The sequence below is a fragment of the Miscanthus floridulus genome, chromosome 11 (genome assembly GCF_019320115.1).
Source record: "Miscanthus floridulus cultivar M001 chromosome 11, ASM1932011v1, whole genome shotgun sequence".
NCBI classification, from domain to species: Eukaryota; Viridiplantae; Streptophyta; class Magnoliopsida; order Poales; family Poaceae; genus Miscanthus; species Miscanthus floridulus.
Window position 1 is genome coordinate 90,953,591 of NC_089590.1, and position 143,008 is coordinate 91,096,598.

General features: G+C 48.3%; 6 protein-coding genes and 1 long non-coding RNA gene across 10 annotated transcripts; 5 read left to right on the top strand and 2 right to left on the bottom strand.

The window, feature by feature from the left end:
• Positions 1-3,430: 3,430 nt before the first annotated feature.
• LOC136491359 (putative lipid-binding protein AIR1) lies at positions 3,431-4,019 on the bottom strand. Its single transcript, XM_066487635.1, has one exon. It carries the CDS (start codon positions 3,951-3,953, stop codon positions 3,561-3,563), a length of 393 nt encoding a protein of 130 aa, XP_066343732.1. The 5' UTR covers positions 3,954-4,019; the 3' UTR covers positions 3,431-3,560.
• A 773-nt stretch (positions 4,020-4,792) lies between these two features.
• On the bottom strand, positions 4,793-10,035 carry LOC136492591 (uncharacterized). Of its 2 annotated transcripts, none has more exons than XR_010768134.1 (11): positions 9,599-10,035; positions 9,396-9,471; positions 8,909-8,994; positions 8,343-8,436; positions 8,200-8,276; positions 7,985-8,112; positions 7,076-7,147; positions 6,796-6,866; positions 5,728-5,803; positions 5,384-5,549; positions 4,793-5,242 (listed from the first exon to the last, which is right to left on the bottom strand). XR_010768134.1 is itself a non-coding variant. In XM_066488568.1 (11 exons), the coding sequence occupies exons 1-11, from the start codon at positions 9,935-9,937 to the stop codon at positions 5,203-5,205; spliced, it is 1,203 nt and encodes a 400-aa protein (XP_066344665.1). In that variant the 5' UTR covers positions 9,938-10,034; the 3' UTR covers positions 4,793-5,202. The 2 variants fall into 2 exon arrangements, 1 of the variants encoding a protein (XP_066344665.1); XM_066488568.1 differs by having other exon boundaries at positions 5,384-5,527; positions 9,599-10,034.
• A 27,140-nt stretch (positions 10,036-37,175) lies between these two features.
• Positions 37,176-77,686, top strand: LOC136491165 (uncharacterized). Of its 2 annotated transcripts, none has more exons than XR_010767962.1 (5): positions 37,176-37,311; positions 37,547-37,691; positions 38,038-38,138; positions 67,049-67,168; positions 77,587-77,686. It is a non-coding gene; the product is annotated as an uncharacterized lncRNA (long non-coding RNA). The 2 variants fall into 2 exon arrangements; XR_010767963.1 differs by having other exon boundaries at positions 38,048-38,138.
• Positions 77,687-80,924: 3,238 nt separating this feature from the next.
• LOC136492592 (putative chloride channel-like protein CLC-g) lies at positions 80,925-88,804 on the top strand. The gene is made up of 7 exons (XM_066488569.1): positions 80,925-81,488; positions 81,593-81,793; positions 81,895-82,072; positions 83,125-83,387; positions 83,950-84,219; positions 84,470-85,598; positions 85,890-88,804. Exons 1-7 carry the CDS (start codon positions 81,220-81,222, stop codon positions 86,022-86,024), a joined length of 2,445 nt encoding a protein of 814 aa, XP_066344666.1. The 5' UTR covers positions 80,925-81,219; the 3' UTR covers positions 86,025-88,804.
• A 17,275-nt stretch (positions 88,805-106,079) lies between these two features.
• Positions 106,080-117,492, top strand: LOC136492594 (synaptotagmin-5-like). The gene is made up of 13 exons (XM_066488570.1): positions 106,080-106,509; positions 107,260-107,364; positions 107,444-107,494; positions 107,616-107,736; positions 108,903-109,027; positions 109,315-109,416; positions 109,501-109,575; positions 109,661-109,740; positions 109,827-109,977; positions 110,050-110,280; positions 116,279-116,575; positions 116,827-116,940; positions 117,030-117,492. The coding sequence occupies exons 1-13, from the start codon at positions 106,405-106,407 to the stop codon at positions 117,201-117,203; spliced, it is 1,731 nt and encodes a 576-aa protein (XP_066344667.1). The 5' UTR covers positions 106,080-106,404; the 3' UTR covers positions 117,204-117,492.
• On the top strand, positions 110,307-111,940 carry LOC136492595 (uncharacterized). Its single transcript, XM_066488571.1, has one exon. The coding sequence runs from the start codon at positions 110,588-110,590 to the stop codon at positions 111,923-111,925; it is 1,338 nt and encodes a 445-aa protein (XP_066344668.1). The 5' UTR covers positions 110,307-110,587; the 3' UTR covers positions 111,926-111,940.
• A 6,913-nt stretch (positions 117,493-124,405) lies between the features above and the next one.
• LOC136492596 (protein REDUCED CHLOROPLAST COVERAGE 3-like) lies at positions 124,406-138,289 on the top strand. Of its 2 annotated transcripts, none has more exons than XR_010768135.1 (23): positions 124,406-124,684; positions 125,349-125,410; positions 125,788-125,880; positions 126,153-126,225; positions 129,220-129,525; positions 129,626-129,684; positions 129,858-129,989; positions 130,106-130,147; positions 130,253-130,786; positions 130,874-131,064; positions 131,233-131,743; positions 132,222-132,284; positions 132,548-132,649; positions 132,741-133,061; positions 133,141-133,233; positions 133,329-133,430; positions 133,562-133,666; positions 133,915-134,048; positions 134,368-134,551; positions 135,339-135,470; positions 135,552-135,664; positions 135,749-135,822; positions 136,355-136,418. XR_010768135.1 is itself a non-coding variant. In XM_066488572.1 (23 exons), the coding sequence occupies exons 1-23, from the start codon at positions 124,609-124,611 to the stop codon at positions 138,008-138,010; spliced, it is 5,166 nt and encodes a 1,721-aa protein (XP_066344669.1). In that variant the 5' UTR covers positions 124,408-124,608; the 3' UTR covers positions 138,011-138,289. The 2 variants fall into 2 exon arrangements, 1 of the variants encoding a protein (XP_066344669.1); XM_066488572.1 differs by having other exon boundaries at positions 124,408-124,684; positions 135,741-135,822; positions 136,355-138,289.
• Positions 138,290-143,008: the final 4,719 nt, after the last annotated feature.

The following is a 143,008-nucleotide window of genomic DNA, read 5'->3' on the forward strand; positions in this document are numbered from 1 at the left end:
ACAAAAGGGCTTGATAAGATTACAACTTACAAGTTCTTAATATTCCCTCCTCTTGTTAATTCACGTTTTTCGTAAGGATTTAGCCAATAAATTCAAACTTTGACCGCCAAAAGCTTTCAATGTTCAATTTTAAATCATTATATCATACATACTATGTGTAAATTATATGTCTTCAAAATTACTTTCACAATCTCAGTATAGAATGTTATAAGGGAACAGTAGTATAACAAAATTTGTATAAATGTTCTCGCAAAAAGAAATTCTACAAATGCATTTCTTTTTGCTATTTTTCTAAAAAAATACCGATCAAAATTGAACAAAAAAAATCCTACAGGAGATAATAAAAGGCAAAGCATGCCAAATTACGTTTGACCGGATTGGAGCCCGTATGTTCCGGATGCATGCATGCATTCCTGTAGTCCTCGAAACCAGTCTAGCTGAACTCGGTTGCCAAGCTCATGCATGCAGCCTAGCTGCTAGTCCTCGTTTCCTAGTGGTTGCATCGGATGTCTAACAGAACAAGATCTGGCCAGAACAATCACGAAAACTTTCCATGCATAGATGGTAGATCTCGGTCGGGTAACTGTTCCCTGATGCCTGCATTATATCATATCGTACGTTGATCGTAAGAGCATCTTCAAGAGTTTTCTAAATCCTCTCCTAATCCTTGGTTTTTAGAAAGATTAAAAAAACCTTCTCCAACAACTTCTAATACGTCTTCCTAAAATTTACGCACTTGGAAAATCTTTCCCCGTTCCGTCCCCCGTTCCGCGTAACTTTACGCGGACGCGACCTCGTGCGGATACGGCTTCCCGCGCGGCGTCCTTCTTCCAACGATTTCTTTTGCCGCGAGTCTCTCCTTCCCGCCGCCACCGTCGCGGAGCCTCATGAAGTACACGAACGTCTTGCACTCTTGCACACGTCGCGGAGGCTCGTGGGGTACACCACCGCCTTCCGCTCGCCTCCCGGCGGCCATAGGGGCGACAACTTGGCGTCGCGGCCCTTGATTCGCGTCCATTGGATCTTCTCTTGGAACGCGATGATGTGGGCACGGACAAGGCCGGAAAGCTCTAGAATGTCGCCAGTGGCATGTCACATGCATCCGCGTCCTCCCGCAGCTGTTGCCTGGGTGTCTCGTTTTCGGCGGCGTGGTTGTTGTAGCTCTTCATCTACTCCACCGACAACGTCGCGTGCCTGCACGAGCCCGAGTGACGGGCGCTGCCGGCGAGGCCGAGGGTGCCGAGAATAGATACGGTCCTCAGCCGCAGCCGCTGGCGGTCCAAGGAGGGCAGCGGGAAGCTCCGGCACGATACGAAACTATATTCAAGTACCATTTGCTCCTGTGTATATGTGTATATTCAAGTAATGCTCTTGGTCGGCTACACGCCTGCTTGCATGCTCGTGTTTGTATGGCACTGTTTGCTGGCGCAAGGTGAAGCTGCTGCTTGCTTGGTGCCGTCTCTGCTTGCCTAGGCGGCAGCAAGCTGCTGGGGTGGCCCGGTGATGGCGGCAGCGGCTGGGAGTTGACGGCGGCAGCATGGAGGTTGCGGCGTAAGAAAGGGTTCGGCGCACCCCTTGTAGTCCCGTGACAAAAAAAAAAGTCGAAAAAAATGACGTGGAACTCAAATTTAATTTTTTAAAGTTATTTATTGGAAACGGTTAGAGATGCTCTTCTTTTTTCCTTCCAATATATTTTTAGAAATTTGAAAACTACATGTTTTTTTGAGAGAAAAAAGCAGGGAAGTAGCCCCCTCCTGAGTCCTGAGTCCTGAGTCCTGATCCTGACAAGCTCTACGAGCAACCCCTCTGCTGCATGTCATGTGACGGCGGCGTGCGTTACTGATCAAGGCCATGTTTAGGCCCTGTTTAGATCCAAAATTTTTGGAATTTTGGTTACTGTGGCATTTTCGTTTGTATTTAGTAATTAGTATCTAATTATGAACTAATTAGGTTCAAAAGTTTCGTCTCGCGATTTCTCACCTAACTGTGCAATTAGTTTTTTTTCGTCTACATTTAGTACTCCATGCATGTGCCGCAAGATTCGATATGACGGGTACTGCGCAAATTTTTTTGGAATTTAAACAGGCCCTTAGTTTACCCCCAACTCCCAACTTCGACACTATGCAAAAAGAAGATTCTCGGTCACATCAAACTTGCGGTACATGCGTGGAGTACTAAATATTGACGAAATCAAAAACTAATTACACAGTTTGGTTGTACTTTGCGAGACAAACGTTTTGAGCCTAATTAGTCAACAATTGAACAATTATTACTAAATATAAACGAAATACTACAGTGCACTACAGTATCTAAAAATCCGGCGGCGCCAAATCGGTGGGCAACTAAACATGGCCCAAATAGACAGAATCCGGGCCAGTCGAGCGATGTGACATTTTGCCTGCTTTCTGACGACCAGATCCCCAAAATGATTCAAAGCATATACTACTGTACATTTTACCGCAAAGATTGTAAGTTTTTTCACTCTCTCTCCATCACATCAAATCTTTGGACACATGCATGAAGTATTAAATATAGATAAAAAAATAACTAATTACACAGTTTGATTGTAAATTACAAGACGAATCTTTTGAACCTAGTTAGACCATGATTGGACAATAATTGTCAAATACAAATGAAAGTGCTACAATACTAAATACTGATTCCTAACATCAATATAAACAAGTCCCAAGCTGACCACAAACACTTCGGAGGTCTTTTCGCGTATCATATTTACCGTCACATCGGATGTTTAATATTAAGGAACTGTTTGGTTTTTATAGGAACTCCTAAAATTCCTGTCACATCGAATGTTTGGACACATATATGGAGTATTAAATATAGACTAATTATGAAACTAATTGCATAACTTGCAACTAATTTGTGAGACAAATCTTTTAAGTCTAATTAGTCTATGATTTGACAACGTGGTGCTACAGTAAACTGTGCTAATGACAGATTAATTAGACTTAAAAAATTCATCTCGAAAATTAATCTCCATCTATGTAATTGGTTTTGTAATTAATCTATATTTAATGCTCCTTATTAGTATCTAAACATTCGATGTGACATGAATTTTAGCAGCGACTAAACAACAAAACACCCCTTAATAATAGAACTAATTAAAGCCGTGACTAATTCGTGAGACGAATATATTAAGCCTAATTAATCCATCATTAACGCATGTACTATAGCACCATATTATCAAATCATGGACTAATTAGGCTTAATAGATTCGTCTCATAAATTAGTCTTAATCTTTATAATTAGTTTTATAATCAGTCTATATTTAATACTTCAAATAGTATCAAACATGTTTATTATAGTCGATGTTATAGGGACTAAATTTTAGGAGGTGAAATCAAACACCCCCTCCATCTCCTGCGTGCATAACAAACAAATTTACAGTCATCCGTGCTACTCATTCGGCAACACTTGCACAAGGCTAAGGGCAAAACGATGCAAATGCTATAGTACTTGGCACAGTAAAATCAAATAACGTTTGGGGTTTCAGTTTCACAATGACAGATGCACTTGTGGCAATGCAAGCAGGGCCATGGCCATCAGACACACTTGAATCCGCGGGGCAGCTCCGTCTTGCAGGCGCTAGCCAGGACGCCGACACCGACGTCCCACTCCGTGGGGATGCCGAGCACGGTCTCCTTGACGGTGGTGCAGAAGCAGGCGGCCGCCTCGGCCGCCGCGAGCCCCTGCACGACGTCGCAGCACTTGCTCCCGAGCTGCGCGCCGGCCTGCAGGCCCGCGGCGCCGAGCACGCCGACGCAGGCCCCGAACTTGACCGCGTCCCACGGGCAGCCCAGCTTCCAGTGCAGCACCTTGCGCGACGCCGCCGTCGTCAGCAGCGTGGGCGACGACGACGACGACGCGGCGGAGACTGAGAGGAGGAGGAGCGCGAGGGTGGCGGCCGCGGCGGCTTGTTGGCGGGTGTTGGCCATTGTTCCTAGCTTTAATTTGCTCGCTCGGCGTTCAAATGGTACCTGTACGTGCCGCGCGAACGTAGACGTAGGACGATGGCCTGACGAGCGCGACGCATTTCGTGCTCTTTTTATAACCTTGGGGGCCGGCCGGTCTCTTCCCATGTATGGCGCGGAGCACGGTAGTAGATCCGTAATTTGTGACACTATGCAGTGAATCAAGTAGAATATGATGTGTGTTTTAGTTGAAGTACACGACATGATGGGTCTGATATACGGCCATGCATGCATGTGGCATGTCGTCCTCATGCGTAAGACGATGGGCAGTGCAGAGACGGTGACACCACGGCCGGAATGGACGATTGCGAATTTGCACAATCCCGGTGGTCCACGGCTGCGTCGCCGGCCGCGCGCGCCGGACGAGAGCGGAGAGCACGCGCCTGGTGGCGAGAGCTAGCTCATGTGAGGAGGGAGTGCCTTCATCGATGCGGCGAAGCAAGGACAGGGTGGTGACGATGGCGACACACAGCCACACACAGGTGCCAGCCTGAGCCTAGCTATCTCGCCGTTGCACGGTTGCAGGTTACTCAAGTCGCTTCAGCGTCCCATCTGCTATGTTTTTATTGTTCAATCAGCGTATTGACTATGCCATTAGTTACTGCTGCTTAACTGTACGGGTTCTTTTCCCCTAGGGGCGTGGACCTTTCATTGTGTTGTGCAGCGTCCCTTCATCACGTTGAGTCCAAACTAAAACGTCCCTGATATATCTTCTCAAAGACGTTTTGTTATAAAGACCTCGTCTCTAAGATGTGCATATCAGTTATCAGAGCCGCGAAATAACATGTTATCCATCTCTAATGTGAGCTAACACGTCACTGATATTGTCCACATAACAATTCACAAATGTAAATATAAACATTTGTTTTTCCTCTGTCACTAATTTTCTGTTCTGTCATGGTGTCGCTCGTGGTGCACCATAGTGAATACAACAATTCATCGCTGCCCAACTCTCGGTTGGGTTTAGGAAACCTTTGCACCGTGGGTGGAGGAGGGATGCGGATTGGAAGGGCGGCGAGGGCATCGAGGCATTGACATATACGGAGCATATATATATACCTAATGGGCTCCCCCAACATCACGCTCACGCGCCACCAAATCTAAGCAATCCAAGGCACAATGAAATTAGACAGTAGGACGTAATGAAGCCACGACAACCAGCATGCATCTTTGCATGTTCCCCTGAAGATGGTACAATGATCTTTGTCCATGTTTACAGGAAGGATATCAGTGCCTTCACAACCTTCTCCGGCCTGCAGATGATGTGAGATGCGTAAGGATGTACGAGTCTAAAGGTTAGTGGATGTACACAGAAACATATAGTAGTTTATAATTCGTGAAACTGTATGTAAATGTGAACTGGCTAAACCCATTAAGCTTCTGAAAACAATTACCAGTCCTCTTGTGGCATATGACCAGCTCCTTCTATCGCCTCTAGTTTTACAACGCTGGGATTAGCTTTCTTGAATTCCTCAGCTATCGACAATGGTAAGTACTTGTCAGATATTCCCCATGCAAGCAGTATTGGTTTTTCCCAACTGCAACAAGATTATCATTTTTCTGTATCAGAACAGGAATACATTGTCACGGGTCCACGTCACTAGTATATATCGTTTGCTTTATTTAGAATGAACTTTCTAATGCTCCTGAGCGCTACTCCTTTTGCACATAATAAATCATAGTCAGCCTATCTTAATTACACTAGATGCTCTCCTGCATATAGAATATGGATGCTTACCCGTTGGACGAAAATCCGGCCGAAATTCTACTTAGTACATCTTGGAAATCGATCTTCCTGGCAGCTTCAAGCAAAGCTAAAAGAAAAGGACATACAAGTACCAAGTCAAATTGCAAGACAATTGTAGAAATTTACAGCATTGTGAAAACTAGAAATACTGCAAATAGATTACTGTATTTATTCAGAAAACATTATTTTTGCATATAACATATATAGCAACCTAGTCTAGATTTGCAAGATAGCATTCATTATTCATGGCAATGCACGGAGTCAAGTGAAAAACTAATTAATTCAATATTCGAGGAGAAGTTCCTTTGATGATTGGGACAGTATACCGCAAAATATGTAGTGAAAACCAGTTACTAGGTGAAAACATGAAAACCAATTCAAAGAATGTATTTCGGTCGTTTAAATTTTTTTGAAACTTGGCACATTCATAGTGCAAATATGTACTCACCAGAAAAAGTTGAGATGAAAATTCAAACTAGAAAAAATCATACGAAAATGACAATTTTATGAGGTTCATGTGGACTAAAAGACAAAAACCCATGAATTTTGTCTTTTAGTGTATATGAACTTAAAATTTATCATTTTCGTATGATTTTTTTAAATGTGAGTTTGGATTCCAACTTTTGATGTGAGTACGTATATATTACCATCAATGTGCCTGTTATGACCGGCATCCAGTATACAAGGCGTAGGCCCATTAGTGGCTAGGGGCTGCCGGCCAGGGGGGCCTAGGGGCCTAAAAGCCCATAGTTATTTTATTTATTCCTATTATTATTATTAGAGAGAAGTATAAATACTTGTAAAGACTTTGAGATGGGATTAAGCAGAAACAGAGTCGTTTCTGGCTTCCTGAAGGGAGCCGGGATTTCCTAACCCTAGCCGCCTCGTGCTGTTGTCGCGCCAAGTTTCAAAAAAATTTGAACGACCGAAATACGTTTTTTGAATTAGTTTCCATGTTTCCACCTAGTAGGTGGTTTCCACCACAGTATATCAAATGGAATTGCAGAGGACTATATATATGAAGCGCTGGAAATAAATAACCTGGGAGTATGGACTAACCAAATCCAGGAGCACCACTGGATAGATACGGTAACCTATATACATCAGCCTTTTCCAATTTCAGCATATATCTGCCAAACCAATGTAAGACAATGGAACATTTTAAGCCACTGTGAAAAATGAATAGTATCAAATGCAACATCTGACAGGACTGGCATAGTATTGCATCATATGAATAATGGACAAACTTGATTCTTCTTTCATGGAAGATGCACTACAGCAAGAAGCAAAGAGGCATAATGAACAGTGTTTCTGCGGCAGAGATCACAGAGATACATACGCGCTACCTGCTTCAATGAAACGCTCAGCCAAAACAGCATTTTGACAAGTAAATTCACCAAACAGTGGCCACCTGCATTGAAAGATACCATAAATTTACATATATAAATAGAATGTTGAATGTATAAATAAATGAAAGACAAACATCAACTGAACATATATGTGAGAAATGATGACTAGAATCAGGGTCACCATGCTCCATCCATCTGTACTCAAATCAAAACTATACATGCAAAGACTTAACACATTAAACCGTGACCTAAATAAATAAGATAATCAACCTTGACCCCAAGAAAATTTTATAGAGTAGCATACTGTAACCATAAACATTGAAAATTGACAACAAAATGGAAGAGTGCAAATGCATATTTTAGTCAAACTTACATGCAAGAGTTCATATGATTATATGCCTATTAACATCACCAACCCACAAGTTTTGAACTCATGTCAACTTGTGGTGCGAAACGAAAGGTTTAGTGGAGCTGGTGTGAAACGAAAGGTTTAGTGTTAGCTCATGTAGTCATGTGGTGTGCTCATTTGCTAGGATGTATTTTCTTCTTCTTTTGTTGGCACTAGTCCTAGTGCTGATGTGGTGTGCTCATTGTTAGCCTGTATTCATATAGGGTGTGATTGGTTTGCTTGCACTAGGTCTTATGCAGGACAACCCAAACTAGTACATAGTGTGTTAGGGTTGATTGTCCTGCTGCACATGCATGCTGCGTTTAGTAAGATTGTCTTTGGTTACTTATATTTTATTGTACGTGGACATTTTTCATGTTCTAGTAGAGGTTGGGTGGGTGAGGAGATTCCATTTTTATGGGCCCTATAAGTTTGTGCAAGACTGAATCTGGTGTACTAGCTAATCAGTGCTCACTAAGAGTAGGAGCCAAAATGAGAAGAAATCACTGACTTTAGCTGCTGAAACAATCCAGGGACTGGAGAAGAAACTGTAAGTGGACTGTTAAGGATTGCTAACTTAAGGACTTTGCTTGAGTTATTCAGTGCCCATGTCAGCCCATAAGAACCAACAAGAAAGCCCTGCAATGAAAAGAAAGAAAGAAAATGCTACATGTGAAGTGAAGATTTTTATAGACCTTGATTTTCATGAAAGTTACACATTTGTACCTGGACAACTAAGAAGAAGGGCTCGGTGATATTTAGAGTAACAAGAAGATCATCAAATGCCTTGTGGAATTCGTCCTCTACAAATGATACAATATACATGTGTCATTAGCAAATTCCTTTAGTTTAATACACATTTTCCTGACCTTTAAAGTCGAATCCATATCCAGGTTGTGGCATTTCACTGAACCCAAATCCGATCCAGTCAGGTGCATAGCAGTGGTAGCCAACATCTGCCATCTTTTAATTTCAAAAGATACTTAGGGGATGGGATAATTGATTGAAACAAAAGATGCAATGTGATTAATAATAGTGTTGTAATGAACATGAGAGTTCTTAGGTTTTTATAGAAGTCGATAACTACAGTGCTCACAAACAAATACCATATATATTTTGTCTTTGTTGTTTTTTGTTTTAGTAGCGCATAAAAGTGCACACATCTTTTTTTTTGCGTAAACAAAACACAAAATACATGTTCATTTATAGCTCCAAACTACTCAGATTGAAAAGGAGATAATAGACCAACCACATCAAATTTTTTGCATACGACAATGGGAAGTTACTTAAGCATATATATTTCCTAAGTAAAAGAGTTGCAGAAAAAACTGTCAGAATCAGCACCCTATTCATTGCTGAGTAATGCACAGTACCAACGACTAATCATTGCATAGATTGTATTTATTCCAATGGCATAGGGGTTCAGTGAAGCAACCTGAGCCATAACCACGCGGTAGCTAAATGATTGAGTAGGAGCTCCGTGAAGGAACACAATAGTCCCACGTCGTGCATCAGGTGACCCTACAATATATCAACAAGTACATGTGACCAACGATCGCACGAGCCTGAGTTTTGCTTATCCAGGGGTTACACATGAGGATTGTGGTTGCAGCCTTTTGGTTCATTTCATTCAGCAGTAGAACTAGTGGATGAAGTGAAATGCTCTGTTTTTCACTTCTGTTGCAGAAGCTTCAAAGAAGATGAGGGGTTATATGACACTGGACAGTGGACAACAATCAGTATTTTGGACTCCATATATGACCTCAACAATAATCTATTGATCTTGCATGTAACATGCATTCGTGAGTGTAATACAGTACTACTACTTTGATGGCTGGGCACCATGTCAATGTGTATCCAATTGTTTTACATGTTTGTAACGGTCTAACAAGGAACGGAAAGATGAACAGATAGTACAGTACCTGTTTCCCTCACGAACCATCGAAACTCTCCTGCTCTGACATACGAACCGTACTCCCTGCCCTTGTCTTCGATCCTCTGGACGCAACAAGTCGAGTCACTTGTCAGTTGTCACTACTAGTCTACTACCCACATATGGTTCCCTGCTCTGTAATCAGAAGACGAAGCAGGCAACAAGGAGACGAAGCGAGGCATGAGACATTACGTAGAGCATCTGGCCGACATTGCCGTCCTCGGCGGGAACCGCGGGGAGCTGGATGGCGCTGCGGCTGGAGGGGTTGTCCGTCACGAACCCGAACGGATTGAACGCCGGGGCGTCGTCTTCTCCCTTCTCCCCCTCCGCCGTGCCGCTCCCGTCGTCCTTGCTGCCCGCCGCGACTGTCGCGTGCCCGCGCCTCGGCCCGCCTCCCCACCGCAGCCTGCTCCGACCCACAGCAGAGCCACCGCCGCCGCTCCTGGAAGAAGCGGCGGGGATGGAAAGGAGGAGGAAGGGCCCGGTGGTGGTGGAGGGACTCGCGCAGGGGCAGGGGCAGCAGCGAGACATGGCGGGCGGCGGCAGCCGGTGTCTGTTCCCTGCGATGGTGGTGCAGTGCAGCGCACTGGTGCTCGGTTCCCGGCGAATGAATTGTGGCCCCGAAGGAAGCGAGGCGATCGGTTGGACAGGTTGGCGTCGAGCCACGTGGCCCGTGGATTGGCGTGGGGCCGCCAGTTCGTTGGTCGTGTGGATGTGGATGTGGATGTGGCCTGTGGATGCGCGCCTGCGCCACTTTTATTTTTTGCTAAGGAAAAAAAAAGAGATGAATATACTCTGCTTGCAGAAGAACCGAACAAGTGGTCTCAGTCTGGAGACAGAGACAGTGATAACTGCCAGCATTCACCAACGAGCGGCGAAAGTAGCGGTGATGATGATTCAAATAACTATAGTGGAGTTTCATGCGTTCTCTTCCAACCGCCATATTTTTGCATCCCCACTGTATAGGCTTGTTTGGCTGGTATTAAAGCCGGCTGATAAGTTCAAACGAACAGGCCTTATATTCGACGATCCAATGTCCAATTTGATGATTTTGCAGAGCTACGACTAATGATGAACTCCGCTCATCAATTTTGCATTGACTTCGTCCTCCGCTTAACCCAATCCATTTTGTATCCCTTTCTTGGACTCGTCGTTTGGACAACTTGTGTCAACACAAACCAATGAAAACCAAAGAGTGGCATTCAAATTTGAGTTGAAGCATATTTCAATTTGGGAAATGGAAGTGTATACGATCAAATTGCCGATATTGAGAAATGGAAATGAGAAACGAAATAAAGTATATACAATTGGTTGTTCTTAGCATCTTTTACCATGCACATGTGTCCTAGCTCATGAACCTCAAGATTCAAGAATGACACAATATATATATATATATATATATATATATATATATATATGGAGAGTATATTCAGTAGTAAGCTACAAAATAAGTTATTCTGTAGTCACCTCCATTTACGATAATGTCAATACATATTTATGATAGTCGGATTACCATAACACATGTGGATATTTACCATAACATTATAGTAAACCACTTAATAATGAGTTACTATAATCTTGTAAATTAATATAGTAATTATCGTAACTCAAAGTGGCTACAGAATAAGTTATTTTCTAGCCAGCTACAGGGTATATATGTATATATATATATATATATATATATATATATATATATATATATATATATATATATATATATATATATATATATATATATATATATATATATATATATATATATATATATATATATAATTCTCGGGGAGAAATCCCAAAACTACAGCTAAGCTGTTTTGCCGATTGACATTGGTTCATAAGCATCTGGTGGCAATGGTCGCGACGACGGGCACTTGGGGGGGCGCATCTCCTGCAGGCCGCCCGAGAATCAAAGCAACGCTCAGGCTGATTAGTAGTGCAACAGTAGCACCAGACTAACAATCTTGCTACTGTTACTAACGCTCTCATTCAGGCCGTTTGCCAAAGTATGATTGGTTGTAACAGTGTAGTTTCTCATTGTACTCTCAACCTGGTTGGGTGGGCGACCAACATCGCCCCATTGATTCTTAGAGACTGAAAAGAGAGATCTAGATAAGGTTGAGGACGAGTTCCTCGTCGGCTTGTATGGTATATATATAATATAGATCAGCATGATATATGCATCCATATGCAAAAGCTCATTTATATTATTCTATGCATGTAAAATTAATTAGCACTTCAGTTACACATCTAACTAGTGCATATTATTATCTATTGCCAATACTGCAGTATTCTTCTTTTAGAAAAACTAGTACATACAAACACGCAAGGGTTTCATTTTAGTCACTATTTAAAATATTCTAATCCAACATATAGTAGAAAAGTAATCCATTCATCCCAAATCATAAGATCTTTTGACTTTTATAGGTACATTACTTTTTACTACTATGTATCTACACATGGTGTATATGTAAGTATATTGATGAACTATTAATTCCAAAGAATATGAATTCCATACTAAAAATTGAAGAGCTCAACACGATTTATAACTTTCTAGTTAATTGGCAAGATTTTTGGGACTGTAAATATGTTTGCAATTAAAATCCTGTCAATGCTTCTCGGGTCCACCGCGCTGCGCCTGCTCACTCGCCTAGGGTCGCCAAGCCGCGGCGCAGAGCCGCCTGCTTGCGGTGTGGCCCCACCCACTCGCACGATCAGGACCGAGCTGGACCAGACGGGCGGCGATTCCACGAACGAAGACTCACAACTGCGCCACTAGACTACCTGCTCGCACGAGGTAGACCGAGCTGGAGCAGACATGCAGCGATTCCCCGGATCGGCGATGATTCCGTGGAGGAATACTCGAATAGGACAACAACGACTGAGGGCCACAATTGTTTTTTTATATATAATTTGTTTTAGAATCAATGACACGATCAGCGGCATCTCTACATCTGATTGGTACTAGTATACTAGTAAGTAGCATTTTCTAGGTACAGCAGGGCCATGTTCTGCTGCTAATATAAGCTGAGCCGGCTTATCGTATAATTTTTTTCTCCTAATAAATTAGTCGTACAAATCAGTATAAGTGGCTTATAGGTCAGCTGAACGAGGCCTGTACGAAGCATTGAACGACGCCAGTACATTTCACGGACGACACACGTTTGTGTAGTGTTTTGTTGTTGAGGTGCGGTGTGGAACGGAAGCTGCCCGTCCGTCCGAGCTAGCCGATCGCGAGAGTGAGTGACACAGCTTAGCCCTGGAGGTGGCCGTGCCGAGCCCAGAGGCAGAACAGCAGCACGGCAATGGTGGAGGTGAGGACGGACGCCGATAGGGCTAGCAAGGCGGACGCCCTATACCCTGCTGTAGTCCCCGGGTGGCAGGATGTCGCACGCGCGCACGTCTCTCTCCAAGTACACCTGCACCGCGAGAGTGCACATGCCGGCCGCGTACGTTAGGCACGACAGCACCTGAGCATGAGCATGCAGCAGGCCGATGCATGCATGCATGGTCAGTCACCAATAAGTCATACATATTACTACACCGGGAATAATCGAGCTAGAATATTGGACATGGGTGCTCACAAATTCGCCGACGACGATCGCCGCGGAGGCGCCGCGCCCGGGGAGTGGAGCGTGGAACTGTGGAAGAGGGTCACCGCGGCATCGTACACCAGCCTAGCTTGTTGCGCTTCTGATTAGCTGAAAGCCCAGCACGGCCTCGAGAAACCTGAGAAACAGATCGAACGAGGACAATATATACAGAGTCGAGGAGTCAAATAAGTAAAGTATATATATGGATGAATGTTTAAAAGGAACATGAGAATTGGTTACCTGATTGGGGTGTAGTCATCAGCATCCCTCGCTGTACTCACGTGGGCAAGAGACAAGCTGCAAAGCACGAATACGCCAGCCCTGCAAACCAGAAGCGCAGTTGCAACCAAGACCCTGTGCCATCAAGAAAGCGCTGAAACTTTGGCCCCGTTCGGCTTGCTGAAATTTGGCTGAAACTGGCTGAAAAACACTGTTCTGACTGAATTGTTGTGAGAGAAAAACACCGTACCGGTTGAAAAAATAAGCCGAACAAGTCGGTTTCTGGGTAAGCCAAACAGGGCTGCCATGTTTGCACAGATCATTTTTTTTCGCGAGCGTGTCCTTGTGACACGTATTTCATTAAGAAGAAGTAGAGTTGAACAGGTTACAACTAACTCAGGTAATCTAAAGATTACCCAACACATAAAAAGAGAGAAAGAACAACGAAGGGGAAGAACCCACAACCCCAATACCCTACTAGCCAAACCTGCGAGAAGATACATCAACGCAAAAGCTGTCTATAGAGCGGACCAGGCCACCGTGGCAAAGCATCCACCTAGAGAATTCGAAGAACCAGCAACAACGGTGGCAAAGCATCCATCCAAGAGGATCAAAGCAACCTTGGCGGCAAAGCATCCGCAAGGTAAGAGGCCCACACACGCTCGACAGCAAAGTATCTGCCAGGGAGGGGGGCCAGCAACGACGACGGTAAAGTATCCGCAAGGTGAACCAGCAGCAACGGCGGCCAAGCATCCGCCTGAGAGGATCAGCGCAACCTTTACGGCAAAGCATCCACAAGGTGAGGGGCCCGCACACACTCGGCAGCAAAGTATCTGCCAGAGAGGGGGTCCAGAACAGCGACGGCGGCAAAGTATCCGCAAAGAGAGATGCCCACACAGATATGGCAGCAAAGTATCTGCAAGCAGATAGCGGACCAAGGACAATGACGGCAAAGCATCCGCCAGAGACCAAGAGACAGTGGCTAAGTCAAGCACTCAAGTAGGACGGACCACTGCGGAGAACAATAGGCACACACAGGAATGGTGAGAGGTAGAACCAGCGAGAAGAACAAAGGACCGAGTGAAGGTACGGTGGTAGGAGCACAACAACGACGCCTTCAAGAAAGGAAGTGACATCCATGGATGCCACCATCATTGGACGAAGTGTCATGCAAGGATTGCCTTTCGGCCCAGGATCGATGGCGAAATAGATTTTTCGACAACGCCTCAAAGGAGGTAGATGACGCAGGCTGCGACAACGTCACCGGCCCGGAGCTGAGGCCGGGCAGGGCTTTCACCCAAATTCATACGTGAGCCCTCGACGCTGCACATCACGGCTCCACCACCACCAGCAGACAACAATGCGGCCATGCCCGAGAAGCACAGACGGCGCCGGCGTGCCTGCTGCTGTTGCAGCATCATGTCGAAAGACAGCATGCTGCGCATGCACAGGGACAGGACGCAGCTGCCGCCTCCGACCGCCACCGCTCATAGCCCAGCCGGCACTGCACCGAGCGTACGTCGAGGAACGGGTGCACAGATCATGCTGCAAACTCCAGTCTTAGCACCAAAGTACGCACGGTGGTGTACTGCTGTAGATGCTATTGGTGAAATACGAGTGCGCAAGCATGCAGTCCGCTCACCTCATTCTCTGCTGACTGGGGCTCCGATCGCCTTGCTTGTCGAAGAACTGACCACGAAGAACAAACACAAGGAGAGCACCACGGGAAGTTGGCACGCGGAGGAACGGAGATCTATTTATATACGGGCTGTTCGTTTCGGTTGGATTGACTTATAAGCCATGGCTGAAAGTACTGCTGGCTAGTTTGATGTGAAAAAAAAAATAATACTGTTCATTAACTGATAAGTTAAGGCTTATAAGTTAGATACAGGCTGATAGATAGAAGACGCCTGCTGCTGCAGGAGTGCGCAGGAAAGGTAGTGTGGGCGTGTCGTTCTTGCTTCGACACGGAGGCTGCCTGCGAGCGTAAAGGTAACTACTGAAACCCTGCTCAGGCAGCCAAGCAACAAGCACCAAAAACTTTTGCCATGCCGTCGTCTGCGAGAAGTTTTCCGAGGCTAACCGCGCTGAGTAAGGCAGCGATGCTCGTCTAGAAAGCCATCCCATCTCACCGGTGCATTCATAATAATGGGAAAAGTAAAAGCAATTCAAGTGGGGAAGGCACACTTTCACGATGCACAGCTGTATCTCTAAATGGGGTAAGTAAAATTCAAGTGGGGAAGGCAAACTCTCAGGATGCAAAGCTGTATCTCACGGTGGTTGCCAGAACGTACCTAATGTATACAGCCTGTTCGCTTGCTCGTATATGGTCGTGGATTATAAGCTAAAATAATATTTTTCTCTTACACCAAACTAGCCAGCAATAAATAATCCATGATCGTTTACGACGAAACGAACAGGCTAATAGTCTATGATACGCTCAAGATCACTAAGATTTTCTCCAATCACAGTGTTCGGCTTCCTGCCAATCAAGACAAGTGTCACTCACCGCTAAGACCCACCACTTGCCTTTCGACTCTTTCAGTCACTAATTAAGGTGTCATCCGCTATGAAGCTTTCCCGTCAAGGAAGGGGTCTCCTCACCCCCGCACATTATATCACAGTTTTTTTTAGATAAAGCATAGTTCATATCCGGCTTCATCTATCTACCGATACAATCAAGTCAATTATTACAAAGTTCAGCCCGTAGGCTAGCCCGCGAGTTGTAAAGAGTCTCCAACTTACAGCCAAACACACAAATGAACAAAACAAAATAGAAGTCTTGACTAAATGAGACCAATATGTCTATTTGACAACCACCTATTTGAGCCAAAGAAATGTAAGGCCGACGTCTCTAGATGTTGCCCTGCTAGGATCAGTTGGTCCCGTCGATCATCACACTGCTGCAATCTTGCCCATTGCTGGAGCCAGTGAGTTCCCCTGAAAAGAAGCTACAAAAGAGATTTTGGTCTACATTTGTCAAAAACCACCTCGTTTCTCGTTATCCAAACTGCCCAACATAAAGCTGATGCTGCTGTTAATAACAATGAATTATGATCGTTACTAGCCATCTTTGACCACCTATTAAATAGGTCATCTATGCTTTTGGGGGGGGGGGGCAATATTCCAAACAGTAGATGAACAACGCGCCACAAGAATTTAGCATAAAGACAATCCAAAAAAAGATGTTGAATGGTTTCGGGAGAGTGACAAAAGCTGCACCTCGTGTCACCATTCCAGTTTCACCGGACAAGGTTGTCCTTAGTTAAAATCACACCCTTTTTTAGGTACCACAAAAATATTTTTATTCTCGTAGGAACTTTAATGTGCCATAAGTCTAGTGACACTCTCATCCCATTGTTAATCAACGCAGCATATATGGATTTGACAGAAAAACTTCCTGATGAATGTAGCGCCCAAACAAAAATATCCCTTTCCTCCTGTAAGTTTACATCGTGTAAAGAAGCAACAATTCTGTGCTAATCCCTTAGGTTCGCACCCACTAAATTTCGGCGAAAAGAAATATTTAGTGGGTATGAACTAAGAACCTGTGCCATAGAGTCTTGTTTTCTTCTTACAATATTAAACAACGTAGAAAATTTATCTTTAAGAGGTTTATTTCCCAACCAAGTGTCTACGCAAAACCGGGTTTGCGACCTGTCTTTCACCTTGAACGAACCAAAGCCCATAAAGGTGTCTTTGACATTCATCAAGCTTTTCCAGAAATGACAACTCCCTAGAGTCTTATCTTTTATGTATTTATTCCTCAAAAGTTCCTGCCACATGCCATCCTCATTCAACAATTTAAAAAGTCATTTACTCAACAAGCACTTGTTTTGTATAGCCAAATTCTGTATACCTAAACCACCTTGAATTTTTGGTTGACACAAAATTTCTCATTTGGCTAATCTATATTTCCGCTTGTGTTGGTCATTTTGCCAATAGAATCTTGATCTAAAACAATCAATTTTTTCTAACACGTCTCTTGGGAGTTCGAAGAAAGACATCATAAACATCGGTAAACTAGAAAGCATGAGTTTATTAAGACCAAACGACCTCCAACTGAAAGCATTTTACCTTCCCACCCACTAAGCCTCTTTTCAATTCTGTTCTCAATCGTTTGCCAATCTTTATTGTTTAGTTTTCTAGTGTCCATAGGTAAGCCAAGGTAACGAAAGGGGTACTCCCCAATCTCACGTCCAAACAGTTGTGAATAAAACACTTCATGGTCTTTAGCTTTTGTGAAAGTGTATCTTAAACCCCGATAGTTGTTTGGAAGTGCTAAGTATTAGTTTCATATTTATCGCCTTCCCAACATTATGGCTCATAAAAATCATCGTGTCATCCGCATACTAGAGGATAGACAGACCATCTTGAATAAGATGAGGGATAACCCCTTCAACTTGACCTGCTTCCTTTGCTCTAGCAATCAGTATGGCCAGCATGTCCGCCACTATATTAAATAGTATTGGCGACATTGGGTCACCCTGCCGTAAGCCTTTTTTTGTTTGGAAGTAGGATCCTAGTTGGTCATTAACCTTAATATTAAGATTGCCACCCTGCGTGAATTGTTCCACCCATGAGCACCATTTGTGTGAAAACCCTTTCATCCTTAGAGTTTGTTGTAGAAAACTCCATTTTACCTTATCATATGCCTTTTCAAAATCAATTTTGAAAATAACCCCATCCTATTTTTTCGAATGAAGTTCATGTATCGTCTCACGGAGTATTACTACGCCCTCCATAATATTTCTACCTGGGAGAAAGGCTGTTTGTGTTGGTCTAATAATCTTCTGGGCTATGGTAGATAATCTATTGGTTGCAACTTTGGTGAAGATTTTGAAAGAGACATTCAACAAACATATTGGCCTGTATTGTTGAATCACTTTTGCATCCTTCTTTTTGGGTAACAAAATTATGGTTCCAAAGTTAAGGCTATTCAGTGGCAAGGAACCCTGATGAAATTCTGTAAACAAAGCCATCAGGTCATCTTTTATTAAAGTCCAGAAGACCTGATAAAACTCTGGAGGGAAACCATCTGGTCCAGGTGCCTTATTATGTTCCATTTGGAAGATCACAGCCCTCACCTCATCTTCTGAAAAATCATATGTCAAATACTCATTTTCCAGAGCAGATACCTGTGGAATGTCCTCAGTTTGTAACTCATCCAACATGATGAGAGAGTTCTCCGATGGACCAAACAGGTTCTTATAATAATTGGTGATATGCATTTTGAGCTGAGCATCACCACTTATTATATTATTCCCATCCTTCAACTGGAAAATACGAGTTTTTTGATGTCTACAGTTTGCTAATAGGTGATAGTATTTTGTATTTGCATCACCCTCTAGAAGATCTTTCACTTTAGCCCTTTGGTACCATTTAAGTTCTTCCTCTCGAAGTAATTGAGCAAGCCTATCATTTAACACACGTTTTAGATTAAATTCCATTTCACTAAGCATAGAAGTTTCTGCCTTTTTATCCAATTCGTCGAGTTTATTTAGAAGTGTCATTTTTTCTTTCTTGTAAGCACCACTTACATTTTTTGCCCATCCTATGAGGTATTGGCATAGCTTTCTGATCTTAGCTTGCCACCTCTCTAAAGGAGTGCCTTCGACTAATACGCTATGCCACACATCTCGTACCATGTCACAAAATTCATCTCTCAGCAACCACCCCAATTCAAATTTAAATTGGGGTTGATAAGATGAAGATGGATTATTTGTGCAAAAAAATAGCGGAGTGTGATCAGAAATCTCTCTAGATAGTGCATGTACAGTAGTATGCGGATACTTGGACTCAAAATCTATACAAACCAGGATCCTATCTAATTTTTCGAAGGTCTGATTTTGTAAATGATTAGCCCAAGTAAACTTTCTTCCTAACATTTCTATTTCTCTGAGATTTAGAGTGTCAATCACGGCATTGAACATGAAAGGCCATCTATCATTGTAGTTGTCATTATTTTTCTCATCCGGTCTATGAATAACATTAAAATCGCCACCTATAACAATAGGTAGAGCTTCTTTTGAACATACTCGTGCAACTTCGGATAAGAAATTTGATTTGTGATCTAGTTGCGCCAGCCCATAAACTAAAATCAAATTAAACTTAAAATCATCTTCTTTGTGAAGTACTTTGAAACGAATAAAAAAATCCCCTTCTTCGATTTCACCAATGTCGAAAGTTAACAAGTTGATACCTAGAATCATGCCACCAGACCGACCCCGTGGAGCCATGCAATGCCAAAGAAAATCTCTGCCAGCGCAAATATTATTCAAAGTGGATTGCGGAAAGTTGGCTCTACCAGTCTCTGATAAAGCAATAAAATCTAAGTTCTTTTCTTTTGTCAGGTCAGAAAGAAATCTATATTTTTTAGTATCAACAAACCCGTTGCAATTCCAAAAAATACCTTTCATCTAGACTTGTTTTTTAAAATTTTCTTATATCTAGAGCGTGTCCTTTTGTTTTGTGATACAGGGGTCTGTAGACACAAAGGGTCACAGCCCCCATCACCTAGCCCTTTAGAGATTTCTGAACAAATTAGATTTAAAGCTTTTAGGTCTATGTTATCTTCTGTAGAACATACAGTCGAGACATCATCCAACAAAAATTTGTTTCCCTCCACTAACATGTCATTCTCATTCATTCTATGAAATTCTAGATCTCTTAAAGACTTTAAAGAATGCGACACTGCTTGTTCATTATCCCCAAGAACAACCCCTAACGAATTAGTTGTAGCTAACAAAATAGAATCATCGAGAGTATGAAAAGAGTTTGGCTGAGTTCCTTTACCTTTGCCTGGAGAGGAATCCAAGTTTTTGTGTGCTTTCAATTTCGTTGCCTTCTCCAAAGAGTCTTGGTCTGCAGTTGTCGCATTCCTTTTACTTGATCTCATAGGTGACACTGTCCCACCATTTTGCACTTTCATTTTATTGAGAAGACCAGAGTCATTCTGAGTAGTCATCAAATTAGCCTTCCATTGGCCAGTACCATTTGCTATCATCCCACTCTGAGTAAGCACTATCACTGGTTTACCGCTCGCTTTCACACCTGCTGAGACAGATCCCACACCTGCTTCCTTATTTTCCTGAATCCCAGAGCCAGCACCTCCTTCCTCTTGCTGGACAGCACCACTAGCGGCACTATGCTGACCAGGCAGGTAGTTGATTACCAGGTGCATTGTTATCTGCATGTTCCTCCCCTTTTTTACCATCTTCATCCATATCATCCCCCTCTTTTTCCCCGTTGGGTTTATCTTCATCCATGGTAGAGTCCATGTCAATAACCTGAGGCTCACCATTGGACATATCTTGCTCAACACTAAATTGTAGCTCATAAACAAAATCCCCAATCACTACGTCCACTAGGTCTGAGATGAGATTAGGATCCAGCACGGCTACTTTCATTCTTGCTCGACCAAACTTCTTTGTGAATTTTGTGTCAATAGCTCGAGGAACACCTAAAATTGAGCCAATTGACCAAATAATAGGAAATTCCCAAAAATCCTTTGGTAAACCACGGAACTGAACCCAAACCTTGTCAATCTCATATTTGTAAACCTTGTTTTCAACACCTTTTTCTAAACGAATTTTTCCTTTCACTGTCTTTGTGTCCATAGGACCTCAGTTCACCATGTGATCTAGTAGTTCAGAGGATGGGAAATTAGTGATAAAGGCATCATTGCCTTTCTCCTCAATCACCCACTTATTTTTACCAGGTAGTAGTTTTTCAAGTTCCACTTTCAACTGGTCAGTAGTAAGAGAACCCTCCAAAACACGTACCACAGCTGATTTTTCCTCTAAATTTAACTTGGGATTCTTAGCAACTGGAATAAAATAAAAGCCCAAACCTTCTACAGCATAGCCACATGGAATAGCAGTAGTTTGCATTTTCTTCATATTTGGGCAAATTTTTGTAACGTGGTCACCATAACAAATGTCACAACAAAGCGTCATAGTGTAAACAGCCATGGTGTGTCCTTTAGTATGGCAACGATAGCAAAAAGGTTTCCCTTGCTCTTTTGAGCTCCATGAAGAGATGACTCTGGCGCTTCACTAGTCGCGATTGAGGCATTAGTGCTCGGTGGGGCAGCGGTCTTGTGAGTTTTGGATGCAGCCAGCGCCATCATAGTCATGTGTGCCAGAGTCTTGGTCACAGTCCCAGATGCCTATGGCACTACCCCTATGACTGGTACTGGGTCGGCAACAGCGCCATGGGCAGTCTGGTTCGGCATCACTGGCGCATCCCCCTGCCCGAACTCAGTCGTGGCAGCCGAGTGTAGGCTATCGGCCTAGAACGCGGCTAGATTTGGAGGAGCAAACGGATGACCTCCCTAATTCCCCGGCGCTGCAGACAGTTGGTGTTGAGGTTGAGGCCGACCAAAATTCGGCCAGCTTCCTGGACCCCGTCCACTGCCATAACCCCCGCCATGGGGCCGACCACCACTGCCGAAGCCTTTATAGCCTCCATTGTAGCCGTTGTAGCCAAAGCCGCCATGCCCTCCATGTCCTTGTCCCCGGCCATGTGATGGGAAGAAGTCGCGGCCTCTACCCCTTCAGCTGAACCCTAGGTTGAAGCTAGGATGGAAGCCGGGATTGAAACCTACCTTGAAACCTGCCGCTCTTCCCCCACCACGTGGACCAAAGTTGCTGGAGGCATTCCATTGTTGTCCGAACCTTGAGCCACCATGGATGTCCCCTCTCGAACCACGTCGGCGAAAGACCACGAACGAGGTGATCCTAAGGAATTCGATGGCGGCAGCTTGGGTAGGGATTTTTTGGTTTTTCTGGTGCCTGTCTTTGCGAATAAGGCGCACAGCCCCTGTGTGGGCCAAAATATTTTCCTAGGCCCGATAACAACTTGTTTTGGAAACCTAGGAGCACCCTGATCCGTCTTCTCTGAAGCACCACGCGTGATGCACACGGTCGTTGTGACCAGAAGCACAACGGGAGTCAAGGGAGGAAAAACCGATTCAAGACCCTAGGATTTCAAATTTTTAGAATTTTTTGAACCCACTTCTTTCCTTGTCGGACTTGATCTCGCCAGCAATCTCGGCTGTTGAGACGACAAGGCCAAACCACCACAAGTGCTGGAGTGCTGGTGAGTTGCCTTGGCAACCAAATCCCCAAGAGTTCACGGGGGAGAAACTCGAGGCAAGGGCAAAGGCCCCTGCCATGGTGCCCCAACCAGCTTTCTCTAGACCATCTTCGAGATAATTGATTTAGAAAGATAACGATCACCGAAGGACGGAACATTACCTGAAGCCAGTGCTTGTTCTGCTCTGAATAGTTGCTCCACTGTGAAACCCGCATCTAAAGCATCCTTGATGAATTATGGGGTTGATGGTTTGCTCTGCATCTCCTCCGACCCTTCATCTTCTGATTCTTCGGAGTCATCCTCATGACCCTAGAACTTGGACGGGATTGCATGTACCAGTGGAGATTTCCCGATGTTTCTCTAAACACCATGAACTGGTTTTGATTGTTGGGTCGCATCCACGGCCAAAGCCATGGCCCACGATAGAGCCTCATGGCCCTCCTTGCAATGCCAGTCGTCATCCCCCTCTGTGTCTCCATCGTCTTCGGCGGCCTCAGTGGCTATGGCTATCGGCCACAGCGGCTGTGGCTATCGGCCGTAGCGCCTGCCTGACCACCGGGCGAGCTTCATGAGATGACTCTAGGAGAGCTGGCTATGGTTCGTATTAAGATCTCCATACTCTTGGCCTATGACATATAGTTGGCCTTCAAATGTATTTTTCACACACAAACATCGGAGGATCATCCATATTGCCTGAGAGGCACCAAGCCTCCAAGTATTCCTGCACACCATACCAAGATTACAATGGCATGCAGCCCAACACTCTTGCTTTCATAAGATACACTACTACTATAGATATGATGGAATCATGAACTCGTGAACATACATCAATAAACTAATTCCAGCCATCGTATCACCATAATTTATGTGTTTTTTTGAGAACATACCTTATCATGTCTTCATGTGTTTCATTAAGAGGATAAAGGATTACACGACACGACTATGAGAGAACCCTCGCTGCGCAGGTTACAACTACCAAGGTAGTGGCAAGCGACTTGGAACAAACCAAAGCAGCAAGAAAAAGTGAGGGGAGAGGGATCATGAACCCAAAGCCCTAACCGGCTGAACCTATGAGAAAAAAGAACACAACGGGCCTATAGAGAAGACAACCACGGTGGTGAAGCATTCACCAACATAAGCCAAAACGAGCATGGAACAACAACAAAGTATCCTCCATAGAAGAGTCCAAAGCAACCTCGATGGCAAAGCATCCGCCAAGGGAGAAGCCAACGCGACAATGGTGGCAAAGCATCCACCATAGAATAGACCAACAGCGGCCAAGCATCTGCCAAGAATGGTTTTGGCAAATTATCCGCCATGAAAGCCAAACGACCGCAGCAAAGCTTAGGCCAGGAAGGATGACCCAAACAAGCATTGTGGGACAGGTCATTGCGAAGAAGGATGTGAAGCACACACATGCACAATACAAAACTACCTTGAGGACCAACAATGCAACAAGGACGGCAGCGGCAACCATACAGGGTAACAGGAGCAGCCCAGATGGCCTCAGCAACCAGGCCAACAAGGACGACCGCATAGGAGTGTGTAGTCTCCAAGCCTTGTGCACACCGGGGTGAGGTGGACTCCAAAGCAACGCCTCCTGGAAGGAAGTGACATACAAGAGGACACCATCGCTTGTCCGAGGAACCAGACTTGGGTTATCACCCAGATGCAACATGCAACAAAGGCCGATGGATCTTCAATGACTCTCTAAAGAGGTCATGTTATAAGGGCATCCCTAACAAGAATCCAAATAGCTAGCATAATTTATATTTTATTCTGTATAGATGAGAGAGAAGGCTAAAAACATTCTATTTCTAATAACAAACATTGATAGAACCATTAATTCTGATGAAGATAAAGTTTATACTAAAAAATAAAAGAGCTTCACACGACCTATAACTTTCTAGTTGACAAGTATTTTATCGCAACTATTTATAGTCCCAAAAAATCATTAAAGTTCTCAAATTTTAAGATTTAATTTTTTTTCAAGCAATCTTGTATGTTGATATGGTCTATACCAAACTTGTATTTCTCAATGCAATCTACAAAATTGTAATTGACAAGTTTTTTTATTTAAAGTCGTGTAGAGGTCTCAAATGTTTGTTTTGAGTTCTTAGATTTTTAGAAGAAACTTGAACCGTTTAAAAATTAGATTCTAGGTGCAAATAATAGAGAATTTCAAGGAACGCCCTTGTTTATTTTTAGATCGTGTAGGATTCAAATGGGGAAAAGAATCGAACTTGCACTCCATCTTGCGGTTTTGGTACTGCAGACTTCTACTCGCCTTTCTTTCCTCCACCACTAGATTTTTTTCGTCTATTGCCCCTTCTCTTGGGCTTGCAGCGCAGCGCAGCGCAGCGCCGCCTCCCTACTCGAGTGGTCGCTAGGGCCGCACGGCGTAGAGCCGCTTGCCCATTTGCTCGCGGTGTGCCCCCACAGGCCCACCCGCTCGCACGTTCAGGACCGGGCTAGACCAGACGCGGCGACGATACCACGAACCTGCCTGCCCAAATTTTTTACATTTTAGCCCTTTTTTAAAAGTTTCTCACAAATAGACCCCTGGCGGAAAGAATTCAAAAAATGGACCCTTAGCTCGGCGCCATTGATGCTGGTGCCGAGCTAACACGTTTCGGCGCCAGCGTAACTGGCGCCGAGCTCCTGGGCTCGGTAGATGACATGGCAGGGAGCTCTGCGCCAGTCACTCTGGCGCTGGCGCCAGAGTGACTGGCGCCGAGCCTTTATTATGTATGGGCCCCACACCTCTCTTCCTCTCCCTCTCCCTCTCTCACCCTAGCAGAGCAGAGTCACCGCTGCCTGCACCCGCGCCTCCACCGGCCACCCTTGCCTACACCGCGCCGCGCCTACACCACCGCGCCTGCTCCCGCGCCCACGCCGCGCCACGCCACCACGCCCATGCCCGTGCCCGAGCCCACCGAGCGCCACAACGGCCACCCCAAGGCTGCCCCGCGCCGTGCCACCATGGACGGCCCGTGCCCCGTGGCCGCGCCACGCCCCACAGCCGACATGCCTCGGCGTGCAGGAGCGCTGCGCCGTTGCCTGCGACTAGCCACCAGTGCTGTGGCCAGCGCCCCTCCGCCCGCGCCCTGGTCCCTTTGCCCGCCTTGTTGCCCTCCACCACTGGCTCACCTCGTCGAGCCAGACTCACCATGCGGAGCCCCGAGCATCCCGCGCCCGCCGCGCGCCACCGCTATCATCGGCCACGCCACCACCGACCTCGCCACCTGCAGCGGTCGGCCGTGCCACCGCCGGCCCGGATCGTCTACCTGACGCATGCCCATCATCCGCTGCGACTCCGTTGACGTCCGTGGATCAGTCGTTGGAAAGGTAAAAATTATGAATATGCAATGTACCTACTTAGTTGGCATTTGTTATTTACTAGTTAATGTGATGACTCAGGTAGTTGATTTAGTTAGTGATCTAGTGAGATATATATGTAGATAGAACATAGATACATAGGTACATAGATATAGTTAGATAGCTACTTAGATATGTAGTTGCATATTTAGTTAACTAAATATGATCTAGCCATTTAGTGAGTACACTATATATATATATATATATATATATATATACATAGTTATTATCTTATTTACTCAGTTTGTAGTTAGAAAGTACTTGTTAGATACTATCTATCGTCTAATTTGGACTAAAGGACATGGGTTTCGTTACGCGTTTGAACTAGATGGACAACCTAATGACCATATATCATGGAGGCACCATTGAAACCAATCGCTATGGATATGTTGAGTTTGTTGACATGCAAAGCGTGCATGTGCTATTCAATGATAGGCCTTCATTTAGTGAGATGGTTGCAAGGGCTTGGGGGGAGCTGCATGGCCTTGGAGATGATGGCATTGCAGTTGATGGTGTACTGCACCTAGGTTTTTCTCCCAACATCTTTAGGCGAATGATCTCAATTGGTTGTGCAGATCAGTGGGAGAACTATGTGAGATCGGCTATGAAGAGCCAGCTACAATGTTTGGACATGGTTGTGCATCGGATGTTAGTTGATCCCATCCCTCATGGGTTTACCCCATCAATGGATCAGCAAGCACACATCAACCCTCCTGTTCTAGAACCTTATCTGTATGTGGAGATTGCACCTACGGTTCCCGATGCTCAATCTTCCCCGAATGTGGTAGTTGGAGATGGTTGTCAGACTCATGTTTTCGTGGTAGATCCTCCTTATGAGATCCCTTTGATACAGAATCATCCGAGTAAGTGTCTTAACCCCATGGTTTTTGGGAGCTTACCCCGTTCCTTATATCTATTTCTTTCATTCTTTCCTCATTTTTGTACTTATGTTGCAGGAGACGTTTCTAAGAATGTGGATGTGCCCCCTGTTGTTGCGCAAGTGAACTTTGGAGATGGATTCCGTGGCTCCAATAGTGTTGAAATTATGCATGATTTGGAGCCATATGAGATGGCTAGGGCTCTTGATTCTGATGATGATCGCCCTATTGGAGAGCTGACGGAGAGTGATGTTGAGATGATAAGGCGTATCTTTCCCGACCGCCGTGATCCTAGAGTTTACGAGTTCAGCGATCTTGTTCATTCTGATCAGGCGTTTGCAGAACGACGTGATGATGAGCTCCTAGAAGCTCCTGAGGCTGGTCCTAACATGGTAATTGAGAATGATAGGGTGTTCAATGACCTCCCTTCTTTGAAGAGGTGGTTGTAGGGTTTTGCAGTGATACGAAAGAGACCTTACACGGTATTGCATTCATATGCGGAGCACCATTACATAGTTGTGTGTGACAAGGAACGCTGCCTATGGAGGGTTTGTGCAAGGAAGCAACAGGTAACCGAAAAATGGAAGATCTCAAAAGTTGTCGGACCACACAATTGAGCTGACCATGAGCTGACACTAAGGCATCGGTAGTTGACATCTACCCTCATTGCCAAGCGGTTGATGGGAATTTTGCAAGGAGAGTCCAACATGAAGGTGAGGACAATTATCAGGACCGTTGAGGCATTGTATGAAGGTTATGTGATAACTTATGGTAAAGCATGGAGGGCTAAGTAGCGAGCGTGGAAGATGATATATGGGGAATGGGAGGATGGGTATGAGCAACTGCCAGTTCTTTTCAATGCAATCAAAGCAGTGAATCTAGGCATGCATTATGAGTACATCCCAAAACCAAATGCATAGAAGGATGGGAGGCAGATATTCTTCCGTGCTTTCTAGTGCTTCCCTCAGTGTGTCGAGGCCTTTATGCAGTGTCGTCCTGTCTTCTCCATTGATGGTACATTCTTGATTGGCAAATACCAGGGCACACTTCTTATAGCCATATCATGTGATGCGAACAACAAGTTGGTTCCTTTGGCATTTGCTTTGGTTGAGAAGGAGAACAATGACAGTTGGGGATGGTTCTTGAGGCTAGTCCGGATACACGTGGTTGGGCCTGGTAGGGAGGTTGGCGTCATATCTGATAGGCACTAGGGCATACTTAATGCCGTGCGAGAGCAGATAGAGGGGTATGCACCTTTGCACCATCGTTGGTGTACTCGGCACCTTGCCGAGAATCTACTCCGAAAGGATGGTGTGAAGGGTAACTTTGATCTATTCTAGGAGGCTACTCGACAGCTTGAGTACAAGTACTTTCAGGAAAAGTTGGAGTATGTTAGAACCGCATCAAATGCAGAAGGTAGACAATGGCTCATAGGTTTGATGAGGGATTTGGAGAAATGGACGAGAGCTCACGATGCCGATGGATGGAGGTATGAGTTTCAGTGCAGCAACATGGCAGAGTCATTCAATAAGTTGCTATTGGGGATACGTGGTATGCCCATGAATGTAATCGTTCAATTCACCTTCTATAAGCTTGTTGCCTGGTTCAACAATAGACACGACCATGCATTGCAGTTGCGGAGTGATGGAGAGATATGGGCTCTGAAACCAAAGGCACACCTAGAGAAGGCAAGAGAAAGGGCTGGCACACATGAGGTTACATGCTTCGACCATGCCTTAGGGACTTATCAGGTCGAGAATAGGGGTGGCCTCCATATGATGGGACAAAGTACATTGCGGATTTAGCTTACCGTTGGAACAAGCATGGATCAAGGCAGAGGATGAGGCACAGGATGGTTATGGATCAGATAACCAACGAGGCATGGGAGAGGAACTCCATTTGTTACTAACCCTAAGCAGTACGAGTGCGGCAAGTGTGGTAGACTTGGCCACAATTCACGAAGTTGCCATTAGCAGATTAGTGAGGTGTGACTATTGGTTGATTTTATTATTTTATATTTGTCGTATTCATTTAATTAATTATGCGTGTCTCAATTTATGCTTGTATTTGTGTCAATTACTTATACATTTCTAAGTTCATGTTTCATAGTGCCGGGGTAGGTAATAATCTATAAGTTTTGTTCAAAATTTGGTGAGCGTACATGTGTTCGTGAAGTAACAGGAGACTATGTATTATTTGATGCAGGACCTTCCGCTCCTTCGTCCTAGAACCCACAGTGGGTTCTTGGACATGCGGTACAACGATAGGTACACTCCTTTCCTACAAAGAGCTGGCCTAGATGTCATCTCTTTTCAGGTCCGTCGTGGGTTGCCCAAGTTCAACTCAGCGGCCATAACTGCGTTGGTTGACAGGTATTAAATTGAATCATTGCCTCCATTCATGGCCATTTGTTCATGCAATTGACTTTTTGATGAGTAATCTTGCTTTGTCTTTAATATAGGTGGCGGCTAGAAACTCACAGCTTCCACCTACCTTTCGGGGAGATGACAGTCATGCTCTAGGACTATCAGAAGATGCTAGGCCTAAGGATTCACAGCAACCTAGTCACCAGGCAGTGCAGGTTAGAGGGCTAGAGAGAATGAGTGGAGGCCTTCCTTGGGTGTGAGCTTGGCAAGCAAGGGGCTCGCACTTCTAGAGTTCCCATCTCCTAGCTATGGGAAGAGTTTGCATAGTGCCCTGAGGAGGCAGATGAGAAGACAGTTAGGTACTACTGCAGGGCATGCATCCTACACCTATTTGCATGTGTTCTCTTCCCTGACGCCACGGGTGACAGTGCATCCTAGATGTGGGTCCACTGCCTTAGTGGCTGGGACCAGGCGGTCACTATAGCTGGGGCTTAGCAGTCTTGTGTTTTCTATATCGATAGCTGTGTGAGGGGTGTCGTCGGTCTTCGTCCAACCAGTCACTTGGTGGATGTGTGTGCCTGTTACAGCTGTGGATGTGGGCTCATCTTCCAGTTGGCCGTCTAGAGGTTCTGGCTCGTCATGAGTGGTTCCAAGGTCAGCCTCCAAGTCGACAGCCGACATGGGCGTACCTTTGGGACCAGGTTAGGGTTCTGTTCGTGAGGTTAGACCGAGCGTATATTGAGTTTATGAACGAGCTAGACACGCTGACAGTGTCTAGTATAAGTAAATTTTATTTTCCATGCTGGTTTGAAAAGGATTAGTATACCATCTAACATCTTGCTTGGACATGTTGCAGGTGAAGTGGGAGTCATACGGTGGAGAGGGCGCACTTCCTTTTCAGTTGAGCAACGTTTGTGGGTTCAACAACGACTTCTATAGGATGAGGTGCCCTCTAATCTGCTTCTATGTTGTCGAGTTTCACCTACCAGATAGGGTTGCACGCCAATTTGAAGTGAGACAGCTTTGGCCTACGGCTCTGTTCTTGACTGGCGTTGACTTACACAAGTAAGTGTTTTGATATTTCAAATGTCTCGTGACGGTCCATTTCTATTAATATGGTGACATGTACATGAATTCAAGTAACGATGACATACGTGCAGGTTGGATCGTCAGAAGAACAAGAAGATTTTTGACTGGGAGAGGCACCACCAGTCCTTCATTGAGCAATGGGAGGAGATGCATGACAATGTGGACGGTAACAATGAGCCGCACATGAACCATTAGTTTAGGTGGTACCAAGCTTGGTACCAGTGTGCGACACATTGTAGGCTGAGGGTACAGTGGACAGAAGATGACCACGCTGACATCGATTCCTCCGACGATAAAGACACGGCGTACGACCAATTGACTCGTGCAGGAAGACAGGTGGAGGTAGGACCAATCTTGGATAGAGTGGTAAGCCAATTGCCTTATTTATCTATGTTAAGTTGCACAATAGTACATTAGGCGTTCTTGGACTGACATTAGGAGTTATCTATTTTAGTTAGTGCCACCTTCGAGCCATATCACCCTTATAATACGTTAGATTCTTATACAAAAGAAAACAAAACCTATTGCTATCTGTTCAAAAGTATTATTACTGAGAACTTTGTTGCAGGGCAATACACTCAAATACTCAGTTGAAGAGATTGAGCGCATTCGGCCGAGAGTCAGTGACGACTACATACTTGGCTTCCTAGACGTAAGATTAAAAATATTCTTTCAAACATATCATTAATATGTTAGATTCTTTCAGTTAACATAGTTTTGTACAACAGAGGCTGTCACGTCGTCTACGTCGTGCGGCTGGTCGTTGTGGTTGTAGGACAGACATGACACAAGACATATACGTTCCTTCTATAGGCAGAGGAGGCTTGGGTTCCTCTAGCCAAGCAGCTACAGGGGATGGGGATGAGGACGAGGAAGACGACGACGACAATGACATGGACAAGAGGCATGAGGAGCTTGGCCCCTCTCAGCTCCATGACGCTCCCTAGACTCATCCTACACCGCCTCTAGGCACTAGGCGACGCCGTCCGCGTGACCCTTACACTTCATGTATGAGCGCTCTTGATCATAAGGGTAAGGGCAAGAGTAGGAGGGAGTGAGGGATGTGATAGTTGTTAGTATGCACTATTATGGATTTTGTATTTACTTTTTTGTAACTATTTAGGACCGTATGGACATTGTGGACTATTTGGACTGTGCATGACATATTATGTTGATTGTGATGTTCGTTGTGGTTGCATTTTGCTCCTTGGATGATTAAATGTTTGGAATATATAATGATGTCTCTATTTGTAACTATGGATGCTCCTAAAACAAGGGAAACCCTTGTGAATTTTTTTTGTGAAACATTAGTCATACTACACTGCTAAAAAGGCACAAATATAGTACACAGATTAACTATAAATTTATTAGAATGTGTATAATCCAAACATTTCTTCAAATGCCGCGAGCATGGGTAATTGCTATTACTATTTATTTCTTCAATATGTTTCTCTTGTATATAACTTACACGACATACTTATTATAGTCTTCCTTGGCCGAAGAAAACTATGAGTTTAGTAGGTGGGTCGATCCTCAACCTATTTATCCGCATGCGGAGTACATCTACTACCTACAGGACCGTATCTTCGATCTAGAAAGGAAAGTTTGTAGCGGTTACAAGGACGACGGACAGGACGACAACAACAATGGTGCCAATTCACAGGAGGTCGATGTTTCTTCAAATGCCCGTGAGCATGGGTAATTGCTATTACTCTTTGTTTCTTCAATATGTTTCTCTTGTATATAACTTACAGGACATACTTATTGTAGTCTTCCTTGGCCAAAGAAAACTATGGGTTCAGTAGGTGGGTCGATCCTCGACATATTTATCCGCATGCAGAGTACATCTACTACCTAGAGGGCCATATATTCGATCTCGAAAGGGAAGTTAGCAGTGGTTACAAGGACGACGGACAGGACGACAACAACAATGGTGTCGATTCACAGGAGGCACTCTGTAATGATCCATATTGCACCTGCCCTAACCACAAGAACAAGGGGTCTCCCCCGTCACCTTCGCCACCACCACCAACAACAACGGGAGGCTACTATGGAGAAGGTACAACACAATTTGCTATGTGGCCACACTACTAGGATGACTTTATCTTTTTCATATGTCATATCTATGTGTTTGTTGTTTGGTTTAATTACCTAAGGCATGTTAGGTTTAGTCGAAGGAAACTCTGTACCTAGGTTCGGTACATGTTCTCACATGCCATTTCATGTGTTTCGTGTGTTGAATTATATAATGTCGTACATCGTTAGGTTTTATTTATAGCACGTGTTCATATTTCAATACGTCCGTAACATTAAGCGGAATATTGAGACCATAAATAATGAAAACAACCACATAATAAAAAGTTCAATACTATGCCACATTAAACAACATAATAATACTAGAAGTACGTGCTGACAGTACATATAGGGGCAAATGCACTTCTAAATCCTTAGTCTGAAACATACTGAGTAAGCAACTCATCATCCGAGTACCAGTCCTCTACTACAACCCTGTTGCTATGACTAGGCTTACCTACGTTGCTTTGACCTGCCTGTCGCCTATAGTAAGCGGCCTCTGCTTCATCTGCGGCCGCTGTAGCCTAAGTGAAGAACGCGTCGTCATCCTCCTCTGCCTATAAGGCCGTCTCTGCTAGATCGATGAGCTCGCTCAGTCTACTAGTGTCTTCCTCAGCCTCCTTCGCCTGCAAGCCCGCCTCTACAAGAGCGATGAACTCGCTCAATCTGCCAGTATCATCCTTAGGCTCCTGTGTCTGCAAGCTCGCCTCTGCTAGAGCAATAAGCATACTCAGTCTGCCAGTGTCATCCTCATCCTCGTCCCCCTCATCAGACAACATAATCAGTGATTGAACGGTGTGACCAACTCGCGATCTATGCTCATCTAACTTCTTCTCCTCATACCTTGCACGAGCCAGCTCTGCGGCATGTTCCTCGCTATAACCAATCCCTTCATGTATGAAATGCAATCAGTTAGCAACGCGATTATATTACATTTAAAATCAGGCAACGAAAAAAATGCTTTCAAGCACTCACTGCCACATAATGCAACAACATGCTCGTTCAAGACCTGCATCTGTACTCTTGTCTCCTCCCTTGCCATATTCCTTGCCCTCTCCTCCTCTAACGTCATTCGTCTCTCCAATCCCCATTTGTTAAGCCCAACATCGATAGGGTTACAAATACCACATTGTATAGCAAACTCACGCATTTTTTCTTTGTGATGTTTAACGAATAGGTTGACGTACTCAGGTCCATATCCCCTCTTTCGTGCAATTACTTGCCTCTTCTTTAGTTCATTCAAGAACTTAGCTTGAACATCATAACATTCCCACCTGCATTTCCTAGTGCTTAGTTCAAACGGAAAATTCTATCATATATGTCTTAGCAAAAGAAACAAAATACAATTTTATGTTTACCACAAAAATAACCAACGTCATCATACTCAACCATATGGCTACAATAATGGCCTATTCCAAGCTTCGAAGGGACTAGGCCATAGTTGGATTTAACACCACATTCGCACATGACAGGAGGTGCTTTGTAAATTACCCTTTCTTTCTTCTTTTCCTTAACCTTTCGCGGTTCTTCCAGCCATTGGTTCTTAGGACCATACAACCACTCCTTGAAATGACACTTCACCATTGAAAACACCTAAATAAGTAGACATTAGTACATGAACACATATAGCTCAATATTTCAATACATATACTTTGCACTTACTTCATGCTTGTTTGGACACACAAACTCCAACGTATTCTTAGGGTTTATCATAGCTCGATCTCCATAATCGCACAGAGGAGGTTCCTCGAGTCGTCTAACTGCGGCTAGGTGCTTCTCCTTAGCCGTCATTGGTGGAGGGTTAGGGGGGGTTGGAACCCACCGCTTGAAGTGCTCACGTGGATGTCTCCCTCTAAACCAATCATCGAAAAGAAGGTACCTAGGATCAAACTTGTCTGCACCGTCAATCCACTAAAAGAAAAGGCACCTCTCATTGTCCTACACAACGAGATTCCAACAAAATATTAGTAGCATACTTACACAAATAAAGAAAAAAGATAGTGGAAACAATTTCTTACATTAAAACGACTATATGTGTAGAAGCAACGCGCCACTATGTCTGGATGTTTCGATTGAAAAACATGAGCAGGGAAACCACAGTCATAGTTAGGGACAGAGAGGTCAGGAGGGACGGAGCATCTTTGCTAAACGCGTCAGGGTATAATTCCCAAGGACGACCCCGTTTTCACCAAAACTCCTCCTAAAACATTTCTTGCATCTAATAAAATAGATGTAATTTAGCAAACATAAATCAAAACATCATAAATAAATATAAATGAGAACCATAACTACAATGCAACCAATTTCGTTCTAAGAACCGAAAGCAGTTAACATTAAACCCTAAACCTAGGGTTTCCCATTTGATGCAAACAATGAACCCATAACATAACTACATGCGCCTAGGTTTGCTAGCTTTTCCACGCCTTGGCATCATCCTACGGTTGTATAATACATATATTGAGGGATAGAATGAAACCCTAAGTGATGACGATTATTATGTTAAAAAATCCGACTAATATATACAGAATCGATGCGAAAAAAGCTAGGAGGGGAGCGAGGATACCTTGCTCTCGAAGATCTACGGATCAAATCAAAGTTTCTAAGGTCCAATATGCCAATTCGTGAGGTAGGGTGAAGTGGGGAGAGAAAAAACCCGAGAGGGAGGAGAAAGAAGAGGAAGAACGCTCGGGCAGGAAGGTTGGGCCGGGGTTAAATGGTAGGGAGCTCGGCGCCAAGATCTATGGCGCCGAGCTCGGTGCCAGAGTGACTGGTGCCGAGCTCCCTACCATGTCATCTACCGAGCCCAGGAGCTCGGCACCAGGGACGCTGGCGCTGAGACGTGTTAGCTCGGCGCCAGCATCAATGGTGGCGAGCTAATGGTCCATTTTCTGAATTCTTTTCGCTAGGGGTCTATTTATGAGAAACTTTCAAAAAAAAGGCTAAAATGTAAAAAATTTGGCCTGCCGCTCGCACGAGGTAGGCCGAGCTGGAGCAAACATGCGGCCATTCCCTGGAGCGGCGATGATTCCGTGGAGGAAGACTCGAACAAGACCTTGCCTGTTTTGCCAAGACATATATGGGCAAGAGCTGGTGCAATTGCTTGGAGCCTTTTCTTTTTTGAAACAATTGCTTGGAGCCCTTTCTACACTTATTTTTTCCAACCCATATGGATTTGAATAAAAATGAACCGGTTTTCCAACTTAATACATTTTATTAACTGTAGATCAAAAGCGATTGGTATGTTTCCAAAAAGACTCTTAAGCATCTTCAGTTCCCATGAGGCCCTCTACTTTATTTTTTGGTAGTAGAGCAAAAAAAACAGCCACTACTCTTGGTGGCCCTATACTTTTCCTCTCCCACTACCCATATCCGGTTGGTAGCCACCCAAATTCTTCCTTCAGTTGTTTCCTCTCTGCGTGAGCTCGTGACCGCTCCCGACGCCTCCCCTCTGCCCCGCCGGCGTCCCTATACCAGCATGACGGCCCACCACGTTAATACATTTTATTAACGGTAGATCAAAGGTGATTGGTATGTTTCCAAAAAGGCTCTTAAGCATCTTCGGCTCCCATGAGGCCCTCTACTTTATTTTGGGTAGTAGAGCATAAAAAACCAGCCACTACTCTTGGTGGCCCTCTACTTTTCCTCTCCCACTACCCATATCCGGTTGGTCACCTACTTAGCCACCCAAATTCTTCCTTCGGTGTTTTCCTCTCCGCGTGAGCTCGCGACTGCTCTCGACGCCTCCCAGCTGCCCCACCAGCGTCTCTACACCGGCATGACGGCCCACCGATGTCCCGCCTACCTCAGCGCGGCGACCCTGCCGCCTCTCCTCCATCCGACACGGGCGGACCTCCTGGCTCGGTGCGGCTCTGCCCTAGCACGGCGTGGTGGCCTTGCCCAGCGCGAGCGGACCTCCTCGAATGCATTTGGGTGGCTTGTTTAGTTCAGGTAGTAGTGTTGCAGGTAGTGTTGCTGGAGAAAACATCATAAAATGGATATTATTAGAATGATAGCTACCCAAACGGATAAATAGGGGGGGTCTGCCGGGGCTACAGCTCCTAGTGAGCCTGATTTCTTCATTAGACCACGGTTAATTAGCCTCAAATCATCATTAATCTCTAGCTCTAGCTCTAAATCTTCATTATTTAGCCTCCCTTTGTTTTCATTCTGCATCCGCCACAGAAGCCCACGACACTACAGATGGCACCAGAGGCAGGTTACAATACATGCATGAGCAGAATCTGCAACTACTGCTGCACGAATTGCACCAACGAAGTCAAACATCCCACAAGGATTTCAGGGGACACAGACGAACAGTACTATCCGGTGCCTATGCTCAGAACGGGGTGAATGCGAACAAGGTTTTGAAAGATGAAAGTGTGAGGTTTAATTGAGCTTGGCCCGTTTTATATTCAACTAAATCAATAAAATCCCAATGCTCATCGTATCAAACTGCTAGGTGCAATTATGTTGTAGTCCCATATGAAAAACTGGTTAGAGGTTGACTTCTGATTTATATGGATGGTTTATTTGTGCACATGTTGCAAAATTAAGAGATGATGAGGAAGGCGTGTCCACATGATTTGGGGTAGGTCCACTGCTCTGCTGGCTCGAGAGTGTCCACGTGAAGCCGAGCCGGGAGGGTGAGGCGCGGTGATGGCTTGACGAGCCGAGCCGGGAGGGTGGGGAGTGCAGGGGTGGAGCACCCTCCAGGCTGGGCGGAACTGCTGGTTGGTTCGGTCGGTCAGATTAATTGAACTTGGCTACAAAATATGGTATTATATAACCAGCTACAGAACTATATTTATAGAGAGAGAGCTAATAGCATGTAGCTAGCTACAAAATAAGACCCAACGTTCGTGTGTCCGGACCCAAACCAGCTGCCCGACCGAGTCGCGTCCCACCCTTTCGTCTCAGCTAACCCACTCCATCCGCACAAAGCTCGGCCCTCGGCTCGCTGAAACGACCCAGCGGCTGAGTCCACGTGATTTGGAGCGAGCCATCGTCATGCGCCCCAAATCTCGCCCGTTTCACATTGACCATTTGGGAACTTCATTCGTTCCCAGTCCAGATTCGCCGCCGGAGATCCCCTTTGGCATCTCGGCTCCAAACTCATTGACGGATCCACCACCAAATTTTGGCCTGTTCCAATGTCTGGTCCATCGATCGAGGCCAATTCGTTCTGCTCCGTAGTCCGTCCTCAGGACTCATCGGTAGGTAAAATTTATTCGGATCTGCACCTGATTGTTTCGTCGTAAACGATCGTTGATTATTTATTGCTGGCTGATTTAGTGTGAGAGAAAAATACTATTCCAGTTTATAATCTATGATCGTATACGATCAAGCGAACAGGTAAAATTTGTTTTATGGGGAATACTGATCTTTTTTTGAGCAAATCGATTTAGTTCATCATTATGCGGCCGTATTGACGAGTATCAATTGTTTTAGCTGTGGACGGGAGACTACAGCGGAAGTGCCTTGCTTGCCGCAACGACGATTGCTGGACGCTGTGCATGCATGTCTTGATTGCCCCCTTCAACAACAAACTAACCTCCGTCGGCGACCACGATCCGCGTACGACGAGCACCTTCAGGTTAGTTTTGGATCCCCGTGTATTCCTCAGAAAACAAATTCTTTTGCAACATGGTTTTGCGTTCAGATTTTTTTTTTTTGTCTCAGTGATCAACTACAGGAATCTTAGCGCTCGATTTCTATCCTGATCAATTGCGTTGTGTTGTGCATCAATCACGATCCTTTATACGTTTCGATTTTTTACGTTTTGAGTAGATCTTGATGAAAATTCCTCGCTGCCTGTGCGCGAGTCTCTGCACACCACACCTGGGCTGCATGCATCTATGACCTATCCCAATTTGATAGCTGATCTTGCGATTTTTATTACTATTCATCAATCTTGATTAAAAATTGGTTTTGCCCTCAAGCATCCAACAGATTACTATCCTAACGACGTCAATTCATCAGCAATGCCTGCCGGTTGCTGGGCGTGATTTTCTATTGCCGTGACTCGGCCAACAAGATGCAGGTTGCTGACAAGCCTTCAACTGGTCAATTCATAATTTTATTCCACGTAAATCTCATACATGTTCCTATTAAAGCATCATATTATTTACGATTGTTCTTATTTTTTACGATTTTGGGCAATGAGACTTCTCGACAGTAGCTGGTTACTTTACAGAACAGCAAACAGACATGTCTATTGATCTCAGTCTGACCAGTGACCACTAGTCAGCCACTAGGATGCACGTGTTGGAGTAGTGCCATATAGAGAATGTGCAAGAAAAGCAATGTTCAGTTACCTTTGAGATGACATATGTAGCGCGTGTTTAGTTTGAGGAAGTTGGAATTTATGGCTACTGTAGCACTTTCATTTTTATTTGGTAATTAGTGTTCAATTATGGACTAATTAGGCTCAAAACGTTCGTCTCACAATTTCCCACCAAACTGTGCAATTAGTTTTTTTTTCGTCTACATTTAATGCTCCATGCACGGGCCGCAAACATTCGATGTGATAGTTATTGTAGCACTTTTTAGGAATATGGGGTGGAACTAAACAAGGCGGTAGTTTCACAATGTGTGGGACGGCGTGTTGTATTTTTTGTACTGTACCTAGTACTGTCATTTAGAATTCGAGCCAATATTTTACTATGTATTTGCTTGCTTTGTCGCTTTGTATTGTTTATTTAAATTAGTTGGATTAGTAGAATACAAATTTTTTTGTAAATATTTCTTAGTGCAGATTCTCGTAAATATTTCTGAGTGCAGATTCTCATAAATACTTATGCAGATTCTCGTAAATATTCTCTCAAGAAAAAAGATTCTCGTAAATATTTTTTAATGAAAAATCTCATAAATATTTCTTAGTGCAGATTCTCGTAAATATTTCTTGGTGTGAATTCTCGTAAATATGTTTTGGTGAGAATTCTCGCAAATTTTACTAGTTATATCATGACAAAAAATATAATATAATATATTTCATAAATCAAATATAAAATACGATCTTCTTCCCCATAAATCAAATATGATGGGAACATGCAGGTAACTGAAAAATAGAACTACAGACGAGGCAAGCATTCTGTCGGTGTAGAAAGTGATCAACACATAAATATTTGTAGTTTTATTGTACGTTGTGATCGGAGGTGGCCTAGCACTTAATAACACAGGGTTTATATTGGTTCAGGCAACGTGCCCTACGTCCAGTTTGAGTCGGTCGGTGATTTTATTCCTGAGCCCAGGTGCTCGAAGTTTGCCTTGGGGTTACAAACGGAAGGGAGAAAGATGAGAATACTAGAGGTCCGGTCGGACTCCGGTCTGAAGGGCCGAGAGTGACGGGAGCTCCGCTATGTACTAAGTGTTTGAGCATGTGCTCGAGGTTTGAACCTAGTGATTCTCCTGTCGTGTGTGTTGTTCGAGTTGTTGTGGACCGATCCCTATTGGAAGAGAGTGCATCCCCTTTTATAGATGAAGGGAGGGGTCTTACAAGTGAGAGAGAGAGTATGTATGCTACTAAGTCTTGTTGCCCACGCCGATGGGTACTAGATAATGACATGTGCCCACAATACTGTTTTAATGTCAGATGCACGTGGGAGGTTGTGTCGTCTTCTTTTGGTATGGCAGACGTCGGTGCCTGCCATACTGTTGATGCCCAGAGGCATGGAGGGGGTTTTACCATGTTCATCTGGTACGATAAATGTCGGCGCCCACAACATTGTTGATGCCCAGAGACATGTGGGGGGAGCCTTACCGTGTTTGTCGGGTATGGGAGTTGATGGCACCCTCAATACTGTAGGAAAAATATCGACGCCTACAACACTGCTTGGGAAGGTCACAAGGTACTGTCCTGCAGGTGTATAGGGTACGGTCCTTGGTATTGTGGTTGACTTGAGTGCCCTGCCTTACTTTCTCTGTCCGTTTCCTAGTCCTTACCGAGCGGGCGTCCCCGATCGGTTGGTCCCAGTCAGCTCTAATTGCGCCAGTCGGAGAGGAGTTGTAAGCAGGGGTTTGGCGCATTCCTTGTTGAAGAAGCGGGTCGAAGTCGGAAGTGGTGTTTGGCCAGGCCTTCCGGTTGGAGAAGCCATCCGGAGGTGGGCTGGAGTCAGAAGCGAGCACTATTCTTCTTCCGGTCGGAGAGGCGGGCCCGAGTCGAAAGCAGGCGTCGTTCCTCCTCGGCCAGGCCTTCCGGTTGAAGATTTGGATCGCCCTTTCGGCCTGTCGTTTAGGTTTTTGGGCCGACCCAGAAGTTGTGCATCGTTTGTAATGTTGTCTGCTGGGTCGAGCCTTTGTTGAGAAGTTGGTCCATGAGGGACCCTGGGTTTACGAACCCGACACATTCAGTTAGCAAGAAGGCAAGCATTCAGTAGCGACGAGGCAAGCATTCAGCAGCTGAACATTCAGTAGCGACGAGGCATGCAGGTGAACATATTCAGTTTTCATATTCCCTCTAAGGCCATGCACGTGCCGCCTGCAAAGCTCACCTCCGCCATTCGGGATGCGCCTTGCTCGCCCTGCCCCGCCGGCACGACCCCGCTCTTAAGGTCATGTTCACTTTGCTGAAAAGACAAACTAAAAAGTACCGTTGCTGATTTGTTGTGAGAGAAAAATATTGTTTCTTCGCTGACAAAATACGGCTCATAAGATAAGCGAACAAGGCCTAAGGGCGAGGCCGCCACGCTCTTGTCCCTGCCGGTGTGGCCCCGCTCCTCCTCGCCGGTGGGGCTCTGCTCCGCCCTGGTGCCGGCGCCCTTCTCGCCCCGCCCTGCCCTGGTGCCGACGCTACCTGCTCGCCGCTCGCCCTCCGCGTGTGCACCGATGAGGACAGAGAAGATGGTGTCGGTGAGGATTTTTGGCATGATTTTTTTCCTCGTCCACGCGCAGCTGGATACCGCCACATAACTCGAGATGACCTCTCCCTACAACGTGAAACCAGCCATTGAGTTCATCTAGGAGCTTTGTCGAGGACCTAATACCGGGGTACCTAGTGAGGTGGAACTAATAACCATTGAACGTTGACACTTTTGGTCAGACAAGAACGCTACTGTGCTTTTTGCCCGAACGACAGAAGATTGGTCCCACCTCTAAAAGGTCCTTGTGTGGTTTTGGTAATTGAGTGACAACCTAGGTGGACTAATAGTATTTATGTGAGATATATAGGTGATTAGTCCACAGGTACATGTGTGTGAGCAACATATGCCATGAAGGTGAAAATGGCTTAGAGATGTTGCAAAGCTCACACATGTGATGATGAAGGAGCTCATTGGAAATGAGACATGATATTGAGTCTTGTGATCAAGGTGGAGAAGATCAAGACATAACTTGGCTTGATGGACCGGTTGCAAGCGTGAAGGGCAAGTTGGAGGCTTTAGAGCGATGGACCGCGTGGCGGTGAAGCTTAAGCAAGACTTGGCACCGATGGACGAAGGCAACGGTGAAAAGCAAGTGAAGTCAAGATCGATGAACCAATATGATCATATGATGATATGAAGTGGATCATATCATTGTTGATCGTATTGGTGCATGTGTTGCATCGACATTGGAGGAGATGGAATAAAATCCGCAAGGCAAAGGTATAACCTAGGGTATTTCATTTCACCGGTCATAGGTGTGTAGAGAAGTTATGACCAGGTTTAGGATAGATGGTCGTACTATCAAGAGGGGCAAACTTGTTTGCATATCGGTCATCTAGTGCCACTCGAGTGATCTAACTTTGCATCGTCGCTAGGATTGAGTGGCATGGCAAGTTGAGTGGCTAATCCTTTGAAAAATGATTTGTGAAAATGCTAACACACATACACATGGTGGTGTACACTTGGTGGTGTTGGCACATTTACAAAGGAGATGAAGTTGGAGTTGATGTGGATTAACTCGGCGATGGAATGGAGGCGAGAAGGGTTCGAAATTCCACCAATGAAGTGTCCACCCATAGAGTGCAGACAGTCCGGCAGTGCCACCGGTGCCCTATACAGAAAAGACATGGTCTCACAGAGTGGACCGGACGCTGGTCATGTGGTAGTAGTGAGCGTGCAGGCATCGGTCTTCGATCGGACGTTGGCGCTAAAAGTGACCGAACGCTGGCAGGGTGCGTTCGATCAGGCTAATGTACGGTGATGTAGGTGACACAGAGAAGTTGGAGAAGGACCAGACGCTGATGCTACGTCCGATCATGACCGACCAGACGCGCTCGGTCGTGACTAGAACCATAGTGGAAACGACCGGACGCTAGGGTCCTGTGTCCGGTCACTTTGAGTAGCTGCGTCCGGTCATCAGTTGACCGTTGAGATCAAGCAACTGAGGTTGAACGGAGGTGACACATGGCGAGCATCCATTGACCGGACGCTGAGGTCCAGCGTTTAGTCGATATGACCGGCGTGTCCGGTCAACCCGAAAAACGCCCAGTGAAGGGGTAACGGCTAGTTTAGCCTGTGGGGCTATAAATAGAAGGTGGTCTCGGCCATGGCTATGGCTGAGCACCTTAGGGAACTTTGTGTCCATGATTGAGAGTGCTTGGGAGCCCTCCATCTCACATATGCTTGATAGTGATCTTTCGATTGTGTGAGAAAGTGATTCTTGTGCAATTGCATCGTGAGGTTGCATCAAGTGGCACTAGGTGATTGAGTTGCAAGCCAGTGGTGCTTGTTACTCTTGGAGGTTGACTTCTCCTAGATGGCTTGGTGGTGGTCTCCGTCGAAGCCCACAAGAAGCTTGTGCGGTGCTCCGGAGAAGAGCTTTGTGAGGGGCATTGTGCTCGCCCCGTGGGAGCCATGAAGAGCAACTCTAATTGAGCGTGTCATTGAGCTACCCTCACTTTTAGGGTAGGTTCTTATGGTGCCTGATGTGCGGGCTTGGCAGGTGATGCCAATTAGCCATCGAACCACCAAGTGAGCGGTCGACACAACGGAGACTAGCGTGTTGGCAAGCATGTGAACCTCGGAAGAAAAATGACCGTGTCAACCTTGTTCTTCCCGTTGGTTTGGAATCCCTTTACACAAGCTTGTGATTACTTTTATATACATTGTTCTTGTATAGTTGCTCTTGTAATTAGTTAGCTTGTGTAGCTCACTAGTTACCTTCTTACTTGTGTAGCATAGAAATAGCTCCCTTGCGTGGCTAATTTGGTTTGTGTAACCTTGTTAGTCATATTACTTAGTTTGTGTAGCTAAGTATTTGCGCTCTCTAATTTGGCTTTGGTTTCCTTGTTATTGAGCATTGCTAGTAAGCTTAGTTGGCTTTGTGCTTTTGCTTACTAGCATGTGTAGGAGCTCTCTTGTTGCTTAAAGTACTAGTCGCATAGGTTTGTGTGACCTTGCTTCTAGAATTGGTTAGGTGAGCTCTAGCTAGCCTGACACCTTTGTTGCTTAATTAGTATCTTTAGAAGGTGCTAGAGGACATTAATAGAGGGGTGTAGTCTTGGCTAGACTGATAGTTTTAATTCCGCACTTGTTTCGGTTAGACAACATGATTAATTTTATAAAGGACTATTCACCCCTCCTCTAGTCCACCATCTCAACCTTACAACCTCGCCTAACCCTCGAGGGCTAGACTCCGCCTCGCTCGATGGCTAAGGGCTGGCTCTATCTCGCCCAATGTCTAAGGGTAGGCTCCGCCTCTCCCAACCTCCGAGGGCTAGACTCCGCCTCGCCCGATGGCTAAGGGCAGGCTCCGCCTCGCCCAACGTCCAAGGGCAGGCTCCGCCTTACCCGATGACTGAGGGCTAGCTCCGCCTTGCCCAATACTGCACCCTGATCCTTTATAAAGATGAGCATAGGGTACAACAGGACATTTGAGTCAACCGTAGTATTGAGGGCCATGCCCAGTATGCCTATAGGAAGGCACCGTTAGGATACGATGGGACGGGCGCTTTAAGCCTTTTCCAACCTAACAGTGTCCGAACAGTGTTGTAGGTGCCCACTTTTGTCCCACAGTGTTGTAGGTGCCGCCATCAGCTCTCGGACACGAATACTAATACAAGCATGCAACAACCACTACGATCAAGATAGAATTCACATCACCTATAGTGATGGACGTAGGGTCACTTCCCTGTCTACTCTCCGAAGGGTCGCAGCTTAGCCCTCTAACACACCGCACCATCTACCGACGTAGGATGGGATGCACCCACTTGCTGACAAAGGCCAGGGCACGGCCCTCTAAGGATCAGCAAACATGCCATTCCTAACACGCACTGCCATGTTAGCAGGGCAGGCACATGGGAAAAGGAAGACCCAACTCATCCGAAGGACCTTCTCTACCTTTGGTTTTTTTCTCTTTCTCCCATCTGTAACCCCTGGCCCCCCCTTGGTCTATAAAAGGGAGGGCATGGCACACAACACACAGCCAACCAGCAATCGAGCTCTTGGCGTCCTTTCGACCTTTCCATCAGAGACTTGGGACTAGTCCCTCTCTCCACTGTTAGCACCCCCTACTATGAATCTTTTTCGGTACTAATAACACGAGCAGCAGTGGACTGGACGTAGGGATATTCTACTTGAACTAGTATAAACCTTGTGTCCTTTAGTACACCATCCGAGCCTAACATGCAACAATTATAAATTCACTAGCCGGTGTTTGTTCGAAACACTAACAGTTGGCGTGCCAGGTAGGGGCCTTTGCACATTCCAAATTAGGCCTTGGATGGCTAACCACGCAATCAGATGGGTCCGGGGCGCACACATGCGCTTTGGTGACCTGGACTTCATCATCACGGTGGGGGGAGAGTTGGCATTGGCTCATGTCGCCATCCAGTCCCTCCCCTCCATCAGCTCCAGCTATGGGAGGCTTGAGCGCTAGCCCAACATTTCCCTCAGACCCTAGCTGTCCAGGGAGGACCCACGCCGCCTCACCCTCTCTCTAGAACACTTCGCATGGAGCACCTCGACGGTGCTTCCATTCGGTCTCCGTAATGCCGCGGCGACCATAAGCCACCTTGTGGCATAACGCACGATACTGCCTCCCGCGAACAGCAAGTTCATGGGGATGATCGAAAGCATCATGGAATCCCTCCATGGCCTCCTCATGGAGGGCCCAGGGTTGAACTCTAGCTCTGACTCCAGCAGGGGGATCCATCACCCCTCCCAGGAATATTTTATGGCGAAAACCCCCGAGGGACAAGTCAAAAGCGTCTCCACAGAGGAGACTACTCCGGCAGGCAACCTCAGTGGCGGAACCAAAGGAGGGACAATGGCCCCACCTCATGTAGGGGTGGAGCAGCTGAGAGCCTGAAAGTGGGAGATAGACAAAGCTAGACAACAGTTTGTTCGGGAGTACGTGGAGGTCGATCAGGAGATTGAACGGCGCAAAAACGGTGGGCGCGCATGCGCCGTGGCCTGTGATGTAAACTGAAGGATCATCGCCGATGATCAAACCCTTCCTCACTTTGCTCGGGAAAGCCAGAACATCGCCACTGCAATGGCCTTGCTTCATGGCCTTCTAGAGGCCACAACGCCCGAGGATCGTCGGGCTCCCCATGAAATATGCATGCTGCTCAAGCGTGCGACGGCACAGCAGGTGGAAAGCTCGTTGTCCTAGCGACGCGAGCTTGATACCAGCCAGCATACGCCCTCGGTGCATCCTGCCAGGGATGCATTAGTCCACCAAGCATCATAAGGCGATAGGCAGCGCACTGTGGCCTAGATACATTAGCATCTCGACCGCAACCACAACGCACACAGCACCATCGACGCCCGCAGGAACACCTACAACGACCCAAGGGAAGGAGCCTGTTGTGGCTATCATCCTTGATGCGACGAACACTACGACAGCAGCGAGGATCAAAGCCCAAACCCTAGCCTGCCAGGGCCTCAGGCCTTCAGCCGGCACATCCTCAATGTTGTGTTCCCACTAAGGTATCGACCACCTACCAATATCCCTAAATACTCTAGGGAGACAAACCCCGGACTTTGGCTTAAAGACTATCAGCTTACCTGTCAAGTCGGTGGTGTGGATATTGACAACTTCATTATCCGCAATCTTCCACTATTCTTGGCCGATTCAGCACGAGCGTGGTTGGAACACCTGCCATCCAACATAATCTAGAGTTGGGTGGATCTGAAGGAGATCTTTGTGGGAAACTTCTAGGGCATGTATAAGCGCCCTAGGAACCCATGGGACCTCAAGAACTGCCGTCAGAAGGCCGGTGAGAGCCTCCACGGGTACATCCGGTGCTTCTATGCAATGAGCTCCCTAACATCGCCAACACTGATGTGATAGGAGCCTTCCTGTCTGGGACGACCTGTGAGTCCTTGGTTCATAAGTTGGGACACAAGGGCCCACGAACTACTAAGGAACTCCTAGACATCGCTACTAGCCACGCCTCAGGAGAAGAGGCGGTCGGAGCGATCTTCGATTGCCTCGAGGGCAAGGCAAGGCGGGACATGGGTGCTGGCGAAGGCACCTCTAACCGTTTCACCGAAAGGAAGAACAAGAAGCAATGGCGTGAGGACTCGCTCGTGGTCGCCATTGACCGTAAGGGTGGTTGGAAGCCCACGGAGTGCACTTCGAACCACTTCAAAAAATTACTCGAGGGGCCATGCCCGAACCATGCCTTTCCCATAAAGCATCTGCTCAAGGACTGTAGCCTCATGTGGAAGTTCTTGTCCAGAAGCTCCAACAAAGGAGAGTAGGGGAAGGGACCTGCCCCCACTGTGGACGATGCCGAGAAGGACGACGGCTTTCCAACACCGAACGACTGCTTTATGATCTTCGGAGGATCGGCGGCCTACGACTCCAAATGTCATCAGAAGGTCACGTGCCACGAGGTCTACACAGCCCAATTGGTCATACCTCCCTTCCTCCTATGGTCGGAGTCCGCCATAACCTTCGATCGGACCGACCATTCGGGTACCATCCCGCACCTAGGGTGGTATCCGCTTGTCATCGACCCGATCATTGGCCCAAAGCGACTCACCAAAGTATTGATGGACGGAGGTAGCGGCCTCAACATCAAGTACACCAAGATGCTCGATGAGATGGGCGTCGATCGGACGAACCTCCGCCCAACCTAATCACCTTTTCACAGCATCGTGCTTGGGAAACAGGCCATGCCACTGGGATAGATCGATCTGCCCATCACCTTTGGGGATCAGTTCAATTATAGGACTAAGACCCTCACCTTTGAGGTGGTTGGGTTCCCCAAAACCTTCCACGCCATCCTAGGACAACCATGCTACGCGAAGTTCATGGCTGTCCCCAACTATACATACCTCAAGCTATAGATGTCGGGCCCCTATGGGGTCATCACCGTCAGCACCTCCTTCTAGTTGGCCTACGAGTGCGAGGTCAAGTGCTGTGGCCACGCCACAACAATCGTCGCCTCTAGGGAACTTGCCGCCCTCAAGGAGGAGGTCGCCAAAGAAGCGCCCGATGTGAACAAATTGACCGGGTCGTTTGAATCGACAGAGGGCTCCAAGGGGGTCCTCATAGATCCCAGCAGCTCAAGGGTACAATGGTAGGCATTGGTACCATGCTTTCCTCCAAATAGGAAAGTGCGCTCATTGACTTCCTCCACAGCAACAAAGACATCTTTGCGTGGAAACCCTTAGATATGCCAGGCATTCCGAGGGTGGTCGCTGAGCATACCTTGAAGATCCATCCAGGCTCCAAGCCAGTGAAGCAACACCTATATCGCTTTGATGAGGAGAAGCACAGGGCCATCGGTGAAGTGATAGCAAAACTATTAGCGATCAGATTCATCAGGGAAGTACACCCAGAGTGGTTAGCTAATCCCGTTCTCATGCAAAAGAAGAGCAGGAAATGGAGGATGTTCGTAGACTATATGGGCCTCAACAAGGCATGTCCAAAGGATCCATTTTCTTTGCCACGCATAGACCAAATAGTCGACTCTACCTCAGGGTGCGAAACCCTCAGCTTTCTTGATGCCTACTCTCGCTACCATCAAATCGCAATGAAAGAGTCTGACAAGCTCGCGACGTCTTTCATCACCCCCTTCGGATCATTCTGCTATGTCTCAATACCATTTGGTCGTAAGAACGTTGGGGCTACGTACCAGCATTGTATGCTCAAATGCTTTGGGGGCCTCATTGGGCGAACCGTTGAGGCCTACGTCGATGACATTGTAGTTAAATTCAAATAGGCTGACCACCTCATTGCTGATCTTGAGTAGACCTTTGCAAAACTCTAAGTGAATGGCATCAAACTCAACCCTAAGAAGTGTGTTTTTGGGGTCTCGAGGGGTATGCTACTCGGCTTCATCGTCTTCGAGCATGGCATCGAAGCCAACCCATACAAAATCTCAGCCATCATAAGGATCGGCCCAATTCAGAACATAAAGGGAGTTCAGCGAATCACAGGGTGCCTTGCCGCCCTCAGCCAATTCATCTCGCGCCTTAGCAAATGAGGTCTCACCCTTTATAGACTCCTGAAGAAAGCCGACAGTTTTGAGTGGACATCCGAGGCCCAGGAGGCGCTTGACATGGTCAAACTACTTCTAACAAGGCCCCCGATCCTAGTTCCTTCAAGCGATGAAGAATCCCTCCTGCTATACATAGTGGCCATCACGCAAGTGGTCAGCGCTACCCTGGTAGTAGAGCAGGAGGAAGAGGGGCATGCCCTCAAGGTCTAGTGCCCTATGTACTTCATCAGTGAGGTACTATCTGACTCCAAAACCCGCTACTCCCAAATCTAGAAGCTCCTTTACACCGTCCTCATCACCAAGAGGAAGTTGCGCCACAACTTTGAGTTGCATCCCGTAATGATTGTGACATCATTCCCCTTCGGTGTGGTCATCCAAAGCTAGGACGCCATAGGAAGAACTACAAAGTGGGCACTCGAGTTGATGGATCAAGGCATCATGTATGCCTTCCGAACGGCGATCAAGTCCTAGGTCTTGGTGGACTTCATCGCTGAATGGATCGAGGTCCAAACACCACCGGTGGTCGTCGATCAAGAGCACTGGATGATGTACTTTGATGGGTCGCTGATGAAGAAGGGTGCCAGTGCAGGGCTGGTCTTTGTGTCACCCCTCAGGGTCCGCATGAGGTACATGGTTCGTCTCCATTTTCCCTCATCAAATAACGTGGCTGAATATAAAGCACTCATCAATGGCCTACACATCGCCATCGAGTTGGGCATCCGACGCCTCGACATCTGAGGCGACTCCTAGCTTGTTGTCAACCAAGTCATGAAGGAGTCTAGCTACCACAATGCTAAGAGGGCTGCATACTACCAGGAGGTCCGACGACTGGAGAACAAATTCGACGGCCTCAAACTCAACCACATCCCAAGGCGCCTCAATAAGGCGACCGACGCACATGCAAAAGCAGTGTCTGATCGAGAGCTGGTGCCAACGAGTGTCTTCGCTAGTGACCAACATAAGCCCTCAGTACACTATGAAGGGGTAGGACGGGCCGACAATGGCCCATCTGATCTAGCCCCAGGGGCTGACCAACCGATGGCTCCCTTCGGCCCTGAGGTCATGGAGCTTGAAGAGGAACCAGTGATAGAGCCCGACCCTCTAGATGACTAGAGAACACTCTACCTTGACTACCTCCTCTGTGACACGCTGCTAATGGACAAGATGGAGGCTCGATGGCTCGCACGTCGCGTAAAATCCTTTGTTCTTGTAGAAGGCAAACTCTACAAACAAAGCCACATCGGGATCTTACAGCTCTGTATCCCAATCGAACAGGGGAAGCTTTTGCTGAGCGATATCCATAGTGGGGACTGTAGTCACCATGCCGCACCTAGAACCTTATTTTGGGAACACATTCCGACATGGCTTCTACTAGCCCACTGTAGTAGCCGATGCCGAGCAAATCATACGCACCTATGAAGGGTGCCAGTACTACGCTCGACAAACTCACCTCCCAGCCTAGGCACTCTAGATGATCCCCATCACATGACCCTTTGTGGTCTAGGGGCTTGATCTGGTTGGGCCTCTCAAAAAGGTGTCTGGGGGCTACACCCACTTGCTTGTCACCGTAGACAAGTTCACAAAATGGATCGAAGCTCGACCGATCTCCGTCATCAAATCTGAGCAAGCTGTGCTATTCTTCCTCGACATCATCCATTGCTTCAGAGTATCGAACTCCATCATCATAGACAATGGCACATAGTTCACCAACAAGAAATTCATTTGATTCTACGATGAACAATACACCCGTCGCGCACCCCCAAACGAACGGGTAGGTCGAGTGCGCAAACGGCATGCTCCTACAGGGCCTTAAGCCCAGGATCTTCAATCGGTTGAATAAGTTTAGCGCACGCTGGGTTGCTGAGCTCCCTACGGTGCTCTAGAGCCTAAGGACAACTCCCAGCCGAGCCACTAGCTACACACCTTTCTTCATGGTCTATGGTTCCGAGGCCGTCCTCCCGACGGACCTCGACTATGGAGCACCAACAATCAGAGCATACGACGAACAGGGAGCCAAGGCTTCCCACAAAGACACCATGGACCAACTAGATGAAGCTCACGACATCACCCTCCTCCGTTCGGCCAAGTACCAGCACGCGCTGCGTCGGTACCATAGCCGACGGGTGTGGGACCGAGCCTTCAACATCGGGGACCTAGTTCTCCGCCTTGTACAGAGCAACAAGGACCGTCACAAACTCTCCCCACCCTGGGAGGGGCCCTATGTTGTCATGGAAGTACTCCGGCTAGGCGCCTGCAAGTTGAAAACCCTCGATGGTGAGGTCTTCACCAATGCCTGGAACATTGAGCAGCTATGTCGCTTTTACCCTTAAATAAACACATACTCTTTCTTATCAGTTTTGTCTCCAAAAAATCCCCAATCTTTAGTGACTTCCGACCCCTATAAAGAGCAAGGGGTCGGACCTCACTTGGGGGCTGATATAAGTACGTTTATCTTGCAAACACTCTCTGTGCTATCTTTGCAAACATTCTTTGAGTTTTCCCTCTTTTCTCATAGCGAGTCCTGAGGGCTAGGATTTCAGGAACAAAATCTGAGTATAATTGGTAGGACTATGGGAAACCCATGCCCTGACGGCTATGGCCTCCTTGCTCACCAACATGGTTAGAATTGGCTCGCTCACACTCTGAGTTTTCATGACCTTAACTATGGGAAGATTTGGAAGGCACCAAGCCTCTTTTACAAAAAGAGGGAGGAAAGCCAAAAAGTTGTTTGCCATAATGAAAGTTGAAAACTTATTCATTTTTCACACAAATTCATCGCTTACAAAGTAATTTCATCATGAAAAGGACTGATGTATTGATAAATACAAAAATTGCTCACTTGGGGGCTCCCCCACAAACTTATTCTATTACAGTTTCTGACCAGTTCTACCATGAGTATTACTACGATAGTCGTGCCATGCTCTCCATCGGCGATGTCCTATCACCCCACGGGATCCTCAAGGGTGCCATCATCTGCAACGTCGAGCACCATGTCAGCGACTATGGCACCTCCGTAGGGGTGTCTAGGGACTGCACAATCATCATCAACGGCAACCCTAACAACGGCATTTCCGCTGGGGCATCCAGGGACTGCACCATCGTCATCAGTCGTAACCCTAACAACGGCACCTCCACCGGAGCATCCAGGGATTGCGCCATCATGATCTGCTGGAACCCTGACAATGGTGTCTGTGCGGGGGACATCCCCCACCAAAGAAAGGCCGCCACGAACAACAGTGAAACCGACGACGCTCAGCACCCTCTAGTGCACCTCCTCCTTCGACAGAAGTAGCCCCTTCTTGGCAAAGGCGGCAGACACCATCCTATCTATGTTGGATGACCTCCATCTCGACTTCACACTCTGGATTCATGAGCGGATCTATGAGTTTTTCTCTGCCTAGCATTACCCTCTCTCACTTAGGAACCGCTACGATGCACGAATGCATTCAGTGGAAAGGAAGGAGAAGAGGTAGCAGCTCAGAAGCAGGCTAAGGAATGGGACAGGAACTCCCCTCTCCCTCCCTATTTAAGGAAGAGGTGCAACAACTGAGGAAAGGTGAAAGGTTGGGACAAAAAACTCTCTTCCTTCCCCTATTCAATGCAGATGGGAAATCAATGCCGACGGGAATCCGAGGGGACGCGCCTGGACCGACGGGACGTGCCCTGGTCAATGAGATGTCGCCTGGTCAAACAGGACATTGCCTGGGCATGGCCCACCACCACCACATGTCGGGAGCGATAATCAGGGCACACCCACTAGTAGGCGACTTTCTGCTTCCCCAGGCAGGACCATGGAACGACCCGATGATGGAACCCCCATCTAGGGGCCCAACGGGCCTCCTAGGTCGATCAGACGGCCTAAGTAAAACAACGAATGAACGACCGCAGAAAGATAAGCACCTCTATTACTTACTTTGCGTGTTAATTTCATTACCGAGCGTCCAACCCCTGCAATGGTAGGGGCATGGACATTGCTTGGGGGTTGCCGAGGGTGTATACTTGTTTAGACATCCTCATCGCCTGACCCCTCCTTATGTTTAAAAAACTAGAGACGCGGGGTGTAGGTGTAGAACTTTGAGTAGAACTGGACGAACCGTTAGACCCTATGCCCTAACGGCTATGGTGTTTTTGTTCACCAGCATAATTGAATTCATAGTTCCCCGTACCACGAGCTTCTGCATCCGCCTTCTCAAGAGGGGTTCGGAGGGGTCCACCTACAGAATCTCCTTCAAGGAGAAGCTATCAGGTCGCTTAAAGTCAATCGAACGGCTCAAATCACCATCGAGAGACGGAGACGAAAAATCGAGATGCTTGTGCAGGTCACGCCGGCCCCATCACAAACATTGGACTCAAAACCCGCATGGACATGTCTGGTAAGAACTTCTCGTCACTCATACCACCAAGGTAACATTACCGACACCGCTTTCATTTCAATTAAATCGCACATTAATCCCATCATCTAAATGTTGCAAATGCGATCTTCACATCTCAACACTTTGTGTCGCGCCACGAAGCAGCGCTCGCCTCATTCGATATGAGCAGCAACTGACCGAGGTTTGAAGGTTGGCCCATAAAGGGCTCGAGGCCGCCTCATGTCAAACAGAGCCAGGAGAGAAAAATCGTGATGAGCCCCAGTGGCCTTGCCCGACCCTGCTCAGAAGCGGACAAGGACATTGATTCTAACCCCAAGCCAAACCCACAGAATCTCCATCGAGGAGAGGCCAACGGGCCACTAGAGCCTACCGAAAGGCTTGGGCATCTATCGGGAGGCGGGTTAAGAAGTAGTGGAATGCCACATGAGGGCTCTGCCAACCCCATCAGTGAATGATGGACCTAGATTCCACATGAACATACCCACTAGCGAGCTCATTGAGCACGACACTCGAGCCATCAAGGCAAGTGTCGTCAACTTAGCCCCTCCGGTTGCAAAAACCAAGGATGGGGTGACGCGTGAAACATGACCGACCCCTATCAGACCCTAAGGGGCTTGGGAGCTCGAGCCACTCGATCCAAGATCAAGAGACCGAGGTTCAAAGGCTAACCCACGAAGGGTCTAAGGCCGCCTTGTGTCCAGCAAGAGCTAGGGGAGAAAATACAAATGAGCCTCAGCGGCCTTTGCCCAACCTGCATTGAGGCTGGAAGGGTCATCACAACCTTCTAAGTTTAGTCAAGCCTCTTGCTGAGCCCATAGAGTTCCCATTAAGGGGGAATCTGTTGGAAGGTAGGTTAAGGAGCAATGGAACACCGCTCGAGAGCTTTGCCGACCTTATCAAAAAGTAACGGGATCGGAATCCATTCAAACATCCCTGTTAGCGAGCTCATCAGGCACGTCACTCGAGCCATCGAGGCAAGTGATATCGCCTCAATCCCTCTAGTTGTGAAAAACCATGAATGGGGTGATAGTCACAAAATGAGCCAGCCCTTGACCAAATCCCCACCATGTGTGGGGGCTTGGGGAAGGCCGGGCCAGCGATAAGACCAAACGTACGGTCACGGAACCATCACCAAAATCCAAAGTAAGGGGTATGTGCGAATACAGGAGCAAGTTCGATACCCTCATTTTGGTCTCCAGTAACATCCAGCCCCAACAGTCATAAGGGGTTAGATCTTACCCGGGGGCTGACAAAGGTACAAATACCTCCTCATTTTTGAAACATTCATTGCATCAGACCTTTTCCTCGTGCTAAAGATTGGCAGCAAGGTTCGTGAGAATAGATAAACGAGCACGCCTAGTAAGACAACAAAAAACCCACGCCTCGACAGCTACGGTAACTTTGCTCACCAGCATAATCAAAATTTCCCCCTTATACACCTCGGGCCCTAGGGTCTTAACAAATGGAAGGGTTGGATCGCATAAACCTTTTTCCTCGATTGCAAAAGGGAAGAAAGTAAGATCAAAACGAACAAAACAAGATTACAAAATGAAACTATTTTTGGACACAAAGCTACTGACACTTGTCCACATATTACAGATAAATGTTTGGCAAACTTATCCAACTAACTACTTCCTCGAAGGGAGAACCATGTCTTTCAGCCTATTCACCAGGTTCCACACAATGGGAGTCACAGCCTTCTCAATCTCATCTAGCTTGGAGTTTTCGTAGCCAGGCGTGAAGCCGAGGCTCATTACCTCCAAGTTGATTTCCCGATCATAGTGAGAGCGGGCAATAGTAAAGGCTTAGGTGATCCTGGCATGAAAGGCATCCTCCTCAAGCTGGCCCACCTGTGCCGTGATACCCGCAGCATGGGCCGCAAGTGAGCTGGTTTCCTCTGGCTGTGCCACCCCTAGGTCATCGAAGACCACCCTGATGGCGGCGTGTAGGAGATCGTGCTCATCACTCTCAACCTGAAGAATCCCCCGCACCTCAGTGAGCTCTGTGTCTAGCCTAACAGAGATGTTCTTGGCCTCTAGCCTTCGTCCGGAGGGAGTTGACCACTTGGTGTGCCTTGTCGCGCTCTCGGACGGTCCGGTCGTGCTCCTCATGGACCGAGCCGTGCTCTGACTAGAGTCTTTTTGTGGTCTGGCGCAGCTCGTCTCGCTCCCTACGTAGCCGGGCGATCTCCCCGACGTCTTGATTCACCCTCTGCTGTAGGGCCGTGGACCTTTCCTCGACCCTCAGCTTGAGATCCCGCTTCATCTCCAGCTCAACCAGGAGGTCGATGGCCCGCTGGCTGGCCTTGACATCCTTTTGGAGTAGCTCATCCTGCTCCTTTTGGACCCTGGCGGCCGCCTCCTCATCCTGTTGCACCCTCGCTGATGGATCCTAGAACATCCCATGGACCTCCTCTGCGTCCCGACGCGCCTCGGCTTCCCGCATTTTGGGCGACATCAAGCTGGGTGCTCACATCTCCATGTAGCCAGGCCTCCTCGATGAGGCAGTCCCATTCAGCCTTCTGCTCACGGAGGAACTTAGATTTCCCCTAGCTACGAGCAATAAGGGACTAAAAAGAAGACCAGTATCAAATATATGAAAATACAAGAATACATGAAGAAAAGAAGAAAGCGGGAGAGAAGATCAAGCGCATACCCAGCCAGTGGGAACAATGATGTCATGCAGGATGCCCCTGGCCTGGCTTAAGGCATCCATCATGGCCAAGAACCCAATGTCGAGACGCTCCCGCTCCATGCTCTTGGAAGCATCGTTGAGTGAGAAGAGAGTCGACATTAGGTCCTGAGGCACCATCCACTAGAGCAGTGGCTCACCCCATGTAGGCAACCCCCCGTTGATTCTCTCCACCACCACCACTACACCCAGTTACCCTTCGGTCGTGCCCTCCTTTGTCTAGCCCACCTCGGGCATCGCCGCTAGGGCCGTTAGTGGCACGGATTGCGCTGCTCCCTCAGACACCACCGTGGCTACATCCGGCTGCTCCTGACTTGGCGCGATCGCGGGCACCTCCGCTTGCAATGCCGGGGGCTCAACTTGTGACGCCGCACTCACCATAGGAGGCGTCACAAGCATAGGCGGTGGCTCCATCCCCTCCAACATAGGTGGTGGAGTCACCTCTGTCGTTGTCTGCTCAGTGACCATTGAGGGTGCTTCCTCAGCCTCGGCTCTCACCTGACCCACCGAGGGCACGAGCACCACCGCTGGCGGCGCCTGACCGACCAATGAGGCCACAACATTAGCTCCGCTCCTACCCGAAACAGGAGCAATGTCAAGCGATGACACCCATTCCGCCTAAAGAGCGGCACTCTTCTTGGGCGCCAGTGCCAAGGAATAACCCTGTCGCAAGAGTACAAAAAGTAAAAAGGCATAAGGTCACACTAAAAAACCGAAAACAGGAAAAATAGAGGAATTGGTGACTTACTCCAGCGTTGTTGGGCGGTAGGGATGTTTTGGGGACAAACCCCTAGTTTCCTACCCCAACTCGTTTGGGTGGGACTGCTTCGAGCCTGCCCCCTGCTCTCGGGCAGAGGGGCTCGCCTCCCTTGTTTCCGAGGGCATAGCGGCAGAGCCACCCCTCTCTGTCGATACCTCGAGCGTGGCGGTAGATCCACCTACCCCTATCGGCTCGTGGGGCATGGCAGTAGAGCCACCCCTCTCCATCAGCACCTTAGGGGTGGTAGATCCACCTCCCCCTATCCACCGATCCTCCGTTGGCACCCCAGGTGTAGTGGCGGATCCACCGGCTCCCACCGGCCCCGAGGATGGGCTGATGGTTTGGCCCGCCTCTATCGGCCTCACAGACTCACTTCCCCACATGGAATGGGAAGGGTCCCTACGTGGACAATTGGGTGCCTATCAATGAATCTTCGCCCTCTAGGACATCCCAATCCACATCAGCAACTACCTCATGAAACTCATTGATGTCATTGTCATTGTCGTCACTACCTGTCTCCTCTCCTCGATCTCGTGCTTGCTGCTTCCATAGCATCTTCTTCTTCTTGAGCTCCCTCATCCTCTTATCCCACTTGGCTGTGGTATGATTCGCTGCTGCCAGGATGCGGTCCTTCGGCAGTAGAGTTGGGCTATCCCCGAGGATGAGTCTCTTCGGCTGGTCCCGCTATCCTAAGGTCAGCATCAAGGGGTTAGAAATTCAAGTGAAAAGAAGGCACGGGAAAGGGGAACTTATGAAATCAATGAACCTCGGTTCTAGGCGCATTGGAGGATGTCCCGACACCAGATATATGAAGTCAAGGACAATGCCGATAGTGAGCTTGACGGTGGCAGCAATACAGGTGCGAGAGGCTTAGGTGATTGGTGACGGAGGTTGTAGATACAAAGGCGAGGAGGTGAAGTACGGAACCCTGGGGGCGAACCCCATGGTTTTATAGGGGTGACAGATGCGAGAAGAGCAACCATCCGCCTTGATCTCTGAGCCTACCACAACACACCACTACGTCACGTCGTGGGATACGCGCCCATGATCCCTATCCTTTCCCACCAAAACTGCGCTAGACGGTTCGCCTTCCCAAGCGAACCAGACTCTTTTCCCATAGAGGGGGACACGGGTCAAAAAGCTTCTTCTCCTGCCTGCCTGGGCCCAGGAGTCCTAGGGCTGGGCCAACAGCCTTGATGGTCGCCTCAACGAGAGATGGGCCCACGAGCGACCAGGGCTTAGGTACACGAGCATCAAGGGAGCCTCGATCTACAGTTGAGCCCCAGCCAGGCTAACCCTAGACAAAATCCCACAAATGAGATACCAGGGTTCCCTTAAAACTATCTAGTTGACAAAAACCGAATCTCACAACCTTACCTGCGAAGGGCCCAAAATTACCCCGCGGTCGATTCTGCCTGAATCACCCAGGGGCTCAGGGGCTACACCCGTCGGGTGCGCTCGTGCGCACCCTCTGGTGAATCAAAATACCCCCCGACCAATTCTGCTTGAATCACCCAGGGGGCTCGAGGGCTACACCTGTTGGGTGCGCTCGCGTGCACCCTCTAGTGAATCAAAACACCCCCCGAGCAATTCTACCCAAATCACTTGGAGGCTCAGGGGCTACTGCTAGGGACCTAATAATGGGGTACCCAGTGAGGTGGAACTAATAACCATCGAATGTTGACACTTCCGATCAGACAAGAACGCTACTGCGCTTCTTACCCGAACGACAGAAGATTGGTCCCGCCTCGCCCAACCCCCGAGGGCTAGACTCTACCTCGCTTGATAGCTAAGGGCTGGCACCGCCTCGCCCGACATTCGAGGGCAGGCTCCGCCTCACCCGACCCCTGAGGGCTAGACTCCGCCTCGCTCGATGGCTAAGGGTAGGCTCCGCCTCGCCTGGCGGTTGAGGGCTAGCCCCGCCTCGCCCGACGTCCGAGGGCAGGCTCCGCCTTGCTCGACAACTGAGGGTTAGCTCTGCCTCGCCCAACGACTGCACCCTGATCCTTCATAAAGACGAGCATAGGGTATGACAGGATATTCGAGTCAACCGTAGTATCAAGAGCCATGCCCTGTACGCCTGTAGGAAGGCACCATCAGGATACGATAGGATGGGTGCTTTAAGCCCTTTCCGACCTAACAGTGCCCGGACAGTGTTGTAGGCGCCGACTTTTGTCCCACAATGTTGTAGGCGCCACCATCAGCCCTCGGACATGAATACTAACATAAGAATGCGACAACCACTATGATCCAAGACATAATTCATATCACCTATAGTGATGGACGTAGGGTCACTTCCCCATCTATTCCTCGAAGGGTCATAGCTTGGCCCTCTAACACGCCGCACCATCCGCCAGCGTAGGATGGGACGTACCCACTTGCTGACAGAGGCTAGGGCACAGCCCTATAAGGATCAGCAAACATGCCATCCCTAACATGGTCTGCCATGTTAGCAGGACAGGCACATAGGAAAAGGAAGACCTGACTCCCCCAAAGGACCTTCTCTACCATTGGTTTTTTTTCTCTTTCTCCCATCTGTAACCCCTGCTCCCCCTTGGTCTATAAAATGAAGGGCAGGGCACCCCACTAAAGGGACCGACTTTTGATCGATCGTTTTCGATAGATAACACACAACACACAGCCAAGCAGCAACCGAGCTCTTGGCGTCCTTTTGACCTTTCCATCAGAGACTTAGGACCTGTCCCTCTCTCGACCATTTATACCCTCTACTATGAACATTTTCAGTATTAATAACATGAGCAGCAGCGGACTGGGCGTAGGGACATTCTGCCCGAACCAGTATAAATCTTGTGTCCTTTAGTACACCATTCGAGCCTAACGCACAATAATTATAAATGCACTAGCTGGTGTTTGTTTGAAACACCGATGGGCATGAACGCTCACCGTCGTCTCACGACACGCCCATTTACGGTAGCGAATGGGGGTATTTTTGCAAAACTACCATCCGGAGACGACGGCTAGTACACGCGTTGTATGTGGCCTCAGGTTGCATATTTAATCCCTAAGAACCCCTCACATAGGGCGACGAACACCGCAATATGTTGGACCCCATTGGGATTAAGGTGCTGCAACTCCACCAGATAGTAATCTAATAGCCCCCAAACTAACTTATGAGCAGGTACGGCTAATCCCCGCTCATGGAAGAGAGCAAAGGACATGACGTATCCTTCGAGCGGCGACGGCTCATCCTCATCACCAGGCAGCTGCCACTCCTCGATGGCGGACAACAGGCAAAGGAGGCCACAGCGGACGAGACCCTCCAGGCGTTGAGGGGTAATGTTGGATCTACACCACGGCTCCATTGAAACAATGGGAAAGGGGGTGGATGCAAGCTCAACGGCGGCTGCAATGCAGATGCGAGCTTGACGGCGGCAGCAATACGAGTGCAAGAGGCTCAGGCAATTGGTGACAGAGGTTGTAGATACAAAGGCGAGGAGGCAAAGTATGGAACCCTGGGGGCGAACCCTGTGGTTTTATAGGGGCGACGGATGCGAGAAGAGCAACCATCCGCCTCAATCTCCGAGCCTACCACGACACACCGCCGCGTCACATCATGGGATACGCGCCCGCGATCCCTATCCTTTCCCACCAAAACCACGTCGGACGGTTCGCCTTCCCAAGTGGACCGGACTCTTTTCTCACAGAGGGGACACGGGTTAAAAAGCTTCTTCTCTAGCTCACCTAGGCCTAGGAGTCCAAGGGCCAGCCCGACAGCTTTGATGACTGCCCCAATGAGGGATGGGCCCACGAGCGACCAGGGCTCAGGTACACGAGCATCAGTGGAGCCTCGATCCATAGTCGAGCCCCAGCCAGGCTCACCCTAGACAAAATCCCCGCGAACGGGATACCAGGGTTCCTTTAAAACTATCTAGTTGATAAAAACTGAATCTCACAACCTTACCTGTGAAGGGTCCGAAATTACCCCCTGGCCGATTCTGCCCGAATCACCTGAGGGCTCGGAGGCTACACCCGTTGGGTGCGCTCGCGTGCACCCTCTAGCGAATCAAAATACCCCCCAGCCGATTCTGCCCGAATCACCCAAGGGCTCGGGGACTACACCCGTCGGGTGCGCTCGCATGCACCCTCTAGCGAATCAAAACACCCCCCGAGCGATTCTGCCCGAATCACTCGGGGGCTCAGGGGCTACTATCGAGGACCTAATACCAGGGTACCCAGTGAGGTGGAACTAATAACCATCGAACGTTGACACTTTCGGTCAGACAAGAACGCTACTGCGCTTCTTACCTGAACAACGGAAGATTGGTCCCGCCTCGCCCGACCCCTGAGGGCTAGACTCCGCCTCGCCCGATGGCTAAGGGCTGGCACCGCCTCACCCGATGTCCGAGGGCAGGCTCTGCCTCGCCCGATGCCCGAGGGCTAGACTTTGCCTCACCCGATGGCTAAGGGCATGCTCAGCCTCGCTCAACGTCTGAGGGCGGGCTCCACCTCGCCCGATGGCTGAGGGCTAGCCCCGCCTCACCCGAGTCCGAAGGTAGGCTCCGCCTCACCCAATGACTGAGGGCTAGCTTCGTCTCGCCCAACGACTGCATCATGATCCTTCATAAAGACGAGCATAGGGTACTATAGGAGATTCGAGTCAACCATAGTATCGAGGGCCATGCCCTATACGCCTGTAGGAAGGCACCGTCAGGATACGATGGGACGGGCGCTTTAAGCCCTTTCTGACCTAACAGTGCCCAAACAGTATTGTAGGCGCCGACTTTTGTCCCACAGTGTTGTAGGCGCCGCCATCAGCCCTCGGACGCGAATACTAACACAAGCATGCGACAACCACTATGATCCAAGACAGAATTCACATCACCTACAGTGATGGACGTAGGGTCACTTCCCCGTCTACTCCCCAATGGGTCGCAGCTTGGCCCTCTGACACGCCGCACCATCCGCCGACGTAGGGTGGGACACACCCACTTGCTGACAGAGGCCAGGGCACGGCCCTATAAGGATCAGCGAACATGCCATCCCCGACACGGTCTGCCATGTTAGCAGGGCAGACACACGGGAAAAGGAAGACCCGACTCTCCCGAAGGACCTTCTCTACCTTTGATTTTTTCTCTTTCTCCTATCTGTAACCCCTGCCCCCCCTTGGTCTATAAAATGGGAGGGCAGGACACCCCACTAAAGGGACCGACTTTTGATCGATCGTTTTCGACAGATAACACACAACACACAGCAAAGCAGCAACCGAGCTCTTGGCGTCCTTTCGACCTTTCCATCAGAGACTTGAGACCTGTCCCTCTCTCGACCATTTGTACCTCCTGCTATGAACTTTTTTTGGTACTAATAACATGAGCAGCAGCGGACTGGACGTAGGGACATTCTGCCCGAACCAGTATAAACCTTGTGTCCTTTAATACACCATACGAGCATAACGTGCAACAATTATAAATTCACTAGCCGGTGTTTGTTCGAAACACTGACAAGCACGAGCGCTCGCCGTCGTCTCACGACGCGACGGCTTCGCTCTCTGTCCTCATTTACGGTAGCGAATGGGGGGTATTTTGCAAAACTACCATCCAGAGACGACGGCTAACACGCCCGTTGTATGTGCCCTCGGGGTGCATATTTGGTCATTATGTTCATTTATGTAATTAACGCATCTGTGAAATGCGTGGAAACAAGATTACACCTGCACATATTTATCACGATAGTCATTGTTAATTTCTTGATTAAAATAATCCGTAATTTGCCTGAATTTGAAATATAAAGAACATTTTCTTCCTCCCACAAGCGTCTACAGAGACAAAGAGATTGACAGACAATGGAACCACCCTTCTAAGGCCCACGTACAAACATATGAATTTGTCTCTCGACGGAGCACAATAAGAAACAAAATAAAGCACGACTGCCTATTATCAGCATCTTTTACAGTGCACATGGTGGGTCCGGCTGGCTCTTGGACCTCAAGATCCAAAATAATTACTCCCTCCGTCCCTATCTCAAAGTCGTCCTAGCTGTGCTTCTAGCTATCCCCGTTCAAAGCATTATGCATGCATCTAGGTGAGCTTCCATCCAAATTCAAGGAATCTTACATGTACCTGAGTGAAGGCTAAAACGACTCTAAAATAGGGACAGAGGGAGTACTCCATAATACTCCTACTCCTTAAAAGACAAGACTTTTATTCTTCTTCTTTTTTGACCGAGGAAATACTTTTATTCTTTGAGAGAACGTCAAATCTAGCTGAGCAATGTCGCCTATTGACGTCGATGAACATTTGATAGCAACGGTAACGACGATGGGCATTTGGGGTTGCATTTCCCACACACTTGCCTGCACTCCTCCAAAGATCCAAGGCAGTAGCGCTGATATTCAGTGCAGCAGTAGCACGTCTCGCCATCGATACATGTTTCCTTCTCACAAAAGTAAAGAACAAGCTTCCTATTGTTACCACCACTCTTGTTCGGAACATCTGCCAAAGTATGATTGGTTGCGAAAGTATAGTTTCTTCTTGAACTCTCAACCTGATTCCCTCCCCCACCTACAAATATCACATTATAATATTTTTTTATCAATATAACAGAGCACAGCAAGCTACTCTTATAAAGGAAATGATGGAAATAAATATAGGAACATATATAGTGCATACAGTGAACAGAAGCTAGGAAGCACCCAAAGAGCAACACCACAAACAACATCACCGTTGCGTTCATCCTGCCAGCGTCCCCCATTGATTCGTAGATGGAAAAGAGCGAGATGAGGTCGACGACGAGTTTGACCCTCCTTGGCTTGTATGGTATATATACACACACCTACTGTAATTAGTATTTACGTACTGCCAATACCGTAGTATTCTTCTTGTAGAAACTACTAACTTTTGCAAGGGTTTCATTTTGGTTACTAGTTAAAACATTCCCATATACTTATTATAAAGTTACAGTACAATTAACTAAGGGGGTGTTTGGTTTCTACAGGGCCGCCTAAAATTTCTGTCACATCGAATATTTGGACACATACATAGAGTATTAAATATAGACTAATTATGAAACTAATTATATAACTTACGACTAATTTACGAGATGAATCTTTTAAGCCTAATTAGTCCATGATTTAACAACGTGGTGCTACAGTAAACATATGCTAATAACAAATTAATTAGGCTTAAAAAATTTTCTCGCGAATTAGCCCCCATCTATGTAATTGGTTTTGTAATTAATCTATATTTAATACTCTTTATTAGTATCTAAACATTCGATGTGACATGAATTTTAGGAGCGACTAAAGAACCAAACACGCCCTAATTCCTGCACATTCAAAGCAAGCTATCATGCCGCTGCCATATAACATCAGAATATATTGGTTTTTCAATTGACACTAAAGTAGACTCATAAATAGTTGTTGGCTTATTATTTATTACCTGCTTCATAGTAAGTCATAGCATACTGCCTTATTACCTAAACAGATTTAAGATACATTGTGGGATACACTAATAACAATCCTAAAAATCATGTATAGGAGTTCTTAAATTCTGAAATTAAACTTTGCATACCTCTTGATAACCCTGCAATCAACAATAATTACATAAAAATTCAAGTTCTAATTTGTTTTGAGAGGTAAATATATGAGAATTTGAGGTGTGCTCTAGATTGCATAACAAATTGTCCTATATATAGTAAAAATACAGTCAAAATTTGTCATCGATTATTTGAGTACTTGGTCAACAACCTAAAGAACACTCAATGTTAATAGTCAATGCCTAGAAATTACCATGTTAGCTGAAGAAAATAAAATCAGAGTGCCCATAGATAGGTTGATAATTACCCACCACTGTCATTATATAAAAGATAACCCAAAATGCTCTTGTATCTATTATGTATTTGTCAATATGTCATTATCAAAGATAATAAAGACAACTATTTTTGTTGCACCTTATAATTCTAGAGTTTGTAGAGTTAAAAAAATTCCACACTATGTTTGATGTAACACCCTCGGTGTTACCCTATAAATCGTTTACTAAAACACTACATCAGCATCATATTTATATGTTAATATATGTAATATAGGGTGTAAATCAATTTACGTAACTTAAAACGACCAGCGGAAATGCATAACGAAAGGTTGTTCGCGACTTATGAAATTATCAAGTAAGGATGTTCGCAAATTTTTATTGAACGTATATACGGAATTTTAATAAAGTTAGAAGTACAAACCATATAGATGACGATGAAATACATGTGGTCAAATAATGAATTCACTAGCTAACTGGTCTAATAGGTTGGAAATTGAATTTGACGCGAATCCGATTAAGACTTAGTCGATTTCGTAAGTCTGAAAAATGGTTTGACAAAGCTAGGTTTGGTAATTTTTATAGAAGAATCGGGTTAAGGAGTGGTGTGGTTTTAGGGCTTCTTTTAGTAGCCTAACATGCCCTCTTGAGTATAGAAAAAGTGGTTTGGCGTTTCAATCAATGAATTGGATTTTTGGGACGCTTTAAGAAGCGTGCATGGCATGTTTCCGGCCGGTTTCAACGACTAGGCGCGGTCACCGTGCCTCGGCACTCGACGTCGCAGCACCGGCTTGCCCAACGCACGCACACACGCACACCACCGCGCAGGCTCCGCATCGCCGTTGCCGCGCCCAGGCACGTGTTGCACGAGCAGAGCACGCACACTCCCGCACCACGCATCGCCGCGCTCAGCGGGCCCGATGCCCTGGGCGGTCCGCTGTCGCCAGGCTGCCTGGCTGCCTACCTCGCCGGGTCATTGCCGTTGCCTTGCGTTGCGTCGCGTCCGCCTGCGCCTCTACGCCACCACCGTCCCATCACCGTGCTGCGCCGCGCTGTCACCGTCATGCCACAGCACGCTGTCGTCGTGTCCGCCCGCGCCTCTACGTCGTTGTCGTCACGAATTCGTGCATGTGGGCATGCCGAGGTCACGCGCATGTCGTTTCGCCATTAACGGCACCACGGTCGCGCTGCTGCGCTACCATCGCCCGCACACGGGTACGCCCCCTCCTGACTGCGTTGGCTCACAGTGCTTGCGCATGTGCTGCCGCCACGTTCCGCAAAAGCTTGGACAAGCAGCCGGACCCATCCCCTTTTTCCCTCCCTCCTCTGTTGCCCGGGCCAGCCAGGTCGCGCCTTCAATCCAGCATGGATAGGTCATGTCCATTCAATTCAGTGCACCCCCAACTCCGTCTTCAAGCTTGCTAGCCAACCGAGCCCGCACTGTGTCCAATCGCGCCTTGGCAAGCTCCAATTTGGAGCTGGACGTCCGCCGTCGGGCCATTAAAGGCTAAGCCGCCGTTGTCGTGGGGCACTACCCACCCTGTCATCCTGAGCCAAGTTGGTTGCACCCCCAGCCCTGCCTCGCAATCCTCCTTGACGTGTGCACCCCACTTGCACTGCTACTGCCTTCCCGACACCGCTAACACGGTCGTGCCACCACAGTCCGTCGCGGTGCTTGCCATGTGCGCGTGGCCGGACTCACCCGTTCCATCCCCTATCAGGCCATCACCACATGTAGCTTTGGGGTGAGTTGCGGATGCCCATCCTATGGTTCTTTCACCTTGGTTGTGCCTTGGCTCACGGGAACATGGGTTGCCGTCATCGCAGGATGTCTGCTGCCGTGGAGGGAGCTCCTGACCGTGTCCCCGTTCATCTCTTCATCGCCCACTGCTTCGTGTTTGCATCTAGGTGAGCATTAGCCCCATAGAGAGGGTGGGGAGGGGCTAGGTTGGCCGGCGTGACCGCTCAGTGCCATCGCCGTCGAGCCGGTGCGCGCGCGGGTGCCCAAGGATCTAGCCATGGTAAAGATGGATTGTTCCGAGGGATAGTTTGCTTTAACGCTGACTGTAGGAATAGTGCTACGAACCCTGGGGGAAATCACAGGTAGCTCAAGGTCGTTTCGCAAAAATATAGGCGTGTGCGGGCCTCCCCGTCGTGGGCCGTTGCCGCGCGGTTGGGCCACGCCCTGTGTGGGCTACGCCGCGGATCGCACGTGCATGGGCCGCGCGGGTTGAATTCAGTTTCCTTTTTCCAGAGAATTAGTAAATGCTTTTCCAATTTGGTTTTGAGCTAATCTTTGGAAAATTATAGTAAATTTTGTAGGTGTCCAAAAATAGTGAAATAAAATTTGGTAGATTCACAAAAATGTGATCTATCTGTTGACGTGGTTAGTTTACAGTTATCTACGATAATGGTAGACTCATTAATTCATTTAGGAAAGCTTAACATTATTTAGATTAATAATTGTAGGAATTTTTGTGGTAAATTGGTAATTGCTTTAGCCATGAAATTTTTTATAGTAAGTTCATTAGATTATTATGTGCTCACTGTAATTTTTGTAACATGAGAATTGGTTGGTAAATATGGTAGCTAGTACTCTTTGTTTTATTATATAGATAGTAAATCGATATTAAGAATAAAGATGCCTTTAGTTGCTAAGGTGATACATGCAATGTTTCATATCTGTTTAGTGGTAATGATAGGTAGCTTAGTGTCTTGGTCGATAGAGCTAGCTTAGTAGGCCCCGTTCGCTGGTCTGAAACTTAGCTGAAACTGGCTGAAAAATATTGTTCCGGCTAAATTGTTGTGAGAGAAAAACACTGTTCCGGCTGAAAAAAAGAAGCCGAATAAGCTGAATATGGGGTAAGTCGAATAGGGCCGTAGTTTGATAGATGCATTCTTATTTTAAGAGTTGTTGTTGCCGTAATACTAAGTGTTGCATCATCATTTTATGCATGGATAATGAGTTGGTAGAGTTCGTGCCTACAGGTGAGCAGGAGTATGAGGAGATCATCAAGGAGTACGAGGAGGAGATTCTCGTACAGGAGGGAGCCCCAGAGCCATCAGTTGCTGACTTTGTTGACACCTATCTGCCCATGGCAAACCCAGGTGCATAACCTTTATTTTAAATGATTATTATATATATATATATATATAATATATATATGTGTGTGTGTGTGTGTGTGTGATGTGCATTTATGTTACAGGCATTTTATGGAAACTACATGCATAGATATACCTACCTATGAGTCATATTAGCATAGGTCGAGTAGCTGTTATGCTTAGGATTTTCGGTAGCGTGAGTGTCGGATGCCGTGAGAAGGGGCACCCTAAGTAAGACCTAAAAAACGACTACTTAGACTTCGTAAAGATCGGAACCAGCTAAAACACCGCTGGCCTCGACTGGTTCTCCGACTCGCCCGAGGCCCCCCACACCGCTGGCCTCGACTAGTTCTCCGACTCGCCCGAGGCCCCCTCACCACTGACCTCGAGCGACTCCCCGCCGAAGGCCTCGGCCGGGCCACTGACCCTCCGTCTCGCGCGAGGCGGGCTCGGCAGCACTCCGCTGCCTCTTCCTTCTCCCGTCCCTCTGACAAAACGTCGTGTCGCATTAACTCAGCCAACTGCTGCCCCTGACATCGGCCGCACGCTCGGCACAGTATAGCAGAGTGGCCGACAGGACAGGAAGCAGGACGGGGCAGGGGTTACCCGCCACTGTGCTAACCACTATGCACATGGCTGACGCCCATGCCTCACTAAGCTGCCAACTCCTACTCCAAGGACAACGCAGCATGGGGAGCCACGTCTGGGCTACTGTGGCCTCGAAATCAGTACCCAGGACCAATAATTCCCTCCAAGGCCTCGGCAGTTTGCTTCAGGGGCTCGGCAGCCTGAGGACCCACGTCCGCCGGGGCCCCCTGCGATGGTTTGGCCTCGGCACCTGCGGAGCCACAGCTCCCCACGACGTCATCACACGATGACCCGCACGTCGCCCGGACTGGGCAGGGGTTACCCGCCACTGTGCTAACCATTATGCACATGGCTGACACCCATGCCTCACTGAGCTGCCAACTCCTGCTCCAAGGACAGCGCAGCATGGGGAGCCACGTCTGGGCTACTGTGGCCTCGGAATCAGTACCCAGGTCCAATAACTCCCCCAAGGCCTCGGCAGTTTGCTTCAGGGGCTCGGCAGCCTGAAGATCCACGTCCGCCGAGCCCCCCACGATGGCTCGGTCTCGGCGTCTGCAGGGCCGCTGCTCCCTACGACGTCATTGCACGGTGACCAGCACGTCGCCCGCCATGTCCTGCATCAAACTGTACTGGAGCCCCACGACGCACAAGATCGAGTATGACCGGCGCGTCACTTCTGCACGACAAGGACAGGGCCACTCCATCGACCATACCACGACAGTGGCCGGCTACAGGGCTCGGACATGCCACCCCGTTTACAGAAGCGCTATGTAGCAATCTATGTATGGTCCCAGGTCTCCCTTAGAGTATAAAAGGGAGGCACCGGGGCCATTTCTAGGGGGACCGAGGAGAGACGAACACACCGATAGAATTTGACACTTCCACTAGACAAGGGCCGCCACAAGCTGACCCCACCCTGGGAAGGTGGGCGACCTGGTGCTGAGACGGAGGCAGAGCAACAAGGGCCGCCACAAGCTGACCCCACCCTGGGAAGGGCCGTACATCATCGCTCAAGTGCTGAAGCCCGGGACCTACAAGTTGGCCAACGAGAAGGGCGAAATCTTCGCAAACGCTTAGAACATAGAACAGCTACGTCGCTTCTACCCTTAAATTTCCAAACGTTGTTTACATTGTTCCTCGAAATACAATAAAGAAAGCGTTCTTAGTTGTTATAATCTTTCGAGGAACCCCCTTATAGACAGGTCGATCGTATAGAACCTAAGGACCGTACGAACGTCTCAAAGGCGAAAAGGCTAGCCGAGCCGTGAGAACGGCCCACGCCTCTGGGCTACGGCAGCTCCCTCACCACCTTTTCACCCAAAGGACAGCGTAGGCTCCGAGCAGGCTCTATGCAGAGATAGGGGCTCGATGTCACAATAGCGCTATAAGGGAGACTCGGCCCTGCCTCTACAAAGCCGAGCCTCCCTCGGGGGCCAAATAGGGGAAACCCCCTAAAGTCCCGAAACTCCCCGAGTCTCGAACACCGTTTGTTAATGATCTTTCAAAAAAAAATTTACGCCAAACTCTCTTACGCTCCGACGGGACCTCCACAAGAAACCCAAAGACCAAAAGTTGTCTGGAGGCCAAAGGGCCGGTCGAGTCGTGAGAACGGCCTACGCCTCTGGGCTACGGCAGCTCCCTCACCACCCTTCGCCGAAGGATGGCTTAGGTACCGAGGGATTTCTTTGTGGGTTCCCAAGATCGAGACAGAGGGCACAGGCTTGGAAGTAGAACAGAAAACGGTTAAAAGACGCACATACGCAAATACTTTAAAAGGCCTCAATAGCCACAAAAACGTCACGATATAACAACTAACTCAATCCGGTTACATGGCCCCTTTTGGCCCAGGTCAAAGCTCAAGGATCGGTGGCCGGCGCGGGAGGGACCACCTCTTCTTCAAACAGACCAGCCAGCGCTGTGCCAGGTGCCTCGGCCGCCTCCAACAGCTTCACGACCTCCGCATCAGCCTCCTCGTCATCTTCTGGCAATACATAGCCATCGCTGACAGCCTCGAGGTTGATGGCATAGTGCGAAGAGACGACGGCCAGGGCACGCTTGACACCCGTGTGCAAAGCCCCCCGGAGCCTCTCGCGGACGCGGCCGCTCAACGCAATCAGGCGGCTCCCAAGGGAGCTGGCTGATTGGACCTCCTCGACGTCCAGGGCCTCGCAGGCGGTACGGACAGCGCTACGTAATGCCTCGTGCTCCTGGACCTCAGCATCCAGTGCCGCTTGCGCTGCGACGGAGGCCTCAGCCGCCTGGGAAGCTTCTTTTTTCAGATCTACGTCGCAACGAAGGGTCAGGAGTCAAACGCGAACCAGAACAAGTGGAACAAGGAACACGGTTCAGCGGAACTCACCCTCGGCCTTGTTCTTCCAGGCTAGGGCCTCGACCCGAGAGGCCTCGGCCACCTTGGTAACCTCTGCCAAGGCGACTCTTGTCGCCTGATGCTCGCTCTGCTCCGCACCCAGCTGCCCGGCTGTGGCCTTCGCAGAGGCCGTCGCTTCTTGGGCCCGAGACCTGAAGGAGTCTCGCTCCTCCTCCAGTTCCTTGATCTTCGCCTCCAAGGGGGCAGCCTGCCCCTTAGCCGTGACCAACTCGGCCTGAAGGTCAGCACAACGAAGGCGGAGGTCCTCCACCTCCGCACTCCGCGCTGACAAAAGCCCCTGGGCGTCGGCGAGTAGGCCCCTCTACCGCCGGAGCTGGTCCCAGATATCCCTCTCCCTTCGTAGGAACACCGATTTCCCAAGGGACCGGGTCTCGAGCTCCTATAAAGGTAAGAAACGCGCGTCAAAACGCTGCGAGGGAACTCGAAGAGAAAACAACTCGGCACGGGAGAGGAAGGTACTTACCTGGGTAACACCGGGCAAGTCCCGTCCCATAATAGTCATCGCCGTCTGTAGTGACCGCACTGCCAGTTGGCGGTACTGCTCGAGGGTATCCCACCGCCCCCCTCTGTGATATCTTCAAGGGCGAACACAGGCTCCCCCTCGGGATCAGCCTGGCTCCGCCAGAAAACACGCGGGAAGTTCCACCCACGGGGCTCGGGCCGTAGCCGGGCAAGGGCCGAACTCCCCTCGGCGGGATCTGGGACCGGCTGCTCCGCGGTACTGGCCTCCTCGACGTCCGCTGCCTCCTTCCCTCGGGAAGAATCATCAGACGAGATTGTCTGAACCAGGGGCGGCGCCAAAATTTGCTCCGTCTCCACCTCCATCGCCTCAGCCTCGACGGACCCGGGGGCTCTGGCCTCCGCCATCTCTACCTCGGCGGCCCCGGCGTCCACCGCCCTGGCTTCAGAGGTCTCGGGGGCTCCGGCCTCACCCTCAACGGCCTCGGCAATAATGGACGCCCCAGCCTCCTTCGCCCCAAGACCCGCGACGTCGCGAGGCGTGGGCTCCTCCTCCTCCACTCGCTCCGCGGCTGCCTCGGCACCCTTTTCCTGGGCAGCCGCCTCCTCCGAAACGGCCCCGCCCGACGCCGCGCCACGCTGCATGCCAGCCTGCGCCTCTGCTGCCTGATGGGCAGAGGAGCTAACATTCACCTTGAGCGCCTTACGGGGCGCCAAGGGAGGATCTTCCACCAGATGCGTCTGGCTGGAAGCAAAGACACCCCCAAGGTCAGCACGCGACCAAGGGGCAGACAAGAAGTAGTACGTACTCCACCAGAAAAAACGCTTACCATGAACGGGGATGCAGTCGCTTCAACACCGCCAGTCTCCTCTGCAACGGTGGTGGTGGTGGCAGCAGCGCGGCCTCGGTGACCACCGGCGCCAGCTGGCCTCCGTCGGGCCCCGGCACCTCCTCGACCCTTCGCGGAGACAAGGGGGTCACCCCCACCGTCGCCGGCTCCACCTCCACCGTCGAACCCATCGGGCTGACGGCACGCTCCTCCAACACCCGCGCCTCGGGTGTGTCGGCCTCAGCCCCGGGACGAGCCGCCACCGGCCCCGGGACACCTCCTCCTCCTAGGAGCATCAGGCTCCTTGCCGGCGCCCCGGGCACCATCTCCCTAATGTCGGGGAGGTGTTCCAGGCAGGCCGTCCCCACCTCGCGCCCGTCGACGTCGCCCGAAGAATCCGACATCGACAACGAGGGAGACGGCTCCAACAGGAGACCATCGAGCTTCTGATGCCGGCGACGGGCGTCCAGCTTTTCGCGCGCAAGGAGCTTCTTCGTGCGCTTCGCCTCCTTGGCATCTTTCTTCTTCTTCTCCTCCTCGGCACGCGCCCTGTTCATGGACCGCCGCCGGGCATCCTCGGGAACGGGCGGCGGGGAGCCTCGCACGTCTCTTATCCCCTACGGGAACAACAAAGTAAGACAACAGACAAAAAAGAAAAAAGGAAAACGAAAAACAAGAAGACCGCGAAAGCCTCGACGACATCCAACTTACCAGCGAGACATACCCCCGTGATGGGTGCATCGGGAACGGCATCAGATCGTCAATCTTCGGCTTCCCGTCTACCGCCTCTCTCACCCGACGCAGGATCTCGTCGTCGGTAAGGGCGAAGGCGGACATCTTAACACCAGCGATCGGATCGCCCGGCGTCATCTCGAACAACCGCCGCCGCCGGGCCATCAGCGGCAACACCCTCCGGCGGTGAAAAGCCGCCACGACCACAGCCGCCGAAAGGCCGTGGTCACGCAGCTTCCCCAAGGCCCTCAAGAGCGGTTCTAGCCTAGGCTGATCGACCTTGACGACGCCGTATCCCCATTTCTCTGGTTGACTCTCTACAACCCGCCCGGTATAAGGGGGAAGTCCTCCGCCGTCGTTACGGAGGTAGAACCAGCTGTCATACCAACGACGGTTGGACGAGGACAGCTGGGCCGGGATGTAGAGGGACTGCCGGTCTTGGCGTACGTGAAGGGTGTAGCCGCCGGCCCTCTGCACCTTCCGAGCCCCCCTCGTTCCCCCGGCTTGGTGGTGAACGTCGCTCGGAACAAGTGGAGCCACAACTCCCAGTGGGGAGCGATCCCCAAGTACCCCTCACAGACGGCGACGAAGATGGCCGCCTGTGCGATGGAGTTGGGGCTGAAATTATGGAGCTCCACACCGTAGTAGTGCGGGAGCGCCCGCATGAAGTTGTCCACCGGCGACCCGAGGCCTCGCTCGTGGAAGACGACGAAGCTCACCACGTAGCCGTCGCGCGGCCTCGGCTCCGACTCGTTCCCCGGAGCAATCCACTCCGGCTCATCAGGGTCGGTGATCCGGCGAAGAAGACCGGCCACCACGAGTGACTGTAGCTTCTCCTCGGTGACGTCGGACCGCTCCCAGGGATCCGCCGGGAGGAGGACGGGACCACCAGCCATTGCGCGGCGGAGGACGCTGCTACGGCGGTAATCTCTCTCCCTCTCTCTTTCAGTCTCTCGCCCTTCTCCTTCTCCTCCCCGGCGCTCTATGCTCTCAGCAACGGCACGGAGGCAGCAAAGGCGAGTGCGGAAAAGGTAAGAAGGGGAAGGGCGAGGTTCTGCGCGTATTTATGCAGGGACAGGGCGAAACCACCGGGCGACGAAATCGGGGAAGTTTCCCCCAAAAGATCCGGCACGGTTACCCAGATCCGGTTTTACCGCCCACGCGCCCACTCCCTCCTCATTAAATCGTGCGTGCAGATACGTCCCGTCGGCGGACACCACGTCACGTCCAACCGCAGCAGCAGCAGGCGCCGTTTCACCGCCCCGAAAAAGTCGCCTCAAAAGGCGCGCCTGCCGTTGTTAGCCATAGGGAGAGAAATAACCCCCCCCCCCCCATTCCTTTCAGGCAAAGGAACTGGGCACCGAGCCCGCTACGGTCCAGGGGTTCGAAGGCTGGGCCCTTAGGGGTTTCAACAGCCGCCCCAGGGCAACAGAGTCAGGGGCGACTACGGGCGAGCCTATACGAGGTCGTGGCCCAAGCAAGCGAAACGCTTGGGACGCCCTGTGTCGTGTCCGAGACCGGTAGGGATGTCTTCGAATGGGATCCCACCGTAGGGAGGCACCGAGCCACCGAGGCCCAGCGAACGGCCTCGGCACCCACTAGAGAAACCCTCTGGCACTCTTGGAGCGCGTCTCCGGACCGCTAGCCGACCCCCAGCGAACGGGGTACGGGCCTCCACTCGGACTTACCCGATAACAGCTCACCGGGACTGCCATCGCTCGCGCCCACCGAGGGTAGCGTGGCACATTCCACCCCTCCTTCCGAGCGAAAAGGAAGCGCGAGGGTCGAGTAAAAAGTCAGGAGAATCCCTGACGGCCCTCTTGCTCTGCGCAGAGGCTAAGGGACTCTCCCTGCAAAAAACATTGCCGAGACCCAGCGACTTAGGCTCGCACCCGAGGGGGCTCGGCAAAACAAACCCTCCTTCCGAGCGAAAAGGAAGCGCGAGGGTCGTTTAAAAAGCCAGAAGAGCTCCTAACGGCCCTCTTGCTCCGTGCAGAGGCTAGGGAGCTCCCTCTGCTAAAAACGCCGAGACCCCGTGACCTAGGCTCGCACCCGAGGGGGGCTCGGCAGACAGACCCTCACGCGCGAGGGGCGAACCAAAAAGCCAGGGGGACCTCTGATCGCTCTCTCGCTCCGCGCGAGAGACTCGGGGGCTCCTCCTGCAACCTTGCCGAGACCCAGCGGCTCAAGCTCGCACACGAGTGGGCTCGGCAAACAGCCCCCCGTCCGAGCGAAAAGGACGTGCGGGGACGGACAAAACAGTCGGGAGGACCCCTGACCACCCTCACGCCCCGTGCGAAGGCTCAGGGGCTCTTCCTACGCCCAAGATAAAGACAAAAGCGACCCAAGCCCGTTACGGTCCAGGGGTCTGAAGGCTGGACCCCCCGGGGGTTTCGACAGCTGCCCCAGGGCAAAAGAGTCAGGGATGACTACGCGCGAGCCTGTACGGGCGCACCCCGTGTCGTGTCCGAGACCGGCAGGGATGTCTCCGAATGGGATCCCACCGTAGGGAGGCACCGAGCCACCGAGGCCCATCGAACGGCCTCGGCACCCACTAGAGAGACCCACCGGTACTCTTGGAGCGCGTCCCCGGACCGCTAGCCGACCCCCAGCGAACGGGGTATGGGCCTCCACTCGGACTTACCCGATAACAGCTCACCGGAAATGCCGACGCTCGCACCCACCGAGGGTAGCGCGGCATCTTCCACCCCTCCTTCTGAGCGAAAAAGAAGTACGGGGGTCGTACAAAAAGCCGGGGGAACCCTTGACAGCCCTCTCGCTCCAGGCGGAGGCTGAGGGGTTTTTTTCGCAGCATCGTCAAGGCCCTGCGATCCGAACTCGCACCCATGGGCCCAGCAAACACCCCTCACTCGAAGGAGAAAAAAGCCCCTGAAGAAGTGAAATCACTCCTCCAGGGCCCCGGGGGCTACACCCGGCGGGTGCGCTCGCGCGCACCCACCAAAGCCTCGAGTACAAACACCATCCCAACAGGAACTATCGAGAGCCAAACCTCGTCAGAACCTCAGGGGGAGTACCTTCACTCCCCCCAAGGCTCGGGGGCTACTGTCGGATGCCGTGAGAAGGGGCACCCTAAGTAAGACCTAAAAAACGACTACTTAGACTTCGTAAAGATCGGAACCAGCTAAAACACAGCTGGCCTCGACTGGTTCTCCGACTCGCCCGAGGCCCCCCACACCGCTGGCCTCGACTGGTTCTCCGACTCGCCCGAGGCCCCCTCACCACTGACCTCGAGCGACTCCCCGCCGAAGGCCTCGGCCGGGCCACTGACCCTCCGTCTCGCGCGAGGCGGGCTCGGCAGCACTCCGCTGCCTCTTCCTTCTCCCGTCCCTCTGACAAAACGTCGTGTCGCATTAACTTAGCCAACTGCTGCCCCTGACATCGGCCGCACGCTCGGCATAGTATAGCAGAGTGGCCGACAGGACAGGAAGCAGGACGGGGCAGGGGTTACCCGCCACTGTGCTAACCACTATGCACATGGCTGACGCCCATGCCTCACTAAGCTGCCAACTCCTACTCCAAGGACAACGCAGCATGGGGAGCCACGTCTGGGCTACTGTGGCCTCGGAATCAGTACCCAGGACCAATAATTCCCTCCAAGGCCTCGGCAGTTTGCTTCAGGGGCTCGGCAGCCTGAGGACCCACGTCCGCCGGGGCCCCCTGCGATGGTTTGGCCTCGGCACCTGCGGAGCCACAGCTCCCCACGACGTCATCACACGATGACCCGCACGTCGCCCGGACTGGGCAGGGTTTACCCGCCACTGTGCTAACCATTATGCACATGGCTGACACCCATGCCTCACTGAGCTGCCAACTCCTGCTCCAAGGACAGCGCAGCATGGGGAGCCACGTCTGGGCTACTGTGGCCTCGGAATCAGTACCCAGGTCCAATAACTCCCCCAAGGCCTCGGCAGTTTGCTTCAGGGGCTCGGCAGCCTGAAGATCCACGTCCGCCGAGCCCCCCATGATGGCTCGGTCTCGGCGTCTGCAGGGCCGCTGCTCCCTACGACGTCATTACACGGTGACCAGCACGTCGCCCGCCATGTCCTGCATCAAGCTGTACTGGAGCCCCACGACGCACAAGATCGAGTATGACCGGCGCGTCACTTCTGCACGACAAGGACAGGGCCACTCCATCGACCATACCACGACAGTGGCCGGCTACAGGGCTCGAACACGCCACCCCGTTTACAGAAGCGCTATGTAGCAATCTATGTACGGTCCCAGGTCTCCCTTAGAGTATAAAAGGGAGGCACTGGGGCCATTTCTAGGGGGACCGAGGAGAGACGAACACACCGATAGAATTTGACACTTCCACTACGCTGCTTGAGAACAACGCCTCAAGCAGCCTGCACCACCCTCACCAAGACCTGGGGCTAGCCCCCTCTCTCACCTAGCTTGTAACCCCCTACTACGAGCACTCCGGTGCAAGGAATACAAGATCAATCTCTCAGACTGGACGTAGGGCCTCGATTGCCTGAACCAGTATAAACCTTGTGTCTCTTTGCATCACCATCCGGAATTAGGGGCACGCAGCACAAACTCACTCGTTGGTTGAGGGACCCCCGGTTCCAAAACATCGACAGTGAGTAACCTGTCGTTACTCAAAACAGGTGATTATTATTATCACTCATGACAAAAATGGTAGAAAGGAAAAATGAAGACCGGGCAGGGATATGATTTAGATATTGGTGGGTGTAAGAGGTTGTATCTTGTGGCCAATGGGGTATAGCTTAGTTACACTTTTTTCCTGTCTGTGTCGGTTAAGGACCGTCCGTTGTATTGGTTCTAGGCAAGTCATAGACTTATTATTCCGAGCACATACTTGTGTATGGGCGCAAAGAAGGCTTGTTGCTGTCTTGTCGTGGGTTTTGGCTCTTTCCGAACCGACTGATTGGAGGCGGGGATGGTGGAGGTCTAAGCACCGCAGTGAGTCCGGGGCTTAGGAGCGGGGGCTTAGAGTCCAAGTTTGGACGAGGACCTGGATCTCGTGACAGGAGAGTGATGGGTTGGTCCTGCTTGTGTCTAGGGTACAAGCGGGGTGTGTGTTTCGAGATACCCAGCTGGGCACATTGATTCACAAATCGCCGAGCGATCCGGTACGGCTTATCTACAATCTAGCACCGTAGTAAGAACTAAAAGATGAAAGATGGCGACGTGGAACTGTTTGCTCAACTCCTGCTTGAAAGTAGAATAGGTGCTTACATAGAATGGCTAGATAATGAAATAATCATGACTGCTAATAATAAACATACATAAGAATGCACTATTAGTATTACTTCCTGCAAAAAGGAACCCAACACACCATAAAGCTTATCATACCCCTTGGAGTCGAAAAATTATTCCCACTAGTCGAATAAGTCTTACAAGTACATTGTGTACTTAGGGTTTATTTACCCCTATTGCAGGTGCAGCTTGAGGAGTAGTCCTTGTGTGAAGGATTCTTCTAGTGGGCACAGACAGATCCTTGTATATTATCGATAGATGTTTCTTTTCATTCCGCTGTTTAATTTCCGCACTCTGAATTTGGTCCTATAATAATGTATTTCTAAGAACTCTGGATGTATGAAATGGACTAAGTAATATAAACTCGTTCTCATTATTGGATCCTGAGGGGAAAATATGGATTATTCAGGCTCTCCCTTGGGTTGTGCTCGACGGAATCCGCCTAATGTAGCTCGCTCTCGGGGTGCTTAGTGTCTAGTGGAAGACAAGCGCCTCCGTAAGTGCGTTGTTTCGGCGGTTCTACCACATTTAATCTAATCCAAAATATAAAAATGAAAACATTGTTCAATAAAAGGGTTAAAACATAGGGAAAAAGGTTATAATACTCAAGACAAGAGAAATGAGCAAGCTATTCATATTGTGGAAAAGAAATACAAATATCAACTTACAACAACAAACAATGTGGATATTATTCTATCTTTATCCACTAGGAAAACATAGATATGTCGTTAATATAACTAACTAGTGTTGTTGCTCACTCTATAACAACTAAAGAAGGGGATGACTAGCTAGGTATCAGATCAGAGATGTATGCCAAGGATATTACAAAGCATAGTGTTGTTACATTGGGAAACACACCTAAAGCCATCTATATAGATGGAGGGACTAGAGATGAAACAAAAATTTAAAACTATAATCGATTTCTCTGACTGCCAACATCAATTATGGTAACAGAGCCATTAATATGTGGAACAAGACATAGAAATTAATGGTACAATAGCATACAAGAAGCTAAGCCAAGCTTGGACCTTGTAGCTCAAGGTCATGTTATAAGACAAGCAGCAGAACAATACATTGGACAACAAGGAGGTAACAGAGAACTAATTTCTATACTCAATCAACAAACATCAAAACACAAACATTGCTGGCTACACATGGAAATTAAACTCAGTCTCACTCAGACGTGGCTACCAAAGCACAAAACTTTCCTTGGCTTTGCCATGCATATGAAATGACAATATAACTAAAGCAACATTTCTTACACTAGACCTTGTCCAACTTGATCACCAAGGATACCTCACGGACAACATTATTTCCTCTTCCATGATGTATTGCCTACTTACTTCTTGTAGCCCTTTGAGCCTGAAAGGAAGATGATGGTAGCATCCAAAAGACACGAGGATTTATACCGGTTCGGGCCACAGCCCTATGTCCAGTCTCAGAGATGATCGAGTGTGTGTTCCTCGATTAAATGCTCTGAAGTTCTTACAATGGGGCGGTGCAAGAATGGTGGAAGAGGTAGGAGAGCTAGAGTTAGGAGACAGACTGCCCGAAGGAAAGCTTCAGGAGCCCTTCTATGGTAGAAGAATGAGTAAATGAGAGTCGGATTTTCAAGATGGGTGCCCTAGCTGCCCTTATATAGAGTTCGGGGTCAGGGCATGTACAAAGAAGAAGGTTCTCCTGACCAAAGGGTCATGAGCCTGAGGGAGGACTTAGCTAACTTGGCTTGCAAGCTATGTCGTCTTATGGTGCACGTCTGGGCGTGGTTGTCATCACTGTCCTGTGGCCACGTCGCGGTATGGTGTCACGTGGTGCTACTATGCCGGCCGTGCCGGCACTGTAGGCATGGTGGTGGCTCGCCAGACGTCCTGTGCGATGTGGTCTCCGCAGTGGTCTTCGTCATCGCCTCCTAATTTCCTAGGGCGTCGTACAAGAGTTGGTAGCCGCCCCCGGATTGTCGGTCGCCCTGTTGGCTTGAGGAGCTGAGTGTCACGTTTCCGATCATTGGTGTTGCGGCTCCCGTCGGTCTGGGTGGCTTCTAAGTCAAGGCCTTCGCCGTGGATCACATCCTGTAGTGGGTAGAATCGTACTTGCGTCTCGTCGGGCCGTATCTGGCCGGTGGGCACAGTACCGGCCGTCATCGCTTTGGGCGGTGTTGTCTTTGTCTGAGCTACATGGCGCAGGGGTGGCGTCTGACCGGACCGAGGTGACCGCTATCCTCTCGGTCCTTGCGGGGTCAGTGCAGCGTACCTACTCTTGTCAGAGCGGGCACGTTTGGCTGTGCTTGACCTCCATTTCTCCCAGGGGTCGGAACGGCGGAGAGGTCGTGAGTCTCTTGCGCGTTGTGTGGCTAAGGCAGAAGGAGGGGTCGCGACCGACCCTAGCTTTGGCGCCAGTCCTGTTCTGCTCGGCTTAGCTGGGCCTCGGTCATTCGGGCCTTTGCTGGCTAATGTGTCGTGGGCCGCTCGACCTGATAATTAATCGGTGCCTTGAGACACCCGAGGTTATAACCCCGACACAACTTATGTAATTAGTTTTATAATTAGCTCATGTCTAGCCCTTTTAATTGAAATTTAAACATATGATGTGACAGAAACTAGAGTTTAATCCCGAGAGTCAAACATCCCCTTAATGCTCGCAGATGAACAGACCACCCATGACCTGTCTGTCAATAAATTTGTCATGGTAGGATCTTGAGTTCTTGACGATATATGACAGTTAAGATAGGCTATGGCCCTGTTCGTTTATCTTATAATCCGTCTTTTTTAACTTATTTTTTCAGTTGGAACAGTATTTTTCTCTCACAACAAATCAGTCATAACAATGTTTTGGTTTGTTTTTTTAGCGAAGTGAACATGACCTATATATCTTCTGTTGCATTAGTGTAATTATGAGCCCACGTTTTGCTTTCGAGTGCTTTGATGGAGCCTCTGTGCTGTATGAGACACCAAACACGCTGCAATGTGAATTCAGGAGAAGACGGGGAGAAAAGATTTGCGTCAACCGTGTGTTGTGGCCTTGTGGCCTTCTACTTTTAAAGTTCTAAAAGTGGCGCCTTTTTGACAAAAGCGTAGGTTGAGAATTAGTACACTCCAAACCTGCCACATGATGTTCTGGTATGGCCAATTTGTGCCCTGAATCCCTCACCTGATAGTGACAGTATGGCACTAATGCCAAAAGACCGTGACTAATTAATCCACTAGATCTAGTTGCTTCCAAAAAAAAAACGTTTTCACCCAACATATGCAGAGCAGAGACAAAGGCACTTGAAGATGGGGAGTACGGAGTAGTAGTAGTAGTAACGATGGGGAGTACGGAGTAGTAGTAGTAGTAACGATCTCCGTAATATATATCAGGTAATCAACGAATGAAACCGAATGAGACACAAGGGTCGACCACAAATTCCATGGCCAGAGGAATCTGATCCAGAAGCACGACGGGGCGCACACAGCTTTCGGACGGTAACGCTAACGCCACCGCAAGATCTTGTCCCGCTCCTCGGCTCGTGCGGTGCTGCGGCCGTGTTGCCATCGGAGGGTCGGTGACGCGGCCCAACCGTTTCCGAAGCCGGTGCCCCACGGACGCGTTGTCTGCCACCATCACGTTCACGTGGGGGCCACCTATTCCCGACCCCACAGGCAGTCTCACATCGATAACAATCGCTCTGTGCCGGGACCGGGAGTCTGTCCTTTCTGCTCTGTGGTTACTAAAACCCATCGAGCACCACTTCCCATCTGCTCGTGTCAGTCAGTTCCTCGGGTGTGCTGTGAGTGGCGGCAGCGGCGGCGCGCAGGAGCAGCGGAGTGGCCAAGGCGATGGCGCCGAGGGACCCCAAGGAGGACGGCTTCGGCGTGGGCGGCGGCGGCGGCGAGGCGGATCCGGAGGCTGACATCGAGGCCCCGTTGCTGGTCTCCTCCGGCTCGTCCTTCCTCCTGGACCCGGCGCTCGAGGACGGCGGCGGCGACGAGGAGCAGCGCCGGCGCCGGCGGCGGTTCCTCCACGGCAGCCACACGCACTCCAACACCACCTCCCAGGTCGCGCTCGTCGGCGCCGACGTCTGCCCCATCGAGAGCCTCGACTACGAGTAGGCCCGCCCCCAATCCGCCGCGAATCGCTCGCTCGCTTGGACTTGCTTGACCCAGTTGACCGATGCGACATGCTTGTGCTGCGCGCCCGCGCCCCGTGCAGGCTGATGGAGAACGACGTGTTCAAGCAGGACTGGAGGGCGCGGGGGCGGGGCCACATCCTGCGCTACGTGGCGCTCAAGTGGGCCCTCTGCTTCCTCGTAGGGGCCCTCTCGGCGGCCGCCGGCTTCGTCGCCAACCTCGGCGTCGAGAATGTCGCCGGCGCCAAGTTCGTCGTCACCTCCAACCTCATGTTGGACGGCAGGTAATAGGCGCCAATAGCTGAGAGGTTCCTAGCATTCAGTCGATTGGGATTCGGGCGAGGGTACGAGCTTCCGATGCTGATTCACAAGCTAATTTGATCAGACATGGGTCGGCGTTTGCGGTGTTCCTGGCGTCCAACTTTGCGCTCACGATGTTAGCCGCGGTGATGACGGTGTATGTGGCGCCTGCGGCTGCCGGATCGGGAATCCCGGAGGTGAAGGCCTACTTGAACGGTGTTGACGCCCCCAACATATTCTCACTCAAAACTATGATAGTCAAGGTACTAGTTCCTGTCTCTTTCATATCTACCAAAGTTCAAAGTGGCATTGATATTTTGGTGTGACACGATGTATGAGCATGACACCTGGCTCTGTGCATAATATGAATTAATGAACTGGTTGATCCAATTTTTTGGTCTGTCATTTGAGAGTAGCACTGTGGCAGAGATATTTGTAGCCTGCTTGCACGACAGTTTTCAGGTTCAGCTGTAGTTATGTGTTTTCTTGAACTTTCATTGAGTTCAAGTGAAATTCAAGATCATTTTAGAGATTGTTTACATAAGTTGAAGCTGTGAACCATGAGAATGATTGCTTCAGTGGTTCTGGACGTGTTAGGAAACTATGGCATAGTATTGATTATTGAGTCATTCATAGAAGAGCTGGAATACCACACTCTGCGAGGGCATCCATATCTGTTTGTTCTCTAAATCTTTTGATTATTCAACTTGGAGCCACTCTGACTGATATGACTAAGTTCATATCTGGTGCATTTTTTGTAAAAAAATTGTAAAGTCACACTGTGCCCAGCGTTCATTACTATAGTTTATGATAGTTTCTGAGGAAAATAGTGAAGTTCTGATATGATAGCTTAATTCTAGAACACTTCTGCTGCATTTAAGTAAGGTGTATTTGGAACATGAACATTCCTTTAATCTGCTTGACTCCTTTAACCATATTGATGAAAAGTATGATTGATCTTATAGAACATTTCTGGCTACATAATCTCTTATCTGCCATGGAGAGAAGTGATAAACTGTACAAAGGTGTACACATATACCTTTGCTCCTAATTAGATTACTATGATCTAGTAACTCTATTTTGATGGCAAATGGTGAGGAGCACTGAGAATGCATCCTATTTTAAGTTTGCCTAGATTGGGTCTTAGTTTGCGCCCCCCCCCCCCCCCCCACCCACCCCCACCACCACCACACACACACAAAAAAAAAAAAAGGTTTCCAGTTCAACTTGTTTTTGGTACTTGGTAACATAGTGTATCCATCCTCTTATGTTAAATGTCTGAATTAATATTTTGATATGTGCTGGTTTTGAGCAGGTTGTGGGATGCATTGCGGCAGTATCATCATCACTGCATGTGGGAAAAGCTGGGCCATTGGTACACACAGGCGCATGCATTGCATCAATACTTGGGCAAGGCGGGTCACGTAAATATCATATGACATGTAGGTGGCTCAGGTACTTCAAGAATGATAGGGATCGGAGGGACCTTGTTACTTGTGGTTCTGCTGCTGGTATTGCTGCTGCTTTCCGGGCGCCGGTTGGTGGAGTCCTTTTCGCGCTTGAAACAGTATCTTCATGGTAAATTCTTTGAAAATGTGTTTCATGATGTATTTATGTGACTTCTGTTTATTACTATTGCGGAGCGAAGATGAGTGTGAAGGCTGCAATCACATATGATCCATGACTTGGATCATTGTTAAGTACCTACACGATGTGTTGATAAAAAAAAAATTCCCTATTGTCTGAGAAGATGGCAAACCGTGTTTTTCAAAAGAAAAATAAGCGATAAAAACAGACTCTATACTTCAATGGGCCTCCTATTCAACATCACTGCTTTCCTATTGTTAATGATTTTTTAAGTTACTTTTACATGAAACAAGAAGGGTGACATAAGGAGTGTTCCACCCAGTGGAAAATTCGACTAACGCAAATGTTTCTTATCATCTGCCACCTCTTTCAATCAGAAAATAGTAATTGAAATTTGTTCAAGCACGGGTAGTATACAAGTATTGATCCGCAGAAGGGTATGTTGCACTAGATTTGCTCCTTATGCATATCCCTTCATAGGTATGGCGTCTTTCATGGACGAACTTTTTTGTACAACTTACAGACATTGAAATATATTTTCTTTTATTTGCAGGTGGAGGAGTGCTCTACTATGGCGAGCCTTTTTCACAACAGCAATGGTCGCTGTTGTGCTTAGGGCATTGATAGACTTCTGTCGAAGTGGCAAGTGTGGCTTATTTGGGAAAGGTGGCCTTATAATGTTTGATGTGACAGCAGATTATGTCACCTACCGTTTGATTGATTTACCTCCAGTAATCACTTTAGGGGTTTTTGGAGGAATACTGGGGAGTTTGTACAACTTTTTCCTGGACAAGGTTCTCCGTCTCTACAACCTTATCAACGAGTATGTACCAATGTTGCCTCAGTTTAAACTATCCCAACTTGTGCGGTTTAAACTGAACACCATACATGCTCTATTTTATTGCAGTTTCAATAACCTAACAATGTCACCTTTACTGCTGTATTATATCAGTTTTGAAAACCAATACATATAGCTTCTCATAAAGATCGCATTGTGCATCTACTGAATCATTTGTAGTCAAAATGCTCAAGTATTTGTGGCATCTTGCCTAAAGTCTTTTATTTATTTTCAGGAAAGGAAAAACTTACAAACTGCTCCTGGCTGCAACAGTCACTGTTTGTACATCATGTTGTCTCTTTGGCTTGCCATGGATTGCTGCTTGCAAACCTTGTCCAACTGACACTGGAGAAGCTTGTCCATCAATAGGCCGTTCTGGTAATTTCAAGAAATTCCAATGTGCAATGGATGAATACAATGATTTGGCTAGCCTGTTCTTCAACACAAACGATGACACTATTAGAAACCTCTACAGTGCTGGCACTGATGATGAATTCCACATTTCTTCCATCCTTGTGTTCTTTGTTGCATCATATTTTTTGGGTATCTTCAGCTATGGCCTTGCTTTACCATCTGGCCTTTTTGTGCCAGTTATTTTAACTGGTGCAGCTTATGGCCGTCTGGTAGGCATGTTGATTGGGTCACAGTCAACTTTAGATCATGGTCTTTTTGCAGTTCTTGGCTCTGCTGCTCTATTAGGAGGATCAATGAGGATGACTGTTTCCGTTTGTGTTATCATCCTAGAACTGACTAATAATCTGCGTATGCTTCCTTTGGTAATGCTTGTCCTTCTCATATCAAAGGTGGTGGCAGATGCTTTCAATGCAAACGTCTACGATTTGCTTGTTAGATTGAAAGGGTTTCCACATCTTGAAGGATATGCTGAACCATACATGAGGCAATTGACAGTCAGTGATGTTGTAACTGGTCCTCTACAGACATTCAATGGCATAGAGAAGGTTGGCCATATAGTTCATGTCTTGAAGACAACTGGTCATAATGGTTTCCCTGTGGTTGATGAGCCACCATTTTCAGATACTCCTACATTGTATGGTCTAATTCTCCGAGACCACCTGCTTGTTCTGTTGAGGAAGAAGGACTTCATACGTAGTTGCACAGCTTCTACCCGGAATGCTTCAAACCATTTCTCACATGCTGAGTTTGCTAAACGTGGATCAGGAAAACATGACAGGATTGAGGACATTGAATTATGTCCAGAAGAACTGGAAATGTTTGTAGATTTGCATCCATTCACAAACACATCTCCATATACTGTCCTTGAGACTATGTCTTTGGCTAAGGCTCTTATACTTTTCCGTGAAGTTGGATTGAGACATCTTTTGGTTCTACCAAAATCTTCTAAGGTTAGCGATTATTTTAGGCTTTGGTTACTTTATTGTTGCTATGTGTATTTCCTTCATACTTGTCTGGACAAGTCTTAGCTCCTTGGTTACAACTTTGGGCCCCCTAGTTAATCATAATAATTACTTTAGATTAACTATGTTGTGAAACGGAACGGATCACCCCAGTTGCATTTGTATTTCTTACCAATGCCATTTTCTTTATATTATAGTACATAAGTCCGATTAGAAATGACAAATACTTCTGATAGTTGTCACTGATAACATTTTGGCTGTTAATTTCATTAAATGCAGAGGGCGCCTGTTGTCGGCATACTAACGAGGCACGATTTCATGCCTGAACATATATTGGGCCTTCATCCTTTCCTCTTTAAGAGCAGATGGAAGAAGGTGCGACTTGGCAAGGTGAAAGTCACCAACATATTTTGAAGCTTGCTGGTGACTGATGATTTGGGGAGGTCACAGAAGGATCATCCAATCGCCATTGTATTGTTTTACTCCAAAAATCTCATCTAGCAGAATCATGTATTTTGCAGAGAACAACTGAACCTGAATACTAGTATACCTTACTTCAGGAAAATAATTTCGTTGTAAATGCTAACAAGAGGATGGAACATGGCTTTTGGCTTCTAAATGCTAACAAGTTCTTTTCCCACGAAGAAGAGGAATATGTCACTGTAAATTCATCATGAATACTTTAGCTAACCTTTGACAACAAATGCTATTTGTAGGGTCTATAGGTGCATCCATTGTTAGGCCCATCAGTGCAAAAGTAACTTCAGTTCCATCATTCATTCTTATAGGCTACTATTCAAAACAGTTGCTCATATCTCTGCATATGGTGTGATAAATACAATGTATTTCCTCAGCTTTGTTTCATAGCTTCCTTTTGCAATATTGCTTACATTGTGTTACAACAATGGCTGAAAGCCTGAAACTGATGGTTCAGCTTCTGAGTTGTATTCATTGGATCTAAATGCTAATGGTCAAGACTCCAGACCATCTATAAAATTAGGAGATCCTTTTTATGGAAAGGAAGGAAGAAGGTTAATGATGACTGTTGTTTGGTAGCATGGGAAAATGTGGCTTGGCCAATTGACCTTGGAGGACTGGAGGTCTTGGGATCGCCAATTTACAAATTATGGACTGGGTGTCTGGGTATTACAGGTGGGATATGATGGCTCTGGTTGGGTCTGTAGGTCTTGGGATCGCCAATTTACAACCAATGAAGACCGACGACGCTTTGGACTTGTGACATTCCAATGCTTGTCATTTCACTCAAGTTGCAAGTGGCATGGACACTTTGTTCTGGTATAAGCTCGCTGGTTACATAGTTGCTTTGTGGTTGCTCTTGCACCGACCGGCAGTGGTGGCCTGCGTGCCAAAGAGATATATCAATAATACTCTGGACAGTGACGCAAGCCCTTGGTGACCGTACATGGGTGGGGAGATATTCTTTCTTCTTTTTTTGAAACAGAGCTCATTTCATTACTCCTCCGTCACAGCCAAATCGCTGGACAACAAACCCTCAAGAGGCTGAGGTACAGAGTCCCAAGTGGTGCTCTCACCACCAGGCAGGTTACAACCCAAGGAAGCTAGTTCATGAGCTAACTTATTACAATTTCGTGAGCAAATACTAATAACACAAGAGGAAAATTCCATCACCATCAGGTGCTTGATTTCAGTGATGACGCCACCCATCGACGATAGCCGATACTCATCGCCTTCTAAGGCCATCTTCACCATCGATGCATCTGTTTCAAGAATGACCTGAGCCATGCCCATTTGCGCTGCCATCTTCAGACCTTCCACACATCCCAGTAATTCAGCATGAAACGTGTTCTGGAGAAAGGCCTCACTGCCCGCTCCAGCTCTGCAAAATGCACCTTGATTATCCCTTATAACAGAGCCCCAGCCTCCTGTGCCAAACGTTGGGAAATAAGCGCCGTCGGAATTGATTTTCAGCACTCCATGCTCAGGACTGATCCAGCGCTTCTTCTGACCAGAATCCGACAACAGCTTTGATCGCTCCGGCCGTTTCAGTTTGTCAGCTCGGGCTGCAACAATGTAAGCCACCTCCCGCCCTGCTCTCCTCCTTCCTTCCTCCCTCCATCTATTTCTTTCCTTCCACCACAACCAAAGCAATGTCACGACAGTAGACTGCTGCTGCGGTTGCAGTTTAAAGATTTTCTCCATCATCTCCACAGCTGAACAAGCTGTCAACAGTTCAGAGCGTACATCTTCTAAATTCAATTCCCTCCAAATTTCCCTCACCTCTTTACATTTAAGAAGTAGATGTCCTCCATATTCATCATATCTCCCACACATGCAGCATCTAGTATCTAGCTTCATGCCCCTTTGCGAACACAAGGTTGACAAGTACCCTTGTGTGTTCGTTTTGTGATGAGTGATTGTCAATGTGATCCACGAAGTAGGTTGAGTGGTGACTAACCCTACCATGGCGAAAGCTATGTGTGCGACATGTCTTTTGGCTTGTGTTGTGCAGGTGTGGAGCTCGGATGTGGTGGTCGACGGCGAGGTGAAGGTCAAGGAGGACGTGCCGTGCCGACAGACCGGGAGCGGTGAAGGACGGACGTGAGGCTTGGACCGAGGGACCCAGAGGCCGGGTGACTAGCCATGGTGGCTGACACTTGGGACATCGACAAGTGCAAGAAGACATGGAGTGACGGTGTTGACCGGGTCAAGACGGCGGACGCGTGAGTCGAGCGAGGCTCAGGAGGACTTGGCGGGCCGGCCGGTCGAGGACGGCGGTGACACGCGTCGGATGGCGGGGGACGCGTATGGAGTACGCTACTCGCGGACGGTTTGATGGTTTAGGCCTCAAAACCATCGGATGGACGGTTTACGGGTTTGGGCCTCAAAACCCGGGCGGAGGTTCCGAGGTGGGACGGACGGCACGTGGCGGCATCGGGGAGTTCGCGTCGAGGCGAAGCTACCGGTGAGAAGGCGCGGTGGCCGTCGGATCAAGATTACACCGGGTTGGACAACAACGCCCTTGGGCTTAGCGGTTCAACTCATTTGTATCCAGGGGCAAAACTGGGAATGTGTAATAGCCCTGTTAAATAGGATGAGGGAGCCCCCATCTCCCTCACCTCCTCCAGTTTTCATTTTCTCCTTTAGGGTTTCTTCCTCTAGTTTGCTTCCATGTATGAGAGAGGTCCACAACTCAAATTGTGACTTGGTTTTGAAGGAATCGGTGACCGTAACCACCGTATGTCCTCCGGGATTCATGATTTAGTTGTGTTCTTGATGTGATTTTGGTGTTCTTCACGAGCTCCTTTTGTCCCTTCTTGTTTCCCCTCTCGTTTCTTCGATTTGGGACGGTTTTGGTTCGTTCTTGTTGCCTTGGATCGATCAGTGACATGAGTAGAAGCTTTCCACTGAAGGAAATCCACTAATTCCTCACGAGATCGCAGATCCGGGCAATTTTAGTTCTTGACCTATTTCTTGGGGGTTTTCTTCAATTCCTTCGATTCATGGAGTTAGAGTTTGTCTCGGGCTATGATCTTTTAGAGGTTGCCTTTCTACTCGCTTGTGAACTCTTGTGCAAAATTTCAAGTCATTTGGAGTTGATTTGATCAAGTTATGGCTTGATTTAATTTTTCCCGAGAAACTGCTCGTTCATACCGGACGTGTCCGATATCATACCGGACGTGTTCGATATTTCTCACTTTGGAGTTTTGAGCTGAAATTTTGTGGAGACCTTCCCTTGGTGTCTAAAGAGCTATGGTTAAAATTTCATGATTTTTGGACACCGTTTGATGGGGTTTTGGATTTTTCTCTTTTGGTCAGCTTGCTGCTGAAAATCCCGGACGTGTCCGATATCATACCGGACGTGTCCGGAAAATACCGGACGTGTCCGATATAATACCGGACGTGTCCGATATTTGCAGGAGCAGTACTGTTTTCTTTTGGGAGTTTGCTCGTTTGGGCTTTGATCTGTGTTCCGTTTGCTCTGTGGTGACCTGCTGTGTTCTGAGGGAGCATCCACCCTTCTCTAGGGTCGTGGTCATCAAGTCTTTCGTGTATGCTTTTTTTGGGGATTGATATTGGGACAGTGGTCGAAGATTTCGAAAGAAATTTGAGGCTCCCATTCACCCCCCCCCCCCCCCCTCTGGTCGCCGTTTCCGGTCCTTCAATTGGTATCAGAGCCGGTTAAGGATCATTCCACCTTAATCGGTCCGTGATCCACGAAGGCGACATGGAGCGTGGTTCTGGCAAACCACCGCACTTCGATGGGTCAAACTATCCTTATTGGAAGATCCGCATGTCTGCGCATCTCCAGGGGATTGATTGGCTCGTCTGGGAAATTTGCGAGGATGCTACTTACGTTGTGCTCCCTACCGCGGCCCGTACCACCCAGGATCACAAGGATCGGCACAACGCAAATAGCAAAGCTCGCAGTGTGCTTTTCTCGAGTCTTTCGCTTTCTGAGTTCGAGCGTGTCTCCGATTGTACTACAGCTCGAGAGATCTGGGTGAGGCTTCAGAGCTATCACGAGGGGACCGCACAGGTCAAGACCAGACTCTACGAGACGTACAAGCGCGAGTACGAGAACTTCTCTCAGCTTGATGGCGAGTCCATCGATGCCATGTTTTCCCGCTTTCAGACTATCGTCAACAAAATGAAAGCGAACAAGGCCAACCTACCTTATAGTGATCATGAGAGGGCGCTCAAGCTTCTCTATGCCCTTGATCGAAAGGTATGGGATGTGAAGGTGTCGGCGATCATCGAGTCCGCCAACTACGACACCCTCACTGTTGACGAGCTTTTCAGCAAGCTCAAGTCCACAGAGATCGACTACCAAACCCAAGCCAAGCTCAAGAATCCCTCTGCACCAACCATGGCTTTGGTCTTAGGTAGTGGTTCAAGTTCATTGACTAACCCTTCACAAGCTTCTTTCTCTTTGTCGTGCTTGATGTCAGTCACAGAGGAGCAGCTGGAGTCTCTTGGGGATGATGAGTTGGCACTCGTCATCAGTCGGTTCTCTCGGTTTCACAACAACCGTTTGAATCGCCGATGCAGTGGTGGCCCGAAGGAGGGATGCTATGGATGTGGAGATCCGGACCACTTCGTCGCGCACTGCCCCAAGAAGAAGCCCTTCATCAACAAGTACGACTCCGGCAAGCGCAAGGATAAGCGCGACTACACCTCTGGCAAGCACAAGGCCAAGGGCGGTTTCGACGAGGAGGCGATCAAGAAGGCGTACCGCAGGAAGGCCAAAGCTCAAGAACGCGCCTTCCTCGCCTCCCTCAGCGACCTCGACGACGACTCCGACGATGATCACTCTTCTTGTCCCTCGACCGACGATGAGTCTGAGAAGAAGCGCGAGGACAAGCTCAACGGTCTCTGCTTTGTCGCCGGTGCAAACCATGGTGGGTTTTGCACTATGGCGGTTGACGGTGGAGCAAAGCTCAAAAAGGACGTCGACGTCGACGACGACGAAAACGAGGTACCGCCCACACTTGACTCACTTATGCTTGAGCTTGATACTATGAATGATACATTGATGAGTCAAGATAAGTTGCTTAAGCGTGCTGCCCGCGAGAGAAAAGAGTTTAAGGACCAGCTAGAGGTTGCTTTGAAGGAGTTGGAGCTTGCCAAGAGTGGTGTAGTGGTGTCAGAGGAGGAGTGCGATGAGTGCGCTATACACATGTCTAACCTCTCTGACTTGCAATCCAAGTATGCTGTTTTGCTTGATGAATGTGATGAGTTGAAGTCTCGTTCTGGGTTGCTCGGTGCGTGCAAGTCCTGCTCAGGCTTGCAATCTGAGTTGGCAGAGAAGGTTGCCAAACTTGCTGAGTTTGAGAAGGCCAACTTAGATAGCATCACCACTACATGTGTTCGATGTGAAGCTTTGGTGTTGGAGCTTGAGTCCTGCAGGCACGACAAGATGGGAACCGAGGAAGAAAACACACAACTTCGATCCATCTTGAGCTAGGTGTCGTGCAGTGAGCCCCAGTTGGGCATGATGGTGAGCCAGTTCAGGCGGGGAACTGACTCATCAGGAGTAGGCTTTGCTATAGGTGGGAAGGGTGAGCATGTCTATGGCAAGGTTGGTGAACATAGTGGTTTGAACCCAAGTGAGAAACCCACCAACACTCCCAAATTGATCAGGATCCCTCCACCAGAGTCTACCAAGCCTATGATCAAAGATGGTGTGTTTGAAGAACCACCAAAAGCTCCACCATCCAAGCAAGTTTGGGTTCCCAAACCGAACCACTTTCGGAACTCACTCGATACTCTACCCAACATCTCTAGTGCACCCCTTCCTAAAGCCAAAAAGCCTCAGAGAGTGAACCACATCCACAAGAGAGTGAGTCAACCACCATCCAAGAGAGAGGTGAGGTACCACTGCGACTATTGCCATAGAGATGGTCATTTGGCTGAGTTTTGCTTTAGGAGGAAGAGAGATGAGCGGCGCGAGTACGAGTTGAACAACCGGAATATGTACTGTCCTCCCCATGGCGTACATGTACCGCCTGTTCAGAGGCACAATGTTAGGCCTAGAGGTGCAATGCCTCAAGGTGCTAGGCCTCAGGTGGCGAGACCACGTGGTGGTCGTGCCCGGCGTGGCCCAAGTCATGATCTATATGACTCTGGACCTCGCGACCGTGGCTTTCAGTCCCACACTCCTAGCGGACCACGTTTTCCCCCACGTGGTGATCGCTTCTCTCCAATGGGACATGGCATGTATGGTGTTTTTCCTAACACTTTTCCAGGGCAAATGACTCAACACTGGTATTCTCCTCATTTCACTAACCCCAGTGTTGTGCCATTTGCTCACCCCCTGTCTTTCTATTGATGCAGAGCGGAGGCCTGGAGAACACGTGGCTTGTTGATTCCGGCTGTTCGTGCCACATGACCGGAAGTTCCAAATGGTTCTCCAGCCTCGACCCCATGCAATACAAGGAGTACATCACATTTGGGGACAATAGCAAAGGTAAGGTCCTGTCTCGTGGGACCATTCGGGTCAATGAGTCTTTTATCTTGAAGGACGTTGCTTTGGTTTCAAGCCTGCATTTTAATTTGCTCTCTGTTTCGCAACTCCTTCAAGATGGGTTTGAGGTGCGCTTTAAGACTGGACTTTCTCGTGTGCTCGATTCTCAGGGACATCTAGTTTGTCAGATCGTTCCTTTTGGCCGAGTTTTCAGAGCTGATTTCTCTCAGTCTTTCGGTTCTTCTCGCTGTTTGGTTGCCGGATCTTCTTCTGATTTGTGGAAGTGGCATAGGAGACTTGGTCACTTGAGCTTCGATCTCCTAGTGAGGTTGAGTTCTCTTGACATGATCCGAGGATTGCCCAAACTTAAGTTTGAGAAGGATCTGGTATGCCATCCCTGTCGCCACGGAAAGATGGTGGCTGCTTCCCATCCTCCAGTGACTCAGGTCATGACCACGAGACCCGGTGAGCTACTCCATATGGACACTGTTGGTCCGGCTCGGGTTCGGTCAGAGGGAGGGAAGTGGTACGTTCTAGTGATCGTGGATGATTTTTCTCGTTATTCTTGGGTGTTTTTCATGGAGGGCAAGGACGAAGCGTTTTCTCATGCTCATGACTTGATCTTGAGGTTGCAAACTGAGTTACCAAAGAATGTCATACGAGCTATCCGCAGTGACAATGGCACTGAGTTCAAAAACTCTCACTTTGACACCTTTTGTGCTTCCTTGGGTCTTGAACATCAGTTTTCTTCGCCCTATGTCCCTTAGCAGAATGGTGTTGTTGAGCGCAAAAATCGGACTTTGGTTGAAATGGCCAGGACGATGCTCGATGAGCATAGGACTCCTAGGCGTTACTGGGCCGAAGCCATCAACACTGCCTGCCATGTTTCAAACCGCATTTTTCTTTGAGCTTTCTTAAAGAAGACATCCTACGAATTGCGGTTTGGGCGTCCACCCAAGGTGAGTCATTTTCGAGTCTTCGGTTGTAGGTGCTTCACTCTTAAGCAAGGTAATCTTGACAAGTTTGAATCTAGATCTTCGGACGGTATATTTCTCGGTTACGCTTCTCATTCACATGCGTACCGTGTGCTTAATCTTGAGACTAACCGTGTCGTGGAGACTTGTGAAGTCACTTTCGACGAAACCATGCCCTCTTCTATTTCGGTCTTTGAACGTGCAGGTGATGAAGAGATGGGTGATAGCATTTTTGTTGAGGATGACGATGACGTCGATTGGGATGATCCCAAGCCATCTCAACCGGCTGCCCCGATCGAGCCAGCTTCGACCACTTCGGCTCACGGCCCCGAGCCCTCCACCTCTACTTCATGGGGTCCGTGCGAGCCGCTTCCTCAATCGACTGAGGAGGCCCCAGCTGTGGATGAGGGGGAGGCGACTTCATCTTTGGGTGCACCTCGACATATCCAGCGACGCCATCCTCCTCAGACCATGATCGGCGACATCGACGAAAGGGTAACGCGTTCCAAGTCTTATCATATTTCCCATTTCACTCATTCTGCTTTCGTAGCTTCTTTTGAGCCTCGAGATATTGGACACGCACTATCTAATGCCGATTGGGTTAATGCTATGCACGAGGAGTTAGAGAACTTTGAGCGGAACCAAGTGTGGGTTTTAGTTCCACCTCCACCAGAGTGCCACCCCATAGGTACAAAGTGGGTTTACAAGAACAAGCAGAGTGAGGATGGGGTGGTGGTGAGAAACAAGGCGAGATTAGTGGCTCAGGGTTTTTGCCAAAAAGAGGGAATAGACTATGAAGAAACCTTTGCTCCTGTTGCCCGTCTAGAAGCCATTAGGATTCTTTTAGCATTTGCAGCTTCGAAAGAGTTCAAGCTGTATCAGATGGATGTAAAGAGTGCCTTCTTGAATGGGTACATAGAGGAAGAGGTTTATGTGAGGCAACCCCTTGGCTTTGAAAATCCAAAGTACCCAACCATGTTTTTAAACTCCACAAAGCCTTGTATGGTTTGAAATAAGCCCCGAGAGCCTAGTATGAGCGTTTGAAAGCTTTCTTGCTTGATAAGGGTTTTAGGATGGGTTCCGTAGATAAGACTCTGTTCCTCCTCAAGCAAGGCACAGACATCCTTTTGGTTCAGATATATGTGGATGATATAATCTTTGGTGACTCTTCTCATGCTCTTGTTGCCAAGTTTTCAGATACTATGAGCAGGGAATTTGAGATGAGCATGATGGGCGAATTGACTTTCTTCCTTGGGCTGCAAATCAAGCAAACTCGTGAGGGGACGTTCGTGCACCAAGGCAAGTACACCAAGGACGTGCTCAAGAAATTTGATATGGGTGAGGCCAAGCCTCTTTCGACGCCCATGTCAACCACGACGGCCCTGGATGAGGACAAGGAGGGAGAAGCAGTGGACCAGAAGGAATACCGAAGCATGATCGGGTCCCTGCTGTACCTAACGGCGACGAGATCGGACATCCAATTCGCAGTCTGCTTGTGCGTGCGTTTTCAGTCTTCTCCGCGCACGTCTCATCGTCAAGCCATCAAGCGGATCCTCAGGTACCTTCGTTTCACACCCGAGTTTGGTCTTTGGTTTTCAGCTTCCTCCTCCCTTTCTCTTTGTGGGTATTCTGATGCGGATTATGCTGGTTGTCGTGTTGAGAGGAAGTCCACTTCAGGGACTTGTCAATTTCTTGGATCTTCTCTTGTGTCTTGGTCTTCTCGCAAGCAGTCTAGCGTCGCCCAATCCACCACAGAAGCTGAGTATGTTGCTGCTGCTGCTTGTTGTTCCCAGTTGCTTTGGATGATAGCTACTCTGAGAGACTTTGGGTTAGAGTTTAGGCGAGTGCCTTTGTTTTGTGACAGCACCAGCGCCATAAGTGTAGCCAAAAACCCAGTCCTTCACTCAAAGACAAAGCACATAGAAGTTCGCTTTCACTTCTTGCGTGACCACTATGAGAAAGGTGATATTGATCTGCACCACATTAATACCCAAAACCAGCTCGCAGATATCTTCACCAAACCACTTGACCAAGCCCAGTTTGCTCGCTTGCGAGGGGAGCTTGGAGTTTGTTTCCCTTTTTAGAGGAGGGAAACTTTGGTTGTTGTATTCTAGTTTTGCTTTTCTTTGTAGTTTAGTCTTTGTTTTTGTCTTTATATCATACTTGCATATCATATCATCATGTATCATATTGCATCCTGAGCTTCATCCTTATAGTAGCTAGATTGACACTATGCTCTTGTTGGGGATGTTATGGATATACATGATGTGCTTTTGGCTTAGGCTCTTCTTGATCAATTGATGCATGTTATGAGCTAAGCTTATTTTCCAAACTGTGAACTTGATTAAAACTTGTTGAAACATGAAATGTGTTCACCACTACTTATGGCACTAGCATGTGTAGAATGTGTTGAGATCTTTTTCTTGCTTCATGTATATGCTTAGTTGCTACGGCTCATACTTTGAGTTACACACTTGCTTGAGAAACTTGAATTTATGCTAAAACTTGAAAATCAAACTAAGTGAATTGAAAAGATCGGGATGGGTCTGTACTATCCTATGTCAGAGTATCGAGACAGCTCCAAATTACACTTATTGGTGAACTTGAGCTCTGTAATGGATACCGAGATCATTGTCTTAAGCTTCTGATTGCTTTTGGCATAGGTTTGACATGGTCGCTAAGTCAGGTTTTGGTGGCACAGATAACCTCCCGCACACACTTGTCTGACAAACTTTGGTAATAAGCTGCATAACTCTGGTAAATTTCAATTGGTGTCTAAAATTTGATCAAACCACAAGTTTGTCTCATGACATGATGTGTGAACCTTGTTTGGGGTAGTTCACTTTGCATACATGTGTAGCACAAGGTCGATCTCCTGTCTATTTTTGCTATGTGCTCCTTTGGTGGTGAACCCTCTTTTAAAATTGCTCAAACTTGATCAAAATTGCTTAAATGCCATATTTCATCTCATTTGGTCACTTTGAGCATTTGCTAGCACTTGTATGTGTTGCTATATATACATGACAGCATCAACTAGAGCCTCTTTTCAATCTACTTACTATAATCTTGAAGCTTCTGCATTCGTGCATTTCTACATTCATAGCATAATTTGAGGGGAAGATGCAATCTTTGGGCTCTAGCTTGATAAGTGCATGTGTCAACAAGGGGGAGAAGTTTCCACACTCACAATGTCACCTAAAGTTGAGCGATATGCATTCATTTGAGAGAGATTGCACTTGTTCAGGGGAAGTGGCATTTGAGGTGTTTTGCTAGATGTGTTGAGCCTTTGCCTCTTCTGGAGGGTCTAGCAGTTTTGCATTTGAGGTGTTTTGCTAGATGTGTTGAGCCTTTGCCTCTTCTGGAGGGTCTAGCAGTTTTTCGGCTTTTCGAGCTTTGCTAGTGGTGTTGAGCCCGTTGCCTCTTCTTGAGGGCTAGTTTTGTTTTACTTGGTTGCGTCGAGCCGTTGCCCATGTCTTTGGGGACCAAGTTTTGCTCACCTTCAAATGACCCAGTTTTTGGCTTTTCTTTGGCTTTTGGTCATTTGGGTGAGTTCTTTCGTTTCTCTTCTTCTTCTTTTTCTTTTGCTCAAGCTGTTCGTGTATTGGTGTTGACAATGCACTCATCAAGGGGGAGATTGCGAACACAAGGTTGACAAGTACCCTTGTGTGTTCGTTTTGTGATGAGTGATTGTCAATGTGATCCACGAAGTAGGTTGAGTGGTGACTAACCCTACCATGACGAAAGCTATGTGTGCGACATGTCTTTTGGCTTGTGTTGTGCAGGTGTGGAGCTCGGATGTGGTGGTCGACGGCGAGGTGAAGGTCAAGGAGGACGTGCCGTGCCGACAGACCGGAAGCGGTGAAGGACGGACGTGAGGCTTGGACCGAGGGACCCAGAGGCCGGGTGACTAGCCATGGTGGCTGACACTTGGGACATCGACAAGTGCAAGAAGACATGGAGTGACGGTGTTGACCGGGTCAAGACGGCGGACGCGTGAGTCGAGCGAGGCTCAGGAGGACTTGGCGGGCCGGCCGGTCGAGGACGGCGGTGACACGCGTCGGATGGCGGGGGACGCGTATGGAGTACGCTACTCGCGGACGGTTTGATGGTTTGGGCCTCAAAACCATCGGATGGACGGTTTACGGGTTTGGGCCTCAAAACCCGGGCGGAGGTTCCGAGGTGGGACGGACGGCACGTGGCGGCATCGGGGAGTTCGCGTCGAGGCGAAGCTACCGGTGAGAAGGCGCGGTGGCCGTCGGATCAAGATTACACCGGGTTGGACAACAACGCCCTTGGGCTTAGCGGTTCAACTCATTTGTATCCAGAGGCAAAACTGGGAATGTGTAATAGCCCTGTTAAATAGGATGAGGGAGCCCCCATCTCCCTCACCTCCTCCAGTTTTCATTTTCTCCTTTAGGGTTTCTTCCTCTAGTTTGCTTCCATGTATGAGAGAGGTCCACAACTCAAATTGTGAATTGGTTTTGAAGAAATCGGTGGCCGTAACCACCGTATGTCCTCCGGGATTCATGATTTAGTTGTGTTCTTGATGTGATTTTGGTGTTCTTCACGAGCTCCTTTTGTCCCTTCTTGTTTCCCCTCTCGTTTCTTCGATTTGGGACGGTTTTGGTTTGTTCTTGTTGCCTTGGATCGATCAGTGACATGAGTAGAAGCTTTCCACCGAAGGAAATCCACTAATTCCTCACGAGATCGCAGATCCGGGCAATTTTAGTTCTTGACCTATTTCTTGGGGGTTTTCTTCAATTCCTTCGATTCACGGAGTTAGAGTTTGTCTCGGGCTATGATCTTTTAGAGGTTGCCTTTCTACTCGCTTGTGAACTCTTGTGCAAAATTTCAAGTCATTTGGAGTTGATTTGATCAAGTTATGGCTTGATTTAATTTTTCCCGAGAAACTGCTCGTTCATACCGGACGTGTCCGATATCATACCGGACGTGTCCGATATTTCTCACTTTGGAGTTTTGAGCTGAAATTTTGTGGAGACCTTCCCTTGGTGTCTAAAGAGCTATGGTTAAAATTTCATGATTTTTGGACACCGTTTGATGGGGTTTTGGATTTTTCTCTTTTGGTCAGCGTGCTGCTGAAAATCCCGGACGTGTCCGATATCATACCGGACGTGTCCGGAAAATACCGGACGTGTCCGATATAATACCGGACGTGTCCGATATTTGCAGGAGCAGTGCTGTTTTCTTTTGGGAGTTTGCTCGTTTGGGCTTTGATCTGTGTTCCGTTTGCTCTGTGGTGACCCGCTGTGTTCTGAGGGAGCATCCACCCTTCTCTAGGGTCGTGGTCATTAAGTCTTTCGTGTATGCTTTTTTTGGGGATTGATGTTGGGACAGTGGTCGAAGATTTCGAAAGAAATTTGAGGCTCCCATTCAACCCCCCCCCCCCCTCTGGTCGTCGTTTCCGGTCCTTCACCCTTCTCTGCAGGACCATACGGACTGCTAAGGTGTTATGACTCATTCTCCATAGAAAGTGTTTCACTTTTGGGGGACAATCAAGTTGCCACAAATTTTTCCAAAAATCACCCCTACCTCTGATCCCCCCGATCTGTTAGATTGTTGATCTCTTTGCACCACCGCCCTATGCACCTTATAGGCCGATTTCACAGAGAAACGCCCTTTGTTATCAAAGTGCCATCCCAAGATATCTTCCATTTCCATATGGATAGGCAGTGACCTGATTACCTTCACATCTTCTTCCCAGAATGTTTGATTCAATAGCTGCTCATCCCAATTTTCCATTGCCGGGTCGATCAATTCTTCGACTCTTTGGAGTAAAGTCCTTCCTTTAGGTGTGATCGGTCTGCGGGTTATATCTCTGGGTAACCATGGGTCTCCCCAAATATGAATTCCTGCTCCATTTCCCACCCTCCAGATGACTCCTTCTTTCAGGACTTCCACCCTTTGCATAATGCTCCTCCACGTATACGAACACCCGTCTTTCACCTTGGCCTGCAGCACACTAGTGTTTGGAAAATACTTGGCCTTTAGAATTTTTGCACAAAGAGACTCAGGGGTTTGGATTAATCTCCATCCTTGTTTAGCAAGCATCGCCATGTTAAAAGAATGCAGATCCCGAAACCTCAATCCCCCTTCCTTCTTTGGTTGAGTTAATCTCTCCCAACTTATCCAGTGTATGCTGTTCTCCTTATCTTGGTTGTTCCACCAATATTTAGAAATCATCGCGCTGATTTGACCACAGATTTCTTTTGTTAAATCAAAGCAACCCATAGCAAAGACTGGAATCGCCTGTGCAACTGCCTTAATCATAATTTCCTTTCCAGCTTTCGACAGCAGTTTCTCCTTTCACCCTTGGATTCTTTGCCACACCCTCTCTTTTAAGTATGCAAACACATCTGTTCGAGATCTCCCCACATAAACCGGCAACCCCAGATATTTTTCACTCCTTGTCTCCGCTCTAATGGACAGGATCTCCCTCACCTTTCTTCTTTGATCCTCCCCTGTGTTGCTACTAAACATAATTGCCGACTTGTCTGTATTAATAATTTGGCCGGAACAATCCTCATAGATCTTCAAAAGCTCCTTCGAATTCTCAGCTTATTCCTCACTCGCCTTGCACAAGATAAGTGAGTCGTCGGCAAACAGCAAATGTGAAACTGCCGGCGCTCGTGGGGAGATATTCTAGGTGGCCCTCATTGGAAGGATTGACTCAATATTTGCAACCGTGTGATGCACTTGGAAAGGTGGCCTTATCTTAGGAAAATGATCGACACTTCTGGAGGCAAGAGATCAGGGGGTCCTTTTCATCCAAATCCACGTACAAGGCCTTCTTTTGTGGCCCAGTTACCTTTGAGCAAAGGTGACTGAAAATCGTGGGCCCCGGCTATATGCAAAGTGCTTTTGCGTCTTACAATTTTGAAACAAATGCTGGACAGCGGATCGTTTAGCCCAAAGAGGTCTTCCTCATCCTGAGCAATGTTTTCTGTGTGACCAAGGGCCAGTTTGGATGCCATTTTTTTTTGGCAAAACGCTACTGTACTGTTTTCGTTGTTATTTTGCAATTAGTGTTCAATTATAGTCTAATTAGGCTTAAAAGATTCGTCTCGTGGATTTCGTCTAAACTATGTAATTAGTTTTATTTTTTTATTTATATTTAATGCTTCATGCATACGTCAAAGATTCGATGTGACGAAGAATCTTGAAAAATTTGACGTTTTGGAGGGGAACTAAATAAGCCCCAAGACAATGTCCAGCGTAGCCTAACTTGGCAATTTTGACACAATTTGTTAGCACCAGTTGGTCTAGGCACGTTGCTCCAAGGCGCGATCTGATCTAAGCTTCTCGAAATGGTGGAGATAGGCAAGCTGTCGGGTTGATAAAGCTCAAAGACAGGGTTTAATATTTTATTAATTAATTTAATTAATACCACTATGATTTTTGGGGCCTGGACGGCTGGACCTTATGGAACCATAGGAGCAACAACCAAATGTGCTTTTATGGTGTTTCCCCTTGCCTCTATGGCCTCGTTTGGCACAGCTCGGGTTTGCTAGTGAAGCTATTTTTTTGAAAAACAACTTTACAAATGACTTTCTTGGTGAAGCTGAGTTGTTTTGGAAAAAGTATTTTGCAAAACAGCTTAAATGATTGAGGGAGAGAGCTAGGATAAGCTATTATTTTCAGTTTCATCCAACTCATGTCTTTGTGAGAGGAGAAAAACAGCTTCACCCATAAAGTTATTTTGGAAATGAGTGTTTGGCAAAAAAAAAAAAAAAACAGCTCACATGAAGCTGTTGTGAAGTGCCTGCACGGCATTCTTCGAGGAGTTGAGACTTTGGAGCCTTGCTGGAGCGAAAGAGCTTCAAGAACTAGGCTTAGGTTGTGATGAGGCCATGAGGGTTAGCTTGACTAACCTTTGTCCGGTCATTTTTAGGTTTTTTCGGGTGATTTTTCTTAGCTTGTGGTCCAGTCCCTCTGATCTCGCTCCTAGATGAGTTCGATACTCTGATCTCATGAGATAGACCATATTTTTTTTCTCTTTTGTGTGAATCACAATACAAACACTCCATGCCCGGAACGCGACCACGGCACAGACCATCCTCGGGCCCACTTGTGCCGAGGTTGACGTTGTCCGGCCAAGCGACGTATCGGCAGATGACGACCGGGAATTCTTCGTCACAGCATGGTGTTTGCATCCACGGTTCATCCCCGGCGAGCAGGTCGTGTTCATCCTGGAGCCGCGCATCCTCAGCCCCGTCGAGGCCGCTCTGACCGTGCTTCCGGGGTTGCGCTACCTCGTGAGGCTGCGCCTAGTTGTGTTCCAAGTTTGGAACGCGCCGCCTGCGTCCCCTGTGGACGATGGCCATGGTGGGGGTGATGCTGATGAAAACGACGGTCCAAGCGATGGCAAATTCCACCACGGGGTTCATGACGGGTGCGGCGGCCCACCGTAGGGGCCGAGCCCCGAGGATGACTACTCCGGCGGGCGTGACAACGACGACGATGGCTCCGCCGACAGCAACTTTAATCGCTATCATCCTAGGATCGACCGTCGTCATTGTGGTCGCTTGTCGCCGTCTTGCCCGACCGCCTTGGCACGGCCGTCCGTACTGGTCGGGACGGTTTGTTGCCCGCTGGTCCCTGGCAGGCATGGGCTCATGCGTGCGGGCGTCGCAATTGGTGGTCCACGCGAGATCCTGGATGTCGAGTCACCGCGGCCTCGAGTGCGTGCGCCTGCGCGTCCTCAGGAGCGTGTGCCTGAGGCCCCGTCACTGTCGGACACTGCTCCACACCACGCTGACGTATCTCCTTTTCAGCTGGCTTCCACGTTGGCCACGCCGGTCGCTGTAGTGCTGACTTTTGCCTCGGGTGCCGAGGGCGTCTGCCGGCTGCTGGTACCAACGAGCCCATCTCCTATGCTGCTGCGTACGTCTGAAGGCTCTTCGGCTGGCTTTGTGGGCCGCTTACTCGCAGCCGACCCGCAGCTACTACATGGGGCCGTCGCATCCAGGCGTCCCCCTATCCAGTGGCCACCGAGGACTGGTGGGCTCATTGCATCGAGGCCGAGTTCGTAGGCCCAACCCGTTCGTCCTACTCGACGTTAGGGGCAGACGTGTCCGCTGGTCCCCATGTGCCTGAGGCTTCGAACTATAACCGCATCCAGGCAGAGTTCGTCGGCCAAAATTGGCTGGCCTGCACAACATACCAGTATGGCCTAGCCCTCGCATGGACGATGCCCAAGCCTGATCACGACAGGACGCACGAGGCCCAGGCCTGATCACGACAGGACGCCACCTAGGCTTACTGCACCGCCTACGACCTCTCCCACCGAGCCTAGGCAACACACGACGGCGTCGGCGGCGGTGTCGGTTGCGGCGGTGCCGGCTCCGACAACACCACGGGAGATCTCAAGGTGCCTCCAGTCGTAGTTGTGTTCCGTCATCACGGAGCCTATCATTGTTGAGCCCCCCACAACTACGTGCCCCCAGGAGGCGCCGTGTGGTGGACAATGCGCTCTCACCGCCGCGTCAGAGCGGCAGGCTCGCGATCAAGAGCAGATGCAGGGCACCTAACCCAACGGTGCAGACACAGAACGTGTTGATGGCCAAGTGGGGAGTACGCCCGAAGCAGCCGGCTACACAGGCTGGAGCGGACGGCGAGTTCGATGAGTACCTGGCCCTGTTCGGTGGGCCCCTCTCGGGGTCCAAGCGGGAAGCGATCAGGAGGCTGTTCCCGGCCAGTTGTGTGATCGACGGCATCCAGCTTGTCGAGGGGGTCGAGCTTGAGGTCTAGGCAACCTCTGCATCCTTGTCGCCAAATGTTGTCGATGTCAAACGAAACATTTTTGTCTGGAATGTTCGTGGCCTAAATGGTCGCGTGCGGCGCAACGTCGTAAGGGACTTGATCGTCCAGGAGAGGGTGTCGCTTGTTTGCTTGCAGGAGACTAAGCTCTCCAATGTCTGCAACCAACTTGCTTCTGAATGTCTAGGAACATCATTTGAGTATGCCTTTGTTGCCTGCTGTGAATACCGCCGGTGGAGTTCTCCTCGGCCGGAGGACGAACGCCTGGTTAGCGTCGCATGTGTCTCTGTAGTCACACTCGGTAACTGCCAAAATCGCCAGTTGCTCTGATCCTAGGGCGGCCTGGTGGATCACTGTCGTTTACGAGCCGCTGGATGCTAATGCCCAGCAGGCTTTTTTAACGAGCTCGCGGCTCTCCACTCCTCGCTGCTGGGTCCCTGGCTCCTTTGCGAGGACTTGCTTTGGAAGGAACGCAACGCACGGACTTTCAGGAATGAAGCCAAGGACGCTCGCGAGCTGTGTTTGGAGATCCTACAGGAGGCCGCGCATGTGGTTGCGGGCCGAGTATTCGACCCTGTCGTCGCTCAGTTCATTCATGTAATTAGTCTCTTGTGTGGTCGCTGCCGCCTTCCTTTGGTTTTTCGTTTGCCACTCTGTTTTATGTTTGTGCAGCTTGACGGGACAACCTTTGGTTACCTTCGATCGACGCCGGCGTTGTTTGTTTGGATGTTCTCTTTTTCCTCTTAATGAAATACGTGCTACAGTGCACGTTCGAGAAAAAAAATTGGACACTTATATGTGTAGGTACTCTCACCTATGAAGTATGAATGCATACATATACATCCTACCCTATAGGCAACCTTTGAAAGATGACTGATAGTGAACCAACAAATCTCAATAATAACGAAGTCACTGATAGACATGCACGCACACACACTGCCTCATAAGAGCATCTTCGAAAGGCTAAGACTAAGCAGCCGACATATCTTGAGATTGATGATGTCACCATAAATGTCTCGCTATTGATGGACATGTCATCTATCACGAAAAAACAACACCATTTGAATCCTTAAATTCATTAAGTAGAAAAACAGAAGCATAGATTATAGTCATACAGGATAAAGAATGAATATTTCCTCAGTAAATTTTAGAAGTGCGAAAATAGCAGTGTTTAGTGTAGCTGAAGCATCATTTGCGACAATAACAAAACACGAACAATAATAATTAATAATATCATAGCATTGCACCCTTGTGGGAAAGCTATAGTTGGCTATATAATTAGAGGATAACACATGAGACACAGATTCATAGTGACAGAGACAGAGAGTGTCGTACGTCTAGTGTATGATGATGCTTATATTCCTTGTGTGTCGTATGCTGGTATGCGTTGGAATTGTTGGGTGATGCTAGAATGCTCAGATGACAACCCAGGAGCTCTTTATCCCTTCTTAGATAGTCTGGGACTCTGGGGTTAGGTTATAGAGAATCATATCTTGATCTACATACAAATATGTTTCCTATGTAGTTACAATAGAGTGCTTATCTAGTCAGTTTTTATGTATATCTACTTATGCATTATCGACTAATGTAGAATCTAGCTCTGGCCAGTTAGTCAAGCCCACCCTATCCTGGGAGCCAGTTTTGACCTCGATGAGGATACCCATGGCCTATGTACTCATCAATAGCCCAAAACCTCCATGCGATTTGGAGAATCGGATGGAGATTTAAGCCTAGTTTTATGATCCCTAGGTGCACAATAAACGTATCTAGTGGGGATGTAGGCCTGGCCGTTCTTCGACTTGTAAAGTCAGGAGGAGGATCTTCTATTGTAACTTTCGAGTAGTTAGTGATCCCAGAGTCATCCTTCACGAAGTGTATTGAGTGGTTTTCTAACATCGGCTCGATAATTGACCCGAGAGGTCTATCAAGTGGCCATCATCACCGGATCAGATGAGTCGAATGGTTCCAAGCCTTGTTGGCTATCATGCCATCGGGTAGATCTTGAAGTCCCCCGCCTTAGATCAAAATATATGCCTTGATTGGACATGATGAATTCGTTAAGCACCTTGGACGCAGCCCTCAAGCTTAGCAGATGAGTAGTGTCTAGAGTTCCTATTGTGTAGAGAATTCGCCGTGCGAATAACCTAGTGTTTCACTACTTAGATGCTCCATCTAATCGAAGTATGTCGTGAAATACGAAGATGGTCATCGGATAGTTATTTAGTAGCCTAAATAAGATAAGCATGTACAATAAAATATTTTCTTTTTCTTTTCTGTACTGTTATTGTGTTGTGTGTTTTGCCGAAAGCTGATAAATTGTTGCCGTATATCACCCTCTATCTCAAATTATATGTTTTTTTTGCTTTTCTAGCCTAGATATACGATATAGCTAGATATATAATAAAGTAATGTATCTAGAAAAATTAAATTAAAACAATCTATAAATTAGAACAAAAGAAAGATTACTCTACGCAGAATATTCTATTTAATATGTTTTCATTTAAATTTTTGATCGAGGAAGACTCGAATTCGATTCGATTCGGTCCCTTTTCCAACCCCATCACACCTTCCCAGAATAAAAAAACCACCCCGCCAGATCATCACCGTCCACCAGAAACCACACCCAAACCACCCACTCTCCTGCGGGCCCCACAAAATCTCTACCCCACCTGTACGCCAGTCCAACGCCGCCCCTCCACCCCGACGCTAGCGCCTCCCCCGCGTCACCACCTGACCAGGAAGCCAACCGAGCAACCGAAACGAAACGGGCATTCGACACTTGTGTTTGTCCGACCCCCTTGTCTGTCGTGTGTCGTCTACGCATTTCCGCTCCCCTGTGTTTTCAAACTCGTACGAGACCAGCGAACCTCCACTTGTTATCCAGCCGACCGTACCCCGCTGCCGTCGCGCGCCGGCATTTGCCCCTGCCCCGGCGCCGACGCCCTGCACCTGCAGCTCGATAGCTCTGCTGCTTCCTCGCCATCTCTGACTCCGCGGCGAGCCAGCCCCCCGTCGGCTAGCGGACGCGGGAGGGCGGCGGTGCCGGTGAGGTGTCGTGCGAAGGAGGAGAAGGAGACGGAGGAGGAGGAGGAGCGGGATGGGGTTCTGGGTGGGGCTGGTATTGGGGGTCGCGGTGGGAGTAGCCATCATCGTCGGCTTCGCTCGCTGCGAGAACTCGCGCGCCGCCCGCCGCCGAAAGCTGGTACGTACGCGTTTCGCACCCCCTGACCTCGGCCGGCTCCGTTCTCGATTCCTCGAATATAATCGACGCGTGCTGCTTGCGATAGGAATATGGGATTCGTGGTAGTAGCTCTTAAGAAATCACGTTGCGTATGAATCGAATCGAAGCGAAGACGAACCGCTTCCCTTCCTTTCCCTTCCCTTGGTTAGGTTGGGGGGCGTTGGGCTCCACTGTCGGCATGCTTTTCCACTGGTTTCGGATAGTAGATTTGGCCTTGCTGGTGCGCCAGAAAGGCCCAGGTGGTCCCTTTCCCTTTTGGGCTCACTATGTACACAGATGCTTTGACGCCTTGTTGCGATGGGAGTTCAATTACTTGAGGGGTAGCAATCCTTGAATCCTAAGCAGGAGATAGCACGAAGCAAGGTCGGTTTAGGTACTGCAATGCTGGACTGCAGGCCATTTGCCTGTTTCGGTGCTTGTTTCCATGGCTGATAGCATGTGCAAGCTCGTTGTTCGTGGTCACGCCCTCTCATTGTGCAAGTTTGCATATGATAAGTTGACAACCACTGAACTACATGCAACAGTTAGCCTACTTTTTGCCCTAGGCCTGTGGTTTGTCCTGATCTTCTCATGGTTTCCATTTCACTAATTTCCATCCATGCGGTTGATTCTGTATATATCTCAAACCTGGAATGGTCCACTTGGTGGGTCTTTTGTCCAGATTGCAGCCATTCCAGATACTAAGAGTGGTCTTCTCTGTTTTTGATGCAGGCTGCTACCATTGCTAGTTTCTCAAAAATGACGATTGAGGATTCGCGAAAGTTACTCCCCGCCGACCTATACCCTTCTTGGGTTGTTTTCTCATCGCAGCAAAAGGTATTTGGCTGTCTTTAGTTAGTTCTAATTCTTCTGCACTATATGTTGATGCATGTATGTTGACGACGCAATATTGCAGTTAAAATGGCTTAATCAGGAGCTGACAAAGATTTGGCCGTTTGTAAATGATGTACGCTTTCTTGCAACAGAACTTCAAATCTTGGACTCAACTTTATCTCTGTTTGACTTGACTTCCATTATGTACAATCTTATTGTATACGCATTTTTTTATTCGACATTCATCATTGCAGGCGGCATCAGAACTGATCAAAACCTCTGTAGAGCCTGTTCTTGAACAATATAGGCCAATAATCCTAGCATCCCTGAAGTTCTCAAAACTCACTCTTGGTACTGTTGCACCACAGTTTACCGGTAGGTTTCTTCAAAGTTCAAACTCCTCCCTTCATTAATTTCCATAAGGTAGCCCAAGCATTTTCCATCACTGTCATACTAGTATTTGATTTACTTCTATATGATCGAACCAAAGTGTGAGATTTTTAATTTGAGACTATGCCACATAGGACTGCACCTCATGTTATAGAAATCCACATAGGACAGTACTGTGTATACTTTTATCTGATGACAATTACTACTGTATATTCCCCAGTTTTTTGGATTACAAAAGTATAACTCACAATTCGGGATGCATACATCCATTAAACTTGACAAACATCTAGATAGGTGCACACCAGGATTTCAACCCTGGTGCATGAGTCATGCACCCATGACTCCACCACCATCACTGATGGTGCTTTTGCCCATGACAATAGGGCGTGTCCAAAGGCTAGCTACATAGTAGATAACTCTGATGTGGAAGAGTGAAGAACATGAGAGAGAATGCTTGCTAGCGAGTAGCGATGAACAAATAGCTAGGCTATTTCACTTAGATTGTGGAGAGAAGAATGTTTGTGAGAGAAGAGATAGATGCTGGGTAATAATGAGAAGAGGGTATAAAATAGTATTTCTTACTTTCTCTTGCGTCCAATTGAGCTGGCTAGTGGCTACGTAGCAGGCTCCATTTTTGGAGGCCCTAAATTTAACTGTTTAGTTGTTACAGAACTGTTATCCTATAAAAGTTCATGAATTTGATTTTCTTTGCTTTGAACAAAAGTGCATTCAAACAAGACACAACAGATCAAGCTATTTCATTTATACTCTAGTTAGTGATTGCTGAAGTCTTTGAAATAAAACAAGAATCAGAAGGGTTTGATGGTCCATTGTGTGAATATCCCTTTAGTTCTTTTAGATGTATAATACGCTGTCAATACACTGGACTGGAACCTACGATAAAGGGGCAGTCAAGTGCCCTTGTTATAGTTCATAGGGTATGGTTACTTCTGCAACCCGTTCATTTTGTAATGCAAAAGTATATAGAAATATTTTTCGAAAAAAAAGTATATAGAAATAATATGTTGTGTTATGGTGAGTTTGCAGCAGTCTTCAATTTCGTGGTTTGTGTTATTTGATTTTCATTTTCTATTTAGCCTCATCAAAGATGTGGTGTAAGTTCCTCATTACCTGGTATGTTGCTGGTGCAGGTATTTCCATCATTGAGAATACTAAGGAATCAGGTATTGTCATGGAGCTAGAGATGAATTGGGATGCCAATCCAAGTATCATACTTGCTGTAAAAACTAGACTTGGTGTCGCTCTTCCAATACAGGTGAGATATTTCACGGCTATGCCCTGGTCCTTTAATATAAATGCCACCATATGAGGATGCATTAAATGCATCAGTTATGCCTACCTCACACAGTTGACCATTATGGTTATCCAGTTGGAATAATTTGTTGGACTTCATGTGCTTGTGCTACATCACAGCTATTCTCTGGTTTACTCATAATGGTTTTTTTTCCCACATTTGTATATGGTATCACGAATAGAGTGATGTCCATGTCAAAATTTGAAAGTGGATGCACCATAATCTGTGTGAGTGATCTTGCCATATAGGTGAAGGACATTGGCTTTACAGGAGTTTTCCGCTTGATTTTCAAACCACTAGTTGAAGAGCTACCTTGCTTTGGAGCTGTTTGCTTTTCTCTACGACAGAAGGTTTCTTTTCTCCCTTTTTTCTTTGTTTTTTCTGACGTGTTGCCGTAATCTCATTTATTTTTCTCAAATCGTGTGGCATGTCAGAAAAAGCTGGATTTCAGACTGAAGATCATTGGTGGCGAAATTTCTTCTGTACCTGGAATTTCAGATGCTCTTGAGGTTTGTCAATACATTAATATTTGTAGCAGATAATTGGGTGTTGTGTTCCCTATATTTGAGATGGTGTAATTATCCTTTTGTGCAGGACACTATAAAAAATGCTATTGAAGATTCAATTACATGGCCAGTAAGGAAAGTCATTCCTATTATACCTGGGGATTACAGGTAATCTGATTCATGGATACTAATGTCATTCTAGCCTGTATATTGTTAAATCACATAGGAAAGATCATAACTGATTATATATACAGTGATCTGGAACTGAAGCCTGTTGGTACCTTGGAAGTCAAGCTTGTGCAGGCAAGAGATTTGACAAACAAAGATCTGATAGGAAAATCGGATCCTTTTGCCATTGTATATGTGCGTCCATTACCAGACAAAATGAAGAGAAGTAAAATAATTGTAAGTTTAGTTGCTTGTTTGTGAGCTGTCTTTTGGAGTTATTTCTAACCGCTTTATTCAACTACTTTACAGAACAATGATCTGAACCCTATCTGGAATGAACACTTTGAGTTTACTGTTGAAGATGCTGATACTCAGAGTGTAACCGTGAAGATTTATGATGATGATGGCATTCAAGAATCTGAATTGATTGGCTGTGCTCAAGTCAGGCTGAAGGATCTACAACCAGGCAAAGTGAAGGATGTCTGGTTAAAACTTGTAAAAGATCTGGAGATTCAAAGGGACAGGAAAGATCGGGGTCAGGTGTGTTAGAATTAATTACTATTTACTTTTAATCACCTAGTTACTTGTGTAATCTCCTAGCTTTAATCTCCTAGCTAGTTGTGCTGAGTTAATGCCCAGCTGGCCCCTTGGGGTTCGGCTGGCCTCTTGGGACTCGGCTGGCCCTTTGGGTCACCCTCCTCCTCTCTTTTTATATGTAATCTCTTCTGTAAACTCAATTCAAGGAATCTAAGCCTGTTAGGTTATTGTCTATCATGGTATCAGACTAAACCATCGATCCTTCTGCTTCCGCTCCCACTCCACCCACCCCAGGCTGCTGCGCGCGCCCATGGCCACCTCTAGCTCCTCCGCCATGGCTACCGCGACCAAGCTCCGCGACGAAGCCCTCTCTGCTGCCAAGCGCCTGGAGGATGAGGCCTCCTCTCTGCGCTCCACCAACACAGAGCGCAGCCAGCAGCTCGAGGAAGAAGCTGCCCTTCTCAAGTCCGCCGCCGCCGCCCAGGAGCGTGTCCGCGCCGCCGCTGCTGCTCTTGACAAAGAGCGCGCGCAGGCAGATACCCTGGAGCAGCAGGCCGCGGCCCTCCGGGATCGCCTCCGCCCCGAGCATCCGGACGACGACGCCGATCCTGAGGATGACGACGTCCACTCCGCCTCCTCTGAAGCAGCGGCCATCGCCCACCTCCACACTCAAGCTGCTGCCGTCCAGAACATCAAGAACCTCATCCCTATCGTTCTTGATCTTCAATCCTCCAACTACTCCAAGTGGCGCGGCTACGTCCTCCTCATCCTCGGCCGTTTCACCTTGAAGGATCACGTCCTCAGCGACGACTCCCGCCCCTACGATCCGGCGTGGTCATGCATGGACTGTGTCGTCCTCTCTTGGCTTTTCAACACCATCTCCGCCGACCTCCTGGACGTCATCCATGAGCACGACGGCCTCACCGCCCGGACAGCATGGCTCGGGATTGAACAGCAGTTCCTCAACAATCGCGAGTCCCGCGCCATGCTCCTCGACGCCGAGTTTCGCACTCTCTGCCAAGGTGCCCTCTCCATCGATGACTACTGCCGCAAAATGAAGAGCATGGCGGATGCCCTCGCCGACCTCGGCGAGCCCATCCAGGACCGAACTCTGGTGCTGAACGTTCTACGGGGTCTCAATGAACGTTTTCAGTTCATGTCCCAGCTCATCACCCGCCAGAGGCCGTTCCCGTCCTTCGCCGATGTTCGTGCTGACCTCCGTTTGGCCGAGCTCAACATGGGGACGCCCTCTGCCTCTCCTTCGGCTCTCGTCGCCGCGCCCTCCATCAGGCCGCCCACTTCGTCCTCGCCTGCGCCTCCACGCCATCATCAGGCCACTGCTGGCCATCAGGCTGCTGCTGGACAGCAATCCAGTGGCAACCGTGGCCGCCGCCGCCGCGGCGGGCGCGGCTCTGGCGGCTCCCACAGCAGTGCACAGGGCGGGACTGCACCAGCCACACCACAGTGGCCCTCGCTGCTCAACCCCTGGACCGGCTCTATCCACATGTGGCCAGGGTCCACCGCCGGCGGCGCCCGTGGCCCTCCACCACGCGCAGTCCAGCCTGCACCTCTGCAGCAGGCTCTGGTGGCCGGCGTGCCACCGGCATACTTCGCTCCACCACCGGCTTCCGGGTCCTACTACCCGTAGCCCCCTCAGGCACCTCCTGCTTGGGCGCCCTGGACGCCCGAGGGTCTCGCTAGCGCCTTCAGCACCGTCTCCCTCACCCCACCTCCGAGTTCCTCAGATTGGGTGATTGACTCGGGCGCCTCCTCCCACATCACCGCCAACCCTGGTATGGTCACCGCTACACCATTCTCTTCCTTTCCCTCCTCCATTGTCGTAGGCAACGGGGCCACTCTCCCTGTTATTGGCACCGGATATTCTGTCCTTCCTGGACCCTTTCGCCTCGACAATGTCCTTGTAGCTCCCGACATTATCAGAAATCTCCTTTCGGTTTGAAAATTCACTACTGACAATTGTGTTTCTGTCGAGTTTGACCCTCTTGGTGTTTCTGTGAAGGATCTCCGTACCCGGAACACCCTCCTCCGATGTAACAGCACGGGGCCTCTCTACACTCTTCAGCTCCCTTCATCCACCACTGGCTCCTGCGCCCTTGTCGCCACTCCTTCACCAACTACCTGGCACAGGCGCCTCGGTCACCCCGGCAAGGCCACTCTTCAGTCCCTTGCGCAGTCCTCCTCCATTGTCTGCAACAAGCCTGAAGATGACTCCCCTGCCACGCCTGTCAGCTTGGGCGTCATATTTGTCTCCCTTTTTCTATTTCGCTATCTAGAGCAGCCAAGAATTTTGATTTAATCCATTGTGACCTGTGGACATCTCCTGTTGTTAGTGTCTCTGGTTTCAAATATTATTTAGTCATTCTTGATGATTGCTCTCATTTCCTCTGGACTTTTCCCCTTCGCGCTAAGTCCGATACATTCCCCACGATTTCTAATTTCTTCGCTCATGTGTCTACCCAATTCGGCTGCACCATTAAATCAGTCCAATGTGACAACGGTCGCGAGTTTGACAACTCCGCCTCTCGTGCTTTCTTTCTTGCTCACGACATCACTCTCCGCATGTCGTGCCCCTATACTTCCCAGCAAAACGGGAAAGCCGAGCGCATGATCCGCACCGTCAATAACATCACACGCACCCTCCTCTTCCAAGCTTCCATGCCCCCCTCTTACTGGGCTGATGCTCTAGCCACTGCCACCTATCTCATCAATCGCCTTCCCACCAAAACTCTAAACATGAGCACCCCCTTTTTCGCCCTCCATGGCACCCTCCCCTCCTATCATGATCTTCGTGCCTTCGGGTGCACATGCTACCCCAACCTTTCTGCCACCACTCCTCACAAGCTTGCCCCCCGCTCCACCCTCTGTGCTTTCCTTGGTTATTCACCGGATCACAAGGGCTATCGGTGCCTCGACCTCAACACCAACCGCGTCATCATTTCTCGCCACGTTGTTTTCGACGAAACAACGTTTCCTTTTTCCCTCAGCCGGCCATCCCCTCCTCAGCAGGAACTTGATTTTCTAACTGACGACGACACCATTCCAGTGTCTCCCCTTCCTGCAGGTACACCCGGCGCTGCTGCCCCCTTCCAGTTGGTGCCTCTGGCACCATCTCTGGCACGCGCAGGCACGCCGGCGTCCAGGGCCCCGGTGCTGCCAGCGCCCTCCACCCCGGCACCACCGGCTGTGTCCCGGGGGTCCCCGGCGTCCTCTGTACAGACGCCCCTTGTACAGGCGCCCCCTATACAGGCGCCGGCTCCACCCGTCGTCCACGTCTACAGCCGGCGCGCCCCCCCCCCCCCCCCTCGGTGATTGCGCCTCAGAAGCCGCCTATTATTCATGTCTACAGCAGGCGTGCTCCTACTCCTGCCCCGCCACCCGAGCGCCTCCTCGACGTTCCAGCATGGTCCCCTCTCCACCTCGCTATGTCAAGAGCGATCCTCCGGTTCCTGCTGGTGTTGTTTCCATTCCGCCGGTCGCCAACTCCCACGGCATGGCGACCCGTGGAAAAACAAGCTACCGGCAGCCTCGCCTCGCCTTGCATACCGAGGCCTTGTCTCCCCTACCGCGGTCCTGTCGGGATGCCCTTGCTGATCCTCATTGGCGCCAGGCCATGGAAGATGAATATGCGGCTCTTCAGGACAACCACACCTGGGACCTCGTCCCCCGCCCCACCAAGGCCAATGTTGTTACTGGAAAATGGATTTTCAAACACAAGTTCCATGCCGATGGCTCATTGGAGAGATACAAGGCTCGTTGGGTACTTCGGGGATTCACTCAACGCCCCGGTGTTGATTATGATGAAACTTTCAGCCCGGTTGTCAAGCCAGCCACTGTTCGGACAGTCGTCACGGTGGCACACTCTAGGGATTGGCCGATTCATCAACTTGACGTGAAGAACGCTTTCCTCCACGGGACTCTTTCAGAAACAGTATACTGCTCTCAGCCTACTGGGTTCGCTGATCCTGCACTTCCAGATCATGTCTGTAGACTCAACAAATCCCTCTACGGCTTGAAGCAAGCCCCGCGGGCCTGGTACAACTGCTTTGCCTCCTTTCTGATCTCTCTGGGGTTCACTGAAGCCAAGTCAGACACATCTCTCTTCATATTCAGCCGTGGCACCGAGACAGTCTACTTGCTCTTATATGTGGATGACATTGTCCTTACGGCTTCATGTCAGCAACTCCTTCACCGTGTCATTGCTGCTTTGAAAAAGGAGTTCGCCATGAAAGATCTTGGACCCCTACATCACTTCCTTGGCGTTGCAGTTCAGCGCCACAGGGATTCTGTTCTCCTTTCACAGCGTCAGTACACTCTGGACATACTTGCTCGCCATGGCATGAGTGACTGCAAGCCTTGCTCCACTCCAGTTGACACTTGTGCAAAGGTACCAGCTGATGCCGGCCCGTCTGTTGCTGATCCCACTGCTTATCGCAGCCTTGTGGGTGCCCTCCAGTACCTCACCTTCACCAGGCCCGACATTGCCTATGCCGTCCAACAAGTGTGCCTTCATATGCATGATCCGCGGGAAACTCACCTTGTCGCTGACAAGCGGATCCTTCGCTATCTTCAGGGCACCCTCAGCCATGGTCTAGTCATTCCCCGAACAGCCCCAACACAGCTCCGTGTCTACACCGACGCTGATTGGGCCGGCTGCCCGGACACCCGCCGCTCCACCTCCGGCTACGTCGTCTTCCTCGGAGGCAGCCTGGTCTCCTGGTCCTCCAAGCGGCAGCCCACTGTCTCTCGGTCCAGCGCCGAGGCAGAGTACCGGGCTGTTGCCAACGGCGTCGCTGAAGCCACTTGGCTGCGGCAACTGCTCCAGGAACTTCACCATCCCCTGGACTCCGCATGCCTCATCTACTGCGACAATGTCAGCGCCTGCTACCTCTCCACCAACCCCGTTCAACATCAGCGCACCAAGCACGTGGAAATCGACCTTCACTTCGTCCGTGAACGTGTCGCCATGGGTGCAGTCCGGGTTCTTCATGTGCCCACCACGTCGCAATTCGCCGATGTCTTCACCAAGGGGCTCCCTTCTTCTGTCTTCATGGATTTTCGCTCCAGTCTAAATGTTTGCTCCACCGACGATCTGACTGTGCCCCAAAACCGAAACCCGAAATCGAAACCCGAATCCGCCCCGAAAACCGATTCGGGTGGAAATCCATCACCAAAACCAAACCCGCGGATACCCGAAACCCGAACGGATACCCGAAACCCGAATGGATATCCGAAACCCGCGGATATATATACACATATTCACATGTATAAACAAGAGGCAACAAATAATAAATATTTTCATGAGTCAACTTTAAATAAATTTAATAATCTAAGTAAACAAATTATTATTAGTATATTATAAAACATGAGTTTTAATTCCAAATGATTTATTTTGGATATCCATTGGATATCCACGGGTGGAAAACCAAACCCGAAACCGAACCCGATTGGTTTCGGGGCCCCGAACCCGAAAACCGTGGGTGAAAAACCATCCCCAAACCCGAACCCGCAGAACCCGAAACCCGCGGATATCCGCCCCAAACCCAATCCGTTGCCATCCATAGCGGGGGGTGTTAGAATTAATTGCTATTTACTTTTAATCACCTAGTTACTTGTGTAATCTCCTAGCTTTAATCTCCTAGCTAGTTGTGCTGAGTTAATGCCCAGCTGGCCCCTTGGGGTTCGGCTGGCCTCTTGGGACTCGGCTGGCCCTTTGGGTCACCCTCCTCCTCTCTTTTTATATGTAATCTCTTCTGTAAACTCAATTCAAGGAATCTAAGCCTGTTAGGCTATTGTCTATCAAGGTGAGCCTGATTTTCATGAAAGCAGCCCTGCTAACTTTTCCTTTCCCTGACCCTAGAAACTTGTCTTATTTCTTTTTCTTTTTGAGGAACAAGATTTACCATGCCTTGTTATCATCCATCAGGGGTGTTGTCATAGAGGTAACATAATATTTTCCTCGTGGCATACATGATTAAAACAGGTGCACCTTGAGCTGCTCTACTGTCCATTTGACATGAAGGAAGAGGCACCAAATCCTTTCAGCCAACAGTTTTCGATGACTTCATTGGAGAGAACAATGACAAACATGGAAAATGGATCAGGGGGCTCTAGTTTTGATAGGCTGTCTTCTAGAAAGAAAAGAGAAATTATCATACGAGGAGTCCTTTCAGTAACAGTGATATCTGGGGAGGATCTGCCTGCGATGGATATGAATGGAAAATCTGACCCATATGTAGTACTTTCTCTCAAGAAGACAAAGACAAAGTACAAGACAAGGGTAATTTCTTCATCAAATACAAATTACTTAATGATGTGTACATATCTCCGAGTCGTATTGAACTGCTATGTCTAAACATGATTAGTCAAGTTTTTTTATGGACTCACAAAGATGACATCAGTTTGGTTTGCCACATATTGTGTTTAATTCTATTTATAATTCGATCAGTAGAGAACCATAATAGTGCTATGCTCAGAAAATGCTTGGACAAAGCAAGTCTTTAACTGCCCCTATGATGTGACTGACCACAGGTTGTGAACGAAAGCTTGAACCCAGTATGGAATCAGACTTTTGATTTTGTCGTTGAAGATGGCTTACATGACATGCTTATGCTGGAAGTATATGACCATGACACTTTTCGTAGAGTAAGTTCAACTGGAGCTTTCATATGCTTACCAGCAGAGTAGTTTGTCTACTGCAAATGTAAGGTAACCGCCGAATATGCTTTGTGTAGGATTACATGGGGCGGTGCATCCTGACCTTGACAAAAGTTTTGCTGGAAGAAGAGTACAAGGAAAGCTACAACCTGGAGGGAGCAAAGAGTGGGAAGCTGAACTTGCATCTGAAGTGGTCGCCACAACCAATCATGCGTGATTCGCGAGAAGCGGACAGCTTAAGGTTCAGATAAGCGCAGTAAGTGTGCACGTATGGGTGCACGTCTATTTTGGGGAGCTGGGCTGGCTGCTGTCCATGGTGTTTTGGGGGTTCTGACTCGGCCTTGAGACCTGCTTGGTTGAGCGTTTGTAAATTTTTCAGGTGCAAATTTATCCGTTGCACATATGCATGCGGCTTTTTCAGGTGCAAATTGATCCGTTGCACATATACATGCGGCTGCTATGTTTCGATCGGTTAAGCTGTCGGCGCATCGTGTATCCTCCTTGTAATGCCATATTCATAGTAGAAAAATGTGTAAACCAGGAATCTAGTGGAAACAAAATTAGCAGTTGACGCAATCACAGTCACGGATGGTTGCTCCCATCAAGCTCACCATGGTTAATGTACGCAGACGCTCCAATGTCGTGCTGTCGTGCACTGCATTGTATCGAAAGATGCTTCGACTGGAGTTGCTTTCCGCAACTGTATGTTGGGACGACGCATGCGAACTCTGCTGGCAGATTGTGACGTCGGAGCGCGAGGAAAATGACGTACACACTTGCGTTTCACGTGCAGCGTGTGAGTACTGTCGTTAGAAAGGGAAGGAACAAAAAGACAGTCGCTTGAGATTTCTGATATAGGTGCGGTAGTGCCCATCTGACATTGGCTAAAAATGAAAGTACATATCTTGGTGCCAGAATTTCATATTTTCATGCAACGTCAAATGGGAAGTCTGAAAGGGGGTCCTTCAGGTTCCCTTGCTCCAACTTCTCTACCGCAATTACAAATACGGAGTAGATCAGAAAATACACGAAAAGCACACAAATCACACGCGGACCATTGTACGTAGCAGGCATCCAATTCGTCCCATCTCTTAGCGCAGCATGCGTGCCTCGTCGCACAAAACAAAGATCCTAATAAAAGGCCAAAGCAAAGTTCCTGACATATGGCGGCTGCAACATGCAATAGACTAGTCTCTCCGAGAAACTCCGGTCAACGGAGGGACACGGACTCACTAAAGCAGCCAAACACCATTTCCTAACCAACTAGCATATGAAAGACATCGCAGCCAAAAAAAAAAAAGCCCAAAGCTCACGAAATATTCTCACATTTGGAGCTGGACGGAGGCTTTCAGACCCGGACAGGAGGCGCACGAGCATCCCAGAGTTTCCATCTTCGGCGGATTCGTTTGGACACATTTGGAGCTGGACGGAGGGCTTTCAGACCCGGACAGGTGGCGCACGAGCATCCCAGAGTTTCCATCTTCGGCGGATTCGTTTGGAGCTTTTGACGCCATCGCCCGGGACAAAACGCTCAGGGCTCCGCCTCCGCGGGCATCCTTCCCTTGCTCCTCCCGCCCCGCGGCCCGCGGCAACGAAACGAGCTCCAGGCGCAAGGGCGGGCACGGAGCACGCGTCTCCGCACTAAAAAAAATGCGGCCTCCTCTGTTCCAGTTGGCATGGCACGTCACAAGGCATCACAGCTGATGCAACGCTTTGACAGTCAGCAGACACGAAGCTTTGGGAGTGTACGGCGGCCTCTATTTCTGGAGGGTAAAGGTAAACTATTGAGGGCTTGTTTGGAACGTAGGAATTTCACAGGAATCACACAGAAATTTCACAGGAATCACACAGGAATTTCACAGGAATTAGTTTAATTTCACAGAAAAAACGTAGAAATAAAGAAAAAATCCCACATTCCAAACAGACCCTGATAGAACAGCCGAAGGAACGGGCAAAGTACAAAGCTGCAGGATCTCTTTGCTTTACCTGGCGAGGCTGTTCGCCAGCTTCTGTTTCTAGCATGTCACAAAAGCTGATACTGAAGTAAGAACTTTTTACCTGACCCCTCCTGACTTTTTTTTCTTAAAAAAAACTTTTTTCTTAAAAAAAATAGCTGATACTGGATTCAGGTATCTCAAAATATGCTTGTGGAGATTCTGGAGATTGAAATACTGATGGAACGACGTCACCCTCCTCCGCTTGCTGGGCACTTGTCGTGGGCGCTTCTGGAGCAAGAGTACTCGGTGCAGCAGTGGTTGGGTCATCCCTTGTGCTCTGCACTCTCATAGGAAGTAGCCTCCGCAGGCTCCGGCCCTGGCGGCTGGTGTGCTTCATCTCCAATAGGTGCCGCTACCTTTGGCCGGGGCACCTCCACCCTCTCTGCAGTACCCGTTTACGCAGGTTGTTCTGCTTCACCGACAGCAGACGTCAGACCCTGCGCCTGGGGCGTTTCAAAAGACCCGGGTGGAGACACGAGCCCGCTTACCTGGCCTTTTTTCACCCGGCCACCCTCAATTCGTGGGTTCTCTTCAACCCGGGGCTCCTCACTCTGTGCCCGGGTACTCAGTGCCTTTTGTACCCTAAAATGAGCAGCAGATAAGTGATGTACTGAGAACAAAAGTAACATACAGAGGAATTTTTCGACACTTACTTAGCACTGGATCTCTTTTTTAGGGTGGGCTTGCCTAGCGACATCCCACTAAGCGATCGACTTAGCCCTAGACTCGATACTGATGCTGACAGTACTGAGTCCTCTGGGTGACTTGCAGTACTAGCATCCTGTCCAAGTGTGATTCCGTCACCCTGAGTTAGCACTCGGGTGCTTAAGAGATCTGGTGGTGGCATCCTGCCAAGAGCAGTTCAACGTCACCAAATACATCTATGACAGACTTCAGTAACTGAATTTTACTCGAAAAAATACTTACTGTCGGACGGAAAACGAGGTGTCTTCCTCCTCCTCTTTCGCCCGTTCCTCAACAGCCTCATCTGCAGTAACTATTCACAACTTGGATTAAACACAAGGTACAATTCAGACCACATGGAGATAATTCAGACATCTTTTACCTAGTCTCAGTGTATAAGACCGACGGGGCCTCTTTGGTACCGGCCCACTTGCGCTAGCAGCGACGTCGGTCTCTAGGGACCGCTTCCCACTCGCGGCTGCCTCCCCAGCACTCGGATCAACTTGGACCATGAAATCGTCCGGGTTTCCTGAGTCGCTGTCACCCTCTTGCTCCACAGGGATGGCGGGAGGCGGCGCTCCCTCCGCCTGCTCCGCCGGACGAGGTCATTGAAGTTGCGACTGAAAGGTCCTAATGGCTAGAGGGGGGGTGAATAGCCTAATAAAAATTTCTACAACAACACTTAACCAAATGGTTAGACAATTATGAGGCGAAGCAAGTGTTGCGCTAGCCTACTCAAAATGCAAGCCACCTACCACAATTCTAGTTTAGATAGTGTCAATTCACACAAGAGCAATGACACTACCCTATGTTAGTGTGCTCTCAAAGGCTAACTAAAGAGCCACACCAACCAAGCATGCAAGCTCTCACAACTAACTACACTAAAGAGCTTGTCAACTAGTTTGCGGTAAAGTAAAGAGAGTGATCAAGAGGGTTATACCGCCGTGTAGATGAATGAACCAATCAATCACGAAGATGAATAACAATGATGACCAATCACCTCGGAATCAATGATGAACACAATGATTTTTACCGAGGTTCACTTGCTTGCCGGCAAGCTAATCCTCGTTGTGGCGATTCACTTACTTGGAGGTTCACGCGCTAATTGGCTTCACACGCCAAACCCTCAATAGGGTGCCGCACAACCAACACAAGATGAGGATCACACAAGCCACGAGCAATCCACTAGAGTACCTTTTGGCGCTCCGCCGGGGAAAGGTCAAGAACCCCTCACAATCACCACGATCGGAGCCGGAGACAATCACCACCTCCGCTCGACGATCCTCGCTGCTCCAACCCATCTAGGTGGCGGCAACCACCAAGAGTAACAAGCGAAATCCGCAGCGAAACACGATCACTAAGTGCCTCTAGATGCAATCACTCAAGCAATGCACTTGGATCACTCCCAATCTCACTATGATGATGAATCAATGATGTAGATGAGTGGGAGGGCTTTGGCTAGGCTCACAAGGTTGCTATGTCAATGAAAAATGGCCAAAGATGTGAGCCACAGCCGGCCATGGGGCTATAAATAGAGCCCCAATCAAATAGAGCCGTTATACCCTTTCACTGGGCAAAACGCGCTCTGACCGGACGCTGGCCCTCAGCGTCCGGTCGCCCGATGGACGCCACGTGTCATCGCCTTCAAACGCTGTTCGTCAGAATCCAACGGCTACGAAGCTGACCGGACGCTCCGGTCAAAACTGACCGGACGCTAAAGCCCCAGCGTCTGGTCGTTTTCAGTAAGCTCCCCGAGGCATGTTTTTTCGACCGGACGCAGCCAGCGTCCGGTGCTCAACCCTAGCCTACTGTGCCGTCTGACAGCTCGACCGGACGCAGCCTTCCAGCGTCCGGTCGCTGAGTGACCCAGCGTCCGGTCAGTAGACCGACGCCAGCATCATTTCGACCAACTCCATTTCAACTCTAACTTCTTCACCCTTGCTCCAATGTGCCAACCACCAAGAATTTTGCATCCGGCGCAATAGAAAATAGACATTTCATTTTTCCAAAAGCGCCGAATCCCGCCTCGCAAGCTCGGCGGGAGGGAGAGAGGGACCCAAACCCATCTCAACCCTACAAACACCTTGTGCACATGTGTTAGCATATTTTCATAAATATTTTCAAGGGTGTTAGCACTCCACTAGATCCTAAATGCATATGCAATGAGTTAGAGCATCTAGTGTCACTTTGATAACCGCATTCCGATACGAGTTTCACCCCTCTAAATAGTACGGCTATCAAACCTAAATGTGATCACACTCCCTAAGTGTCTTGATCACCAAAACAAAATAGCTCCTATGGTTTATACCTTTGCCTTGAGCTTTTTGTTTTTCTCTTTCTTCTCTTCAAGTTTAAGCCCTTGATCATCTCCATGCTATCACCATTGTCATGTTATGATCTTCATTTGCTTCTCTACTTGAAATATGCTACCTATCTCATGATCACTTGATGAACTAGGTTAGCACTTAGGGTTTCATCAATTCACCAAAACCAAACTAGAGCTTTCAGCGACCCAAGTGCTGTGCTAACAATTATTAATCTACAGGAGTTGGTCCCCACAATATCAAGACATTGCAAAATTATAAAGGTCAGAATACTTACAGCAGCAGGTGGATTTTCATGGTCCAATTTAGGATACTGGTATGGTATTACCAATACCGCCTAGAGTATATCCCGAATCCTCTCCAGGACTTCATCCTCTATCAACTCCTCAGTTGTCACCCGGGCTGGATCCTGTGGCCCGGTGTACTCGAAGCCGTAGTGCACCCTCTCCTGCAGCGGCTGTACTTGACGCCTGATGAAGCTGGCGACTACCCCAACCCCATTCAGGCCTTGATCCTTCATGGCCGAGAGTTGCTTGAGGAACGGGCGAATTCCGTCAAGCTCCGTCGTGCTCATTGGCTCCTTCTCCCAGCGGGCATTGGGCACTGGTGCGGCGTTGCTATGGATCTCTAGCGGTGACCACATATTCCCCGTATAAAACCACTCGGTCCTCCAATTCTTTATAGAATCAACAAGGGTATAGTAGAGATACTCTTTCTTCTTCCCCACTTGGAACTGAATACCGGCACCACCCAAAATGCTGAGGTTTGCGGCGTCCGGGTGCGGTTTCAGTTTGAAAAATATAGCGGAAAATAGTGATGGATGGGGAATGCCAAGGAAAGTTTTACAAAGATGAACAAAAATTGAGAGATGTAGGATGGAGTTAGGGTTCAAATGATTGAGGGTTGTGCAGTGGTAATGCAAAAACCTGTGTAGAAACAGACAAGCTGGCGACCCTAACCCATGCTGGATGAACGGTTTATTATAAAAGCTAGTTTTTGTAATAGAACTATAACCCTTCTCGTATAACCAACTAGGACTAGATACATGCCATTACCCTCTCCCCTGTATAAAGAGAGGGACGGCGCACCCCCTTGTAACCCTAACAATCATACCATCGATCCAACGCAAAAGGCTACACGCGACTGGATGTAAAGGCTATTACTCGACAAGAGGGCTCGAACCAGTATAAATCGTTCGTCTCTTTGCGTTTACTATCGAGTTCTGCGTACGCCGAAGCCCTTCGAACATTATCCCGAATAACCCCATGACGAGTTATGGGTCATCAAAACACGGACAAATAATGTAGGAGTATGCCGCTACAGTAGCAAGAGCAGTGAGCTCACGTGTGTGCGCCCCCCGTCGACGTCCAAATCATGTGGCCCAGATATGTATCTGCCGTCCGTCCCCATTGACCGGAGACGACGGAGAGAAGGTGGTGCCGTGGCGCTGCTAGTGTGCTAGCTCGATTGGCGCTGCAAGCATGGAAAAAGAATTGGCCGCACCTTTCTCGTGCACGGAATCGCGCTGGGATCCAGTCACCACGCCCTAGTTGCCGCGCCAGACGTACGTACACATGCCCCACCCCCACGGGCCACGGGCCACCGGCGGGGCAGCGCGTGCGTACAGTGCTGCTAGCACACGACAAACAAACCCTGGCAAGGCATGGCGATAGGTGAGGCTAGCGTCAAAAACTGGCTCCTCGTTGCGGCCAACGGGACGCCCAATAAAACGGCTCCGGCCCCTGGTGTGGCCGTGCCGAGCCGCGAGCGCGACCCCGGCCCAGCCAAACCATCTGCCCGCACCAGCCTCGCGCCACCCGTCCGCGGTCCGGCCCTCTCGCGTTCCGTCTCTTCTCCACCTCGCGCCCACACACACAAACACAGCTGTGCCCTTGCCGTGCCCGCCCGCTTGAATTTGTTTGTCCTTGCCCCCCCGGGACACCCCCCTGGCCGTCCGTCGAGTCGAGTTGCATGCCCCGCCTCGTTTACGTGCACGAGTTGGTCGCGGAGCGAGCTGTCGTCCAGCTCCAGTACAGTACAGTACAGCTGGTACGTGTTCGTCGCGAGCACCCGGCTTCGAGCTTGCCTCGACGCGGACGTGAGATGCCGCGCTCACGTCTCCTGCCTCTTTCCGTCTCCGTTTCAGCTGCTACTGCTACTACCAGCGTTTTGTAACTGTGCGTACGTACGCACTGTGCCGTGAGGGCCGAGGGGGGATCAAACCAACCTCAGCCGTCGATGAGGCCACGACACAAAAAGCGTCCCGTGCAGTGCAGGGAGAGGGGCCATCCCTCCTCGTCGCGGCGGCTGCCAACGTGGGCCGTCGCATCGGACGCTACCGGCGCGCCGGAACGAGAGGCCAGGATGGCGCTGAAATCCGTGGGTCTGATGAGAGATCCCACGCCGTCCTCACATCCTATATCCTCTCCTCCCTCGCGCGCCCCCCTCCCTCCTCATTCCTTCTCTTCTATTCTCTTCTCGCTCGCCTCCTCTCCTCTCCTCTCCTCCGCCTCCTCCTCCCTCTTCTGCTGCGGGAACTGCGGCGGCTTAAACCTTCGGGCCGCCTGCTGCCGGCGCTCCATTCGCGCCGCGCTTGAAGGCCATCGTCGTACGTCGCTGCTTGGGCGCGCGACGCAGCAGCCAGCTAGCCAATGGCCCCCAAGGCCGGCCGCGGCAAGGGCAGGGGCGGCGGCGGCAAAGGCGACAAGAGGAAGAAGGAAGAGAAAGGTATATCCATATCTGCGCTCGTGCAGTCCTACTCAAACTCCTCACTCTGGCGAAGCGTTTGCTCCTTCTCCGTTGTATGTATGCACATGCCGCGGCGTTGCGAGCCCTTGCCATCACCACAGCGCAGAGCGGCTCGTTGTTCTTGACAACATTGACGAGCATCGCAGTAGCACCTGCATGATTCTAGTTTTGGCTCCTTTGCATGTGAATGAAAAGAAAAGCTAAAGAAGAAGATTGCCGCGAGTCCTTTTTCTTTATTCGCTGGCTTCCTCCGTACTGAACCAGGGGGATTTCGTTCGTCTCTGATGAACGACGACCCTGTCTTTTTCCTTGGAGCTTGGTGTTCTTGCCATGACTCCTCCTCCTTGTCCTTGCTAGCTCCTCCATGAGCTCCATATATTCAGAATTCAGTTAGTAGATAGCAGGATAGTATTAAGCAGCTAGTACTACTAGGAGGCAGCTCTTTATTTTCTGTTGTGGACTTGTGAGTGCAACGTTCCCCGGCCGTGCGGTTGGGTCACGCGGTTTGCAAGAGCGGAGTGAATTGCGCTGCCGTCCCCCTCGTTTCATGCGCGGTTGCTGTTGGGTGACACTGTTGCTCCCGTGCTCACCTAGATAGAACACTGGTTGATAAAAGCTTTGGTTTGTTTCTTGTCCTCTGCAGTGGTGCCCAGCGTGGTGGACATCACGGTTGTCACACCCTACGAATCCCAGGTGACACTCAAGGTATGTGCGCCCGGCCGGCTCGGCTCCATCATCAGCTGCCTTCCTTCTCCCACACTTGATTCAGCGCACACATAAAGCCACTTGAAATTCTTAAAAAGAACATAGACAGGGCAACGGGGGAAAAAAAGGAAGAAAGATGAACAGAGCCTCGACATCTCTTTGAGAAAGCGTAGGGTGGCACTGCAAGATGAACACACTTTGCAGTTTGCACACCCGTATAATACATTGTGTTATGTTGCACTGATGAGAAACAAAACAACCAAGAGTGCTGTGAACTTGATTGGTCAGAGAGATGAGCCTGTCCGTGTGTGCGTGCGAGCGCGCTTTGTTAACTCCGTCTCCGCGTGTGTTTGTTCATGTTGTACTGATGTTTGTAGGGGATATCCACGGACCGTGTGCTGGACGTGCGGAAGCTGCTGGGGTCGAACGTGGAAACGTGTCACCTGACAAGCTATTCACTCTCCCATGTGGTAATGTTCGCCTCTCGCTCACTCTCTCTATAACTGCCAAGTACTACTAGCACCGTCATTTCCAGACCAGAGAGAAAAAAAAGGTGCTAGTACCTTCTCCAAATTCAACCTCAGGCACAGGCACACAGCTCACCAAAAAATCATATCCATTCGTTTACCTGGGGTTGGTAGTCCCTGGTGAAATTCTCGTGGATAAAAGAATGCTAATAAGATAAGCAGCAATGGCTGAAAACTGAGTGAGCTGACTGAATGATGGTGGTCTCGCATTGCAGGCGCGCGGGCACCGGCTCGAGGACGCCGTGGAGATGGTGGCGCTCAAGCCCTGCACGCTCCGGATCGTCGAAGGTACGTGGTGACAGCATCCACACGCTACGTACCACGCTCCACCGGTGTTTCTTCTTTTGCTGCTGCGAGTATGCATCCATGCATTATTGCATTTGGCCTCATAGATACTGGGGTCTGGGAGGGAGCCAGGGAGGGAGAGAGGTTCACACCAATCATCAGCCGAACGCGAGCGAGCTGGTAGCTGGGGGTATCGTATCGTAGAGGTGAGATCCACCGGAGTGTCGTTCTAGTACACGAAACAACTTGGCGGATCGATCGGAGGGCAGAACGGACGGACGGCGCACTTGGCTGTGTCCAGGCAGGCAAGTACATTGCGTGTTTGGATCGAGCCCTCGCAGGCAGATGCCTGCCAGGCAGCTCATCCTGTCCCCAGGCGTGGGAAATCGGACGCCTGGGACTGACGCACACTCCAGGCAAGTCCGGCCAGTCTAAAACCAAACAGACCCGTTACAGTGCACCGCCTGTTGGTCTGTTATACTCCTATATACGTAGAGGCCAAGCAGGCAGTCGGACCCAGCAAGAGGGCGGTCGTAATGGTATCACGTTCGACTGCGTAGTGGTAGAACATGGTTTGCTAATTGCTACCGGCCGATCGGAACAGATGGTCCACCCATGCACGGCGGCATTCAACACCCGGAGCCTGGAGGGAGAGGGAGGCGCATCGACGGACACGGACGGCTGAAAACCCCTGAATTCAGCGCGAATTTGTCCCGATGCAATACGACGCGTTCCAAACCCAGCGGTCGACAGCCGACAGGTCGAGCGTGGGGCCTGGCTTGTTTGGATTCAAGCCTCCCAGGCGACGCCTGGCCAGGCAAGCAATCCCAGGCGCAGGATTTCGTCCGCTGGGGTCATGATCGTTGCCTGGACGAGAATCTGCCTGCCAGTCACAGTCCAAACACTACCTTGGACAGCGTGGCCACTTCACTTGGACGGACGGCTCGCGCTCGCGTGTTCGTTCCATCTCTTGCCGTCAATCAATGGTGGACAGCGAGACAGCTAGCTAGGCTAGGCTAGCCTCCCTGCTCGGTGCGCGGCGGTCCCTTTCCGTGGCGCGTCACCGCGCGGATCGTTCCGCGGCGGGTGAGATTTGAGAAGATGAGGAGAGGGGGACGTACGTACGGCGGCGTGCGAGAATTTCCATGGGACGTGGCCAGCGCGGTCGCTCTCTGTGTCCGGAAAAAATCCGAGGTGGGACGGGGCAGAGAAGACTCGCCGGTGCAGTGCAGTGCCGGCCGGTGGTTGGTCGCGCTGGCTGGGCATAGGGCATAGGGCATGGGCAGTCCCGGCAGGCTCCTGGTCCTAGTCGTCGCGATATGATTCTGACGGGTTTTCTTTACTCGTAGTATCATTTCTTGGGGGTGAATTAGGAACGGGGTTTTTGACAGCTCCGCATTGTTGCCACTAACGTTTGGTTTTCAAAAGCGCCGCAGCCAGGGCGGGGAAGGTGATTGCATTGCTGTGTGCCTATGTCTGACCGAGACGTCGTCGTCAGTCATCACGCTCACTTCTTAAAGATCAGCAGTACACTACTGCTAGTGCTTGTAGTTTCCGAGGGATTCCCTCGGCTCCGGATCCTCTGCCACCGCGCATTGTTCCGCTACAGTGTTTTTACAGTGAGGAGCCGGATCCGTTGGGAGCCATACCCTAACAAGCCAAATCCAGCTTTGGCACCGACACCTCCACTTAACCACGGTTATCTTTTTTGACTGACAAAACTTTACATTACATAGTATGCTCACCGAGGGTTATGTCTGTGAACCGACGACTGCGAGGAGCGAGGTGTCTTTTTCCAAGAATGCATGTAACAGTGGAAGTCAAGATACCGTTGGAGCATTTGTTAGAATTTTAGGCTACCAGCTGGTAATATATGAATGCAGAATGCACGAGGTAGATGGGAACGGGACACCTGTCCCTGTCCATCCACGACAATTCCAACGAAACTACTGTATGGCGCTCTCTACTCTGGTGCTCTGCCAAGTTGCAGTAGTTTGCTCAAGGGCGCCCTAGTTCTTGTCCCATTCTGCCTCTTACGGGAGTAGGGGACAAAGCGACGCCTCTTGGAAACTCCACCGGGCCTTTTAGATCACCTCTAAATTTCAAGTTTTTTCATTCTCTCTTTATCACATCAATTTTTGGACATATACATAGAGCATTAAATATAGGTAAAAAAAAATAACTAATTACACAGTTTAGTTGTAAATTACGAGACGAATCTTATAAGCCTAGTTAGTCCATGATCGAACAAAGTTTGTCAAATACAAACAAAACGTACTACAGTGTCCAGATTGCAAAAATTTGCAATCTAAACGAGGCCCGGGTATTTTTAGGTGTTCAGACACTCAGACAGGCTGCAATGACATTATTACTATATACAGTACACCTGGAGGCTGGAGCTGGTGCGTCACATGTCAAAGTCACACTAATGATCTGTGCTATTCCTGCCTTCTATATCGACTCGACCGGGAACGCTGTTACGGACTTACTGAGCGTGATGCAATTTCGGGTTTGTGCACTGTACAGGTCATCAATAGCCGTTCTGATTACTTGTATCAGACAGTGCTGTTTAGAGACCTAAATTTCTTGAGAGAGCATTGGTTAAGTTGCGATCTCATGGGCCATGTTCGTTTCGCTAAAATTTGGTTTACGCTGATTTGTTGTGAGAGGAAAACACTGTTCGTTCGCTGAAAAGTACTGCTGAAGTAGTACTTAAGAACAGGGTGTTGATTATCAATATAATTTACCCATTATTCTAAAACCCTGAATTATGCATGGATACTACAAGTACAGTTTTTTATTTAATTTGTCCGAAATAACTTTGTACGAGATCAGAGATGTGCTAACGATCATCCTTTCCAACAAGAAATGAAATTGCGATCTCATGGGCTCTAAATGCAGGTTTGGGTCCCAACTAAAGGCCCAAACCTCAGCATTGCACAACCACCACCCAATTGGGCCTGTCGATTCTAATTGAGCCCAACGGCTTGTTTGCAGAGGAGTACGCGACGGCGGAGCAGGCGGAGGCGCACGTCCGCCGGCTGCTGGACATCCTCGCCTGCACCACCGCGTTCGCCAAGCCCCGGGACGGCGCCGCCAAGCACAAGTCGTCCAAGCACGGGCGCCCCGCCACACCGCCCTCCCCTCCCGCACCCGCCTCGACCGGGGCCCATGGCGTCGGCGGCGGCGAGGCCGCGCCGCCGATATCGGAGGCGCACGACATGGCCGCCATCCGGCCGCCGCCGAAGCTGGGGGAGTTCTACGACTTCTTCTCCTTCGCGCATCTCACCCCGCCTGTCCACTGTGAGGATCCTCCCCTACTACGCCCATGAAGCATTCCGTTTCCGCATTGCTGGTTTGTGCTCTCTTAATCTGACGCGAGGTGCGTGCGTCGTTTCTGCAGTTATCAGGAGGAAGGAGGCGAATGGCGCTTCTCAGGAAGGCGATTACTTCGAAATCGAGGTGAGTTCTCATGCACACACTTGAATGCACTAGCAAAATTGGAATTCGTTCGCATTGGTGCAGTAGCTATTCAATTTGATCTGCACTTTTGAGTTGAATTGCAACCGTGCAATAGCTAATTTAGGCGCATTGGTATGAACATACGCCTAATGAAGGAGTTCATCTGTGCCCAGGTGAAGGTTTGCAACGGGAAGCTTCTGCACATAGTTGCTTCAGTTAAGGGTTTCTACTTGGCAGGGAAGCGCCACAACGTAAGCCACTCCCTGGTGGACCTGCTGCAACAGCTCAGCAATGCATTTGCTAATGTTAGTAACCTTGAATCTTAAATCTTCATTATCTTCTGTGCTTAGCTCTCTTTACTTCATGCTTTTATCTGTCCTGGTAAAATATATGACTGGCAGTTATCATTCATTTTCCACAGGCATATGAGGCGTTGATGAAAGCTTTTGTGGAACACAACAAGGTTATAATAGTGATATGCTTTGCCATTGTTTTTTATTTTCCAAATATTGAATTGATGACGTAGTTCAAGAACTTTTGGTGAGAATAACCTTTTCTGCATCTGCAGTTTGGGAATTTGCCGTATGGATTCCGTGCAAACACATGGCTTATTCCTCCAATATATGTTGACTCCGCCACAAAGTTCCCAGCACTACCAGGCGAGGATGAGAATTGGGGTGGAAATGGGGGTGGCTGTGGGCGTGATGGAAAATATGACCGCAGACGGTGGTCAAGAGAGTTTTCTGTTTTGGCTAGAATGCCATGCAAAACTGAGGAAGAACGGGTGATCAGAGACCGGAAAGCTTTTCTTTTACACAATCTGTTTGTAGATACATCAATTTTTAGAGCTGCATCAACAATAAGGCGACTCATTGATCAGTCTATGAACTCAATGGGTCCACGTAGTGGTACGCATGGTTCAAACGTATTTGAGGAACGTATCGGTGACATGAATATAATGGTGAAGAAGGATGTGGCTGATGCTAGTTCAAAGGTGGAGGACAAGGTTGATGGCGTTGCCTTCTGTCAAACGGGTGCTATGGATATTGCACAAAGGAATCTTCTGAAAGGTTTAACTTCTGATGAAAATGTTGTTGTTAAGGTGATGCCTTGCACTTTCCACTTTTACCCTTTCTCATTTTAGGGGATTAAAATCAAAATCCAATATCTGTCATATATTTCCACCCAGGATTCTTCGACACTCGGGGTGGTGATTGTCAAGCATTGTGGATATACGGCAATTGTGAAGGTTTCTGGACGTGCAAAGGACAGTAATGATGTTAAACAATCAAATGACATCTCTGATAATTTTGATGGAATGCTGAACATTGATGTACATGACCATCCGGATGGAGGTTCTAATGCCTTGAATGTTAACAGGTTTGATGTGTACTCTCATGTAATTTTACTTGCTTAGTAATGGCTTCTGTGATCTTGATTGCTCATCCCTAGAGAAAAATGTTGCTTTAATACACATTAAGTTTTCTCACCGAAATACTCAACATCAATCTATTAACAACACCTTTTCCCTTTTTTTTCTTTTTCCAGTCTAAGGATACCACTCCCGAGAGTTATCCATCCAGAAACTGTTGTTGGTAATCAGCACCCTAGCCCAAAGTCACATGCTAGTAACCCCGCAAGGAAACTGGCACGTAAAATACTCGAGGACAGCTTGATAAAGCTGGATAGCATGCCTAGCATAAATTCTAGGATTATCAGATGGGAACTTGGGTCCTCCTGGCTGCAACAGTTGCAGAAAAAGGATTCTCCAGCGTCTGAGAATGGTAAGGGAAATGCAACAAAGGCTGACAAAGAACCAGCTGTCAAAGGTCTTGGAAAGCATTTTGAACAATTAAGGAAAATTAAAAAGAAAGAATGCAACATTGAAGGCTCCAGTTCTGAGAAGGAAGAATGCAACAGTAACTGCTCGTCAATGAATGGTACGCAAGTATCTGATATAGCTGTTGATGAAACGAATAAGGGGGCTGATATAAGCGAGTTAATGTCAGAGGATGCTTTCTCTCGCTTGAAGAGTTTGGGAGCTGGCCTTCATGAAAAGGTGGTTTTATTACGCAATTTCACTCTCTTAGAAGTTTTGTTTTAATATGGTTAGAAGTACACTTCTGATTGGCTTGTAAATTCTCTCTAACAATGCTTGTACATTATTTCTATTCTACCATTTTTAATATCTAGAACAATAGGGGCCTCCCATACTGTAGTTCTTTAAAAAGAAGCAAGTTCACAGAGTTATTTTAGAATTTTGAAAACCATTTCACTAATTTGAAAGCCAGTTATTTTAGAACATTCAAACACAATCAATGATACGTTCTGACATGAAAAGTTTATTCATGTTCTGATGAGGTTTTTAATGCAAATTCACTTTCGGTCAACATAGCAAGCAATTTATTCAACGACTTTTTCCCTTTTATAGGAAGTCTTGTGTTAAAGTCTGTGATGTAGGAATAGAAGAGCTCACCAAGAACATGTTGGTTAACCTTTGTTATTTCGTTTCCTCATTTTATCATTTCTTGATCCAGTCCCTCGATGAGCTCACAAAGATGGCCCATAATTTCTATGATGATACTGCACTCCCAAAGCTGGTAAGCCTTGTCTTAGCTATTTGGTAACTTTCTTTAAAGTTTTGACTCACTTGTAGCAACATCGCTACTTCAGTTATGTTGTCCTGATTTGTTCTTTAATTACCCTATAAAAAACTCTTGTACTTGATGTTGAGTTAGTACTTGATGTTGAGTTAGTTTACTCAATATTTTTTAGAGTAGTCATTGGTCAGCATATATGATCTTGGGATGTTTTATTCCTGTAGTGCTTAATTCATTTTTTCCTTGGAATGCATTTCGCACAGGTGGCTGATTTTGCGTCCCTTGAGCTTTCTCCTGTGGATGGAAGAACCATGACCGATTTCATGCATACAAGGGGACTTAATATGTCCTCTTTAGGCCGTGTGGTGGGTGTAAATTTTATGCTTTAATGTTTTCCCCCACTATATTTGGACAAAGTTGCATAATAATCTGACATTGTTTCTTTAAATTAATCAGGTAGAGCTAGCAGAGAAGCTCCCACACATCCAGTCTATATGCATTCATGAAATGGTTATAAGATCCTTTAAGCACATCATCCGAGCTGTTATTGCTGCTGTTGATGACATGCAAAATATGTCTGCAGCTATAGCTGAAACTCTTAACATATTACTTGGATCTCCCAGACTTGAAAATGGTGCTGACACAGATGCCCATATTGACAATAATTTGCGATTGAAATGGGTAGAGAGCTTCCTTTCAAAAAGATTCTGCTGGAAACTGAAAGATGAATTTGCACACTTACGGAAATTTATCATTCTGAGAGGGCTTTGCAGCAAGGTATGGGTAGTGTAGTGAATTATGGGAACATTCATAGTCTCTATTCCAAACAGGCATACTAATATGGTTTGTTGCTCAGGTTGGACTGGAGTTAGTTGCAAGAGATTATGATATGAATAGCCCTAACCCATTCGACAAATCTGACATTGTCAGCATTGTTCCTGTATGCAAGGTAGTACATTATTACTAAAACTTAGGACACTCCTTATTGTCTGTCTCTCGGATAAATTATTGATTCCATTGCTTATTTGTTGTGTTCTGTTTCAGCATGTGGTCTATTCATCTATTGATGGCCGAAACTTGCTGGAATCATCGAAGATGGCACTGGATAAAGGAAAATTAGATGATGCTGTGAGCTATGGAACAAAGGTGCATATGGTCAACTTTTGTGTCTTTTTCATTATTAACTGCTGTGCTAAAATTATGTCCACATTTTGTTTAGCGAAATTATTTATTTATTTATTTACTAAATAAGTTTGTGTGTTTTTTCCTTACTGAAGGCATTGTCCAAAATTATAGCTGTTTGTGGTCCATACCATCGACTGACAGCTAATGCATACAGCCTTCTTGCTGTGGTGCTTTATCATACTGGAGATTTTAATCAGGTACTTCAAAGAATTTGGTGAAGGTTCACTGTATTCTATCCAATGGATGTGCAAGTTTACTTAAACCAGTTTTTGCTAAAAAAAAACTCAATAGTACTATCAAAGTATGAATACATCAAGCTGTGAAGTTTGTTGTTGATAGCAGTTCCATCAATCAAACTAGCAGTTGTTTTCTTCACAACATTGTGACCTGTCTAATAGCCTTATGTGGCAATCTTAGATTCACATTACTTGTTATTTTTTGGTAGGCAACTGTATATCAACAGAAGGCACTTGATATCAATGAAAGGGAGCTTGGTCTTGATCATCCGGAAACTATGAAGAGTTATGGGGATTTATCTGTCTTCTACTACCGCCTTCAACACATTGAAATGGCTCTAAAGTAAGTGTGGTTATAGGTGTTTCTTTGTTGAAGCATGAATTGGTGGCATCAATTGAAACCAGTCTACCGTGGTGCTAGTTTATATCTAGCCATCATATGCGTTAAGCAAGCATACATACTGAAATGAGCCCTGCAGCTTTGTCCTACGGCATGTGACTGGTGCTTGACTACTTGTGTCTACGCATGTAAAAAGAGATTCTGTGGAGACCGTGTTTGCTAGATAACTTTCAAGTTTTGACTATCACACTTGTAATCCAACTTCTATCATTTGTGTTCTATATAGATTTCTTCTGTACCTAATTGTGTCTTAACCCTGAAGGTATGTCAACCGCGCGCTATATCTGCTTCAGTTTTCGTGTGGCCTTTCACACCCGAATTCAGCTGCCACCTACATAAATGTGGCTATGATGGAAGAAGGCATGGGAAATGTTCATGTTGCTCTTCGATACTTGCATGAAGCCCTGAAGTGCAACAAGAGGTTGCTAGGAGCTGATCACATCCAGGTAAAAGAAGCTATTCTTTATTTTTCCAATGTGTTGTAGGATAGTAGCCATTTGAATTATCTTTGCACACTAAAGAATTTCTAAGGTGTAAATTTGGGCATTCCATGCTCACATATTTCCATGAACCCGTCAAAAGGATTTCACATAGAATAGTGACCAGGGTTTCTCATGGAAATGGTCAATGTACATCAAAGTCCAATCTTTACTCAAACAACTGTTCGATATATGTAGTAATGTGTCTAAACTACATTACTAGAAGAAATCTACCACTTTAATATTTCTCTTCATCCAGAATTGCATAACAGTGCTTGAATGGATGTTTTATATAACAATACATATATAAGACACCTCTGGTATATTAGGATTATCACTAATAGGCATACAGCTGATGCACAATCTAACTTTGATATAGCTCTCACCTCATAGCAACCAGCAACACCCACACCGGATGTCTATATTCCTCAACCTCAAAGGTCATGTCTCAGTTACAAATATGTTCATGTTTCTCGATATAAAAATCTAGTATTCTGTGTCCCAGGTTTCGAAACTATATTGCTTACATTGTTCTGGTTGCTATTCCTCAATGAAGTATTGTATTGTTGTATCAGTTTTTTTGTAAGTTATTAATGTTAATGTATGGTTCAGTGAAATATATTATAAGCATACAATCCTTGTCATAGAGCATGCACACATCTGAGTTATAATTCATTGAATAATATGATAAAGAATTAGGTCCTGTGATTTAATTACTTACTATGAACTAACAAGCATTTTTTCAATCAATCAGACTGCTGCAAGCTACCATGCCATAGCCATAGCCCTTTCAATGATGGACGCGTACTCCCTAAGCGTGCAACATGAACAAACAACCTTGCAGATACTTCAGGAGAAACTAGGGCAAGATGACCTCCGAACTCAGGTTCTTTTTCTCAGAGCATACAAAAATATTGGATATATACTCCGATGTTCTCTTGAATTAACACATTATTTTTTGCGGCAGGATGCTGCTGCATGGCTAGAATATTTTGAGTCTAAAGCATTAGAACAACAAGAGGCCTCTCGAAGAGGCATGCCAAAACCTGATTCATCTATTGCAAGTAAAGGACATCTTAGGTATGAAACTACGAATAATCTGAGAAGTTTCATTTCTAAAATATTTAAATTTAGATTGAAACATCTATCTTTCCAGTGTATCAGATCTTCTTGACTTCATAAGTCCAGACCAGGAAAGAAAAGAAAGGGATATGCAAAGGAAGTGCAGGCGTGCAAAGGTGAATACATCTTTTCTTTTCTATTTTTTTTTGTCTCGAACAATGCAGATGAGCTGTATCTTTGTATCAAAAAAATAGAAGAAGAACCAGTCCCTTACAAGCAACCACTCTTAATCAGCAGAGGGTTGCGGTACAGTACATAACAAAATAAAGTATATGATATATGACAACAGGGTTGGAACTATTATTCTCATGCTGGGTGTGTGTAGTAGTAGGGGAGGGGTGGTGGGCTGGTGGCTGTGGGTTCAAACTTCCTTTCTCCTTTTTGAAAGAAAAGGTTATGCATTCTCATGTTATAATCCATGAAGCATTGAGGGCCAAATTTTGTTATCCATTTCTTCTTAGAGAGTTCCCGCTCTGTGCAGACCCCGCACAGAGCGGGAGCTCTCTACACTGGGTACGCCCTTTTTTTTTCTTCTTTCTTGTGTAAACTCTTAAAGGTGCTGCTGTTGCCCAAAGCGTTATGTGGGCCTCTTATTTTCACCTGTTGCCTCTTGCTTTCCTTTTCATGACATATAGTATTTAATTGCAGAATAATATCAGAGCTCATCATGGTGAATCAGTTGAAGAGAAGGAGAATTTCCAGCATGACTCAGGATCTCCTCTTGAAGCAAGCAAAGACGGTTTTCAAGAAGAAAAACTGGATGTGCATCCTCCTGCTGTATTAGAAGAAAATTATGCTGCCCATGACGAGCAGAAGCAATGTGATGTTCTATCACCAGAAGAATATTCGGTTGAAGGGTGGCAAGCAGCTAGTATGAGAGGAAGATCCGCAAATGTAAGGAAGAAAAGCAGTCGCAGGAAACCGGCTCTTATGAAATTAATGGTTGATCGTTTTGAAGATGGTCATACAGGTTCTGTATATAGGACTGGTTTGCAGCCTCAAACAAAAGGAGACAAAGAAGATTCTGTAAGTGCTCCTAGCCAGCTTTCATTTGGTAGTTTTTTAAAAACCGACAAGTTGAATGAGGATCCCAGCATTGCTGAAGATAAGTCTTGCAATGGTAGCACTAAACCAGAACAACGTACAAAGCCAACAGGAATTAACAGGCCAACCAGCATTGCTTCCAAGTTTATATCATACAAAGATGTGGCTGTTTCGCCCCCTGGCACAGTATTGAAACCAACTTTGGAGAAGAAGGAAGCAAAGGAGAAGGATACTAGTGGACGTGATATTGATCTAACACTGTCATCCGAGGAAGAAGATCGAAAGTTTACAGAAAAAGAGAAAGAAAAGCCAAGTGAGGACAGTAGCAAAGAGGTTCTTTCAAGTCAGCAAGACTTAGAGAGTCATGTAGAAATAGCTCCTGACAGCAACAGTGATGAAGGCCCATCTGCATCTAAGAAAGCATCTGGAAGCAAACTGTCAGCTTCAGCTCCTCCATTCAATCCAGGATCACTGTTATCAATGTCCCACCCATACAGCGCGGTGGCAATATATGATGCCAGTGCTGTTCTTCAGGCAATACCAAGTCAAGCAATGGAGATTCTCTCTCATGCCATTGATACTAGAGTGCCTCGTGGTCCTCGGTCCACCTTGTACTATCATACTGGGCATTCCTTCCAAAGGAAACAAGGTTACACGCACAGCCAGAGCACTATTGTAAGGTGTAGCAACTCCCCCACAACCATGAATCCTCATGCTGCTGAATTTGTGCCTGGAAAAACTTCGCAACAGTCCGATGTGGCTGACAGAGAACCCAGTAGTCCTGCTAATCCTGTGACCAATTCTGTTGTGGATGTTGCATCACAGACCACAGATGAAGTAAAGGCTGAAACGCCTGCTGCAGAAAAGGCAGGTCAAGTTGAGAAAGTCGTTTCAAGTAAAGGAAAGGAAAACAGAGGGAAAGACATCGTGAGAAATTCATACAAAACAGAACTTGCAAGGCAAATTTTGCTCAGTTTCATTGTGAAGTCAGTGCATGACAGTTTAGGTTCCGCCCAAGCTGAACCAGAGAGGAAGCCAAGTGGATCAGATGAAGCTAGTAATGAACAGAGTAGCAACTTAGGCAATAATGCTTCTGGTCGCAAAGATTCAGATAAACAAGCGAAAGCCACGGAGGTTCCTAAGGGTCCGAAGGATACAGAGGGATTTACAGTCGTTTCAAAACGTCGAAGGCGGCCACAGCCATTCATGAACCCCATAAGTGGCCTCTATTCTCAGCCGTCTATTACCTCTGTCAGTTAAGGTCATTGCATTTTCAAAGACCTGCAATATTTTGGAAGATGGACCTTTTGCCTTTGCTTAGAGGGTTGGTAGCAGAATTTTGCCTTATCCAAGTGAGCAGCGAGCATGTAGTCAAACTGTACAAAATTTTCCTGGATACCCTTTGTAATAAAAAAAATCTGCTGTAATCTGCAGTAGCTGTAGCGCTGAATAAAATGTTCCTTTGTATGTTATATAGGACATAATCATAGGAAATAGCAGATCTTAAGTTAATCCAATATTCCAGTGGAGCTTCTCTTATGCCCTAGTGTTTATGCAGTTTTCTCTGGTTGTCATGGGGATTTATCATTGCAATTTGCAGAATACTGTCAGAGTAGAAGAAACTGAATCTGCTAGGCGCCAAGAGTTTCAAATCTTTTTCATGAAGGCATGTCTTTTATTGCTTCTTTCCCTTGTGCTCAAACTAAAAACTGCTCAGTGTGGTCATTGGATGCCTTGTCAGAGGATCAGCAGCACTTCACTGTGAAGCAATTGCAGCTCCAGCAGACCAGATCACCAGACCACTGAGGCCAGGCGTGAACTGGTCGGCAGTTTTAAGCTGTTGCAGCTATACTGTAGGAGACCAGGAGTAGCCTACTGTAGCGTAGCTGCTGAGACCACACAAAGTTGAATCAATTACAAATTTTCACTGCTGGGAGTACATATTTTATGACTTCTTTTGCGCTTAAATTCGAAACCGGCCCAGGTTGCGTTCGGCCGGTGGAAATCTCAGCCGGAATTTACTGTTCACGGCTGAAATTCGCTGTTTACGCTCTCGCCATTGCATGCGGTATCTTTCAGAATGCCAGCAACACCTTTCGACAGCGAAGAACACTGAGGCCAGGCGTGAACTGGTTTACTGTTTACAGTTACGCCGTCGCAGGCTCGCAGCTGCTGCTGCAGCAGCAGTAGCCAGAATAGCCCGGTAGCCGCTGCAGTACCCCTACATACCTCCCATCCATATCGTTAGGCAGCTACAGCCCCCACGCCATAACTGCTTACGAGGTCAACTCGGCCCAACTCCATGCATGGCATGGGCATCGGCAGCAGCGCTCACCTGCCGGCCTGCCAATGGCCAGCGCCAGGCTCCGGCCCATGCCATGCATTTGATAGATCACTGATCTTTAAATAAAAAGAATATAAGTTCAGATCAAGACAAAGATTCATACTCCCTCTCTCCCTAAATATCTATCGTCATGGTGTACGTGCCGCTAAGTTTGACTTTATTTGTATAAAATTTGAGCAACATTTGTATCTCCAAATAAATTTGTTATGAAAATAGATTCAACGATATATCCAATGAGATTAATTATATACCATAAATATTAATATCTTTTATATACATTTAGTCAAAGTTATTTCTCGTGAAGCGAAGACGATATTTAAAAAGGGATGCAGGGAGTAAGTTTGATGAAATTTATAGAAAAAATACAGTTATATGTCTAAGCACGTTTGCTATGAAAATATTCTATAACCAATCAATCTATGCAAATAAATTCTATAATAACTAGTCAAGCTTAAGACTGTTTGACACTTTGACTACAATAAAAAAAATACCTGTGCCAAAACTGCCAAAGTGCCAAGGCCATCCTCGCAGCAGCATCTATCTCGCTTGCTTCGCCTCTGGGGTTTCTGAATTCTGATCCTGGTCGGCGGACCGGCCCTGGCTGCATGCTGCTGTACCTTGGCATGCAGTGCTGAATTGCTGATGCTGCTTACTACTACAGGGTACAGGCCTTTGCTGTTTTATTGATGGCGCGTCCATTTACTCGGAGCCAGGGCAGCAGAGACCAGACCGGCAGGCATGGCCGCATGAGCTGTTGTGCCTGGGCATGCACGCACAGACATACACGCGCACGCACCTGAGCTCCGAATTAATACCACCACTAGGCACTAGTGTTCGTTCCGGGTCAGTAATTGGGCTGCCAACCAGCTTCAAACTTGTCACGGGAATCCGGTTGGGACGACTTGAGAGGGAGGCATCGTACGTTCCGTTTTGTTTCGCCCGGTCCCTGCGGCGTCTCCACCGGTGCGTCCATCCAAATTCTTATTTGGCGAGCGTGCGGTCGCTACCCCAAGCGACGCACGCGCGAGGACACCGACGACGAGAGGGGGCGGACGGTGGGCGGGATGATCTGCGGCAATGTCGCCGTGGGCTAGGGTAGTGGGGGCGGCGGTTATGGTTTTGGATTTTCAGGGGAGTTCTACTAATGGGCTCGTTAGAAACGATAGGTAATATAAACAACAAAGAATAATAGATCAAACATAGGAGACACGAGATTTTAACGTGAAAACCCCTTTCAAGGAAGAAGGGAAAAACCACGGACACTGGCCAGCAAATCTTCACTATATCGGGTGAAGTTACAAACGTCGGAGATTTACAACTTTTCTTATCCCAAAACGACGGCTTACAGAAGGTATATATAGAGATGGAAAACCCTAATAGGTGACGTCCCAAGCCTCCCGGCGACAGGCCTCGCTTCGCTCCGCAGAAGTTAGCATTTATTTTGTACATAACTGAATTTGGATCACAACTCAACATGGCTGGCGGACGGCAGGCTTAGAAAGGAAAGGACCGGTGGCGGCGGCGGTGGCATGTTGAGGGGTAGCGAGTGAGGCGGTTCTGCCGTCGCTGAGCAGGTGGTGGGAGGTAACACTACTGGAAACCGGCACTTTGCCGAGTGCCGAAAGCTTTGCCGAGTGTGTTTTATCGGGCACTCGGCAAAGACGGTCTTTGCCGAGTGCCAAATAAAATACACTCGGCAAAAAAAACACTCGATAAAGATGGCTTTGCCGAGTGTTTTTTTTTCGGCACTCGGCAAAGATGTATTTTGCCGAGTGCCATTTTTCGGCACTCGGCAAAATGCGTCATTGCCGAGTGCCGAAAAAAAAACACTCGGCAAAGATGTATTTTGCCGAGTGTCATTTTTTGGCACTCGGCAAAATACGTCTTTTTCGGCACTCGGCAAAATGCGTCATTGCCGAGTGCCGAAAAAAAACACTCGGCAAAGATGTATTTTGCCGAGTGTCATTTTTTGGCACTCGGCAAAATACGTCTTTGCCGAGTGCCTTTGTTTTGGCACTCGGCAAAAGGCATTTTGCCGTGTGCTTTTTTTTGTCCTCGTCAAATCATTTTTTCAAAGTAATTTTTGAGGTCCTAAATGAATTCAAATAAAAAACTTTTCAATTACAAAGTTGTATAACTTCTTAAGATCTACAAAGTTTATTTTGGTCATTTCTTCATTTGACAGAGCGACAATAACATTGTTCATAAAATCTACATCTCTCTCATATCTCTCATATTAGTTTCATGAAAGTAGAAGAGAGATATATAAGATTTGTGAACAATGTTACTACCATTATGTCGGATGAACCAATGACCAAAATAAAATTTGTAGATCTTGAGAAGTTATGAAATTTTGTAGTTGGCAACATTTTGATTTGAAATCATCTTGTCATGCAAAAATGACGTTTGAATTTGAAAATTTTAAAATTTGAATTTTTCAAAAGACCTCGGATGGAAAAATTTCCTAAATTAAAATTGTAGATCTCCAAAAGTTATGAAACTATGTAGTTGACAACTTTTTGATTTGAAATCATCTTATCATGCAAAACTACGTTTGAATCTCTCAAATTTGAAATTTGAATTTTTCAAACGACCTCGGATGGAAAAACTTCCTAAATGAAAATTGTAGATCTCGAAAAGTTATGAAACTTTATAGTTGACCACTTTGATTTGAATTCGTTTAGGGCCTCAAACAAGTAATTTACTCTCGGTTTAGTATAATATATGAGGATAGATAACGGAATCTAGACACAAGTGACAGTGTAGTGCAGTGGTAGAGCAGTAGACATGCGAGGGAGAGGTCGTGAGTTCGAATCCCGCCGACCGCGTTAGTCACGGGCGCTGGCCGGTGGCGACCTCCCTTGAAAAAAAGATTTGCTATTATTTTTGGGTTTTTTCGTATTTTCATTTTGCCGAGTGCTTTTCCGGCACGCGGCAAAGACTTTGTCGAGTGTCCGACAAAAAGCATTCAGCAAAGGCTTCTTTGCCGATTAATTTTTTGCCGAGTGCCCTTTACCGAGTGCGGCACTCGGCAAAGCCTTTGCCAAATATATTTCGGGCTTTGACGAGTGCCGCAGGCACTCGGCAAAGTGCTGGTTTCTAGTAGTGTAACCAGATGGGCGGTGCCAACGGCAGGGGCGAGGACTTGGCGACAGACTCTCCAAATAGGACTAGGGAATAGTAGGATATCGGGTGGAGGTGGGCGGCGGGCAGGGAGGTTGCCGACAGTCCGGACGGTGTGGTTGAGACGGCGCGATGGAGGAGGAAGCTAGGTACAGGGAGAGGAGGAAGAGTGGAAGACGATAGGGTATAGAGGAGGAAGACGAGCATTCCACGTGCGCTGCTATCCATCCCGACGACGCGCGCGTCTACTGAGGGAGTCGTTCGTCCATGGAACCGTGGCAAGAAACGCAAGACGGCAAGATGACTCTTCGTTGCATGCCCGCTTCCCCGGCTTCGAATTCAAATCGCTTTTGCTTGTCCAGCCAGCACGGCGGCGGGCTCTCTAGCGCATCATGCTTACCTGGAATGATCTCATTCTCATGCATACGAAAGGAGTGCGCAATTCTGAAGGGGTCATGACAGATTCCCCCCAACACAAAATCATGTGAGCAGCCATGAGCGGATGATGAGTAGCTCTCCGTCATCCTGCGCTCGCCCTGCCGCAGCCCGCGCAGCACGGCGGCATGGCGCCCGTGACTGTGGGGGCTTCCTCCCACTTCCCAGTTCGCACACGCACATATTCCTCTCGTCTCTCGATAATTTGGTAGGTCCCCCACATGACGCTAGTGACAACGTTCGTGCAGATGTCCCTCTGCCCCATTGTCTGTCTCTCTATATTCCCTCTTCCTCTTACGCAGTAATAAAATAAAGTAAAAGACGTTTGCCTCTTCCAGTCCTTGTCCCACAGGCGG

Excerpts from the sequence above, each read along its gene's own strand:
- LOC136491359 (XM_066487635.1), bottom strand. The coding sequence starts at position 3,953 with ATGGCCAACACCCGCCAACAAGCCGCCGCGGCCGCCACCCTCGCGCTC.
- LOC136492591 (XM_066488568.1), bottom strand. The coding sequence starts at position 9,937 with ATGTCTCGCTGCTGCCCCTGCCCCTGCGCGAGTCCCTCCACCACCACC. Across the intron at positions 8,113-8,199 it reads CCTTCTTCTTAGTTGTCCAG|GGCTTTCTTGTTGGTTCTTA; the intron begins GTACAAATGTGT and ends TTTTCATTGCAG. Across the intron at positions 5,528-5,727 it reads GCCGGATTTTCGTCCAACGG|TTGGGAAAAACCAATACTGC; the intron begins GTAAGCATCCAT and ends ATCTTGTTGCAG.
- LOC136492592 (XM_066488569.1), top strand. The coding sequence starts at position 81,220 with ATGGCGCCGAGGGACCCCAAGGAGGACGGCTTCGGCGTGGGCGGCGGC. Across the intron at positions 82,073-83,124 it reads TCAAAACTATGATAGTCAAG|GTTGTGGGATGCATTGCGGC; the intron begins GTACTAGTTCCT and ends GGTTTTGAGCAG. Across the intron at positions 84,220-84,469 it reads CTCTACAACCTTATCAACGA|GAAAGGAAAAACTTACAAAC; the intron begins GTATGTACCAAT and ends ATTTATTTTCAG.
- LOC136492594 (XM_066488570.1), top strand. The coding sequence starts at position 106,405 with ATGGGGTTCTGGGTGGGGCTGGTATTGGGGGTCGCGGTGGGAGTAGCC. Across the intron at positions 109,417-109,500 it reads GCTTTTCTCTACGACAGAAG|AAAAAGCTGGATTTCAGACT; the intron begins GTTTCTTTTCTC and ends GTGGCATGTCAG. Across the intron at positions 116,941-117,029 it reads ACCATGACACTTTTCGTAGA|GATTACATGGGGCGGTGCAT; the intron begins GTAAGTTCAACT and ends TGCTTTGTGTAG.
- LOC136492595 (XM_066488571.1), top strand. The coding sequence starts at position 110,588 with ATGGCCACCTCTAGCTCCTCCGCCATGGCTACCGCGACCAAGCTCCGC.
- LOC136492596 (XM_066488572.1), top strand. The coding sequence starts at position 124,609 with ATGGCCCCCAAGGCCGGCCGCGGCAAGGGCAGGGGCGGCGGCGGCAAA. Across the intron at positions 133,667-133,914 it reads ATACTGGAGATTTTAATCAG|GCAACTGTATATCAACAGAA; the intron begins GTACTTCAAAGA and ends ATTTTTTGGTAG. Across the intron at positions 135,823-136,354 it reads GGAAGTGCAGGCGTGCAAAG|AATAATATCAGAGCTCATCA; the intron begins GTGAATACATCT and ends ATTTAATTGCAG.